The 121,896-nt window shown below is 48.3% G+C and overlaps 1 protein-coding gene and 1 long non-coding RNA gene across 7 annotated transcripts; both read left to right on the top strand.

Annotated features, from left to right (window-relative positions):
- The first annotated feature begins 341 nt into the window (after positions 1-341).
- LOC116446554 lies at positions 342-9,545 on the top strand. Its single transcript, XR_004241262.1, has 3 exons — positions 342-6,558; positions 8,645-8,782; positions 9,254-9,545. It is a non-coding gene; the product is annotated as an uncharacterized LOC116446554 (long non-coding RNA).
- A 5,766-nt stretch (positions 9,546-15,311) lies between these two features.
- NRP2 (neuropilin 2) lies at positions 15,312-105,062 on the top strand. 6 transcript variants are annotated; one of them, XM_032114590.1, is made up of 17 exons: positions 15,312-15,658; positions 27,383-27,560; positions 44,157-44,338; positions 48,587-48,817; positions 49,355-49,510; positions 51,373-51,542; positions 52,583-52,738; positions 61,094-61,238; positions 61,540-61,889; positions 63,028-63,172; positions 66,871-66,987; positions 69,537-69,689; positions 79,175-79,437; positions 81,527-81,623; positions 84,057-84,098; positions 100,489-100,557; positions 101,655-105,062. In XM_032114590.1, the coding sequence occupies exons 1-17, from the start codon at positions 15,586-15,588 to the stop codon at positions 101,906-101,908; spliced, it is 2,781 nt and encodes a 926-aa protein (XP_031970481.1). In that variant the 5' UTR covers positions 15,312-15,585; the 3' UTR covers positions 101,909-105,062. The 6 variants fall into 6 exon arrangements, with proteins under 6 accessions (XP_031970481.1, XP_031970483.1, XP_031970478.1 ...); XM_032114587.1 differs by having other exon boundaries at positions 15,313-15,658; positions 101,604-105,062; XM_032114591.1 differs by having other exon boundaries at positions 15,315-15,658; positions 84,057-84,077.
- The last annotated feature ends 16,834 nt before the right edge of the window (positions 105,063-121,896 follow it).

The raw sequence follows: 121,896 nt of genomic DNA, 5'->3' as shown, positions 1-121,896 counted from the left end.
GGCTCCAGAGACGGTGATTCAGCTGCAGGCAGACAAACATGCAGACTCCTGCCACAGTCTGTGTGCAGGGGAGGGCGGTGGGGTTGCCAGGGGCTGCGTGCTGGGGTCCCAGGCCCTATGGAGCTGCCCTGGCACTTTGTGTCAGCACTGGCAGATTATTAAGCAGGGTATGGGCTCAGTTTACTTTCAGCCCTGCTGTCAGCCTTCAAAAGTGAAGATGTTTTAAGTTGTCCTTATCCTCAGATTAATGAACTCTGATCTGTAAGAGTGTAAACACAGGAAAAGAACTCGACTGAAAAAAAAACAACCCAAAAACTTCAGGCTGGTGCTGTGCAGTCAGGACATTTCTTTTCCTGACAGGATACGGGATCAGAGTTTAAAAATATGCATTATGAAACGTGTGTTGGGGGGCAAGGGGGTCAGTAGACAAATTAAGCACATTGCTGGCTGAGCGAGAGAGCCTGTGAGAGGAGACAGTTCAGCCGCAGGTCCCTGCAGTGGCCCCGAAGCCGCGGCTGCGGGCGGGCGGGGAGGCCGCGCAGGGCCGGCTGAGGTGACGGCTGGGCCTGGCTCCGCACGGCCGGGTCACCGCAGCGACGGGAACAGGGCAGCGCAGCCGCGGCCGGGGGAGGGCCCCAGGCGGCCTCACGGGCAGCCCCACCGCGGCCGGTGCAATGGCCATGAGCAAGCAGAGTGCCTGGCCACTTCCCTCACACTCGGGGACAGAGTGGGATGGACTGGCATGTCGTGCCCCACGGCCACTGTGGCCTGGCAAGAAGAGCCTCCAGACTCCTCAGCCAGCTTCCACACAGGCAGGGGAAGCTCCATGGTTGTGAACAAGCTCTCCCTTTACTCATGTGTCCCAGTGACATACTATCTGCTCCAAATGCAAACCTCCTCTTGGGATGTACCTGATTTTCCCCTGACAGAGGTTGGCCATGGAGAGAGTAACCCTCGTGTGGGTACATTTTTACTTTTGTCTCCTAGGGTCCCCTCAGAGGTCCCCTCTCCTGGGGACACAGCACACACAGGACTGGCTGAGTGAGCGGCTGGCTGCCCCCACGCAGCCCCCCAGGCCACACCAGGAGAGAGGTGGGATCCAGGCTGCAGGCCTGCAGACAAAGCCAGGAAGCTGTTGCTGCTCAGGCATTTCAGGGGAGGGCATGATTTCCACAACAATAAACACATCTGATTATTTGATTAGAGGGAAGACGGTGTCCCCAGGAGGAGGTCCTCAAACACAAAAGACAAATAACTCATACCCCCGCTGGCAGTGACAGGGCAGGAAGATGAGGGCAATGTCCTATTGAGGCTTTGATCAGCCAGGGTCAAGCATGCAAGCTAGCATGGCTGAAGACTGACTAGGAAGAGGTTCCTGCTGCAGGACTGTGCCTGGCCCTCTCCCAGCCCTACACTTGTCTTTTCTGCAGTCCTTCACCTCTGTCTAAGAAGCAATGTGGGAGCCTCCTGAGGCACATCCTTCCTCCTGACCCCTCCTGGCTCAAGCAAGGCCATGTCCACTCCGAGCCCCTAAGTGCCAGGCATCACAGCACATTCCTCTACTTCTGCCACTTACTCATCTGCATCTGCTAGGAGAAGCCAGTGAAAGAGGCTTCTTGGTCTCATATCATGCCTTTTGCCATGGTGCAAGTGGAATGATGCTGAGATGCAGCAGTGGCTAGACAGGAGAGTGATGGAAGGGCAGAGAAGGTAATTTTCCAGTTCCATTTCTCCTGGGCACTTGGATAGTCTGGCCATGGTCATGGGCACTTGGGAATTTTCCTGTCTCCTGGAAGGTCAAGCTGTCCCCTTTCATTCTGCCATTAGAGATGCTGGGGACTCTGCATGTCAAGGGATGGTTCTCAGTGGTGCCAGCAACTGCTGATCCTGTGATTAACTGATGGTCTGGGATGGAGGCTGGATAAAGTGTTCAGTGTAGGTGTTTTACAGCTGTTCTGTGCCTTCATAAGACAGGTGGCCCCAAAGCCTTGGTGCCCCAATAGCTTGACCCACATGAGTGCCTCCTGCAGAAGAGCCCCAGAGCAGGAAGGAACCATGTATGCACAGAAACGGGCTTGAAGATCTGAGCTGCACTTTTACTCTCCCTTGAGCAGTATGTGTAAAAGTAACTTGTATTTGGCCCACAGAATTGTGGTGCTTGGAAGTGAGAGCAAAAAAGAGATTATTTGGCACTTGGAGACAGGAGTTCTCCAAGATCTTTACAAACACAACACAGCCCTTTCAAGTGGGAGAGACCCTTGCTTATCTCCTGCATGGGGGGAAGCACTGGCTGAACACAAAAATCACTGGCACTCCAAAAAGCAGGGTAGGCAAAGAAAGAAAAATAAACTGTTGTTTCAAATACAGGTTTCTACACAGAGTTGTATTCCATAGATGCAATATATAGATCTATGTGTGGGCAAGCTCTCAGATTCTGGTCCCAGGTTACATCTAGGAGTTTATTTAATATATTTTTTAAAATCTACTTCTCCCTTTGATATATGTATGTTCTGTGAGGATTTCTGTGCAGACATAGATGGAATAGCCTTGTATGTTTTTATATTCCCAAAATCTTTTGTCAGGCAATCATATTTATAAGGCTTTCCTGTTTCATCTTCCCCAACAGGCTGGAGCACTGGAAGTTTGTGCTGTGCATGCTTCATAGCCTCTCTCACTCCCCAAGCTCTTTTCAAGCTGAGTGGCCAAGGTCACAAGGAAATGTTTGCCAGTGTGTCATCTCACACCCTCAGTAAATCATCCCAATATCATCTGGCTCAGAGCTCTTAGAAATCTGGACAACCTTGACAGAAGGTGTAATGGGCTGGGAAATCCAGCGGAAGAGTTTTGGGGAACATGAGACCACAAGATACGAGTCTTCCCTGATCTGCCACGAGACCTTAGGTCTCTGCCCAAGAGCACAGCTAGAAAGCAGCCCCTTAAATGGATGCCACATCAGAGATATTGACTTACCAGTGGCCTGGGTACTATTACCCATGAAACTTCAACCTGGGATATGAGTATCACTGAGAGACAAACAATCCCATCTGCAGCCTGCCCCTTCGAGATGTCTTCTCTGTTTATAGAAAAGAAGGGGGTGGTGAGCGTCTGTTAAAATATATAACTTCCTGGCATCGTCTTTGAGGAGTCATAGCTTTCAGTGGGACTCGTCAATCAAAACTGTCTAGGCACAGCGGTCAGTGCTCCTCAGCTTCTTCCTCACAGTGGCTGTGGCCAAGGAACAGGGATGCTAAAAATAGCTTTTCTGTCCCAAAATATCTTGACTTATTTGAGGTTATATATGTAAAGGGAACACTGATATTACATATTGCTGGTGCCCTGCAACCAGCGCGTCCCTGGGGAAGCAGAGATCTCTGGAAACCTGCAGGGAGAGTAGAGGAGGGAAACCATGACCTCAGGGAACAAAGTAAATTTTGCAAAGCAGAAAGAGATGCTTGTGTAACCTCCCATAACTACAGGCTCTGAGGCAATTGCCAGAAGAATCACTAGGTTTGGCTTAAGCTAATGAAAAAAACAGGGAAGAAAGCTGTCCTTTCCAACCTGCACCCACATTCTCATTTACCTTGGGCAAAAATAAAACATGCCTAGATATGAATTCTGCATCAGAAGTAGTATTTTACACCAACTCGCAGAGGGTAAATGACTTCTTGTGGTATATAGCAGTGGGAATTCAGGCATGTAATGTAATAACAGGAAAGGATTTTTAGATTTGTCTCAGAAACCCTCCTAGCTCAGACATTATAAAAAACAATGCCAAGCTTTCATATCTCTGTGGACACAAGACAAGAGTAAAACTTTCTTTTAAAGAGTGAAATACATCTCCAGTTTGAGACAAGTTCTCTATTTTGAAAAATTGCTGCAAAAACCATGGGCAAACAGCACCTCACATCTGAACAGCACATTGCTGTTCCTCAGCTTTTTACTGGTGTAATTAAATGCCACAGAGCAACTGCTTAACCAAGTTCTTTGCTTAGTAAATGTTTCCTTAGTCATTTGCATGGGATGTGACAGGACCAGATCCAAGCCTCGGTCAGGGCTTCCAAGCAAATTCACAAAGCAAATGGTACGGAAAAGTCTTCTAGTGCTGCCTCTTGGGGCGAAACAGCAACACAGCACAGCAAACCAGGATGGGACATGAAAAATACAGAATGCACTTAGAGCTGACAGCCATAGTGTAATGTGACCCCAGTCACATTGGTATTTGATTAGCAAACACGACTGGGAAACAGCCCTGCTCTTAGGAGAAAGAAATCTTTCATATCCCCTACAATCAAGCCCTCAGCTTTGTTTTTTCTGGGAGATGGCATCTGAATGCTTCAGCAGAACAGGCTGTTCTACGAGAGCCCATTACCCCCGTGTGTCCCTGTGCACAGGACTTCCCCGGGGGGGCCGGATGAAGGAGAAGCAGCTTGCAACAGTCCCAGAGGAGGTCTGTACCAGACGCTCGTGGCTTGTGATCCTCCCAAGTGCCCACTGTGTGCAGGGCTGAGATCATCACTGCAAAGAGGGAGAGCTTGTGAATTTGTTTGCTGTGCTTTTTAGTTCAATTATTGGGAGGTGACTGGCAGGTGAGGGGGACACAAAATTTGTATGTTGCTGCAGGGTCACTGGCTCAAGCCACAGCGTTAAGCTCTGTCTCTCTCTGTGGGGTCCAACAGAAGGACAACCAACAAGTCCTCTTCCCCTCCAGCTCCTCCTCCCAAGGCTACAGATGGCGGGTTCATCCTGCACACGAGCCCGGACACTTGCTAGCCTCTCCAAAGAGGAGCTCAGCATAGCCAACCATCATTTTAGGGGACAAAATTAGAGGCTCCAGCTTTCCTCTTTCCCCTCCTCACCCGCCTTCCCCCCCTGCTGCTGCACCACCATGTCTGTGATATTTTATTTCAGTCAGCTTTGGTTTGCTCCTGAAATCTGCCTCACTCCCTCTCTCCAGACATTTCATTTCCCTTGGAGACAGGTAAATAAGTAAATAACTGTAGTCAAAACCCTGTGTGAGTACCGAAGCCTGGAGTGCTAGGAAGCAACTAGTGTGTCTGATTTTCCAGTGAAAGTCCAGGTGCAATCTCGGCAGCATGGCTACTGTCTGCCTTTCAAGCAGATGTCTTCATCTAAAGCCCCCGCCACCACCCCACTCCCTTTGTGCATCCTCACAGGGAGGATGGGAGTGGGAGACAATATAAATTAATATCCATTGGAATGACAGCAGCTGATGCCTTGCATAGCGGCGAACACGTGTCTTAGAAGTAGAGTGATTAGTCGTAAAACTGTAGAGCTGAATGTTTATGCTTGATCAATTACAGGAAAACAATAGATGGTGGTTTTTTCCAAGTGGGAGGAGTGAGGGGAGGGAGGCTTCATCCATGAGATTATTTTCTTCTTTTTTTTTTGTAATGATAGCTTCAAAGAATATGGGGCCTAGTTACCAAAGAGGCCGGCAAACAGCAGCTTCTGAGAAACCCACTGGTTGCAGGCAGCACTTTGCAGTCTAAACCTCACACAGATCTTGTTTTTCCAAACTTCTTAACATTTATGAGGAATGGATTCAGCTGCCCAAAGCAAGGAGTATGTGGGAATGAATTAGGCAAAGCTTTCTAGTGCACAAGCGTGCATGCTTTATGTGTAGAGGCCTTCAGCTGGAAGAAGTCATTTTTGTTTGTTTCTATACTTAGAACCTCTCCTACTGCCCCAGTTAAGAAGTGCTCCTGTCAGAGCAGTGTCATGTTAGTGGCTGCAGTGTGGCATGGGAGTGTGCCTTCAGCTCCAGTTCCAACTCCTTAGCAGCACTAATTGCAAACACAGTCTGTGTCAGTCCCCACATCCGCAAAAAAAAAAAGAAATTGAGTTACGTTTTGCAATAATTCTAATGGAAATGCTAATAGGATGAACAGCAATATAAGGCCAGTGGATGACCCAGCAATTTCATCTGTGCTGGCAACGGACAACCATCTAAACCACGTTCGGGTAATTCTTCCTCTCATTAGCAGCACAATAACTCATACACACAAATCCATAGGCATTTGCTATAATTTTTTAACATGGCTGGAAATAGAAGTAAGCACATGCAGTATGCAAGCATTACAGCATGTGTTGGCTGTAAATCTGTCTGGAAGTGGCCTGATTCTGTTCCTGGTTAAAGCAGTGGGAATTTTGCCATTGACTTCAATGGAAGCAGGATGGGATTTTTTGGACTTATTTTAAAGTGGAGCTTTGTTTCTTTGGAACAAAGTTTTCAGATTCACAGCTACATTTCAGTACTTGGCTTGAACTCATGTTAATTCACCTTTCATGTGTTTAACAGATGGGGCTTCGTTGCTGCTCACCTTCTGTTTGGCATCAGCACTGTAACCAGTCTCCGCTGGGTGACAGCCACCTGTGGCTGTGCTGTGGGACTCAGCAGAGAGAAGGAGGGAGCTCACATGGACATCTCTGGGCACCTTTGGTTCAAATGTGTTAGAGCACTTGGAAGAAAAAGCCACTGCTTTCATGTTTTTCAGCAGGTGAAAAGTCAAACTGTTTCTTAGAGCACCTAGGATTGAGGTGAGTGGTGGTGAGGAGCACGGGGGCCTTTGCTCTGCCTGGAATGGGTCTAGTATTCCTGTGTTGTGTCATGTAAAGTGGGGGTAATTGCAATCACTATGGCTTTCCTAAACTACCTGTAGCCCTTTGGGTTAGCACTGTGTTTCAAGTACTAGGATATACATATATACTTTTAGCTTAAATGTGTAAGGAAGAGGCTTATAGATGGTATGTGACAATATGTTTCTCTGCTGCTGCCACAGCAACTTTTGAACCATTGGACAATTGCATCAGAAATACAAATCTCCTGCAAGATTTCTAAAAACAGCTGTCGAGATAGAGGTACCATGTTAGTGCCATCCTGTCAGGAAAAGCCTGAGCTCAACCTTTATTATGCATCCATGACTCCAAACACATGCAAAGCACCTCTAGGAAAGCAGCAGCCATTTGTCCCATTGCTCACAAAACTAATTGCTTCATTGATATTCATTTCTGGTGGCCACAGTATAAGTCTACCTCTTTTTTTCTCATCAAAGACTACACTTCAATGCTGCTCTTTTCTAGCAGCTTTCCCTGCTCCCACCTGGCTTCCTTGCTGAGCATCTTCAGCTCCCCCTTCCCAGCTCTGCCTCTGCCCTGCTTCCTACAAAGACCCTTGGGCTCCTCTGCCAATGTCTTCTCACTTTCAAGGAAGACACCTCTTCTCCTTCACACTTTGCTAGCAGTGTGATACCTAGGCCCCTTCTCTCATTACTCACCCAGGACATCCTCTCTCAGCTGTTGATGCTTTACAGCTCACCCCTTCACTCCCCATCTGAAATTCCCATCGCAACAAAAAACTCAGGAATGAGACAATTAATATGTATTATTTCAATAGGAGCCTAAAAACAAAAAGCTTTTGCAACAACTTCCCAGTCAGAACCACAGAGACTATTGTAAGACAGAAAAACCTAAGAAACGGCAGCTGTAAAATATATTTAAAAGCCTTTATTCTTTCCTATCACAATGTGGCAAAAGAGACTAAATACAGCTTTCCATTTGTTTAACTAAAAGCTGCCATTCCTCAGTCTCTTTGATGATAATGATACCCACAGTTAAAATCAAACTGCAGCACACACATGGAAAACTTTGAGCTCTGTACCAACTTTGCACAATGTATTATTAATAGCAAGATTTGTGAACCCACATGCTCACAGGTGCTGAGAGCAAGGAGAAGCCTGACTGTGCTGGGCTTATGGTTGATGGTGATAAATGCAGCACACTGAGGAGGAAAAAGAAAAACCTGCACCTGAGGATTGTTTGTATTACAGTAACCACTGAATCCACTGTGCTGTGCATGGGGAGAGACCAGTCAGGAGTGCAACATCAAGCAAAGAACTCAGATAAGGGGGGTGGGAGGGAAAAGGTATCAGCCATCCCATTTTGTTGACATGGAAAGGAAACAAAGTTTGGTGAGGGTCTGGTACTGCCCACAGGGTTACACTGGGGTGGGTCTTGGGTCACATCTCTGGCTCAGAATGACCAACAGGCCCTACTGATCCTCCGAATCTGAAGCTTCATGGCCGCAAAGCCACCCCCAATTTCAGAGTGTCTGATAATAGCTATTCTAGTGCGCCTTTTTACTTCAGCAGATTCTTGCTGCCGAGCTCTAGGTTTGAACTTCTGAGACGCACAGCCTTAGTTTGCAGAGGACCACGTGCTCCTAATGTCCTGCGAAGGCAGCTGAGCACAAGAGTATTTTCACTGCCCTGCTGTAGAAGCTGCCCAGAAAATTAGCTTCTTCCTGACTGTTGTTCTGCAATCCCAGTTCCCTGGAGGACCATTTGGTGCAGTTATTTGAGGCATGGGCTTCATGGCCACCCTATTGACTGTGAAGCAGCCTTAGCACCGTTGATTTCCATAGGAATTCACACTAAAAAATCAATGGGGTCTGTGTGCAGGATCCTGAGGAGAGAGGGGTGACCCGTCCTGGGAAAAAAGATCTTCTCTGCAATGATAAGGAAGCAGCCCCATCCCCAGAACGAAAGGGAACTCTGATTCCAAACATTCACAGAAAGGGAAGGGGAGCAGGGTAGGGCTCCTCCAAGATTATGGATTTCTTTTCTAGGAAGTGCATAGATGTGAGGTCTGACTTGAGATGTGCGCTTATGTCAAAGGGAGGATTATGAAGACAATCTTCAGCCTGATACATCCAGCAGAGCTGTCTTCAGCAAGATCCTACTGCCACTAAGAACTTTTTAGGAAGGTAAACATGTATGTAAATTCAGTATCAAACATGCTTTGCAATGTTCTCAAAACACAGGAGTGTTTGGCCATGATGAAAACACAGCTCAGCCTGGCTTCCAGCTATCAGCTGGGATCCTCTAGATCTGTTCTGATCTGTCTTTTATTAGCAGATTTTGCATGGCTTTTTCTGTTATGTGATTCCTTTTTGAGGTCACTGACATATGCTAGATGATGTCAAGCGAAAAGCAATGATTCCCTTAGGAATCACTGACTTTGTGGGACATCCTCACCTAAGTGTTCTGTGTTAAAAACCATCTCCAAACAACAATTCAGCAGCATCAGAAGTTCCTACCTCTGATATTGCACAGGCATAGTCAAATGGCAATCTCTCCCTACACAGTTTACAACTTAACTAAATGCTAAAGTAATCCACAAGCTTGTCATCCGTATTGTATCTGGCTCTTGGTTTTCATCTGCTTTGTCTCTTCAGATTGTAAACTGTTTGAGGCAAGAACTGTCTCTGAGTCTGTGTTTGGACAGAAGAGAGGTCCCGGTCCTTGCACAGCCAGGTACCATAATAAATATAAGGCACAATAATTTATTTTAAACTGAACATCAAAGAAAAGAAAAGATTAAAAGGGAACGAAAACCTTTCACAGCTCGAGGCTTTCCCCCATGACAATGCTCCAGAAGAATGTGCTATCTGCTGGAGGGAGCTAACTGCTAACCCCAATTGCTGGGAGGGCTGTGCAACGTACCAACACCACCACCACCACCACGGAAGTCACACTGGAATGTGCCTGGGATGGGGAGGGAGGGAGGGGGAAGGAGGGTGAGGTCAAAAGCTAAACCATGATAAGCAAAAGAGAAATCCCTTTAAAATACACACATGCATTTTCTTGCCAGAATGTATCAAGCCAAGAGCCAAAGCATGGTAATGGCATTTTGTTTATAGGAGAAGAGAAATAACTTTTGTCCTAAGAACTTTTTTTGCCAAGTTTCAGGCAAAGGGGGGTCTAAGTGACTTGCTGGTTTAAGAATTTGTGTATTTTTACGGAGGTGTTTTAGTAAGACTGGTGGCATGGCCCTTTCTAGCACTGAGCACACAGCCCTGTAAGTGCTTACTGCAGACCATGGCACACCATGGAAGCCAGCCCAGCGGAAGGCTACGGCAGCACTTCCAGTTAAAGACATCGTGCTGGCTTTGCAGGGCTCAGCCACTTGGGTCACTTCCAGCCATCAGTGAAGTTGATGGATGAACTCCCACCAGCTTCAGCAGGTTTTAAATGAGGCCCTTGGTTTGTGGCTCTATCTGGGTAGAGGTCCACAAATGTGTCCCTCTAATGCTGTCTGTGGAAAATTTGCTGTTGATCCAAACTGGAGTGTGGTCCAACTGGATCTTCTCCAGAATGAAGCTGACCATGTGCTGCTCTGTGGGTAGCAACCACAGTCAGTGGGCCATTTTGGGTGCTTTTAGCAGGTGAGCATGCAGAGCTTGGGTCACCTCACACAAGAGGTTTTTTGATTTTTTGAGAGTCTTAACTGCGCCCCCCAGTAACAGTGGGGTAAGAAACTCAAGCCGCAGTCAAAGCTCTCAATAGCAAAGCCCACAGAATTGCCAGGGTCTGTTGGAGGAACAGATGGCCTTTACAGCTCCATGGTCTCCTCTTTGCAAGTGAGGAGAAGCTGTGGGAAATCACCACCTTCCTAACAAGCTGGGGAACCAGTGGGTGTGTGGAGAAGGAGCATGTCAAAGCGGAGAGGAACCAAGCAGGTTATTTGTGGAGATGGGGTTTGGAGGGATGGCTCCCTGCAGGCTTGGGGATTTGCTTAGCAAAGGGACAGGCTTGCTGGCACACTAAAGCAATTCAGGATCTGTCCTTCCAGCCTGTGTGTCCCCCTCCCCTCCTCCATTTCCCCCTCTGGGTCCATTCACTGTGCCAAACAACAGCATGCAATCATCTTGTAGGGCTTATTTCTGCCTAATATACCTACCCAGTGAGGTTTCAGTGAACATTAAAGTGGTAGGTGGAGCCTTTAATGAAGTTAACCTGCTGAAACCAGGAGAGCATTTGGTTGAAGTACACCTGAAAGCCCTGGATTACACAGCAGCTTTCCATTGCCTCCTTTCATACCACTGCTGTATTGAGAAATAATACAGCACCTTTATATTCTGCCTAATTTAGTCAGCTTGCTGAGGTCTGAAAGCTTTTTTTATTAACTCTGAAGATGCAGGGTCTTTTCTTCCCTGTGTCAGCACCACTGCCCTGCTGCACAATCTGCTGCTCGGAGCAGGCCCCCAGCAGCACCTCTGCACCCCTCCCACCGCTCAGCACCTCCTGAGCCAACAGGAATCGCTCTCCCTCTCTCTGCTAATCCCATGATGGATTTTAAGTCCATTAGTTTTCTTCCTCCCTATTTTCTACCATTTATGCATTTTCCCCCCCTCCTCTTGTTCTGTATCTTTGCTTCTTTCACCACCTCCCTTATCCACTCTTCTTTTACCTCTGCTTTTTTCCCTTCTTTTTCTCATTTCTCCTTCTCAGGCTGCCTCAGCACTCCCCTCATTTCCCCTGCAGCAATCAGTGCTGCTCCTGCACTCTCCCCAGAGCCAGCCACTAGCTCCTGGCACCGCAGCAGGGCAGTGCTGGCCCAGGAGCCGTGTGGCTGCTTGAGCTTCAGGCCACACCACAACCGGGCAGTGTGAGCACTGCACGCCAGCAGTGCTCCTCCTGTATCAAATATCTGTGTGCAGGAGAGGCAGGGGGAGAAAACAGCTCCCTGCCACCCTGAAGATAGGCTGGCAGCTGGAAAAATGGGGGGGGAGGGTGGGGGGTGGGGGGACACGACATTATAGAAGGAGGTGAGCAATAGCAGGGTGGGTGGGTGGGTGGGCAGTAACAGGGTGGGCAGGAGTGGGGTGTGTGGACAGTAAGGGGGTGGGCAAGCAGTGATGGGATGGGCAAGCACTTGCCTGCTACAGCACACAAGAGTTGAAGGGGCAGCCTCTGGGCTTGCTCTGCAGCCCCTGCTTAGCAAATTAGCAGACATGGTAGTCCCCATGAAAAATTAACAGGGCAGCTTGCTAATTAAGCCACCTCTAGACTGGAAGTTTATGGACTTGAATGCAATGTGCCAAACTGCTTTGTCCAAGTTGGGGTAGTGGCCTGCTTTTTGAGTGTGGACAAATTCCTCAGCAAATATTCTGGTTGAAGGCTAGGGCTAATGGGATGCTAAGGTAATTATTGGCTGTTTGTGGCTATAAAATGAGATCTTGTAATCATGCACCTGATAGACTAATAAAAACATTTTACATGATGCACTTAGAGCTTTTTTGCTGAGGATCTCAAAGCACTGTCTGGAGGAGGAAAAGTGCAACAAGAAGTCTGCATTTCTGTGAGGAATTGGGAGACAACCCACGCCATCTGCCCCCATGCCCTGCGTTCCCGCCCCTTGGATACCCTGCCAAAAATGTTTGAGTCCCTGCTTTCCTGCTGACTGACAATACTTACGGTTTTATCTAGGCCGGGTATCATTTTTCCCCCCTCTCATTCCTAACCCTGTTTCAGTCCTGCCGTGTTGTTTTCTCTGGAAGGCTGTCAAGATCCAAAATAGTATGTTTTGACATAAAACTGGGGGAGACACCCTGTTTGTCCAACTACTCTGGAGCCCAGAGAAGGTTACAGGAATACATGATGGCTTGGTTTTAATTTTATTTTCTTTTAAATCAGGATTGAGAAAGGCTCTAAGGGAAAACTTGGGGAATTCTTTCTTTACAGACACCTCCTGATGGTCAGTTCATGGGGAGAGAAGGACTCATTTAGAAAGAGGAAGCTGTGATTGAAAGTAAATGAGGCTGTATGATAAATGTTTAAAAGGAGCTGCAATTAGAGGGAAGAGAAGACCAGAGCTGCAGAGTGCCAGGGAAAACCCTAGGTACACAGGCCCTCGGGTCAGCAGCAGGGAACTAGGCAGTGTTTGAGGAGGCTTTCTGCTGGAGGGGAGGAGAGATGGGGGAAATTTCACTGCATCACAGCTCTGACTAATGCTTGGGCTGCAAAATTCCTTCAACCAAATTTAATGCAGATGGTACATTAAATATTACAGTACCATTAAATTACACATTGTCTCATTTTCTATGAGGTTTTGTGGATGTTTCTGACGTACAGACATGGAAAAATGCTGCAGTTCCCAATGGGTTTGGCGAGTGCTTACTTGTGGGTTTTAAATACCCACAGGAGGACTGAGCAGAGCCCAGAGCCCTGAGCCCTTTGGCAGAAGCAGGACTTCCCAGCACGGAGAGCTGATGAGGTCCAGCCACCCTTGGGGCACAGAGCAATGCTCACAGCAGCAGCAGCTGCCCCTGGAAACAGGCAGAGGTAAGCTCATGGTGCATAGCATCACCTTTTGCTCAGTGCCCAAACCCCTGAGAGAGGGTTGGAGTTTTAAAGGCTCCCAAAAGAAGTATTTTTGACGCTCTCCTACCTGAGCTGGAGTAGTAGATATCACCAGCTCTATCATCATCCTGTCCTGAACAGCTGCAGTAGTAGAAACTGCAGTAGCACTGCATGATTCTTTAGTTGTGCCTTTCCTTTCCTGACAGTGGCATGTTGGGGAGAGGAGACGTGAGATCCAACACTAAATACAGGGCTGGATTTGTGGAGAGCAATTGAAAACCAGCTGAGAGAAAACCCTGTGGAGCAGCAGGTAACTTCATTTCCCATCACCATTTTCTTTCCTAGGGTTATCATCTCTTCATTCAGTAACAGATCAGAGCTGTTATCAGTTCAAGGTTGTGTTTGCACTCTTCTATTGACCTTAACCAGGGGAAACGGAACATAATGGAAGAAAAATTGCCCCTGTGCCATATGGTACGTAAGATGGGGCTGTCTCTGATTAGGGCTTGGTAACCTCTTCCTTTTCCATGCATGTCTTAAGAGAGGAATGATGCATGCTGTGGGTTTATATTACACTCTGATATCTGTGTTATGTTTTGCAAGGGCTATTTATACACGCAAAAAATCACACTTCGCTAGCTTGATAGTAGTCTAACTATAAGCGAGTAGTAAATAATAGTTGCATAATTCCACATCAAAATACAATAAATAAGGCAGTAGACTCTGTTGCCACTGGCTTTGCATTGACTTCAGCAGGTTTTGGAGCACATTTGAGCCACAGAAGATGCAAAATCAGGTATCAAAACACACACAAGAAGAGGGATGCTACAGCCCTCAGGGTAATGGCTGAAATATCAGATCTATCTGTCAGGCCAAATCTGTTGCTGTCAATGAACTTCCACTGGCCTCAGAGGAACTCTAAGCGTTTGTGTTGTGTGAATGTGCTTAAACAGGTTGGCATCGTGATTTCATTGACGTGAGCTGGTAATGCTACTCGTAACTGATAGACAGCAGAGTACAAAATAATTAGTCTCATCACCCTAAATGAATACCAGTGAAACGTTCTTACTTTCCCTCTCACCCACACAATGATGTATCTCACTTCTGCCACATGCCAGTATCTCTTCACTAATTACCAACTTAAAAAAACTGAGATAACATAGCTTTAATCGTTTTGTCTACTGTTTATTTGGAAGTAGGAATCTAAAATCTGGGGACTTATCAACAACATAAATGATATGTTTTTAAAAAGCTTTTTGGTGCAGGGTTTTAGGGCTCACTTCACTTGCTTTGAAATTTCACCTCTCAAAAAGGGTGGAGCTGTGAGTTAGCCCCAGTTTGCCAGATACCAGCTCTTAAGCCTGTTGTGGTCTGTGAAGATAAGCAATGTCCCAGCAGTTCCAGCTCGGGCAGAGACTCCCCACCCTCACAGGGTAAAGGCGAACAAACTTTCCGAGCACTTCTAGGATGACTATGTGAACGCTACTCTCGGTTTGTGTTTTTAAAGAGCATCCCGAAGAAAACGGGTTTGGAGCTTGGAAGCCAACTGTGGTGCAGTCCCGGAGGAGTTTGCATTTGTCCCTTGTAGCAGCCTTTGCACCGCAACGTGGGTGCCAGGAGAGAGGCAGCGTGGGGCTCCCGCTGCCACTCCCCGCTCTGGCAGGCGGCTCTGGCCGAGGCTCGGCGCTTCTGGGTCTCGGCCGGCAGCGGCGGAAGCCCACGAGCAGGGGCAATTCTTGTCCTGATGCTCCCCCATCCGACAATTTCTGGGTGTCTCCCTTCGTACAGCCGACTCTTTTGCCGTTATTTCCATCAGGTTTGGTTCCTGCCTGCGCTGCGGGGCCGTCAGCGCTCGGGCGGGGGCCGGCCGGCACCCGCGGCACGGCAGCGCGGCCGGGACGCGCCCGGCTCCGCGGGGCCACTCCGCGCCCCGCGCTGCCCCGGCCCCCGCGCTGCGGAGCCGCTGCGCTGTCCGCGGGCGGGGCGGGCGGGGCGGGGCGCGGGGGGCGGCGCGGTGCGCGGGCGCGGGGCGGTGCGCGGGCGGGCGGGGGGCGCGGGGGGCGGCGCCGGCGCTCGGCGCTGACAGCCACATGCCGCCCTGCCTGAAAAGGCTGCGAGGCGCCGGCGGGGAGGGAGAGGAGGCGCAGACGGCGCCCCAGCCCGCACCACCGCTGCCGCGCCCCGGGGGATGCCGAGGCGCCGGCCCCGCGGGTCGCCCTAGGGGAGAGGCGCTCCGCCGGCACCGCCCGCCCCGCAGCCCCGGCACGGGGAACGCCGCCGCCCCTCGCTGAGCGCCGCCGGAGCTGGTCGCGAGTGGGGCGCCCACGGGGGCGCGGCGCGCTCGGGGTAGGGAGGCGAAGCCCAGCCCCACAGCCTCGGGTCTTGTGCTGTGGGTTTCGGGTTTTTTTATAATTTGTTCTGGAGGATGGATACGTTTCTTCTCGCCTGGGGATTTCTAGGGCTGTGCTTGCCCGGCTCCGGAGGTACGACGGAGACAGGTAAGGCGCCCTTCAGGGACGAAGGATGGTCCTGTCCGCCCAACTTTCGGGTTCCCGGGCGCGGTCCCGGTCTCACGCATAGATGCTTTGCGTGGGAATAAATTTAGGGAATACATGAGCGACCGGCCGCGCCACGCAGCCTTCGCAGCACGGGTTTTGGAGGGGCTCATGCGTGCGGTGGGGCGGGGATGGCGCACCCCCGGCAAGGAGCGCAGCGGCTGCAGCCGCGCGGCTCCCAACGCCCGGCGTGAAGGGGAGAGGGGACGGAGCCGCACGGGAAAGTTGCGTACTGGTTTTTTGGGGAGCTGCGGGGAAGGGAGGGGAAGCGGTAGGGACCAGCCAGATGCCGGACACGAGCATCCGAATGCCTACTACCCCGCGCCGGTTGCAACCTCGGGAAAGTTTAGGTGAGAAATTAAAATCATCTGGCGGGAGCAGGCAGCCGGGGCCGTGCAGGGCTGGGAGCGGGCGCAGCTTAGCGGCGGCACCCTCAGGAAAGGCTGCCCGCTGTGCGTGCGGGACCGGCACTTACTTTGCAAAGGCCGGGCTGTCCCGGGACAAGGCGGGTTCATGGCAGGTATTGGGACGCGAGTGTGTTTTTCTGTTCCTCGCTGAAGAACTAGGCTGGACTGTCAGAAGGTGCTGGGATGAAACCCGTCTTTGCGTTGCTTCGGCATGGGGACAGGAGTGGGGCAGGCTGAGGCTGGGCCCTGTGCTCCCCGGCCACTGGCTTTGAGTCTCGGTAATGGGGGCAACAGGGTCCCAGTCTGGAATAGTCTCGGCAAGAAAAGGATACGCCGTCCAGTGCTCTCTCGGGGCTCCTTCTGCGCTCAGGAGCTGCCTGGCAGGACGGTAGTGCCAAGCCAGCAGCTGCCGAGCTGTGGATTTGCCTTCCCGTTAGTCGGGGCCTCGGGACATGGCTCAGGGCCCTGAGCTGCGGTCTGACCCGAGCAGTGTTAGATGATGGCAGAGTGCATTCTGCCTTCTCCTGCCCCAGAGCTTTGTGGCCACCCAGCTTCCCCTTGAAAAGGGGAAGTGAGAGAGTCTCTGCTGCCTGAGAAAATCCCTCTCTTTTGCAGAGCGAAGCACAGACATTCCCGATAAACATTCAGATGCCGGTTGGCATCATCTCCTTCCTTACGGTTATAAAGGAAAGGAAAAAAAAAAATCCCATCTTTTGTTCAAGTAGGAAAACGAATACACACTTGATGGGATGAAGAGAAAGGGCAGTGTCCTGGGAGGCCCTTGCTGAGCGCAACAATCTTTTCAGATGATCCCGGTTGCAGAAGCAGTGTCTGATCTCCTGGAGTGTGTTTTGTGCTATGGCAGATAGGGCTGTAACCTGAGGCTGGCTCCTGATGGTGCACTGGCCAGCCTGGTTGTGATCCCTGTGGCTGCTGAGTGCGCGTGTGTGCCTGTGTCCATGCGTGCACCTCCTTCTATCCTGAAGTGAATTCGGCGCCAGGACTGTTAACTAGGGAGAGGTTTGTGAGCAAACCGTGTCTCTCAGGCCATTCAGTCGCTGCAAGAAGTGTTTATTTGAATGCGGGGTTTTCCCGGCTAAGCGGAGCATCACATGGTGTTGGAGCCAGCAAGGAAGTTGCTTCTCTGTGGCCGACACCACCGGTGGTTTGCCGAGATGATGATTTGACCGGCTGCAAACCCGATCAAATGACTTTATTGCCAGCACAGCGAGCAAAGGTACGGGGTAATGGGATGCAAACCTCGATCAGGCTACACTTAGCTCCAGTAAATTAGCCAGCCTAGTAAGGAAAACATGCCAGAGGTAGATGGATTTATGTTTCAGTCTGGTGTATCTGAAAGCCTTCCCTCATTATGAGAGTCCCTCTTTAGGTTCCCTAAGGGAGGTTAGTAGAGAGGGGAGACGTTTTTAATAGACAATAATATGATAATCCACATGGAAAAAAACCTCATGCAATATTTCTACAGTAAGAGATAAACAGTGCAGCTGCCAATTTGTATGTAGCCAAGCAAACCCTGAGATAACCATGGGGGAGAGTGGGTGGGAGACCTGTGAAGATAAATCTGAAGGTTCGATGGCTGTGTGTTTTTCATTTTTCTGTAAAAAGCAATGAAGCAAGAAAGTAACAGATTTGAGTGACCCAAGTACTAAGCCATTCAGATGATGTTTATGCAGCTCTGAGCAAAGCTTACTCTGAAGCCTTCCGAATAGTTTATTTAAAAGCTATTATTTTTAGTAGTGACTTAGGAGAATGCAGCAAGGTGGGAAGGGGGACCAAAACAAATTTCTGCCAAGGAAGCACACGGCCACTTATACAAACATGCGCACACACACACCCACGCGAGCACTGAGTGTAGTGCCTTATGCCCGTGTGCTGTTAACTCAGCTCTTACTGGAAACAAAAGCTTTTTTAGACTAGGAATCACATAGTTGTCAGAGCATTACTGAAAACCACTGATACAAGCTCAGTGGGGGGCTCTGACCCAGGTTAGGATGGTGCATTTTGTTTTCCTAGTTTTACTGCTACAGAAAATCATGGTGTGTGGTGTCTGGAGTGACAAGCTGCATATTGGTCCCAGAGGGCTCTACGGAGGCGCTTCCCGTTTCCCTGCCTTGCTCCTTCTGCCCCCCGATCCTCCTTCCCAGTATCTACTCTGTGTTTGGCACCTTGTGCGTGGCTTTAGAAGGTTAAAAGGAGAAAGCACCCCACTTTGCTGGCTGGAGAACGCAGTGCTTCCTGTCCCAGCAGCCGGTCCAGGCAGGCGGGTGGGTTGGTTTCCTAGCAGAAACCTCTGGTGCTGCCAGGCACCAGGACATGGTGGCCTTGTACTGCAGATAGCTTGAGAGGAGAAAGCATCCTTCATGGGGTTTAGGAAGCTGTCAGGTTCAGATAAGGCTGGGATCCTATCCTGTGGGACCCCCAGTTGTATTAATAAGGAAAAATTAATTTTTAAGCACTGGGATTGCTGCCAAATTATATGACCTCTGACAGACCAGCTGTGCTAGGAAAATAAATTGTCTACATCTGAGACCCGTGATCCTATCTGAAATCGAAATAGAAAAAAAGTTGTCATTTAGCCACAGTGGTGGGGGCAGATTGCAGCAGCCTGAGAGCAAACTGGAAGCTGCTAAACTTGTTCTCCATTGTGTGGTGAAGTCACCACCACCGTGCCCCCATGGGGTCTTGGGAATACAGTTGTCTAATCCGGGAAGTGTGGAGAGCTGATGTGCCTGCACACACCCAAGCTGGGGCTGATGGTCTCAGCACGGGGGTGGGGGCAGAAGTGGGGTGTGAACGTTTCCAGCTCCATCCTCACTCTGTAACAGACCTTTGGCACATTTCTAATTATAATACACACACACAGACAAAGAGGTAGTTGGGCTATTTTCGAAATCCCTGTCTACACCCTGGTGGAAACCGCAATACTAGCAACAACATAAATCAGGGCTGTTGCTAACAGTGTTGCACATGGCTTAGCGCTACAGTAGCATGGGTTTAATCACACTCAGAATCAAAGGGTCAGCCTGCTCCCTGCCTGAGCCAAAGAGCAATCTCAGGCCAGATCCTGAGCCAGGCTTGATGCCTGTGCAGTGAAAAGACGCAAACACAGACACGGAGGAGAGGTTTGTCAACACGAGGTCAGCAGGCACGGGGCCAAACACTCGAAATCACAACTTGGATCTGTAACCCTTTCTATGTGCAAGCGGTGCCCATGAATCAGGGAGAACAGCTAGAGTGATGCTGGGAGGCTGGGGCTCCAGCTACAGCCTAGGTGAGGTGACGTCCTCCCAAGCAGGTTGGGAAAAGGGGTACAAGCAACAAGTTGGCATGCAGAATAGCCTGAAGTATTGCTTGCAGGAGTGGATAGCTGTAGGGACTTTCTGTTGGACTGCTTCTTCCCCTCTCTTCATACTTGTTGAGTCAAAGAAAATGGGCTCCAGAGATGAAGTTCTGGGCTTCAGGTCTTTGAAACCTGCACTTATTTCTTCCAGTGCATTTGAGACAAAGGCAAGACATCTGCCCAGCTGTTCTGCTGGGTCACCCCTAGCTGTGAAAGTGCTGCCCGTGTAGGGCTTGAACGCTTGCCCTTTTCTATGTCCCTTCTAGGAAGATGGTGAAGCCAAAAGTATGCTGTCCTTTTACTCTGTTTACGTCTTATTGAAAGGCTCCTTTGAACCCCCTTTTTAAAGAGGGATGCATGTGGAAAGAGGAGGGAGGGAAACCCCAGCCCCTTGCACACACACACGCGCGCGCACCCACACACACACACATTTATAATCTTCCTGATTCTTCCTTTCTCTTTACAGGCACACAGATCTCTACCTTTCCTCTTGCTCACAGAGCCCCTTCAGTCAGGAGGGACTGCCTTGCTGCCTGCCACACACATGCATGCTTCTGCATCCGTCCCTTCCCTGTGCTGTCCCTCACACCCCCAGAGCCCCTCAAAAACTTTCTCCCTCATGCACACCCCAAGCTTGCTGCTGTTTTCCTCTCTGTTTGACTGCTGAATATGTTCTCAGCAGGTAACAATGTGTTTAAGATGATCACCAGAATGTGCAATAACTTTGGTGCTAGTGGTGAGGCTCAGCAGCAGCTGGATTTGAGCACACTTTCAAAGGCTGAAGCCATTACTGCTCGGCAGCATGCATAGGGGGACCCGTGGTAGGGCTCTCCCTGAGTGGCTCAGGAGGTGCTGCTTCCCTCCCATCCCATCCGTGGGGCTATCTGCAGCCAAGGCACTGCACTGTGCTCTGAGGCTCCAACAGGGCCCCTGGGAGGGAGGGCCAAGCCAGGGGTGTTGTGAGACTGAGAGGCTCTGCCAGTCACTGTGCGAAGAGGCAGGGGTAAACTGCCACTGCCTGATGGGGAAAAACAGGATTCCATTTCAGAATGGACCCTGACAGATGAGTTCAAAAGGTGTGGGGAAGCTGGGAGGGTGTGGGGGGAGATGAGAGATGAGATAAGCTTTTTTTTTTCTTCTCGGATTTTTTGTAATAATAATACTAATGAGTATTTCAGAGGCATTGAACACCTTTCATCAAGCCTGAAGCTCTTTAAAGAGGAATTCTAGGGGAATCTTTTTTCCATGTGTACAACTAGAAATGCCTCTTGTCTCCATGGCCCTTGAACCAGCCTGTTATTGACAGCATTAACGGGGATGGCTCAGCAAGTTTTCACCACCATGTTTTTTCACCACATAGCCTATAGGTAGGGTGGCAGGCTGCCATGCAGGAAGCTTCAAGCTTCCCCAGATCTGTTTCCCTGCTTGCAGTACTGGGGAGTCAGAAACCGCCTGACCTGCAACTTGACGGTCTCCTAAAGCTGCCACCTATTCCTGGGAGATGGCAGTGTGTTTCCATGAGACTTCAAGCCCTTGGGAGCCTAACAGAGAGGCAGGCATGATTTCTCCAAGTTCAAAATGCAGTTATCCACCTCCCTTGCATGTGTACACACACACTTACATGCTCTCCAGGATGATTACTGTAGCAGCCAGGAGTTGTAATTCCAGACCCACAAATTACATTTGCAAGCAAGCTGGGAGAATTGTGTGTACACGTATCTATAGAAAGACTAACACTATTAAGTTGGTTGCCCTATTGGAATTGCATTTGCCTCTGATATAAGATGACAAATAATATAGTTAGTGAAGTTGGATAAACAGGATATAAAATCTCATTAAGGGTATAAGAGAGGGGTTGGACAGGATGGACATTTAAAGGTCAAGGTTGTCACTGGCTCAAGTGGTACAAAGCAATGTCAGCCCCTATCCAGAACCCCAGGGGTAGAAATCACCTGACCTCCAGTGATTTCAAAGCAAATTACCTGGATTTGCATGCAGGATTTGGCCCTCTCATTTTCCATGGTGAAGGTTGAGTAGGTCTCCATTTCAGGTTTCTACTTAATTCCTTTGTGGATTAACATGGGAAAAAAGTTGCAGGTATCAGAAGTCTCCAAATCTCCTTCTCTCTCTTCCTCCCTCCAACATTCTCTTCTTATTTAAAAATAATTTGAAATGATCTCTTTTTGCAAAGGCTCACAGCTAAAATGTTCCATTTGCTGAGCTTTCCGGTGTTCCCCTTTCACTGCTGTCCAGTGCTATAAAATGAATATATTGCATCCCTTCCCAGTTGCCTTAGGAAGCAGTCAAATGGCTGCATTCCTCAACTGATGGATTGGTGCGTTTCTTTCTTGCTTAAGCCCAGACAGTGTTTTATGAGCTTGTCTCATGACAGGCTTGAGACACTTTGAATTGAACAAAATCCTAGTTCAAATCACAAAAGCAGTCTTTAAATTCTACTTCACTGTGTCTCTACTTTTAAGTGAAATTTTAGTTAAACTGGTAAAAGTCCTCAATGAAATGTTCAGGAGACTTTCCCTGGTTGTGTGAAATCTCAAGACATGGATGTGGGTAGTGCTCCGCAATGAAATGTGCATGTAAGAGCCTTGTGTTGTTCGTGTGTGTTTGTCCATTAATTTGTTCAGGAAGCCTTTGAAGCTTTATCTCACAATCCAAAGCAAACACGCTTCTGCTAAAATGATCTATGCTACTGGGAATAAAATACCTAATCTCATTAGCTTCCTCTGCACTATGTCTCTCTGCTTGGCCTATGGCTAAACTGTATGATTTAAGTCCGAGAGTTCATATTTGTGTTCCTGACTCCTGCAAAAGTTGTGCTGTGTGGTTTGGGGTGAGAGCCCCTGCCACGTTAACTATGCCTAGCCAGGGTCAGGGCTCAGGGGATGAGGTGGGATGAGCGTTAATGGTGATGAATCCTTGGCAGAAGAGATCTGTTTGTCTCCTCCATACCAGGGTTTGGCAAAGTGCTTGAACATGCATGTACCTTGAAAAACTGATCCTTGAAGAGCTGTGTGACTAACAGAACTGAAACATGGGTTTCCTGCACAAGGGCTCAAGCCAAATTCAGCAGCTCTGAGACAAGTGGGTCATGTATGCCAGCACCCGTATTTTGCTGTGTTGTCAGAGGATTGGCAGGGCAAATCTCCTGCCCAGTGCTGAATCCTGGGACATGCAAATCTGCAGTGGTTGAATGAGAGTGTGAAGTTGGGCTGGAGGGCCTCATGCCAGGAAGAGAAGTGACAAGGCTAGGTGGTGCATCTGCCTGCTGTGGAACTCCCACATCTCTCTCCCCTGTTGCTTTGCTGCCCTCACAGGCTGCTCTTTTCAAGCAGCACAGATAATGATGCTGCTGCTTCTAAGGCATCCAGAATACCTTAAAATTTGTGTGCAGCCCTGAATGATATCCCAAAAGTAAACTGAATTCAGCAGATCAAAACACGTGGTAGTTTTGTGCCGGACACTACAAGCTCTGAGAAGCTGTAGTATGTATGTTTGTTGTGAAACTGGCCTCTCTGGTGATGATTATTTTTGTTACAGGCAGAGTTGGCTTTAATTTCTGTGTGGAAGGTCCAACAATAACAGCGAGCCCTGATCTCCTGGGGTGAGGGAAATCCAGAGGGGTTTAATCGGCAGGAAATTCAAGTAGGAGAATGCCCTGCTCCCGGCCTAAGGTTTCAGCATGCGCCTGATGAGCTGCAGAGCTGAAAAACCCTAAGTGTGGGTGAAGGTTCCTGGGGCCTGGCTGTTATTTTTGGGTCCTCTGAGTGACGATTGCTTGTTGTGGCCTGGGGGAGGCAGGAGGAGACCTCATCAGCCTGGGTGTCTCCAGCAGGTCAGGGCAAAGAGGAGTCGGCCCCTTGTAAAGGGTGAGGAGCTCAGCTGCTGATACCCATCTCCATGGGAAACTTTGGAGCTGCACACTGTACAATGCAGCATTTGTAGGAGTTCACCCCTCGTGAGCTTCTCCAGGTCTTCTTTTCCCATCCCTGTGGCTTGGTTGTCATCCTCTGGTGTAGTTCTCCTGTTGGGGTGGCCCTCCATGGAGGGGGTTGCAGGGATAATGCATGTTATGGTGACCCTTGATGAAAAGGGAGGTCTGCAGATTTCCCAGCCTGACCATAGTCTACTCCAACACTGCCAGGTAGTAGTGACCTCCACAGCCTCCTTTGAGGAGTCTTGCTGCTCTCCTGTGGCCTCGTTGTTGGCACCACACTCCAGTGGCCCCTCTACCATGTGGACTGGCAGGGGCCCCAGCAGTTTGCTTTCAACACCTGCATTTTGCTTACTGAGCAACGGGATGTCCCACACACCTGTCAGACTTGGCTTGTACTTCAGAATTTAATTTTGATTTTTTTAAGTGAATTCAGGGCTGGCAAAAGCTGCCAAAGCCCATTAGCTATGGAACATGTCTTGCTTCCAATGTATACAGCCTGAGCAGTAGCCATGCCACTAACCTTTTCTTTTTTCTTTCTTTTGCATGGGTGCAATGCATCAGTTTGTAAGGATCCATTTACATAGAAGCTTGAGCCCCTACTGTATACAAAACAGGCCATACTTTATACAGAAATACAGTGGTTGGCATGACTGCTGAGTCAAACCCTTTGCCCATCAGTGAGCATGGTGATAGTTTTTTTGTTGTTGCATGTGTTCACCTGCTAGATATGTGTTCACCAACATGTTGCCGTTGCACATGTTCACCTGCTAGACTCACCTCTGTGAGTCAAAAGAGGAAAAGCCCAACAGAACAGTTACAGAAATATTACAGTCATTTTGCCTCTTCAGATAACTCTAAGAAGCCTTCAGTTCCCTGATATGCTGTTGCCCACCATGTGGGCAAGGCAATGCTGCACTGAAGTAGCCCCCTTCATTTCTCTGGACCTTCTTGGGGAGGAATGAATGAGAGGACAAAATATGTTCCTCTGACAGACACAGATAATCTTTCCTGCAGGTGGGAGACTGCTCCAGGAAGATGGTGACATTTTCGTAGTAGTATCTGAACACCTGAGGGATGCGGCTGGTGCTCTTGTTTACTCGAGGTTCACCTGCTTGTCCTGTTTTGCTGGAGAGACCTCAGTTGGGCTGGGCTGGGCTCCAGCCCCTCTCACTGAGGCTGTCCTCACTGGCACCAGCAGTCCAATTTGGGCACCAAGCTGACCTGAAATTAGGATCAAGCCTAGGGTTTTCCTTAGCTCAGTCCCACCGACCTGTGATGGCCTTGCAGGGCAAGGGAGAAGTTTCAAGGTCAGGGTAGAACTGTGTTTCTGCTCCTGAGTTCATTTGTTGGGGAAGAGCTGGAGCAAGCTGGAGGCTGACACCTCTGTTCACATGACAGTTCCCCTCCAACTGGTTGAGTTGCAAGGTCTCACAGGGTGTTCACAGTATCCAGCATGAGTAAGGGGCTAGCAACTTCTGAGTGGTGGGTGATGTTGGTGGTATCAGCCTAGCGGGTAGCATGTGTGTGAAAGCTGGAGAGACGGGGAGAGGATGACGAGGTGTGGAAGGATTGACTGTATTTTCATTGTTTCTAGACTTTGCCCTTTCCAAGAAAAATAATCTGCAGCTTGAATATTTTTATTTGCTGGAGGGGGTGGACATGTGTGCAAACGAGGTGTGAATTTTTATGAGAAGGTGTGAAAGTGCGTACATGAGTGAAGTGTGAATTACACGTCTATTTGTACATTGATGTCAACAAGTCCGTGAATTTCTTCTTTCCACGTGAATGTCTCTTTCTCTCCCTCCCTCCAAACCCACATAAACACATGTGTGGGCAAATATGCCTTCCTGAGAGAAGATATTTGTGCAAGAATGTAGGTTAGTAAATGTTTGTGTGTTGAGCAATCTCTCCTGTGGAACAAAACCAGATGTTTTTTGGTATTCTCAGCTCTTCATGGCAGTGCTGCATTTTTTCCCCTCGTATTTTTCAGGATACTTACAGGATTATTTTAAGAAAAAGGGAAGGCTGCAGATCTGCCTCTGGGTGTGTGCAAAGAAAGTTATTTTGAAGAGTGAATGTGTTAGAGGGCATGAAAAACATGGGGGAAACTGAGTGTTTTTTCATGGCAAAGGAAGCCTCTCTGGCCCATGATGAGCCCTCCTGTTGCCCTTGGTTTTGCACAGGACACATGCATTTTATGCAGGCAGTGTGCAGGCAGCAGGTTGTTTATTCAAAGTGCTTTTTTGCAGGAAGCATTACTGCTGAGGGGTCCTGTCTGACTCCTGTGGCTTGCCTTGGCTCTGGCAAGAGAGCAGTTTGAACACAGGCTGGGATGTCCCTACCAAGAGCGGGCGGACTTGTGGCAGCCTGGCAGGGGACACTCCTGGGACATGGCAGACCCTATGGCAGAGGAACAGAGCCAGATGACAGCATGGGGCTGAGGCCACACAATCTGCACTGCTTTGCTTCTCCTGAGTGGTCCTGGGGCTTTGCAGTGAGTGCTGCTGTGGAGGGAGAGGAACATCCCTCAGGACCAAGACAGTGGGGAACACTGTGGAAACCCTTGGCTCATGGAGCTGCTGGGATGTGTGGTTACTTTCCAATATCAAGGGTGATGCTTCTCTGTGCCTTGGCTCCCTTGGGGGTGTGGGATGTGCTGCAGGGCCTTGGGAAAATCCATCTGCACCCTCCTGCATGTCCAAGGTCATCCAGGGCTGTGGGGATAACCTGACAGGGGGGACAACCCATGAGGGTTTGCATCTCACATTGTACCCCAGTGCTTATTGTCAGGGAGGGGAAGGACTTTCCACAATGTGGGACCAGGGTCACGCTGTATGCCTGTGAGGAGGGGCTTAGGGTTTTGTGGGGTTTTGCCCATTTTGGTGGGTTTTGTGTGTTTTACTGTGTGTGCAGAAGCAATGCTGTCTTCTGGGGGCAGATGTTGTAGCCTATGGGTCTGGGTGCTGGTACAAGGGGGTGGCAGAGGAGTAAGGGAAGCAGGACACATGATGGGGGCCTCCTGAAAAAAGGGACTTTGGGATTTGTAGTGCATTATCAAGCGACCTCGTGGTGCAGGTTTTCCTCCCAGCAAGTAATGCAATAATAAATTTGATTTGCAGCATTCATGAGATTAAATGTTTTTTTTATTATGAAATCACCCTCTAGGGCCTGTTCTAGCCCAAAGCTGAGAGAGCTTCCTCTGCTTACCATGCAGCCATTGCCAGCCATTTGTGGGCTAGTCCCACAAAACCACCACTGCTGCTTATCTGTGTCTGCAGCTCCAGTGGATGGGTTAGCTTGCAAGTCTGCTGAGACGGGTTTGTTGGGGCAGGCGGGTTGGGGAGGGAGAGCACAGCAAGCGGAGAGGAGTTTTTATGGGGCTGCAGGCTGGAGCCAGGAAGGACGGGTGCTGTCCTTGGCTCTGCCACACAGTGCAGGTGGGCCTGGGCTCACCATCATCCTTGACATGCCTCAGTTTCCTTCCCTGGAAACAGCTCAGCTTTCTGCCCTCCTGCAACTGGATTGAATTTGTAGTGTCCAAATTCTGGTGTCTCCTGAGGCAGCTGTGGGAAACTGACAAAGAGCAGCTTGCAAAGGAGGCAAAGGAAGGGACAAAATGAGGCAGCTCCAGATGATCTGATATCAATCTGTCTCTTACTTTATGGCTCTGTAATTGCCTTGGCAAGAGCATTCATTTCTCTTTTCTGGTCTGTGTGAAATGTGGTATGTAAGTGTGGCAGGAGGTGGAGGGGAAAGGAGTATGTTTGTTCTGCAGAATAATTCTCCTTGCCCAGAGATTAATATCAAATATTAGAGTATCAAAGATGTCAATGGCCTGGAGAATGGTCTTTATCAGACCACCCCATCAGCGGCCCAGGGAGACCTGCTGTGCACACCTGATGCCCAGAACCCATTTCAATGCCTTGTTCCCTTCTGTGTCTCTGCAGCTCAGCCATGCGGGGGACGCCTGAACTCCAAGGATGCTGGGTACATCACCTCCCCAGGGTACCCCAATGACTACCCCTCCCACCAGAATTGCGAATGGGTCATCTACGCCCCTGAATCCAACCAGAAGATTATCCTCAACTTTAACCCTCACTTCGAAATCGAAAAACATGACTGCAAGTAAGAGCTTTCCTCTTCCTGCTTTTGCCTAGTGGTATGGGTCTCGTGCTTCCTTGCACTTGAAATCAAGTATCACCCTGAGCCCCCACAGTGCTGCATCTCCTTGCCTTTCAGGAGCAAGAGTTGCCTGTGAGGTTGTAAGATGCTGCTTTAGACACATAGGATGTGCCTACTCTGCAATGAACTGGTAATTCTTAACTTGGCCTGATACCACCTGAAAGTAAGACCCAACTGGCTTTCAACCTGAGCTTGACTTTGGTTAAAAGGCCGCTTGTTTTTCTGTGTCAAGGTGGCCTTGCTGTTCTTTTAAACCATGCTGGGATAGCAGAGCAATTTCCTGGTGTGTAACTAGGCAGAGGTATGGCAGAGAGCCCTGTGGCTGGAGACACAGTTTTGGCCATGTGAGGCTGGAGACATGGTGGTCTGAGCTGTTTGGGCTGGATCTGACTTCCCATAGTGCTTTTTCTGCTATGTTTGGTAAACTGGGGGGGGGGTGGGTTTGCTTGCTTTTTTTCCCCCTCTTTTTCTTCTAAGAAAGGACCCAGAAACTAGATGTCTGGGAAAAACAATTAACAACTAGTAAAGAATAATTAATGGCATCAAAGGGCACCATAAAAGGCTGAGTTAATAATACGGTCTCAGCAGACATATAAACCTGTGGGTTTCATCTGGAATCCACAGCCAGCTTCAGGGATGCCTGCGTTTGAAGGAGCTTGGGGTCTCCTAAAACAGGCCTGACATAGCAGTCCTGCTAGATACACTGGTCCTGTTGATTAAAAGGGGGTTGCATATGGAGAGGGAAATTCTGTTTGTAAAAAAGGACAAAGAAACAGGGGAAGCATTTATGAGGCTGCAGAATCAGTCCTGTGGAGAACAAAGAATTCAGCATGGGTTTGATGATGTACTGAAGGTTATGAAGTGCAGAGCTGAATCCTCAGCTATCATAAATCAGCATAGCTCCTCTAACTCTAATGAAGGTGTGCTGATTGATGTCATTGGGGATCTTGTCACCCCCTACAGATAAAGCCTGGGCTAATAAGGCTTTGAACACCATGAACTCTCCCTGAAGTCACTGTGTGTGCAAGGTGTTTAGTGCTTTGCAGGATCAGGCCTGTGTATAAAGAAGGGAGAAGGTAGAGAAAGGCTTAACGTGGGCATAGATGAACACAACAAGGCCGTGCAGTGGATGTGAGAATGATAGTTGCTATCAGATTTTATTGTTGCTTGCATAGGCTGAACTGCACAGCCTCCTCATAGCTAATGCAATTGCCCAAATTCACAGTAATAAAGGCTGTATAGGCCCATATTTGCAGTCTGAAGAGTGTGCCTTATGTATTGGCCAGGACAGTGTTGTGTACTGGGCAGGAGGGACTCCAGCTTCTACCTCTTCAAGGTCTCAGGCAAGCAAAAACAGGTCCGTCAGAGACCTGGAAATCCCCATGGGCACCAGGCTTTTCCTCCACCTGCAGGAAGATGTCAGTTTTAGCTCTGAGCATCTTGTGCAACTTTTGCCATGTTTTGCTGCCTGTGAGAGAGCTGTCTGGTCCCAAGCTGCACGTGGTGTGTGCAGTAGGACTGCCTGAGCACTGGGGATGTTGGTTATCCCTTTGCTGCTTTCTGCTTTACTGTGGCAATCTTCTGAGTGGCTGCTGTGTGGTCTCACTATTTCCCTTTCTCTGTGTGTGTGTGCACAAGGGAGCCTTTATTAAAGTGAAACACGACTTATCCACTGTGCACTTGAGTTTCTGCTGGTCACAGCTGTGAGCTGAGAGCCAAGCTGACTTAGGGTGCCTGCTCCCTCAAGCCAGCACTGAATTGGAGTGGGTTTGAAAGAGCTTCATGGACAGTTCTTGACAGGAAGCATAACAGAACAATGAAAGCAGTGCATGAGAAACATGGCCTGAAATAAATGGATAGGAGTGAGATTTTTTTAAGTGACCGGCCAGAAGGAGGCAAATATGGACACTGTGTAATGCTTGAGCATTAATACTTACATTACATTACAATATATTAATGATAGGTGACCATCCAGTGATAAATCTCATCTGAGTGTCAGAGGGTTTTTTATGAAGAAACGAAGACCTCATTGCAGCTGCAGGTGTGAACCTTAACAGGAACAGGAGTTCAGCATCAAAGACACAGTCAGGGCAGAGCCCCCCTTTTGACATCTCATCATTAATATAGAGCACATTCACATCATGGTGACAGGCAGATGGGCTCCATTGGGCCACCCGATCTCTGGGCAGACAAGGTTCCCTGCTCTGGTGTTGCTACCTGGCAGCTATTGGAGCAATAGTGGGGCCAGTCTGTCTTTCCAGCTGCCAGAGGTAAACACCATAACCCCTTCCTCTGGTGCTTCTTCTTTCAACATTTCATTTTACCTTATTAGGCTAAAGTTTCTCCCTCATAAAGCATAACATTTACATTCCTAAAAACCATTCAAAAGCCTACAAAAATATCTCCAAGAGTCTTTTTAGTTTTACTGTGTTCCTTCTGGCCTTCCTTGTATCTGCTTTAGATTTCCCTTTGGGACAGGAGGCATTTCTTCCTGTGTTTTGTACAGTGCCTGGCACCCTGGGGACTTCTGAGGAAAGGTCAGTGATTTCCCCTCGGCCAGTAGCTGGCCAGAAGGGGCCTATGAACCTGGTGCTGTCTAGATGCCAGAGCAAGAGCTGGCTGCAGAGAACAGCTTTGGCAGCCTGAAGGACAGAAGCATAAGCCAGGGATGGATGCCCAAGGTAGCAGCCAGAGGTGGCCGCTCTGTGCTGCTTGTTGCTATTGTTTCCTGGAGGCATATCTGGGCTTTTATTTTTCAGCTGTGTCCAGTTGCATTAAGAAGTAACTACACTCTATCACCACCATCACGAAAGGAGTAATTTGGTGTAATTGAAGCCCCAGAACATTTCTCTCTCTCAGTGCTGTATCTGTGCTCTGAGGAAGTGTCTTGCTTTGGGAGCATGCTAGGTTAAGAAAATTGGCCTCCTCCTGATGTTGTGGCTGTTGTGCACCAGCAGGGCTCCCTGTGGCAGGGAGGGTGGACATGCTGTGACACGGAGTATGGGCCCCAGGCCATTGTTCGTGCTGTCCTGCAGCTGTGGGGCCACAGCTGTAATGACAGAGCCAAAAGGGAAGTTTGATGCTCTGGTAAAAGATCTGCCAAACTATTTGGAAATGATCATCCTAGTGCCTGGCTGTTTCTTCCCCTCTGTGCTGCAAGTGCAGCTGTAGCTCAGGCACTGCACCCCACGTCATTGGTATCTGTTCATTGAACAGGGAAGTGGCATCCAGTGGAAAAGAGCAGGCTGCTGCTGTGGTGAAATGTTTCCACTTCCACGTGGTATGGTGGTTGCTGGGCAGTCTTGTGCATGCCAGGGTTTATTTGGGATCCCAGGAGTGACATGAACCATTTGCAATAGGTGTGGAACAGGGACAGCTATGCCCCAGCTTATGCAGTCATGTAGTTGAGCTGTCCACTCCTTCTTAGTTGCCATTTTGTTGTTCTGTCTGCTCTGCTTGCTTGGAAAATCCAAGTCCGAAACCTCAGCTATGAGTGAGTCATTGCATTTATGACCAACCACCTTTTCCATTTGTGCCACCCTCCCACTGCTGGTCTTCTCTTTGGACCACTAAAAGCTCCCTCCTGCATTTGGCTACTGACTCTGCCACCCCCAGCCACACTCAGCTGACCCTACCAGAGGATGAGGCTGGGCGGTGCACACGCAGCTGAGGTACTCTCCCTCCAGACTGCAGTGGATGTGCTCGTGCTTCCTCTGCAAGCAGAAGACCTTCCAGCTGAGTCATAATATCTGCTCCAGAGGAACAGTGTTTTAAAAAAAGCCCGACTGGTAGTGAGACCATGCTCAGTGGGTTTTTCTGCAGCCATTTCCAACACATGCTTGCAACTGGGTTGCAGTCGGTGGGATTCCTGCCTGGGAAGGACTTGGGGAACCGCTGCCGTGGCTCGCAGCCCCCTCTGGTGGCACATGCCAAATGCTGGCGAAAGTTTCTGGAGGCAGGGGCCGGGGACTCCCAAAATAGGCTGGAGATGGAAAATTGGAAATAGAGCTGCAGTCAGGCTCTTCCTCCTGGCTTTGGGTCCCACTGTCAAGCCCAGAAGGTTTCCAGAAACAGGAACTGGGGCCACTATCATGAGGAAATTTATGCAGTTGTCACTGTGATCTCGTAAATGCCATAATGGTGCCAAGAGAGTTGAACCAAGCACAGCATCCTAATGCATGCTGGATACAGGACAGGCATAGCAGGAGGAGACACACCTGCTCCCAGCTTGAAGTGCAGAGTGAACCAAGATTTGGCTGGGGAGATACCATGCTCCTAGTGCCCATCTCACAGAGCACTGCTGGCCAGGGGACACTGGCAGCAACATGCTGGTTTTCCCCTGCCACAGTACAAAGGGTGAGACGTGCGGCTAGGACAGTCAGTGAAGGCCTCTTATGGCAGCATGGCTATCTCCTGAGTGCCCAAAAAGCTGGGCAGTGGAACAGAACAGCTCTGCATTCTTCCTAGAGAGGCACAGAGACATTGGCTCAAATTCCTTTGAGCTGAGGTGGCAGGGAGAGCTGCATCCAGACCCAGTATCGACAGCCAGTCAGGCAGCTGGGGGCTGCAGCATTCAGCCTGCCTCTCTTGCCATCTCCTTCAAACAAGAGCATAATATTGCGAGAAGCCTTCTATCAGTGAAGGTTAAGAGTAGACAAGGCAGCAATCATGGACAGCTAATTAGTAAATGCTTTGAAAAGTATGCATAATTAGCTTATTAGTAAACATTTTAGAAACAATGCAGTTCATCTTGTGATTGGCAAAATGCTTAGAAAAGAGGAAATACATTTGGAACACTAGAGAATGCCAGGGGCTGGAGGGGTTCTTCGCTAGGATGCAAGGGGAAGTGACTGCATCTCCTGAAGCACTGGGGGAGTCGAGCTTTAACTTTGCAGGGAGGGGAAGTCAAAGATGAGATGTTAAGGAAGGCATTTGCTTGCTCATACATTTGTGGCATGGGTAGCCAGAAGCAACATTTCTAACGTACAGGAAATAATTCAGTCTGGGTAACATGACACTGCAGCTCAACTTGTCTTCAAATGAGCTTCTACTGTTTTTTAACTCCATCCAGCATCCGCTGTATGGTTCATAATTCCCATTAAGCCCGGGTCATTTTCCAAAATGGAACATCGGTGAATGGGTTAGCTGTGATGGTGAGACCAGGCACATGCGTTAACAGCTAGAGGCTGTTCACATGCCTCTTCTCTGCTTCCCATCTCTGCTTGCTCTGTGGCTGTGCTTCTCTATGCCCCAGAGCCTTTCCCTGCAGAGACAGGCCCAGTCCAGGCTCCGCAGAAGGTGGTGGCCCCAAATGCACTCTCATGGGGTCTCCTATGTCCTGCCAGCTCACTAACATCCTGTGCATAGGAGTCAGATCTCGTTTTGCACCTTGTTTCCTGTTGGCATGATGACAAATTGAGGGCCAGCTGGTGACACTGGGAACAATAGGATTAGAGACAGAGACCTCTCCCCCTCCTTCCTGCTGCTGAGGAGGAGCTGGTAGTGGTGGTGGTGTACTCGCTTCTTAGTCAGCGTCTCTGTCCAGCAAGGAAAGGAACAGGACCCCACAGCATCTGGACAGGGAGCAAGCACAGGGCTGGCTGTGGTGGCTCCTCACTAAGAAGGTTCAGAATTCAGCTAAAAGTGTCAGAAACGTGTGCATTTTTTGAGCAAGCACTGTAAGCTACACTCCAGGTCTAAGTCCTTTGCATCTTTGCAGACCCTGCTCAGTGCAGATGCCATAGGATAGGAGTAGAGCAATCACACTGGAATGCCTGATAACCACAGTATTGAGGTGCTCCTGCTTTCAGCAGAGCCTGAGGCCCTTGACTATCCTTGCAACAGTGCACCAGCCCATGGTGTGACACCAGTGACACCCTTCACAGAGGCTCATCCCAAACAGGTCTCAGGAGCCTCAAAAACTATCTGTGGGACTATGAGTTTTGGTCACTTTTTTTGTGTTATACAGTGGGATTAACAGTGCTCTTCTACATCATGGGTTTGCTGTCTGGATGCAGGAGTTAGAAGGTTTAGTGACTGTAAGGGGAGTGCCAGAATGATATTATAAAAATTATCCATTTTTTGTTAAGAACTAGATGCTAAGCCCAGTAAAAGCAATGCTGAGGTTTTACCTTGATTTACATAGGAACTAGTTTAGCCTTTTAATGAGCAACTGTTTGATTTAGCTATGTGCAGCCTTTTTAATAGATATAATCCCTATTGTCAGGCTGTAACAGGGGAGTGGCAGACTCCCCAGCAAGTACCAGTTCTGGGAGTTGTGAGATTTGGGTTCTTCCTCTTCCCTGCTATTGATTTACTGTTCCTGCCTTGGTGAATCACTTAAAATTCCTGCCTTATAAAGAAGAGAAGATCTGGGCATCTGCAGGCATAAAACCCAGTCTAGATAGCAACAGTGCAGTGCACACTCCCCTCCAAAGGCTGCTGAGCAGCAGCATCACACAGGAGCAGGTCAGAGCGTTGCAGACAACGACCAGTTCATTCTCAGCCTTTTCTGGCTGGGTGTGAATTCTGCAATTAAATATGAGTGCAAAATAAAAAGAACAGACTGCAAAGAGCAGACTGAAAAACAGAAGAAATTTGTGGTTGCTTTTGGCCAGAACTCAGCATAGAATATATTTGAAGGAATTGGGGGAGGTTAGGTTTTAGTCTGAGGCAAGTTCTCTGCTTTCTTTAAATCAAGCAGCTGCACACCACCGTTGAATGGCAATGTTGCAAACCACAGTCTGGTGATCCTGGAATTCCTTATAAGTTAATAGCAGTCATGGTCCACTAATCACAGCTAGGATGTTTTAAGCAACTGTCTTTGATATATCAGTTCAAACACACCATAGAAAGCCTTCCTTATGCTGACTTAGTGAGTAGATCAGTAGATCATTAGAAAGAGTGAATAACCCGGGGGTTTTCTGTTAGTTTCTCACCCCACCCCACTGCTAATCCCAAGGAATTCTTGAGATCTACCTACAGCTTTGGTGAGTAATCAGAGTACAGTAGTATGGTGTGGTTTTAAAGTAACACTGGGTCAGACATGGAGATATTATTGTTTAATGAATTCGTAGAAGCAGAGCCTGAAGCAGGGCGGTCTGACAGCAGAAATGCTCTGCCAAAGACTTCGTTCTGTTGCAAATGGCACAGAAACTAGCAGGGTGGCTGCTCGTTTTATGTGACTGCCCCCACCTTCTTGCAGTGGTACAGAAGATACTGTGTGAGGAATCTTTTGAGGTGGAGTTTTGCTTTCCTGAGACAGGCAGTACTCACCCACTGGCGGTGGGAGAGCCCCTGTGCTCAGCCCCGTGCCTGCCGAGGCCATGCGGCATGCAGGGTGTTTGCACGGGAAGTGCTCAATGTGTTTGAAGCCTCCAGGGAAACCTCAGAGCTGGGGCTGTTGATCGATGCCGAACAAGAAGTAGTAGTAGTCGTCGTCCCCCCACTCCCCCCCACCGGCAGCACGAGAGTTTGAGGCATGTGCTCAGCTTCCTTCCTCTTCTGTGAGTGTTGGTATGAGGTTTCATTTACATTGTTATCTTGCAGGGAGAAGGAAGGTGTAATGACTGTCTCTTTGGTAATACTGATGTCTGGCTGTTAATCATGGGTGGGAACAAGGTCTGGGATCTCCATCAGCAGAGGGGACTGACTCACCATTGATCTATGTTCACTGCATCTTGTTGAAGTTTTTTGACCCATTTGATTTCTTAGGTTTTCTTTTGTGAAAACCCTCTGATTTTTCTGCCATTCAGGAGCAAAACATCTCTCTGTCTTTAAATATGGCAGATGGGGATTTCTTCAGATGTCCAACAACTCAATTGAAGGAGACCTCAGGAGACCTCTCCCCTTCCTTGTCCCCCTTCTCAGCCTGTCTTTTCATCTGCAATCTGGAGATGTAAGGGCTATAGTAATAGAGTGTCAGAGGAAGTAATTGATTCATCACACGCCGAGAGAGGAGTCTGTTGCCTTCAGTGTCAACGGAGCTGAACCACAGCCTGGAAGGGTGAGGGAGGCTTGTAAACACTCCATGGCTGAGCTGGCAGGACAAAGCAGACACACTGCCATGGCTGAACGGGAGGGTGACACAAAGGGTTGCTTGGAAGAAAATCTTTCTGAGCAAAGCAGTGGCAGGGTCCTTGCCTGTAGGAGAAACAGGGACAGTCCTATCCCCCTGTTCCCAGAGCACAGAGGTACCTTAAGGAGAAAGAGTACCTACCAGCCTCATGCAGCATCCCATTCCCTTGCCTCTGTCTCCCTCTTGTATCTTTATGTGGCTTCCTCTCTGACCTGCTGCCCTCGGCTGGGCTGAGCTCACCTCAGCGGTACCAATCAGCCCCTGCCAGCAGCTAATTCTTCCCACACCGCCGGACAGTTACTGCTGTCTCACAGAACTGTGTGGGAGGTCACTGCTGCTGCCAGCGTGCAGCAAGGTGTGGCATGTGCATGGCACAGCACTCACCCTCGCTCAGGCATTGACTGTGCTCAGACTTGGCACTGTTTGGCTCAGATGGCTATTGAGCTGAACGTGCCCATATTTTGAGGAGAGAAGGGGGTAGGAGATGCTGTGCTATGCAGTATGCAAGGAGGCACCAGGCATGTTTGGTGCACTGTTTGCCCCAGAAACAGCTCTTACTACAAGCTGGCACAGCCAAATTGTGGGAATGCCCAAACAGTGGAGGCTGCAGGCCAGTCTTGGCAGTAAAGGTTTACTCGCTTGTGCATCAGCTAAGGCAGGAGCTGGGCTGTGAACAGGCTGTGTCTGAGAAAATTCGGGGTCAGAAAGTCGTCCTATGGTGGGCCAGTCCCAGGGTGACCATCCATCACTAATGAGGGCTGTAGACAGCCAGGAGGGTGAGGGTGGGCTGGTCAGGGCTCTGTTCTTACAACCTCCTTTATACAATTGGTGCTTAACGAGGTGTTTATTTCAGTTTTGTGCTGAAAAAAAGCCAGTGCAAATGAGTGATAGTGGAAAGCCCAGCTACCAAGCTCTGATCCCTGTCTGATCCCGGTTTTTACTCTTTCCTTTTGCTTTTCACTGCATGTTGTATCTAAGGCCATGGCTGATATTGCACCAGCAAGGTGTGATGGAACATCACTTGCTCCTCTGGGAGTAGGACTGGCACAGCAGGCTGTGTGTGTTCCCTGATCTTCATCAGCACCCCAGAACTTGGACAGCCTGGCCTAAGCTTGTCTCCATCTATTGCCTGGGCTGTCAGGCACTGGATCCCATCAGGAAAGCAAAATCTGTTCCCCCCACTGCAAAGAGACCAAAGTGAACATTTCCCCTTGCCTTCTGCCTGCTCTGCTGCTTTTTGGCAGTAAATTTTCCTTTTGTGGTTTTTATCTTTTATTATATTTATTTTTTTCTTTCTGTTAGTGATCAAGTGCCTGTAAGTGGTGACAGTAAAATGACATAGAAACCAAAGTCTAATTTTTCCCACAGATGGGTTGTAGCAGAAGGAGAAAAGTGCAAATGCATTTTCTCAAGTGTCCTTCGTTTTAGGGTATGAAAGGGTTGTGAGTTGTTTCAGTTCCCTTAGAGCAGCAACAGAAGGCAGAATGCCATGGAAAGGGGACTTATTCTGAACATGCTTTATATATTTTATTCCTGATTTCACCATGATTCTCCCCCCACCAATGAACACCAAAGACATCTTGCAACAAAAGACCCCTGTAGCTAAAAATAGAAGAGTGAGGAATTTATAGAAGGTTTTGGAGACAGAAATAAAATTAAACAGCCATGTGTAACTCCTGAACAACAGCCTGCAGAAAACCCCCGAAGTGCACATTAGCACATCTCTTTTTCTTATATAACGGACGGTTTTCCAGACATGCCCCAGATGAGAGCACTTCTCCACTCCAACACGCCTTTCCGCAGCGATCTGGCAACACAGCTTGAGGGAGGCAGCCTAGGGATGAACGGCAAAGCACGGGGGAGCCTTTGCTCTCCTGTCTCAGGGGAGGGCAGCAGCATGCTAGGAGCTGAAATTCCCTCCTGAATCACAGCTTGCCTCAGGAGCACTTTGCAGTTATGTTTTATTCCTCCCTTTGCACGAAATATTTTGGCTACCTTCCCCCTCCACACACATAAGTTAGCAGTAACTGCTGAAAACCTCCTCCCATCAGCAGTGCTTGTAAGGGGGTGAAAACAACAACACAGAGTTTAAACAGAGGCTCTTTATAGTTTCCATTTTTTGTCTTCAAGGCATTTTGGAAGAAGTTTTCCAATCTAATAGGGTTATTTTCTCTCCTTCTCTGTGTGTTTTTCTTTTTCTTTTCCTTTTTCCTTTTTTAAATTTTTTTCTCTTTCCCTTTAACTGGATAACTGGATTTTTTTAATTTCTCAGAAATTCTGGTCAGATTTTTTGAGGACATAAGAAAATAATCCAAAGCACAGTAGAATGATTACAAACCCTCACAATATTGTGATTACACAAGACATAATTGGATACAACAAATTCAAAACAAACTTCTGAGAAATCCTAAGCAGTTTTGCCTGTGCCATTGCCCCCCCACTCCCCCCACCCTAGCCTAGCTCTCCCCCTGCTGCCATTGAATTTTTGTCATTTTAGTCACTGAAATCCAGTGAAATCCCTTCAGATTCAGAGCAATTATAGCCCATTTCTCTCTGTTGTTGCCAGAGTCAGTTATTTCCATAAGGGCAAAACAAGGGCAAGCTCTGTGAGCATCTTTTGCTTCAGCATATGCAAAAATGGCCCCAAAAGGTGCAGACTGAGGTCAGATTCATCTCTCCAATGTTCAGACACCCAAAGCCCAGGTCTAGTTAGTAAGAGTGATTTGAAGTACTTTTGTTGTCCGTGCAGAAGAACAATTAATCCCATCCCAAGCTGGGTGTGAGAAGTCTGCTTCCTCTGAGAGCCGAGGACATTTAGCTAGCTGAAGGTAGGTGTGGTACAGGCTTTTTAGTTCTGTGCACAAAGCTGTATCAGGGCTTGTGTCTATGAGGACTGATTCTTTTCTCACACCAGGATAAATTAGGAGTGATTACCCTTAAAATGATGAGTTACACATGTGTAAAACCAGTTCAAGTCAAAGGAGAATCCAATTCATCTGCTGTATTTATAATTAATTACTCTGATTAAGGGCTGGCAGCTAAGATCAAACTTCATTGCTCTTGTCTCATCAGATAACAGTGGTGCTTGCCTCTGCTATCATGGCTGTAAAAAAAAAATAATTTAAAAGTCCTCAGTAGCTTCTGGAACAATTTAACCTTTGAAGGGTATGTCCTGCAGTTGCTCAAGATTGTGTAAACATCACGGAAAAGTTTTTTTTGTCTTTCGCAATGTAACCACCCATGAAATAAGGATTTGGTTGAAAGGTGGAGTACAAAAGAGCATGAAGATGGGTGTTGACACAGAAAAATCGACTAAGCCAGCTAGCACGTAATGGACGTTAATTCTAGCCACCTCTTGATTGTGCAACAAGCACAGAGATGCTGGTTCACCATTTCTTAACTATCTCTATACTGCAACTGCTATTTAATTTCTAAGAAACTGCCTGTTCTTAGAGGATGTTCAAAAAACCTTATGCTTTTTATAAAAATTTCTAAGAAATAAACCTCCCACCACCTTTTCAAAGGGGGAACAATTGCATTTACTAGCTGCCATTGTGGCTAAGCACAGGCCTTCCCCAGCTACCTGCAGAGTATTAACACCTGCCCAATTTCACTAGAATAGCACTTTCTCTTCCTCCCCTCAGCAGATGGATTCAAGACACAGTGACATATGGTTCAAGCAGAGCAGAGGTCTTGAAGGCTTAAGTCAGCTCTGGGCATTCCCAAATTTAGGGTTGTTGTCATGCAGTCTGTACCTATTTGTCCCTCTGTCTGTCTAGGCCAGATTTCTCCAATATAATATAATCTCTCCAGTCAAGACTGGCTTCTATTCTTGGCTGTGCTGCAAACTTCCTGTGTGACCTTGGAGCAGACACTGCTCCTCTCTGCCTTCCTACCTCCCAGGGTATCGTGAGAATCCCATCATTACTGTTTGCCAGCTGCAGTCATGAGCCCCATGGAAACGCCTATAAATAATAGCTCCAAATTAGACATTGGAGGAGTTCAGGTTAGAGCCTTGCATCTCTCTCCAGTCCTGGCAAGCACTGGAAACTGGGCTTTGCTGAGTGCAAGTCCTCACCTACTTCAAGTCATAGCTCTAGAGAGAGACTGAGAAAGCTGCCAGCTAGGTCAGAGCTTGGACTGGGGAGCCAGTCCTCCTTAAGCTTTGGAGCAAGGCTTTGCACAAATTTATGTATTCAGAGGACTCATTCTATGGCTGTGAAGGTATAAATAATTTGTGATTCATGTTTCTCCCCATCTTTAGATGATGTCCCTGTAATGCCCTTGAAGGATGTTTCAATGGGGAAGGACTCAGCATCTCTTGGGACCTGGGGATGATGGTCAACGGGGTTGTTGATTTGGTGTTCAGCAGTATGGGTCACCAAACTGCTTTGAGTTGTGTCCCTCTGGAGAGGAGCACCCAGAGGAGTGTCGCAGGCTTTCTGGTGCTGCTCCCTAGGTGGGTTGTAGCATTCCTGGAGCTCAGCAGTGCCTGAGTGGGCACGTGGGAGGTCTGTCCTGGCCCCAGGGGATCACAGAGCACAGCTCAGTGGTCAGGGAGCAGATTAGCTATTTCCCAACAGAAAAGGACTGAAAAGCTGTAGGTCTTCCCATAATCACTACATCTGGGGCTTGTTTGCCTTTGTTGCACTTCTCTTGGGGGGCCAGCAGCAAAGTGACTTAGGAAAAATAGAAAGGAAACACTGGGAAGCAGAGAGAGGTTGACTGGAGAAAAAAGCAAGCAAACAAGCATGAATAATACAGGCTGTAGAAGTGCTTTAGAATTAGTTTATAAAAGCTCTCTTAACATCAGCAAAGCACTTTCTATTAAAAAATCTGTAATAAAAACACAGCAATATTTGTAAGCATTGTACATTTTCTGTTTAATTCTGTTAAACAGCTTCAAGAAGAGCATCTAAGCCTTGTATTTCCCTTCTTTCTCAGCCTCCATTGTCTGGGGAGTTAAAAGCACTTCAGCATTGCCTCCCTGCCTCAAAACTCCCTGGTGAAAAGCTGTCTGAGGTGGTTTCAAACCAACTCACTGACCTTCCCACTCAAGCAGCAGCTGGGAATGTCCTGCCATTGTGCCATTGGAGGAGCAGCCAACTGTGGTCACCTTCGCTGCAAAAGAAGAGTTGGTTAATCCATTGATTATACTTGTGGGTTACAGAGGTTGCACCCTACCCTCACATATTTATGCTTGGCTCGTTGGAGCAATGCCTAGGTGGGGAAAAGTGGCCATGAAATGTGCTTGGAGAGATGGCAGCTTTCCCAGTAGAGGTAATGCCAGAGAGGTCAGCCCACAGGAATGTTGGTGCATGTTGACTGAAACAATGGATTTGGTTAAATGAGTGAAATGCAAATTGCTGGGCACTGTATGAGACAGTTTGAATGCCATTGCAGCATAAATGTATCCCACCCAGCTGTGCCCTAGTCTGTAATTATCTGAAAATGAAATGCTTAGAGTAGAAAGCATGGTTAGGTTTTCTTCCTTCCAATTTTTCTTCTTCTTTTTCACAAGGGAAGAAGAAAGTCTGGAAACCAATGCTTAAGCTTAACAGAAGCAAAGATTTGGCCAAACTAGATTGTAACATGTCCAGTGACCCAGAATGAGGAGAATGGGGTTTATCAATTTGTTTGTTGGAGGGCCAAGGCATGGACATGACTGAAGCACATGGTTCCAAAAGAATCTGTGGTGGGGATTAGCTGGCATTCTTGCTGAAGTTTGGAAGTTTAACAGTTTTGACTGGACATCCTTGGTGTTTCATTTTGAAAACCTAAAGCTTATTTGCTGTGATGGAGAGGAAGTAGGTGCTCCTGCTCGTCCGGGCAGGAGCTATCTCCCAAGTGTAATACTTCCCCAATTCACACTCTGTTTATATGACCCAAAGAAAAAGTTTTGCCTCATGCGGAGCAGAGGACTTGGGCCAAGATCTTTTAACTAGGGAAGAAAACTCTTACACATTTATATTAATTTTACATTTGGCAAAAAATTATTCCCTGACCTTCCCTTAAGGGCTTTTTTTCAGTTGTTTTTAACATTTGATTTATTAAGGATTAGCTCCAGTATGAGAAAGCTAAGTTAGATGCTTGAATGAAGCCAAATAGGGTTTAATTCAAAGAGGCAAATATTTCCTGATGATTTACTTACTAGATTCATTCTTTTAATTTTCCATTTGCAGATTGCCCATGAGGAGATTGCAATATTCCCAAATTGTATGTGTTACTGGAAGCCTGTCACCCATTCAATAAGAAAGTATTTCTTGGTCCAGAACTTGCTTCTGAAATTGCAGGGCTCCTACAGAACTGGGTGGCTTGAGGAGCCATGTGGACAGCACTAGGATGTGTGGTGTGCTGGCTACAGCAGCAGCTGTGATCACTGCAGTCAGGTAGTTGAAGCCATGTACTGTGTTGGCGAGGTACAACCCCACGAGGACACAAACAGATGTGATTCCCTGGGATGCAGCTAACCTCTGCCTGTGCATGAAAATGGCAGCTTTTACAATCCACCCCATTAACTGTGTTTTGCCAACATTCATGTTTTTGCCAAATTCATTTTTTGCCACATATTCACAATTTCACTAGTAGCCAGTAGTCCTGCGGCACAGATGTGCACTTCAGATGTGGAAGGGCTGCAAGCACACTGAAAGCAAGTAGTTATTTAAAGAACAAAATGTCCCCGCTGTTTGCTCAGTACTACTTTAAACAAATAGATAAACAAGGAGGAAAAAATTCTACTTAGAAGCACTAACACTGCCTTCTACATTCCTCCTCCCTAGAGAGATGGTAGGATCAAGCCACATATGATGGACATTAGTGGGGTCATTCAGGGTGCTGCTGACTGGTGTCAGGGTAATAAGGGGTCACGAGGTAATAGATGGCTAGGCAGAGCTGAGGAGAGAGCAGAGGGAGCAGATCTTCATTTGCATTGCTGTGTGTCCACACACCAGCTAAGCCAAATGCTCTTCCTGTTTGAGTGCCACTTCTCAAGACCACTTGGATTTCACCTTGGCCAAGCCAATTGAGTCTGTAATGAAGTTAAAGGCTGGGTGATTGCAGCTAGTTGAGTGCTCAGTCCAGCGTAGACAGGATTTTATCTGCAGGCATTTTGCTTCTGGCTCTCAGCCTGATTTAGTCCCAGAAAGGAGTGAAACCAAAGCCATCTGGGCCATCTTTCTTTGTGGAGGAGCATACTAAGTCCCTGTAAGTTTGTTTTGAGGTTGTTGCTTGCCGATATGTGCTTTGCAGAACGGGAATGAGTCACATGAGGATCATTCTGTATCCAGCAAGCTACTTCTCCTTTCAACTCTCCATTCCCAAACAGAAGATCTTGTGACAAAGAAGAAAGGCAGATTCCTGGCAGCCTGGAAATGCTTTTTTCCTCCCTGGCCCCGTGAGAAGAGCTGTAGCATGTTCAAACAGGTTGATACAAAGCAAATAAACAGTCCTAGAGAGATGGTCAGTTTCTGTAAATAGCAGCATGCTGGCCAGAGAGGAGAGGGGCGGGAGAATGTGGGCGTTAGAAAGCAGCTGAAGAACAAGATGTACACATAAAAGCTGTTTGTTTCTTCTCAGCACGCAGAGCCTGATACTACTACCTTGCCTAGTCATGGCCTAGAAAATATGAAGGGATCTGTGGGAGTTTCACCTTCCAGCCAAGCTTTGCAACAAGCTTTTGTCTCTGCATGAGGAGACAACTCTTCTAACCCTATGCATTCCTCCCCCAGACCAGTCAGATACCTGCCAGTGGGCAGGTGGAACATCTTCAAGTAGGGTTTAGCAAAGGCAGGTTGCAGTTACAGGGTGTACAAGATCAGCAATAGTCAGTGTGGGTACCCAGCTCTTACACAAAACTTCTCATCCACAGAAAATCTTCATTAGCACTTAACAGAAGAGGATTAATACTAATATCCAAGTGCTAAGTGAGTGTACTTGCCTTGGTTGTTAAAGGACCAATGTGGTGTTAGTGCACAAAATAGCTACCTGCTCACATGGTTTGAACATTGACAGTCTCATGCTTGGTACATGCTTGGCTGAATCCCACATGGATACTGGAATATAGTGAGCTCTGCCAAATAGCACAATGGCACTTCTGAGGAGAGGTCAGGGGAGGAGAGCAGCCCCAGGAGAGTTGTATCTGAGCTTCTCCCATGCCAAAGGAGTTTTGTGGAAATGGAGGTAAAGTGTGTCCTAGATTTTGCATGTTGGCTCAGAAAGTGAAGTGGATGTATGTGCAATAAATTAATGATGTGAATGGCAACAGAGGAAAGGACCTAAATGTAGTCAGACAAAAGAGAAAAAATGGTTTGGGGTCTGTGGTGTGGTGTAAATAAGAGAGTCCCAGGTACCTGTCTGGAAGACGTTCTGTGAAATATGCAGATACCAAGAGCGGTTTTTGTTCCCGGCATCCTGAAGCATCTCCCTGACAGATGGTTTCCCTGCCATTTCACCTGCCCCCGCAGGTACGACTACATCGAGATCCGTGATGGGGACAGTGAAGCGGCAGACCTGCTGGGCAAGCACTGTGGGAACATTGCACCTCCTACCATCATCTCTTCTGGCCCCTCTCTCTATATCAAGTTCACCTCAGACTACGCACGGCAAGGTGCCGGCTTCTCTCTGCGCTACGAGATCTACAAGACAGGTGAGTGTCTGAGTCGGTGCCTGTCTCCCAGACTGTTTGCCACAATTATCTTCACCAGGAGATGCCTTTGACCACTTTTTCAATGTGATTTCTAGCATGTTTTCCAGAGATAAAGCACATTTTTCTTTTTTTTATTTAAGCAAATCTGTGCATCACATTTCCAAGAAGGTAAAGATGTTAATGGCACATGACAGTGCATTTTTTGATCACAGTGTGGCAATTAAAGCAGGGTTGCTCCTTAAATGCTCTCTTGTATTCGAGGACTTGAAATATACATCTTTTCTCCCTGGCATGTGTGGAGCTTGTCAGGGCTAAAAGGGGATTGTCCCTCTGCTACAAGTGCATGGAGCTCCCCCTCCTGTGGAGCAGCAATTCAGGGTTGATCAGTGACGCTGTGTTTTCTCTCCATGGGTGTGGGGTTTGTAACCGGGGGCTCTGGTTTTCAAGTGGTTGCTGGCAGCAGTGCTGTCAAAATCTGAGGCAGCACCTTTCCAGCTGATGTAAGAGGAACAGTTCATAATTCTGTTTAATACTGAGCTATTACTGAGGAAAGAAAAAGCTGCTCAAAACCCTTGTAATAGTGTTTCTGTCTAAATACTTGCCAGAATTTTGTATCTGGGAAGAAAGAGGCTTGAAAAAATAACCCCTGCATGTGAGAGAGGTGTGCCTGCATGCTGAGGGAACAGGAGAGAGTTTTGCCACGGGCACGCGGGTGTCTGCCCTGTGCCCGCATTCCTTTGTTGATGTGTTGGAAGACAACACACGTGGCTTTCATGTCATTGCATCCAGCACCAAAAGAAAATGTCTGTGCCATGGGAAGAACCAAAAAGGAGCACAACAGGGTTACTTATCCAGCCTCTTTAAAGAAAACATGAGGAGCACAGGCAGCATTGCCCAGGGTCCCTGGGCCAGCTGTGCAGCAGGGAGAGGCGTACAGACAGCACACAGTCTGGTCATAGGTAGATGTGAATGTGGAGATTTTGCTGCAAGAGAATGAGACTCCCTAAATTCCTTGTGAATTGATGAGGACAGGACATGTATGAAGGTTCAAATGGATGAGGAAAATGCTGTTGCTGGTGGTTGCCTGGACTGCATAACTGGGCATTTAGCTGTTGTGCAGCCAGCTCACCACCACTGTTAGTTGATGGTTAGGATGCAGATTAGTCCTCAAAGAGTTTAGTGATTCAGCCAGATATGGGGTTTGCTAAGGCCAGTTGCCATCACGGAGGATGGCAAAGAGTGTAGGTGGGAAGACCCACCTCAGCCCCCCTTGCCTCTCTTTCCCTGCACACACACCTCCTGTGAACCCAGCAGGCTGTGCTGGGTTGTGCCTGACCTCACACTGGGTCCACGCCCTGACTCAGGGCACAAGGCAGTGTGGGGTGGTCCAGCTGGCTGAGGTGGCCCAGCCATGCTGTGGGAAGGGATGGCAGGCAGGAGCCCTGTCGGTCTGGGTGGGAGCCAGTAAGGGACCAAATTCATGGGGAAAAGAAGTTATTGCTGGGAGGGAAGGAGAGGAATCAAGGGCCGATCTGGAAGAGAGCAGATATTGAGTGGAGACTGGAGCTGAGTTTGTATCCTTCGATGTAAGTCCCTGCAGTACCGCCCTCAGGTCTGAAGTGGTGCTGGGGCTCCTTTTGTCACCCCCACCCCTGCAGGCAGCCATCCTCTCCAGATACAGCCACAGCCCATGAAATCAAGCCTGGCTAGGCAGGTTTTGGCACAGGAGTGTGGATGAGCCTGTGCTCCGGGAGCACTCCCAGCCCACATCTGCCCAGCCCCAGTCCCCGCCAGGGCTCCAGAGAGGGCGGTGGGCAGTGCTGGCTGCGGGGCTACTGCAGTACAAGCAAACTCTGCCTTCTGTCGGCAGGCAGGCTGGCACGAGCCAAGTTTCCGTCTGAGCTGTCAGCATAACCAGCAAGGGTGTCACCAGCTTTAAAGGTCATCAGATTGTCATTGTCCAGATCAGTAAAGGCATCAGTGGCTGCAGATTCCTTCTGTCTTAAAGGCGACCTAAAAAAACAACTCTTTTCAATCGAGCATTTATTTCCCCACCTTGTGCTGAATTTCCCTTATCACAGTGTGAGAGAGGAGCAATCTGCATACAAACAACCACATACCAGTCTTTGAATCCCCTGATGGGTATCAGTCAGCAGTCTGTGGGCTGACAAAAGAGCCGCCTGCCCTGGCTGGTCCAGCCTCCCTGCTGGTTCCTTTGTGAGTCAGTTTGGCAGGGCCGGCCTGAGCTCTCCAGCGCTGGGCATCAAAGTCTCTTCTCAGGCTGGCCTGTGCTGCTGAAGCCAGCATGACTCCTGTTGATTATCTGCAGCTTCCTTATAAAAAGCTGATCATTGTGTTTGCTGCTATTAGCCAAAATGTAGACAAAGATGCCAAATGTGATAAGAGCCCCACGTGAGGAAACTCTTGTCTCATGTAACTACATAGTTTACATCTCTTTCCTGTCTCTAGAGGACAGTCCCTGACTCTGGGTTTAGTCCTTGATTTTCTCCCTAGCTCGGAGCTTGTCTTATTTTCACTGTTTGTTCGTCTTTCAAGGTGTTTAGAACAAAGTACACCCTTATTCCTGTTCATGGCATTATGCTGTGATTTGTGTTTGGCCTTTTTTTTTTGCCTCTGCATTTTACCCCACAGGTTCACACCCGAAAAGCTGGCTGCTTCATTAGGTAGTCAATTAAGAGCCTCTCCTGAGTAGCTCTCCAGCCAGGCACTGCATAATGCAGTGCAAGATCCTGCTATTACTTCGGGCTGCTGGTCTGACTCCCGTAGGTTAATGATGAATTGAATAACAAGTCTCCCATTAGTCCTGGGAAGGCTCCTACTGCCTGGAAGAGCTGAAGCAAAAGGGTTTGTAGAGGAGAAGGAGAGTGTCCCAGTAAAATGAAGCAGAAACCTTTGCAAATGCTAGTGCTGCGTTGCAGCAGTAGCCAGCAGCCTCTCACATTCCCTTTCCCCTCTGATAGCTCCAGGCTGCAGATTTCTGTTGCCTATTGTCCTGGCAAGGGTTTCAAAGTCACCGTGGTATGAATATGACATAAATTCCCCTTTCCCCAGCCACCCCGAGGCACCTTGGCTGTATGAGAGGGGGCACCGAGCTGGCCTGGCTGCAGCTGAGGCCAGTGCTGAGGTCAGCAATAAATAAGAGACAACATTGTCTGTCCTCCTCACCACGCAAAGGTCTTCCTTAAGGGTAGAAATAACTTGCATTTCTGGTGTGGATGGCTCATTCTGTGAAAAAGAGGGCTCTGTTCCAGCTCTCAGCAGAGACACCCCTGCCATGGGCCCTGTTACCCTCACTCTTGTTGTGGCCACGTTGTGGGGACATTTGCTGGAGCTGGCCCCTGTCTCTTGTGTGGATCTCGGAGGGGCTGCAGGCTAACTGTGCACTTCCCAAGGGTTTGCAGCAAACAGTGGAGACACTGGCACCCTCCCACAAGCCCTTTCACTGTGTAAATATTTGTGCTTCCAGATTTTCTCAAGAGGAAACTGAGGCACAGATGTCTGTGCTGGAAGGGTGGAGTTTGCAGGAGACTGGCTCACGGCGACAGCCTTTCCAAAAAGAATACATCCCATTACTCTTCTCTGCCCCATCCCAGGCAGCTCCTTCTGTGGACAGGGGCTCCTCCATCAGACCTGGGGCCGCTGTGGTGCCTTGCCTGCCTGGCTGCAGGTAGCAGCTGTGACATGAGTACTGTGGATGGCAGCTCCCTGCGTGCTGGCCGGCCTCTCTGCAGGCTCTGGAGCAGCATGCAGGTCTGCCAGGTCAGTGTTTGGGGGACGGGTTAGAGTGGAAAGGGCCAGCTGGGGAAGGCAGGCCAGCTTGGCGTGACCTCCCTGTCTACCACCACCGGTGTGAGGGACATGGCAGGGTGCTGGCCTGCCAAATCACATCCATGGTTTTGGATAGGATTGCTCTTCTAGTCCTGGTTTTGAGGTAATTGTCAGAAGGATCAGCAGTAGTGTACAGATTATGTTTGCAAAGCTGTCTAAGGGATTTAGAACCATGTTGTCCATTACAGTGACTTCATGGACCTTGTCTCTCCACCTGTGGAAAGCTTTGAAAATCACCTTCTCACTCCCTGCAGTAATTCCCACAGCTCTTGAGCTGCTGGACATTTCCAGAAGTGAATACACAACCCTGCTAAGCTCAGAATGGGGTTCCCACAGTGTCAAGTTGTTGGCATTAAGCTTCATTGTTGCTAAGGTTCTGGGCTTTTCCTGCTGCTACAGGCTCCGAGGACTGCTCCAGAAACTTCACCGCCTCCAATGGCACTATTGAGTCTCCGGGTTTCCCTGACAAGTATCCACACAACCTGGACTGCATCTTCACAATCATAGCCAAGCCAAAGACAGAAATCCTCCTCCACTTTCTGCTTTTCGACCTTGAGCATGACCCACTGCAGGCGGGGGAAGGAGACTGCAAGTATGACTGGCTAGACATCTGGGATGGCATCCCTCAGGGTAAGCCACGAGGTGCTGCACTGGTTTTCTTGGCCCTTCCTGGTGTCTCACAAAGCTCCAAAACTGTGCAATCTGTGTCCGAACACCAGGGGTGCCTAACCTCAAAGGTGGCTGCAGCCTGCAACCTGCCATCAGGGCACTCCATGGCCAGCCAGGAGACAGCGTGCTTGCAGAAGGCTGCATTCATTAAACCACAAGCTACTGCTCTGTTGTAAGCACTGGTCTGAAAAGCCCCATGGGACACTCCAAACACCAGCAGTTCTCCCTCAGGGAAGGGCAGTGGGTTCATGCAATGATGGGAGGACCTTGTCACTTTATAGAAGAACTGAGAAACAGAGTGGTTTGGAGTATTTCCCAACAATTGCAGAGCAATGCCTGCTGCAGTGGGTATTTCTGCACTGCATGGCACCAGGCCAGTGGATATAAAAAATAGCCCATCCCCAAAGCCTATCTTTTTTATCCTGATCAGCAATGTGTTGGTGACCCAGGAGGCTGGTGGAAAAGCAGGCATTACCTTTGCTGCTCTTTCTTTTGCAGTTGGCCCCTTGATAGGCAGGTATTGTGGCACTAAGATGCCATCGGACATCCGCTCAACCACTGGCGTCCTCTCTCTCACCTTCCACACGGACCTGGCAGTGGCTAAGGACGGTTTCTCTGCTCAGTACTACTTGAACCACCAGGAAGTCCCAGAAAGTAAGTTGGAAATGTGTGTGCATGACTTAGTTGTGTCCCCTGTGTTTCCCATCTTTCATTTGGCATATGCAGGAGTGAAGTGTGTCCAGGGGCTGGTTCTCCACCAGCAGTGCAGACAGCAGTTCCACTTATGTGTGTTCTCTCTTTCTGATAGAAGTGAGATTTCAGTAAGAATTTCACTTTCTGACCTTTTGTTGACTTTTCACTTGCTTGTGAAGTCTTCTCAATACCTTTTGAGTTAGAATCCTTCATGCATGTGCTCAGCCCAAAGGATTTAGGGGAAGACTTCAGCCCAGCATATGCAGCAGATTCATTAAAGCATCAGGGAAAATATGTGCTCTCTCTTTCTCTAGTTTTTCAGAAATTCAGAGTCCCAAACCACACATTGTAATTTCTTGGCTGTCTAATTAAAGATTGCTTAAAGCTCTAAGAATTTCAAGCCAAATTTTGATTATAACCTTTAATAAGGGAGGTAAATTGATGTAGAGTGAGGAGTAAGTTGTGTGTTTTGAGAATAAAGAACATTTTGATTCATTCTGGTAACACTTGCAGGCAAGGAAAGGTTTCATTTGTTTTCCCATGGTATTTTTGCATCAGAGCCACTGTTCTTGACCTCTGTTCCCAGTGAACCTCTGATACAACAGAAGCAGCCTTCAGGACACCCCTCAGTCCCAGAGAAAGAGAGGGAGTCCCTGACCTGCCACTGCAAGCCTGTGACAGAGAGCAGGGTAGAGTAGGGGTTGTGCAGCACCAGGGCAGCAGGGTCACAACCTCTTACTCTGTGATTAAGGGATGTTCTGCTGAGGCTATGAGAGTTACAGACAAGCATGGGCTCTTCACCATTACCTATTGCCACACTCAGCTGATCTGTTCTTTAATCCCTTTTCTATTCTGTCCTTTAAAAGGAGTTGGAAATAAGATGTTGAACACAAAGCTTGAGAAATCAAGCACAAGAGCCTTTGTTAAAGGGCCAGGCCTGTTTTCATTTATGGTGGTGTAAATTGAAACTTCAATAATAGCACTGACATCCTAACCTGGCCCATCATTTCCACCCAAGGTTGACTTGGCCACATTAAAAACAGGCAGTTTGGTAGAGCCCCATTGGTTTACAGTAGCAGCACGCTTAGACCCATGCAGTATTTTCTATCACTGTCTTCTTTGCTATTGTTTTTACGGGACAGCTGCCATGAAATAGATGAGATGTGCCATAAAACTGAGCAAAATGTGACTTTTAAAGCCTTAGAAGTGAGGAGATGCAAATGAAAGCATAGAAGAGTCTTTCATAATCTTGCCTGGTTAATCCCTATGGGCCTGATACCACATACAGTGCATGCACATAGACACATACACACATACAACCCTGCTCTCACATGCACACAAAACCTTTATAGCTGCCCATTCCAATCCTTGACATTCCTGCTGGCAGCACAACAGTAAGCACCCTCCTAATGTGTCTTGTCTGTACTCCTTGCCTTGTCAGTGCTTAGATTTCACCTACAGCCTTCAGGAAGATGGGAACTTTGTGATAAGGGTACTTGGAACATCTTGTTGGAGGTGGAGGGAGGGAAGGCACAGAATTGTGTCAAAACTGAGCAAAGGTGAAGAAGATAGAGAAAGGGAGAAAGATCCAGCCTGTATTAGTGTTCAGAGGGCCTTGTAAACACAAAGCTGCCCTATCTGTAATTTTTCAGTGCCATCTGTGAACACACACAACCTGCAAGATGGTGCAGATCTGTTCATCTTTCCAGACAGGCAGCTTTGCTCAGGATTAGATGGAGAGATTAGTTCAGGGCTGCCTTTCACTTGGGGGTGAAGTACTGAGACAGTAAACCAATCTCTGTGTATGTGTGTGTCTGCTCTAGACTTTCAGTGCAATGTGCCTCTGGGGATGGAGTCTGGCAGGATCTCCAACATGCAGATCAGTGCCTCCTCCACCTATTCAGATGGGCGATGGACCCCTCAGCAGAGCCGCCTCAACAGTGATGACAACGGCTGGACCCCCAATGTAGACAGCAACAAAGAGTACCTCCAGGTACCCTTCCAGCCCATTCGCCTCTTCCCCTACCAAATGGAGTGTCATGCTGTTAAACTGACCCCTGACCATAAGGCCTGTTGAATTTTTTATTGCCTCTGTGGCTCATGGGGAGCAAGCAGCAGGGGAGCTGCAATGCCTCAGTGAAATGTGGCTGGCTGGCTCTCCCATTAGCTTACCCACACAAGGACTGACTCCATCCGCTGTCTCTCTCCCACCCCCTCCTTTCTGCCCAAAACCTTGATGGACTTTCCAGCAGTCTGACAGAGACTGAGAGACCTCTGCCACTTACAAGGGCCACTGACTCCGCCACTGGCCTGAGGACCAAAGTCTCCAGGGGGTGCATAGAAAAACAACTAGAATAATATTTATCTCATCAGTGATGCAGGGAGCGTGAGCGGGCTGTGTCAGGCGGGGAGCTGACAGAGCAAAGGCTTTCCCTGGGAGCTGGTTAGAGCCACAGTGTGTCTGCACACAGCTTCTGGCCGTGTCACATCGCCGGGAGACACTGCTTGCTAAAGGGCACTACGAGCAGGAGGTGGTGAATGTCATTGCCCCTAGCAGACGTCTCATTCTTCATTCATGGCAGGGCTACTAAGCCAGCTCTGCTGACCTTTCTCAACCCATGTTGTAAAATAAACAAAAAAAAAAAACCAGCAAGGGAAAACCAAGAGCTGCAGGACTTGCTAATTGATATCATGCTTTTATTTTACGTGGAAAAAGTTGGTCTCTGTCCTGCTTTAATGGACATGAGCTTCTGTGCAGATCCTAATGCTTGGTGTGAGGCAAGAAGGCGGCTTTGTGATGGTTCCATATAAATAGACATCAAGATCCTTAGCTACTCTTGTCCCAGGGTCCTATCTGGCTGAAGTCAGCCCTGGGGGAGGGTCATGCCTGTTGAACTGTGCATCCACAGATAGAGTGAGACAGGCTGAATTTGCACCTTTTTATATTTCAGAGACAGAGGGAGGAACTAATTAGCCACTCTGGACTCTCAGGTGGTCACCACTCTCTTTCTTGTCCCTTTTTCCCCTGGAAAGGTGGACCTCCACTTCCTGACTGTGCTCACAGCCATTGCCACACAGGGTGCCATCTCAAGAGAAACCCAGAAGGGCTACTATGTCCGTACCTACAAGCTGGAGGTCAGCACCAATGGGGAGGACTGGATGATGTACCGACATGGGAAAAACCACAAGGTAATAGCCTTTTTGTCTCTTTTGCCTGCACCTTGGTGAGTCTTGCAGGTAACAAGAGGGAAGAGAACTGAGAGACTTTGCAGGCCCAGAGGGTTTAATCTGTGAGGGACCATTTTTCTGATGATGGCTAAAAGACAGATGATGCTCTGAGCAGAAATAGTCCTTTCTCCTCTGCACAGCAATGTAGAAAAACTATTCCTTGGAAAACCTGGCTGCTGCTGCATCTTTCGTGGTGGTGAGAGTATGTTCTTTGACTGCAAATGAAGGAGAAAATGTTTTCGCAGCTTGTGTTTTGCCATATAAGATTCATTGAGCTTTTATGGTCGTAGACTCGTCTGCATGCTGGGTTAACAATCACAAAACCACATGAAACTGTAGTTCAGGAGTTACTGAGGCCTGGAAATGAAAGGGCACAAATCCTAAGAGGCAATTGCACTGTCCTAGAGAACAAAATGAGCAATAAATAATGGGAAACAATTCGGGCTGCCAGAGCTGTGGGATCTGCACTAGCAGGGATGGTCAGCAAGGGTGCATTGAGCCCTGGGAGCTGTGCATGCTCTTGCTCTGTTGCTGGGACACACACAGAGACGGGAGCAAGGAGAAGGGAGGGTGTTCATCCATTTCACACCATATGGGTGCTGGTGTGTGGCCAGGAAAGATAAACTTGGAGTGGTCTGCGTGGGAGGTTTGGGGTGTGGGGAGGAGGGTTAAGGCAGCCATGGTGCCAGGCAGGTTTTTCTCTGTCAATTGCTTTGGTCATGTGGTTGTTCCCTGGTTAAGGGTGCCTCAAGAAAGCATTTTCCTACTCTTCTGTGGCACCCACCAGCACTGCTGCTGTGTTCAGGTCCTCCCTGCTGATGTGCCATAGTGTGTCTGTGTGAACTCTGTGGCTGGGGTCCCACACACCTCCCCCACACACACATCCCAGTGATTTTCAATTGCTCAGCACTTCTATTAAATTAGCTGTCCCTTCCATTTGCTGGCACGGGCCCTGCTGGCATGAAATGCAGTAGCCTGCCTTGTCCAGGATTCATCCAGACATTTCCTTCCCTTCCGGGCTGTGTGATTTCCCCATCCCCACAAGTATGTCTTAGGTTCAAATTCCCTCTGCTTCCCAGAATGAGTCTTCTCTGTGCAGATGTCCCGATCAGGGTCTCATACCTGCAATATTTGGAGTATTTAAACTCCTCATATGCCACTGAGGGAGTGTTAGTCCTATTTTAGAAGTAAGGAAATTGAGGTACTTGGGCAGCCCAGCACCATGTAGGGGAGTCCTCAGCTGGGCTCCCCCAGATCTCAGGTGGGCTGTCTCCAGGACAGTAGCTCATGGCAGAGCTCATGTATAGCTCTAACACAGTGCCCATGCAGTGGTGTGGAGCCTCTGTGCTCTCCCAGGACCCACTGGTCACAGCAGACCTTTCTGTGAACTGGGGCCATCTCTCCTCACCCCAGGTGAGTTTGGGGACTCATTGGGACTTTTTCTTTAAGCTGAGGCAGGCAGGAGATATGCATCATGCTGGGCAGAGAGGTGAGCTATGTACACAGCTCAGTGTTTCAAATAACCACTGAGAATAAATTTACCTTTTCAAGTCTTTACTGGCCAGGAATCTGCGGCTGGAGGGTGGTTTTAGTTGCAGAGGAGAATAAATGTCCCATCCTTGCTGTCCTGGGTGTTGGACACTGGTTCCTCAGCCAGGGCAGAGCAGGAGAGCATGACTGGTTTCAGTGCTGCTAAGTCAATTTACATTGCTCCAGCAAGACCCTAAAGCCTGGCTGGTGTCAACCCAAAACAGTCCCACAGCCACCTGAATTGCCACAATTTCAGGATTTGGTCCTTGATTCCTGTCAGCTTTTTTCTACTCTGTTTTCTCTTCTTTTAAAAAAAGTGGAAAATTCAAACCTCTTCTTTTTCACTCCTCTGTTCCAGTCACTCGTTCCCATGTTCTGGCCGTAATTTAGCAGACACCTCCCAAGGTTGGAGGATAAGTAATTTTTTTTGGTGGCTCACCTACCCCTTGCATCTGGGTGACTGCTTTCCTGCCCCGCCAAACAACTGGCCACCAGCTGCTGAGCTGCAGTGGGGCCAGGGCAAGGCCACTCACTCACAGAGCTGGTGCTGGGGGGCTCTGGCCCCACATTCCGTGCCCACGTTAATCCCTGCTGTTCCTGGACTAGGCAAGCTCCCAGATGTCTGTTCAAGGTGCAGCTCCCTCCCTGCGTCAGCGCGGAGCTCCACACAGCCTGGGCTGCAACGCTGGAGCGAGCCATGCCAAATAGATTCGTCAAGTCTGCCGCAGCTTGATTTGGTGCCATGAGGAGCAGGGAGGGAGGGAAGGTGTGGCCAGACAGGCACTCTCTATATACATGCAGATAGATACATATATATATATAGACACACATATAATACACGTATGTATATCTGCACATCCACATTTATATATGCACATGCGCACATAAGCACATGGGGTGTACCAAACACTGCTCTGAATTTCTGCCAGCTCTGTGGGCCAAAAGCAATGCTCTGCCATGTATAGGTGGGTCAGCTAACATTCACATCTTCATCAGGGAGCTAATGCAAGAGAAAACCAGAGAGTGCAGGAGGGGCGGGGAGGGGATGATGCTCCCTGCAGAGGATGGGAAGCTCTGACCGCCTCTCTTTTGCCCCCTGCTTCCCCTCCCTCCGTTGTTTCAGATGACAGTGGGGCCAGGGTGTTTCCCTGCCAAATGTGATGGCTCACCTTTGAGTCCCCAGCTGCTGGCAGTCAGCAGCAAGGGAAATGGGAAAGGCAGGATGGAGCAGCGGAAAATGTGATTAATATGTGCTCGCAGCAGACAGGACTGGCTGGGCTGTTTCCGTGACGAGCACTGCTATGTTTCTGGGATGGGGAGGCAGTGGGAAGGCAGCCGGCAGGAGGGGAGCCCTACACTCACACCCTCCCTTTCCCACCCTATCCCTGCCAGGTTTTCCCCCTTCCTGGCAGCCCACTCCCCACAAAGCCTGGCCCAGCACACACAGGATGTCCCCCTGTCCAGGGGGTGGTGCTCTGTCTTTCCCTCAGGCATGGGACCAGGGGGAGAGGCTAACCCAGCAACCAGGCCAGAGTTCCCGAGCTGTCTTCCTGTGTGTCTCCTTGAGAGAGGAGACAGGGAGGAGAGTGGCCACTACCACGTGCCATCCCGCACTTGCCCCTTACTACTCACCAGTATCCCCCTGCCAGGGGAGAGGGCCAAACCAACACTGCTGCAGAAAGGCTGGTCTGGCTCTTGCCCTCCTTGTTGCATCCGCCTCTTGTGACCTGGGGCCAGGCTGATGGCCTCAGAGGTTATCTTCCAGGCAGCAGCCCTGGTGTGCAGGTGGTTTGCAAATGTCTTTAGAAAACAACAACTCTTCTTGAACCCAAGGAAGGAAAAGAGCACCTGGCAGGATCTGACCTTTTATTTTTGTCCAATTTTATTTGGACAGACTCAACTATGAGGATTTTATCAGAAAACCAAGTTCTCATCCATTCTGATCGCTTCCTTCCTTGTAGCATCTCGGGCTCCAGCTCCCATGTGGTCTGAGCTGCTCCATCTTAGTAACTGCGGAGATAAGCTCATGGCCATCACCTAGTGTGGTGAGGGACTGGGGAATGGATGGATTTCAGGAATTGGAGTGGGTCAGGACCATGATGAGTGCTGCTCTCACTGCCTCCATTGCTCTGTAAAATGCAACTGAAACATTTGTTTTCAGAACCTGTAGAAGTCAATGGACAAGAAATGGCAGCAAGATCCAACTGATGTGCATTTTTCATTTCCTACTCATTTTGATGGTTTTGTGCTTGTTATTAGCTAACTTTCCTGGGTGGCATTTCAGGTGGTAGCTGAATTGCACAAAGGCTGAATTGCTGTAAAGAGCAGTATCTCAGCTGCACATTGGAGGTGGGGACATCAGAGGTTTTTGGTGCTGGCAGTGAATATTGAGAATGACTCCTTGGAGACCCTTGTGCCTTCCTTTAGGAGTGTTCCTCTGTCTTTTCAGTTCTTAATTGCATCTCCTGTATTTATTCACCTGAGGAAGAAGAGAAAAGCGTTCAATCCTGTGGTTTTTTTATCTGGAAAACACAGGAAAAGCTTGCGCAATGAGCCACAGGGCCACAAGTGTTTCTGTGCAGAGACATCATGGTGCAGAGGATTTGCCCAGAAACATCCAGGTCCCAGCCTGCTTCTGCTGCTTTTGCAGGCAGGACAAAGACATCAGGCTGTGCCAAAGGCAGCCTTGCGCATTCACCCTTGGTGCAGTACCTGGGGAGAATTACAGCCCTGGCTTTCCTAGCAAGGCTGCAGCTTTGTATTTCTGGGCCTGATATCTCCTTTGCAGGCTAACATAGTACCACTCCTTGTGTCCCTGATGACTCCCAAATCTGAGTGGAGCCTCTCACAGACACAGAGCTGGCAAGCCCAGCCCAGCACACTGTGCCTTGCCCAGACGCTGTGCTTTGTTGAGTGTTGCCAAGTATCATTTTTCTTTTAACTCCTTGTTCCTGGATTTAATAAATCCAGAACTATCCACCCTCCACTTGAGCCAGAATCCTCCCACCATCAAACATGCCCCATTTTATGCCTTCCCTATCTGACAAGGAAAATAATCTCCCCTACTTTTCTCCTTCATGCTTCTTTGTCTAAATCCTGAAGCTCTAATCCTGTTAGCATGCTCTGTTCCAGAGCTCTGTCTCCACAGGAGTAACATAATCCTGCAGTAAATCTAGTGGGTCCGAAGAGATGCATACATATGGACAAAGGCAGGGCTGCTGCCATCCCTGGCCTTCTCCTCTTCCTCCCTCAGCCGCTTTCTTCAGCTCCCCAAGAAATTGCATAGTGGCCAAGCAGCATAATAAATAGAACAGGAGAGAGGTATTTCCTACCCCTCCCTGACTCACTGCCTCTTCAACTTCATGGCACTTTTTGTTTCCCTGTCCTTCATCTCCTTCACTCCAAACTGCCAATGGCACAATTCCCATATCCACTGGAACTAATGTAGCTTCAGAAATCCTCCCATCACCCTATGATGGTTCCAACATGTCAGAAATGCGACTTGTAAATGCTGGTGTGGAGCTTGCATGTGTATGCACATAGAAAACTTTCGCAGTCCTCCTCTAGCCTAGACATCACGTCCCCTACTTTTACAGCCTCTCCCCTACCACTTGCTTTCTGCAGCAAATTAATTAAGCAGGTCAGCTCTCATTGATTATCAATTTAATTTTACATGCAGACCTGCTGTCTGGACTAAAACAGAAGTAAACATACAGTGTATGGGGAGAAGATAGGCAGCTTTTTGATGCAGCAATGAAAGCGAGTTCCCTTGACTGTTTCTTGGAAGGTGTTTTTAATTTGTTAATGGTTTTCCCATTCATCTTCTGGCTCCATCACCTTTCAATGTGTGTTCATGTGCATGCGCATGTGTGCTCTCCACTGAGTGTATATCTATTTATCTATCTATCTCCCTAGATCACAGCCAGGTATTTTTTTTTCTGCTGGTGTAAATTACTGTGACTTCTTATACTTCGATGGTGATATGTTGATTTACACCATTCGAAGACTTGGCTCAAAATATGTGCTGAGTGGGATGGGAAGCAGATAGGACGGGAGGAATAGCAATGTTCTATTTTGGTAGAGAGGGAAGAAATCTTTGCTTTCTTGGCACTCCCAATTTCACACATTTTCTTGCTAGTTCTTCCTATGCTATGAGTGCTAATTTGAGGCAGGATGTAGAGCCTGTTGAAGTCAATGGGCCTCTCTCCACAGTGTACTGGGGCTCTGGGGTCAGCATTTTCAGTACAGGGAAACCAGACAGTCAGGGTCAGACCCTGGTCAGCAGCTGGGTCCTGCAGACTCACAGTGCACTTCCACTTGGGAAGGAGGCTGAACGAGCAGGCATGTGGGAATACCCCAGGTCTCTAACAGCACCAAGCACATGCCCTCTGAAAGTGGCCCCTTTCTGTTATGCTGAATGGGGTGCGAAGCAATGACTTGCTGTGATCAGTTGGGGCTGTTCAGAAGCGAGGTTCAATGGAACAGATCCTGCCAGTGCAACTGATAGCAGAGCTGGAAGTCAGGTGCCAATTCTGCCCTCACAAGCTGGCAGTCTGGAGAGTCATGGCCCAGATTCAGAGTTCATAGCTTGTTGAATGTGATCTAGGCCTGCGTAAGTTGCTGATTTCTAAATTGAAAGCAGAATTGAAATTGCTCTTCTTGGAAGTGTGTGGTTGGGACCAAAGTCATCTAAGAGATGTTTCCAGCAATGCCTATAGTAGTGATAAAGTTTTTGGGCTCAGTCCTGCTTCTGCTTTCTGTCAAGTTTGACTGTGCAGAAGTCAGCAACAAATTATGCTGGTGTAAATTTGGATTCTGGCCCCTGATGCTCATATATGTGAAGTGAGCTAAAAAGACCAAACTTGAAATATGTTAAATCAAAAAGAGCAGCAAACCTCATCAGTGAGTGTTAAACATGCTGGTCCATATACAACCTTTGGCTCATAGAGTCTTCACACTGCTGATGGTGGGAAGCAAAGAGAGGTTGCCAGGAGAAGACTCCACTGGACTTGCTGCCCTTGGACATCTGCTGGGGCCACCATTAGGAGCCATCTGCTGGGAGAGAGGGATCTTTGGTCTGACCTGACATGCTGCTCCTTGTGCTAAAATAGTTGCACTGGCTCAGATTAACATTTCCTGTCCTCTGGTGTTAGGTTCAGAGGTAAGGTGTTTTGTGTCAGCTTCTGTGTTGGCATAAAGCTGAAGGCTTTTCTGCAGTATAGAAATACATCCTTTCAAACTGTGTGTGTGTCTGTGCCCATGGGTTTACAAGACACACACACACATGCCCGAAGAGTGTTTCTCAGTAACCACTCTTCTTACAGCCCTCCTGCTGGAAAAAAAGGGTATTTGGTGTCTGCTGAGCAAGGAAAAGGATGGGAAGTGAGGTCAGACAGGATAAAATAGGATATTAAAAACACATAAACCATGCTGTGTTGCTAAACGGTAGCAGCATGATATATATTCTCTAGATTAGCATTTCTGCTCAAGTTCACATCAACCCCACATCCCAATTACCAGCCAGATTTGCAACTGAGTCCCTCTGTGGGGTGGCTGCTCCCTGCCCTGAAGAATTGGATGGTGGTGTGCAGAGGCAGCCCAAAGCTAGCTGGGATGCTGTGAACAGCCCTGTAAACACCCTCTGCACACCCTGGCGTGCAGGATCCTGGGAGAAGAGCAGTAACATGTGCCATCTGCAGCCCTAGAGCCATGGGAGGCTTATAAAATGCTTTCTAGCTGCTATTCAAGGCAAGGAGCCAGGATACCGCCTCACCCCTTCTTCTGTCCTGAATTGTTTGACTCCTGCCTCCCACAGGAGACTGGTGCCAGAGATTACACTCTCCTGCTTTCCTGAGACAAACTTAGTGGGAACTCTTGTGCTTAGTACATGTATACATGGTAGGAGCTTGTAGAAGAACCCAGCCAGCCATCTCAGTGTGGATGTGGTTCCAGGCTGAGATGGGAGGATAGTCTAGCCCTGTCCTGAAGTGCCTGCATGCTTGGAGGGAAAGCAGGCAATGCCTGCAGCCTTGGTCAGTGAGCTCTAGTGCTTTATGCTGTGGCAGAGAAAGGGTTGAAAATTACCCTCCCATTGGGTATTTCCTCTTTCCCACTGTGGCTTTGCAGCCTAAAATGGAAACACATGTATCCAGTCCTTGTCCAGCCTATTTTGAAAATGGGCAGAAGAGGTGGATCTAACATCCATCTGGTAGTTATTGATTATGGCCATCTGGTAAGGCAGCAGCCTTTTCATACCATGTGGGATCATAAACTCCCAAAGAGCTGTCTCCATGTGGCAGGTTGCATGTGCATGGGAGAGGCAAAGGCAGGGGCTGGCTGAGGCAGCAGCTTGTCACCCCAGGCAGAGGTGCATCCTTCCTGCTCACACCACTGCTTCCACATGATGTTTGCCAGTGGAGCTCAGTGCAAGGATGCATCAGGACATCAGCCTGTTTGGGAGCATCTGCCCATTTGTGCTGGAGCACATCTAGGTTTGGCAGCTCGAAGCAGCTGAGGCCTGATAGTTTGAGGTGCCTCAAAGTGCTGTGAGAGGCAGTCAGGCAGAAAGCTCCTGGCTCTCCTGGCTGATAGGTGGGTCCATCCACCATGCTGTCCTGACAGTGGCTCACATCTCCCTGCTGGTCCCTGGTGCTTGCCTGGGTTGGAGGCTGGCCCTGATCAGAAAGCCTTTCCTTGGTTTTCCCTGCTGAGATTATTTTGACTGCTTATCAGGTGAGGATGTAACAGTGTGTGCAAATGTACATTTGTGCCTCCCTTCCCTTGCAGACATTTCAGGCCAATGAGGATGCCACAGAGGTTGTTCTCAACAAGATCCACAGCCCAGTGCTCACACGCTTCGTGCGCATCCGTCCCCAGACCTGGCACAACGGCATCGCCCTGAGGCTGGAGCTGTACGGCTGCCGCATCACTGGTGAGGGTCCCCTTCTCCCCTTGGCTTCAGCGCTGCTCTCTGTCCCTCTAACAGCCTGCTCTGGAGTGCTGTCCCTTGCCACTATCATGGCTGCTTGGGGTGGGAATGGTGACGCTGTGAGCAGCATGGAGACATCCATCACAAGGGATGTGCTTGGAGGGACAGGAGTCCAGGTCCTGGAGGGAGGGGGAAATGCCCAGTGCTGCTGTTGGTTTAGTGTCCAGAGTTTAAAGCTGTGAAGAGAACCAGGAGCACTTCCCTTCAACTACCCTGACTGTTCATGCTCTTTCCTCCCCTGCAGATTCACCCTGCTCCAACTTGCTCGGAATGCTTTCTGGCCTCATTCCTGACTCACAGATCTCCGCCTCTTCCATCAGAGGCTATGACTGGTCTCCCAGCATGGCCCGCCTGGTGAGCAGCCGCTTGGGCTGGTTTCCTCGTGTCCCCCAAGCCCAGCCTGGGGAGGAGTGGCTGCAGGTGGACCTTGGCGTCCCGAAGAACATCAAAGGCGTCATTATTCAGGGGGCTCGTGGAGGGGACAGTGTGACCACCACCGAGTCCCGTTCCTTTGTGAAGAAGTTTAAGGTGGCCTACAGCATGAATGGAAAGGACTGGGACTTCATCCAGGACCCCAAAACAATGCAAGCCAAGGTAGGCACTACCTGGAGCAGCTGCAAAACAGGATATGTTTCTGACTAGCTTCAATCTGCCTGACGGGGTCTTGGGAAATTGGCTGTCCATGCCCATAGTGACCTTGGGAGCTTGGGGTTGTCACCATGAAATCCCAAGCTGTGTACCATAGTGCTGCTCCAAATCTGTACTAGAGGCCGTAGGTGCCACCTTTCCCCAGGGATGTCAATTTATCTTCATTTTCTGTTGTGGACCAGGTGTGGGGATGTGGACATCACCGGCTGTTTCTCCCAGCTTCTGCAGGTCAGAGTCCAAAAGATGGTGTGTTCAATTATGTTTTACACAAACTAATTACATACATTAAGGGCAAAGGTGTGGCTGTTGTGGTGTGCGCCTCCGAAAGAGGAAAACAAATCACGACTTCTCTTTAGGAAATTTTCTATATCTGAAGTCCCTTTGCCACACTGGTGTGACCCTGTGTAGTGGTTTGCTATCCGGAGCTATGCTTGCTAACCCATGACACCCTGAAATTCCCCATATTTTTTCCTTATCATTGGAGTTCCCCATAATCTTTCTGCTTAGTGGTATGGGAGTGACTGGGGGCATGAGGAATAAATAAATTCTCTGCTACTGACTGTTCTGTTTTTATGCAAACTCCTCTGCTTAAAATTTGGGTAAGTTTTAATTTTTCCTGATCTTCAAATGAGTGCTGATGCTATCTATAGCCCTCTGTTTATTCCCCACAGACTTTAGTTCGTGCACGTAAGCTGCAAAGCAGCAGTACTTGGACTGAGGAAAACCAAGCACTTACACTATCCTAGAACATGCAGTAGCTTCTTTATTTACCAAAGGAAAAATCTGATCTCGTTTCTATTTGAAGTTAGTGGATATTCCCCAGGCTTCCCCTGCATAGCTTGGATTCTCAGCAGAGGCCAGGACAGATTGTGCAAGTTTCTTAGAAACAACCTGGTTGGTCCTCTTAAAACTGAGAAGGAACAGCCCAATTTCTGCTCAGCTGGGCTCAATGGCCTGGAGTCTGACAGCTAAACTGTTTCAAAGTATGGCTGCATTCTGCCGGACCCAAAATATCAAGTCTGGCTGAAAGCATGTGAAATGCACACATGTCTTGCCTTTTCTCTCTCTCTTTTTCTCTCTGTAGCTTTTTGAAGGCAACATCCACTATGACATCCCTGAAGTTCGGAGGTTTGACCCTGTTCCTGCCCAGTACATCCGAGTGCACCCAGAGAGGTGGTCCCCAGCGGGAATAGGAATGCGCCTGGAGGTGCTGGGCTGTGACTGGACAGGTAGGAACCCCTACACCTCTGCCCACTGGCTGCTCTGGGGCCAGGCCGGGCACTAAACAAGCAAGGTGCAAACTTAAGGTTATTCCTGCTGTCCTACTTTGGCCATGCTGTGGCAGGGAGACTGCAGCCATGAAGGCAGGACTTGTAGGGTGGCTTGGCACCACCTTTGTATTTCCACCTTGAAAAGAACTGGCCTCGATGCAGGATGCAGCAACAATGTTTGGACTCCAATCCAAGCTTTCACGTAGAGCTCCAGAATTTGTCCTCAACTCTCTTCACACCCTTTCAGATCTTTTATCTGGACATTGTGCAGGCTTTCACAGTCTTATGTTAGAGAACATTTGGGCTTTTTAGTCCAAATAGTAAGACAAAAAGTAGGAGAAGCAGAAGTGCAGTGATCAATACTTCATATCCTGAGCTGCTACAGCAAGGCTTTGCTGTAAAAACAACAGTCCCTCTCTCACTGAACCCAGTGTGGAAACCTTTTTGCAGACAAGGTTGGGGAGCTAACTCTACAACATCTCGACAAACATCCCTAAGACCCAGGAAATTTGTTCACTTTTGCCCACCTGTTTTTTACACGTGGTATGCCTTTCAGCCACCATTGTTTTTAATACAGAGATGAAAACTGACTTCACACACTCACTGGGATCAGTAGAGGTTGTGCCTCTGACCCTCTGAGGTTCAGTGGTGATTGATTTCTCCATAGTTTCATCCCCAAAAGCAAAAAATGCACCCAAAGGGTCATTGGGTCTGATGCTAACTTTGCAGTGCCAGCGGCTAGTTGTCCTCTTTTTTAATCTTTTATTTTTTAATAATCTGCTTACATATGAATCTGGAGTCCAGATGTCAGTGATAAAGAGGTATGATTTCCATTTTATAAACACATCTGTAGAAGGCATTTTCTTATAAGAATTCCCATTCTAGGAAGCTTGAAAGACACAGAGCTTTTTTTACCCTCTCGTGAAGTCTTTACTAGCATTTCCTCCTGTGATGTGCTGCAAGATGCATGGCAAACACTTAACAGCAAATCACACAACACATGTACACACTATTAATAATGATAATTTTTCACTTTTGAAGTCAGTGGTAAATATCCCCCTGGACTGGCAATCCATTGTAAATTATCTAAACTTTAAATCAGATTAGATCTTAATTTAAGTCTTATGACATTTTAGGATGTTGTAGGAGAAGCAGGTGCAAGAAGCAGGAGCTGAGGCTTTGTGCAGAAGTGGTCAGGCAGCTCCCACATTGCTGCTTCCTGCAGCTCCCAGGAGTCTCCAGCTGCCAGATCTCTGCAGCCCATTGCTGGATGGTGCATCACAGTACTACACCACTGCCATAAAGGGAGGCAGTCACACAGGACCTCCAGCCATGTGCATGCCAGCCCTTCCACTGCACTCCAACTTAGAGAATAGGAGGGGTTTGTCGTCCTTAACTTCTTGTGCTATTTTTGGCCCAAATTTTCTTTTAGATGTGTGTCCATGCATCATCATTCAATATCAGTAGCAACAGCACATGTTTTTTGCAGGCGAGGTGCTTTATGGTCATTTCCCAGTCTGGGTAATAATTTGCACATTGTAACATTTAAAACTCAACTGCCAGGTCATAAATATCCGTAGCTTTATTAATCTACAGGCATTCAGCTTTGTAATCAGAGCAGGGCTTGTAATCTTGTGGATTCACCACGTTATAAAAAGCATTTATATCCCTGTTGCAACCTGGGGAGCAGAGATAGCCCACAGCATTATCTGCATGCGTAATCCAGGCTGGCTACATGCAACAGGCCTTGACGATGCCAAGACAGAGCCCTCCTTTGCTGGGAGGACCCAGGCGTGTTACAAAAGTGGTTACAAGAACCCAGGCAATTACACTTACTTGGGAACAAGATTAGGAAATGGATTAAAACAAGATGATTAAAAGTATTTTCAAGTAAGGGTCTAAGCCCATGTGCACCCTGCCCAGGTGTTTCTATTTCTTATCAGCAACAAGCATCTTAATTACTGAGTTAAACAGGTAACAGCCATAACTGGGCTCACAAACTAGCTGGCAGTTTGGGAAGCAGACAGTCAGCAATTGGCTTCTTTCAAAGACCTGCCAAAATTTTTCCTCTGAAGAGTGGAGAATGATGAATGTTCACTTGCAGCTGGGTTTCTCTCCTTTGAAGTTCCAAACATCTGGTTTCAATTGCTCAGTGACTTTGCATTTTGATTAGCAGTTACCACCAGTCGAACAGACACTCGCAGGGCCAGGGAGGGAGTGTGAAAGCGAGCAAGCAAGACCTCTCTTTTTCACTTTCCATTTCACACATGACGCTGTCCTGCCTGTTATTTTCATTATCTCTTGTAACCATCGTGTTGCGGCTCTGCCATGGTAACTGATTTTTCAAGATATATTTCTGCGGCTTGTCCAGGGCAATGCAACACTGTTGATTTACATCCGCTCAGCATCTGTGTCCCATATGGGACTTGGCTTTCAAGGTCCTTCCACATTGTCACATTTCAGCTATAAATCTTGATATACAGGAACAACAACCTAAAAAAATGTACCAGCTCTAAATAAGTTCCAGCTTTTGATATGTTGCTTTCACCTGCTGCTTTTTTTTCTTTTCTTTTTTTATGACATTTTTCTGTGCCTGGCTGCTTGCAATTTGCTTCTTGGTTGCATTTGGAGTTTTATGGGGTTGTAACAAATTTGAACTTACAAATTAAAAGACTTTGGGGTTATTTGGTATTTTATCCTGAACAAAAGACAGCCACTGGAAAAAAAAAAAAGTTAAAAAAACCCTGAGAGTTTATGTACAACATGTTTAATAACAGGAAAATAAAAGGGCATAAAGGAGCCTATGGAAAATATTCAATGTATTTAGGCATTTCCTCCTGCTTCTGGGTTTATTAAATGATATCCTGAAGGGTGCCGACAAAGAAACACAATCACACATAACTGAGCAAAGCTGCCTCTTTTTAAAAGTGGAAAGAATCAAGTCTGCTGTACTCCACTTAATGCACCTATAAAAAGAGAGTTTGCTGGAACCTAATGTCATTTACTGTTGATCTTAATATCCTTCCCTTTCTTGCTTAAATTTCCCCTGACACCTGCTTGGAGGTTGTTACACATGGGCCACGTTAGAGAAAGGGAAATTGGACAGAGACCCTTTGAAAGCGTAGTCAGGAGCCTGGAGTGTGAAACCAGATGCTTTCTGCAGTGAGCCAGAGCTCACTAGGGGATCCTCTGGGTCCGTTTGTGGTTACATCATTTGTGGGTTTGAGTGACTTGTTTTATAAATTGGCACAATTGGTGGGAATGTTGTCTGTGTTTTTTTAACGTGTCATATGCCTTTATGAAAGAAAAAGATGTTCTGCCTGTGATCTCACTTATCCAGTAATGACAGCTAAGTGGATTGCCAACACCAGTGTGGATTGTAGATTAAAAAATTAAGAGAAAAAGTAGTGTGTGTGTCTAGAGAAGAGGCTTGTTCAGTGGGAATTCCAAATTCATAGAACTCCCATATGGAAAGACAGTTCACTTGAAGTTCAAACCATGCTGACATTTGCAGCACGTGGAAATCTCATGGCATACTTGTTCTATCTCTTCCTGCCATTATAACAACATGAGAAAAAGATTTTTTGTTTTGTTTCTTCTACCTGGGCTTCTTGTACTGTCTGTTGCAAACAGCTTCTCTACTCCATTTTTTTCAGATGTCAAGCCCACTGCAGAGACACTGGTGCCCACTTTGAAGAGTGAAGAGACCACCACTCCATACCCAACTGATGCAGAAGCAACCGACTGTGGTGATAGCTGTGGAGAAGAGGAGGGTATGTATCAGAGCAGCACATCTTTATCTCAGTAACTGATGGGTTAAGAGCTAGGAAAATACTCTTATCTTCCCATTAGCTTCAATACATAGGGCTGATTCCTGGAAAGCTTAGAGTAATATTATTAGTGATAGGCCAGGATTAAAAAAAAAAACAAAACCAACCCATAAACAAATCTGCCAAGATCTGATAAGTTCTATCAAGGAAGGATGGAAGAGCGAGAGATAGCAACTAATTCGGTCCCTAGGGTACAAGACATGAAGAGCTGCTCTCCCAGCTTCCTTACATGACCTGAAGAAACTCATTTAGTGCCCTGTTTAGAACCACCTCCATTCCAGACCCCCTTGGCTGGATGTCATAAACTCAGAAGGTGATTCAGACTGCCTGGTATGTAGGGGTCCTTTTGCAGAAGTCACAACTGTGAAAGTAAATCACAACGTATGTGGAAGACTGATGTCCTGAACACTCATCTGCTCAAGGATCATCTTCCCTAATATCAGCAGCTTAAAATTAGAGGACAGTATGAGCTCCTTGTGCGGGCAGTAGAGAGAGGGGAATGCTAATTCCACGCAGGATTTCACCCACCCAGGCTGTCAGAAGTACACTAAATGTTTGGTATCTGTAGCACTTGCCTACTTCTTCTGACTATGGAAGAAGCTGAATGTTAGTTTAAACCTCATGCTGTGCTTCTTAAGAGCCAGTGCTGGGGGAGGGCTAATCTTCTCTGCCTCAAATCCCTATCTGTAAAAGCAGACATCATATTCTTCTGCTTCTTGCAAGGGGGATGTGAGCATCTAAAGCTTGTGAAATGTCCAGATGAAGAGGAGAGGGCTTGACAGAGCTGTGCAAGGTTAGTTGTACAGTGCAGTGTACAGGAAATGCATTCCCCTGGGTGTGACAGCAGAGCCTGGGCCTCAGCACTGGAGCATTTACACAAGGACTTCAACAAGAATCTCACAAGGAAAAATTATCCTCTGAGATAGCTCCTAGGACTTCTGTCACCTCAGCTTTCAGTCCCAGATAAAAAATTAATGGGTTTTAAAATAAATAAATTAAAATAAGAACATTAATTGGCTTTTTCACACCTCCCATGGGGATCCTGCTGTACTTTAGCTCTAGAAGTGTAAGTTGCAGAAGTGGCTCAAAGGGCCTGATTCTTATTGCTTTGCCTTAGTGATAAGCCTATGCAACCCTACAACCATTGAGGCACTTGGGAAACTGCTGAGAGGAAATTTAGGCCAGTAACGGTCTCTGCAACAACATGATTCCTGGGTGCAATCCAGGGCAAGAGAGCAAGCAGAGTATGCTGTGGAGCGTGGAACCAGCCTCCCTGTCAGCTTCCCTTAGATTTAGCAACAATTTTCATTCTCATACTCCATAAAACAATGAGTGTGTTTCTCTGGACAATCAGATTTATGACAGCCAAGCAGAAACAATGCTGCTCTCCAGGGTACGAGATTAGATTGGAATAAAAGGATCCATGATCTGCATTGTTTTATTTTGGAGTGGGAGCATGTAAAAAAAGCCCTCTGCCCCTCACAGTGAAGTTCCCCTGATGCCTATCACTTGAGTCACTCACCTCCTTCTGGCTATCGCTCACTTTGTGGGCACTGTGATTTAAAACTTCCTCTTTGCTCAGGAAAATCCTGGCCTATAATTAGGCTCAGACGTGCATGTCCGCTGAGTGCTTGGTACGGATTCAGACCATTTCTGCAGCCTCTATGCCATGTGACTGATTCCCTCAACTGAAGGAGCCAGCAGCTGCCTCACTGCCACATGCAGCCCCTGGCATGTGCCTGCCTGCCCACAGCCCTGTCTCTGCAGGAAAGCTCTCCAGAGCTTTCAAAGCTGTTGTCACAGGGGAATTAACTCTGCTCCTGTTTCAAGATGAAAAGTTAAAGGACTCGCCCAAAGTTAAAGGACTCACCATGTGGTGAGTCCATAGCAGAGCTAAAAATAGAGGCTGGCTCCTTTCACTCAGAATCCAAAGCTTGAGCTCATGGTGGCCCCATGTTTTCCCTGGTAACATTTCCACGAGAAGGTAGGAAGCAGTGAGTGACAGCTCTCCAGGATGACAGACAGCTCCCGTCTGGTGCAAGTGGCTAGGTCTGTCACTCAGGAGCTGGGTTTCTGGAGCACTTGAGATTCTCCTTCTGGAGCCAGGCAGGAACTGCTGAGCATGGGGCACTCAGGAAGGACTCTTCCCTGACATTTAAAAAGGCATTTAATATTGACCACTCTAGGAGAGGAAGAGAAGGTGCTGATTAGCGTCTGGAAGCATTTGGTTCTTGCTTTTGTATTTGCTTAGTTTGGTGGATTAGCCACAGGACGTGGTGTGAACATTTTGATGATGCAGAACTTAAGGCTGATCCTTGGAGCTGAGGAAATGTGAGATAGGTTAAAAGCATCAGTGTGAGTGAGATTCATGCTTTCTTCAGTTTTGATGGCTTGCCAGCTATTTTAGTTTGGGGTTGTTTTTTAATAGCAACCCTTCGTGGGTAAGTCATTTTTTAATCTGACTTCATTTTGCTTCTATTTCTTTTTATAAGATTTCCAACTCCCTGCAAACTTCAACTGCAACTTTGATCTTCCTGAAGACCTTTGTGGTTGGTCACACGACTTGGCAACTGGTTATACGTGGTCTTTTCAGCCTACAGGCACCTGGATTGGCAACTCTGAACCAAGCCCTGACACTGTGCCTGGTAAGATGATTAATACCAAAGCAGGGAAGAGAGAGCTGATGGGGCTTTCTCCATGTGAACAGTATGAATGATTATTACGCAGCTATCATGAGTTGTGAGGGCTGTGCAGAGCTGAACTTCTTTTATGGAAACTTTCAGATGCTTTACTGTACGGTTCATGACTTATTTATAGGACTGTGACTGCTGGCACTAACTGTCCTCTTGAGACAGCCTTGAATCAGACACTGGGCTTTGAACCCCATGGGACTGTGAAGGCTAGCCCAGGCTTTGTTCCACATCCTGATCCAAACGTCCTCTGTAGGATCCAGTGATTTTTCCCCAGAATGCATTTCTTCCTCTCTCATATGTTACTCAGATTGCCTATAGTCTTCAACTGCTCTGAGCTTGCAGAGGCTGGATTTCAGTCTCCTCCAAGTGAAGGATGAGCTAAGCCCTAAGAATGCTGAAAATGCCAGCTTCTAGCTGTTTGACTTTTGCTCTTTTTCTCTTTGTGCTTTAGAAGCAGAAGATTTGCATGACTGTGACATAGCCTAATTTATGGAGGACCTCACTGAGATGTGCTGGCATGGGTTGCAAGGGAGCCTGCCTCTGGCAATGTGGTTGATAGACCAAGTTCTTCAGCTTCACATCTTGGAACTTACGCCAGGACTAGTGTGCTTTCCTTATCCCTCACTGACTTTGTGGCACGGTTGGCATGAAGAACATTTGCCAATTTCCTTATAGCAGTAGACTGTCACCGTAGCACCTCTTCACTCTCAGTCATTGCTCGTGAAAGTCAAGGCTCCTGCAGGCGAGCTGGCTGATCTTACCTGTCCTGGGCTCTGCCCTGATGCCTGGTGATTCCAGGGAGCTGTGCATGATGTGGGCTCCTCCTCGCCCTCCCCTCGGCAAGGTTGCGTCTCAGAATGCAAACATTCAGGCGAACCTGTTAGCCACCTGGCAGAGTCACTGGCCAGATTGGCAGTGCTGCCAGCCAGTTGGAAAGCCATGCAGCCAACACCTGGTAGGCAGTGCTAAAGAGGAAAATATGTATTCCAGAAACATATGGGAAGAGGAGAATCTGCTACATCTCCACACACAAATCACCCCCACACAAATGCACACATCACTTCTCTCTTCATCTCCTGAGGTGCTTAAGCTTTTTTCTAAGAGACACGGTAATGCTGTAAGTGCAGCCCATATGGACATCTGAAAAATTCTTTGGCATGACATAGGGACACAGTGTCTGCTATGGAAAAAAATATTTTCATATTTCAAGTGTTTATCTCTTCAGCATTTGAGTGCTTTAGAAGATTAATATCTGGAGCTCAGTGGAGCCTCAGGCAACAGGAGAGAACACTTACACCAGCCCCAGACTTAATAACCCTCCCCATCTCATTCACTGTAATAATGTTTAATTAATATAAGTCTCCTGCAAGTAGGATAAAAATTACTTATTTTTATAACTCAGACTCAATTTTTCATTTCATTTCCTCTCCCCTGAGTCTCCCTACAATTAGTTGGCCATAGCTTCTTAGAAGATCCTGTTGTAGCCCAGGAGAGACTGGTGCTGCCTCAGACAGCTCAGTACACAGTCCTGGTTTTTACCCTTCTTCTGCTCTTCCTCCTTTTTCTCAGTTATGAATTGCACAGTTTCATTGCTAGGGCTGGGGAATGTCATCCTACTGAGTTCAGTGGTCTGTTTTTGTGCCAGTGTAAAGAGCTCTCCCTTAGGGTGCTGTGCAGAGTCAGGCACTGAAGCACTGATGTGGTGCAGGCAGGCACTCCAGCACTGCCCCACAAGCCATGGTCTGTGTGGGCAGGGGAAGAGGAGGAGGTGGTGGCTCCAGGGGACTGAAGTGACTTACCCATAGCAGTGGGGGAAGCCAGCAGCAAACACCAGCGCATGCTAAGGGATCAGCATTGGCACTGCCATGGATCTGCCTCCTGGCTGGCTCAGGCAAGGGTGTGGGCCATCCTGACATCTGTGGGCATCCCCTGACTTGCCCCCACAGCACAGGGATGCAGAGGAGTCAGAATACAAAGGCGTCACTGCCATGCCTCACTTTGGTCCTGATCTTAGAAATTAGGAAGACATGACACAAAAGGAAGCAACTATTTGCTTTTTTCCTCCCCACACAGCTTTTATAGGCAACTGGAGAAACATAAAAAAGAGGCAATGCCAGCTCCTTGGTGGGACAGAATCAAAGCATTGTTTGGTTCACACTCCCCCATTCTTCCCCTGCCCTTCCCTGGTGCTCCCTCCAGCACTTTGTTTCTACTTAGAAAATTCACGCTCAGACTCCAGGGAGCAAGGAATGAAAAGCTGTTGTTCAGGGTGGTCTTTGCTCATGAATTCCCCACCCTGGGGTGAGCAGTTGGGTGAAGGAGAGCAGCTGTGCTTGGTTAGAGGCAGGGCAAAAGCTAAGGGGAACTCAAGGCTGCTGGAGCCCAACTGAGTCTGATTTAAAGGTGCTGGCCCAGGCTAGAGGCCATAGTTGCTCCACAGTAGCAAGGAAGCGTGCTGTGCCTTTAAGGGCTATGTGGAATGTGTTTCTACTTCTTTTGAAAATGGCAAAACAAAAATTAATATTGAAAAGGAAAAAATAATAATGAAAGGAGGAGCCCTGGCTCAGTCTGCATAAGAGAGAGGGAAAAAGAAATGACCATGGTGAAATATCCTCTGTGAGGCACTTGATTAGAAAAGTCTGCTGAGAGACAGGCCTGAATTCCTCAGATATCTCCCAATTTCATTTTATGCGCTGCATGCAATTCCTCCTTGTCTTTGGCACTGAGAACTTCTCAAGACTGACAAGACACCCACTGCTCTCATTCCACTATTTTTATTTCCAAGATACTCTTTCAGGCAGCTCTGCATTTCTTTTTTTAGCCCTGTGTTCCTTGGGCTCTTCACACCATGGATTAACTCCACGTCTTCTCCTGCAGGCTCCCATTACATGTCTGGGGACCTCATTGGTGAAAGTGGGCCCAAACTGCCCAGCTCAGCAGAAGCCCAGCGTGGTTCCAACAGCTACCTGCCCTTTGGAAGCCTGGAAAATACCACTGGCTCCCTTTTCCATGCCCCACAAAAGATTGCCAGGATTTTTCCCTCTATGGACTTTCAGATGCTTCCCATCTGTAGAAAGATTCCCCTTAGCTGCACCTAGCAAGCTTCAAGGAGCAACAAGTTCAGGTTTCAATGAGATTTCATCTTCCCTCCTGCTGCATGCAATGGCAGCATGCCATTGTTGTCACGATAAAGGTCTTAAGACCTGAAAATAAATCTAGGTTGATAACTTGGGCACCTCAACTTTTCACCATCTGAGTTTCGCTAGGTTCTTGATCCTGAAGGTTCTAAAGATCCTGGGTTGTATCCTTAGCTGGTCAGTGTGATTGTATTGCTCTCAGTGATTCTACACTAATAAGCCAGTACTGTAGAGCTGGAATCTCCGTGTTTTGCCCATTTCCCCCCCTTCCCTTTTCTTGCAGTGCCTAAGTAAATACCCTGTGGTTCTAGAAGAGCACTGTGGGATCTGCAGCTTTACCATGTATTGCTTCTCCTTCGGATGAACGCAGTGTCAGGGTCAGAGCCCTGGCAGCATCGTGAACCCTGTGTTGTTCGGATGTTGGCAACTGTACATGCACACAGAAAAGGAAGCACTTTTAACCTTGCAGCTCTCCTGACCACACAGCTCTTGGGCTGGGCTGCAAAAACCCACTGAGATCTTCTCTTGTGGGCCACAGCCTTGCTGGCTTTGAGGGTCAGGAATGCTGCTCATGTGGGTTGCGGGCACTGCAGGCAAAGGTTTATTTGTTTCAAAGTGTTTTCAGCAGAGGAGTGTTTATAGTGCTCTGAAGTTTCATAAGAGCTTATTTTTTAAGAGAAACAAATGTTAAGCTGTTTTTAAGTTGATGGTGACCCCTTACCATTCCTGTGTTTTTCCCATGGGATCTTTAAAGGGAAAGTTTTATATTTTTCCTGCAATCCATGAGAACTGCTGCCTGAAGGCCTTGATTCTACTGTGTCCAAACCAGCAGAAAGGTTTTCATGGTGTTAACAGAGCAGGGTTGGACTGAAGTGAGTCTGCACTTACTCTCATGAGAGTCTCAGGGCTTGTACCTTGGGGACACACTTTGACCTCAAGGGTCAATCCTGTGTCCTTTGAAGTAGGAAGGAGTTTTACATGTGGGGTGGTATGAAAGTCAAGCATTTCTGTGCAATGAGTGAGCAGCTGCACACTGTAGGAAGGAGACCACATATCCATCTCTGTCTCTCTTTGCTCCCCTCATGTGTGGTGCAGATTGCCTCTCAGCAAAGCTGTACGTGTCTCTCCTGACTCTCATTTGCACAGTGAGGACAGCAAATGCTAAAAAGTCCTTCGTGCCTTGGCTGCCCACAGCATGGCAGAGCTGGGACACCCCAGCACCCTGATCACAAGAGGTTTCCTGAGTGTCAGCTGGGCTGTGTGAGTTCCCTGGCTGCAGGATAGGGCCAAGCTCTGGCTGTCCATGCGCCCAGATTGTCTTTCACGAGAGAAAGAGGTATGGCCATGGTCTGTTCCAGCAAAGCCTCCACTTACTTGGGCTGGGCTGGAGACAGAGGAGAAGAAACCATTTCTCTGGGGCTCACTGCTTGCCTCAGTCACTTTTTGGACCCAAACACCAGTGACATTCCTGCTTAAAAATGCAGGTTGGAATGTTCTCTGCAAAGCAAGACACTGTCTCTCAAACCTTAGCGTGTGCACCACTCCATGGCTTCGCAGCAGTGAGCCACAGAGCAGGACAGGGGAAAGGGAGCGCGTGCAGGTGCGAGCAGCAGCGTGCAGCCTGTGCAGGCACAGACGCTGGGCTGGTGGGGCTGTGCACACCTTTCACACAGGGGCAGGCAGGGTGCCTGCCACGCTGCCAAAGGACAAGTTTTGGTGGCCGACAGCTCACTTAGCATAAATGTCAGGCTCTAATTGGTATTTTATTTGTCAGGGACACTGTGCCCTCCCTGCACTCCCTGGGGGAGGTAGTAGGACTCACAGTTGCTCAGTGCTGTTGAGGGCATGAGGCTTAACTGAGAGGATGTAATGGCAGGTCCATTAGAAAGGCTCTGGAGAGCAGGCTGAGAGCTTGGTTCTGGGTAAGTGTGGGATTTTATGCCTTTTGGCAGGCTGATTTAGAGACTGTAATGGCAAGGACTTGGCAGGCTAATTAACACACATAATCAAAATTGAGGGGATTTTCCAGTAGATGCAGTGATCTAGTTAATATAAATATTAGTTTTATGGAGGATTGACTTCCCATCCTAAATGAAAGTCTGTCATTGAGGAGAGGCCTGTCATGAAATTACAATAACAGCCTTTTGAGGTGAATTTGCATGATTTGTCAAAAAAATTAAAAATATTATAACTATCCAATTTCAATCTGCATATTCATGCAGATGCCATTCCCTTGCTACCAGACCACCCTGCAGTCACGAGGGCATCTGAGCTGATCTGCTCCCCAGGAATAGCTAGAGCTGATGCAGCTTCCACCTCACATGCCCCAGAGGAACAGCAGGATCATGCCTCACTGGGATGTCCCCTTGGCCATGACACAGTGTGGCTGGGGTGGCATTTGGGCTGTGCAGGCAGCAGAACAGTGCCCAGAGTAGTGTGGTCACCTATGGGACTTGACAGACCAGAGGTGGCTGCCACTGGGCTGCAGTGCTGCCAACTAAAGCACACCATGAATCAAGCTCGGCAATGAAGGAGAGTGCAGCGACCTTTGGAGGGATGGAAGTGAAGGCAATTCATGTGGTTCCTCCATAGGAGCAGCAGCTGTAACTCAACAATATCCAACGAGGGGGAAATGCAGAGGGAATCTGAAATCTCAATAATTGCTTGTGTATATGCTGCCCAACATGTTTTCCTGGAACATCTCCAGATGGGCTGCTGAGATCCATGAGGGAAGGTGCTTTTCTTGAGAGACGGGGTGAGATGTGCAGGACCCAAGCATAGGCAGGCTGACTTTGCAGAGGGGGTGGCTGCTGTGGCTTGTGCTCGCAGCCTGACCCAAACTGTGAGGCTTCATCCCCCACTGCCCCTAATGTCCTCTCAGATGGCTTCCTAGCAGGAGGGGACAGGTGTGCCAAGAGGAAACCGCGTTGCCCAGATGGTTGGTTTGCAGAGCCCAGCTGGTGATTTATCCAGGACTCACTGCCATGCACACACGAGGGGCTCTGCCACCGTCTGGCTGGGGTGGTTCCATGTTCACATTACTGGCTCCCTTACATCCAGATGATCCCATAAATCTTCCATGAGATTTATGCCATACCATCAGTTGCAAAACAGAGGTAAAATGCCTGAGTGGGTTTGTCCTGCCTTTTTTGAGCCAGTGCTTTGAACTACCAGTGCCAGTTCTGTGGGGGATGTAGCTGTCGTGTTAGCTGGAATAGAGACTGCAAAGTAAAGTTCTGGGAAAGAGATTAAAATGCATTTCTGATCCTGGAAGAATTGATCAGCTCATCGTTGCAAAGCTCCCTTCAAGTGTTGTAACAGGGGAAATCAGCCTTTCAGATGCTTTCTGTGCCAAAGGCTTCCATTTACTGTATCAAACAGAGTGACTACTGGAACCACCGGGCTTCCACATGCTGTTCCAACAATTAGCTCCACAGTGCCCTTATTCAGTCAGTCTCAGCAAATTTGTAGGGCTTTTCCAAAGGTCCAACTAGCCATTAGAGTGATCCAGCCATTTCACCTTCAAATGACATAGAAATTCATGCCTGCCTGCGCTTGGCTTTCCACTCCAGAAACTGGTACTGGTACTGGGAGCAAGAGCACATGGTGCCCAAACCCATTGCTACTTACAGGGGAGCAACTCGATTCACCTCCCAAACACTGAGCCTCCTTGCAGCCCTTAGGACTGACAGCAGGTCCTGGAGAACGCTGTCAGCTCCAGCAAGAATTGGGCAGGGAGCACAGGAGATGGAGGGCTCCCAAGGCTCTGAAAGATCCTGTGTTGCTGAGGGGAGCATTAGTTTTGGCTGCAGTTTAGGAGTTTCTTTGATTTCACAATCTGATAGGAATGGGAAGAAACAGAAGGTCAGTGTCAACCCTGGCAGGAGGGATGTGACTCAGAAGCACACAGGCTGTTCTGCTGAAGTGGCAAGGCAGCCATGGTGGATACCACTGGCTCCCAGGGTATGGATAACGGGAGGTGTCCAGCTGCAATTAGAATAGTCCCCTCTGATCAGCTGTGGGCTTTGGCTGGGTCCAAGGATGGCTCAAAACTCTGCGCTCAATCAGGCTGCTTAGATACTGGCACCAAGGCTGGTCCTGAACTTTGAGGATCTGGATTTGATCATTCTTGAGTCTGGCTAGTGCTTTTATTAAAGATTTGCCTGTGAGACTATTTCAGCTGTGAGATAAGTGTATGACTCCAGTCTGATTTGCTCCCTTGTTTGCTGTTGCTGTTCTTTTCTTGTTGCTGCTTTTTTATTTGAAGAGGCTTGTAGTGAATTACAAAAAGAGGATTTTAATTCAGGAGACCTTGATGACTTATTATGCCTTATCACTCCTTAGGCATGGAGTACAGTTTGTCCTTTTTTTAATCCCTCCACTTGTTTATCTCCCACATCTCCTCCTCCACTACTACCACTCCGAGGTAAATCACAAGAACACTCCTCCATTAGAAAACGGCATGGTACTTTTTCAAGTGATTCACTCAAGCAGGAGTGGGCAAACACACTTTCATCTTCTTTTTCTGCTACTGTTTGTTAGCATAAAGTGCCAAGTGGCCCAGGGACATTTCAGAGGTGTTGGAAAATATTGCTAAAAATGTTGCTCTTTCTTTATGTGGCCAGTCGGGAACAGATTTGTCCTTCACACAGCAAAATCAGTGAAAGTTCATAGGAATGAATATGCTTTTGAAGTACTTTGATCATACATGCTAGGAGTAGGATGATGGCAAATATTCCTGTTATCTTGTCCTAAATTTATTTTAGAAAGCTGTGTAGCTCACAGTGGTTGGTTTCTGCTCTCTGGCACTGACAATCTTGCAGCAGGGCCAGCGCCATTGATAGATCTCCCTAGGGCTGTGATGTCACCTGACTGCTGAGCACCAGTGAGGTCAGCTGCTGTTTTCCAGTGGGACCTGTTGTTCATGGATTCCAAGTTCAGGTCTCTCTGGTTTAAGTTTTGGAGGTGTTTTGAGCGCACTTTGCAGACATTCTGAGTACAGACGCTGTTCTTGCCATTGCTATGGGCACTGAGGCCTCAGCAGGAGCAGGGCAGGCAGGGACAAGCTGCTGCTCAGAGCTTGGCCCACCAGGTGCCACAGGCTAAGATGTGAGGGAAAGAAGTGACAAACCCTTCAGTTCTGGGGCAGAGATAACCCTCCCGTGCCTGGGCTGGCACATGCTGGCATGAAGCACCAGTGGCACTTGCCCACTGTCCAGCAAGAGCAAGTATGTGCATCCTTCTGTTGAGCAAAATGCAAAATCCAGCAATATCTGTAGTAGGCCTGTCTGGGTCACCTTGCACTGCAGCTCTGCAGCTGGAGAAACCCAAGGGACTCTGTCCTGACATTGGTCACCATGGGGGGCAGGTAAGGATCACTTCAGCTACACGCCTGTCTTTCAGTCTGTGCTAAGGGACTTCAGAAATCTAAGCTACAAATGAGAAACTCCTTGAGGAAGCTTTTCATCAGAGAGGGCTGGAAACCACTGATTCCATATAAAGTCAGGTGTGCCTGGCGATTTGTATCCATGGGCTTTTGCTACTATTGGTATTCAGATCAAATATCTCCTGTTCCAGCCTCAGCCTTGAACTTCTCCTAGGATATCAAGTGTATCAAATCTCTCCTCCCTGAGGACTGACAAAAAGTGTGGCACAATTTAAATGTAATATTAGAGCAAGTGAATACTCTGTTGTATGTATTTCAGCTACGTTCAAGTTTGCAACCATCCAGTTGTCACCTATGCATGATTCACTCATTGGGTCCATGTCCTTCCTCTGTGCTGTGCTTTAGAGACTGTTTTGCTGCATTACAGAAAAACTGAGAGCCAGAGTTTCATTTTGTTATGTGTAGCCTCAAAACGAGTTTTCAGCACTGGCATTTAGAAAAATCCACCTCAGGCTTGTTCACTGAGGAAGCTCCCAGTAGAATAAACACACATACCCCCCGCCAATGCAATTATCGTGGTATCACTTCCTCTGACAATAACTTGCTCCAGCTTTTTAACTTTTTCTAATTATGTCAGTCTTTTTCTTAACCACTTTCTGCTGTTGGTCTCCTACCAAGGGAGAGGGTGGTAGCTGGTGAGGGAAGTGTGCGACTTGATGCCCTGCCTGGCTGCACAGGGGGCAGCAGTGGCACAGCTGGATGAGCACACAAAGGGTGCCAGTGTGAGACCCCACTTTTGCAGGCATGGACCTGCACTGCCATGCAGCACTGCCAAAGCCACTTGCCAGGAGGTGAGACACTTGTTGCCAGCAACTGCAGAAAAATAATAGAATGGTGTTTTCCTCTCTGAACAGATGTCAAGAATTACCTGCAACTGCAAAGCAGTGGAAGGCGGGAAGGCCAGCGAGCCCGGCTCATCAGCCCCACCATCTACCTGCCCCAGAGTGCTGTCTGCATGGTTTTCCAATACCAGGCATGGGGCAGCAATGGGGTGATGCTGCGGGTCTGGCGGGAAGCCAGCCAGGAGCACAAGGCACTGTGGGTCATCACGGAGGACCAAGGGGAGGAGTGGAGGGAAGGCCGCATCATTTTGCCAAGCTACGACACAGAGTACCGGGTAAGATGCTTGCAGAAGGTGTGCTGGACCAGGCAGACTTCTCCAGCATCTTGATTTCAGTGTTTCAGAGCCCGGGCCCATTCATCATTAGGGAATGTGGCTGTTTTCATTGTGTTTCTCAAGTTACCATAGTAACTAAGCTACACTGTTTGTTATTCTGAGAGTGCCTGTCTTTTGCACAGACTTGGGCCTTTGTTCAGCCTGTTGCCTTTCATATTCCTCAGATCTCCCATTTTGCAAATATTCTCCCGTTCTCCCTTTTTCTTTTTTTCTCCTTTTTTTTTTTCATTTTGTTTTGTGCATTTTTTCCCCTACAACTGAAGGTCGTCAGATAGTCTGACCAGATGTGCAGCTCCAGGGAGCAAACCCAGCAGCCAGGAGAAGTGGGAAGCTGGGAAAGGAGCACAGCCAGCTCTTAAGGGTAGGCAGCAAACAGCCATCCTCCAGCCTCAGCTGCAAGTGTTAACATAGGAGAAGGAAGAGGGAATGCGGGCTCGTTCGTGAATCCTCTTCTCTCATATCTTAGCCTAGGTCAGAGGGCTGGGTGTAATGCTGTGGGATCAAGGCCCTGTCCCACCATCAGGAGATCAGTGGAAGAGAAGGGATGAGCTGAAGGGAGGAAGAGAACTGTGCTGCCTTGCCACAGCCACCTGAGCCCCTCTGGCACAGCTGTACCAGGACCCCGTGGAGAGGCTGCTGCTTCCAGGAGTGTGTTTGGCATGGTGAGCCCTTCTGGGCAGCGTGCCATTTGCCAGGGAGACAGGGCTACTGTTGTCACTTGTTAATGAGCGTCAGCACAGCATCCAGCACCCTCCAGGGCAGAAGGAAATATGCACTTGCAGGCTTGAGGCAGCACTTTCATGGTGCTGGTGGGGACCCTTGCTCCAGCCAGCTCCCAGCCCTGACCATGACCCTGCTGTCAGGCCACTGACCCCTCCGAACTGCTGCCTCCCACACAGGTTGAGGGCCTGAGCTTGGGACCCACAGCCCAGATATTCCATTGCCTGTGCAGTCAGATGCCCAGCCCTTCAGAGAGGTTTCTCTGCAGGCAGGCATGGATCCCAGGCACCCTAGAAGAAAGGAGGCACCTAATATGGGGAGAGGGGAGTTGTGAAGTACATAGCCCTAGGAAATTATTTGGACCCTTAGAATCCTAGTATAACTAGGGTTGGAAAAGATCACCAGGATCATCAAGTCCCATCATTAACCCAGCATCAGCATGTGCAGCACTAAACCTTATTCACAAGCACCACGTCCACATGCCTTTTGAACACTTCCAGGGATGGTGATTCCACCATTTCCTTGGCAGCTTATTCCAATGCCTTGAGAGTAGGCAGGGGGATATAAAGCAAAAGCCTTGCACTGGAGCTGCCTGACTAGTTTGCTCGTACTGGTTTGGCTTTTTAATAAAATACCAGAAAACAATATGCCTACAGATAAGAATGATGGGCACTGGCTGACTACTTTGTGCGCTAAACGTGAATATACCAGCATTAGCTGAATAATGGCGTCATTATGTAAATATTGCAAGTGTCTCCACTCACCAGTTCTTAGGGCTAACGACTCTACTTAGTTTTGTAAAAATATTTTGCTTGTGATTAAGTAGGAATAAGCTGACCCTTCTCCTGACATTTCAATACTTCTTATGTAATGTTGATAGGAACAGCACTTTACAGTTAATGTAGCTGTGCATTTTGTGTCCTTCCCTTCCTTTTTCTCATCATAGCTCAATTAATACCATGGGCCAAAGCTGCTGCTGCAGTAACTCAGTTACGCCACTTGCACCATTTGTGCAGGGACTAGGGGGCGTTCACTGAGTCTTTATTCCTTATGAGAGGCATTTAATTGAACAAATTGCAAGCCAAGTGCTGCCAAGGCAGGCAAAAATCTCTCTGTTTAACCTGTCCCTGCACAGCAGCTTTCCCTGGGAAAGGGGTGGCAGAGGCAGGGCAAGGAAGCAGGACTAGTCTCAGGTGAGCCACAGGTCTGCAGGGAAAGCCAGGAGCAATTTCCCACCCTCTCCCTCGGGAGCAGCAGCCACTCTCTGCTTCCCAGCTTAGCACTGACATTTCTGTCCCATTTCCCACAGATCGTGTTTGAGGGATTTATCCGCAATGGCCACTCAGGAGAGCTGGCCCTGGATGACATCCGGCTAGGCACCGACATCCCGCTGGAGAACTGCATGGGTACGTGCTGCATCCCGCCGTGGGGCAGGGAGGGAGGGGCAGCTCAGGCTGGAGAGCCTTGGCTTGCAAGCCGTCAGTGGGGCACCTCTCCCCTGGCTGAGTTACCAGGAGTTCCTGGATCTCAGCTGGGACTTTCCTTGCCCATGAAAGAAATGAGGGCGACTCAGCTTCTGGGGCCCGGGGGCTCTGCCTGCGCTGGCATGAAGGGAAGGAAGCACATGTCTCTGCCACACAAAGCTGAAAGAGCAGCTGAGCGTTACTGAGGACTATTCTATGTGATAAGGACATACACCAAATTTAAAAGGAAAGTGCTGGACAAAAGAAACCAGCTGTCAGTCAGTATTACACACTTAGAGGGGCCGACGAGTTCAAAAGGAGTCCTCTCTAAAAAAAAAAAAAAACCAGCAAAGAGGTTTTACAGCAATGTTAACAGAGTAACAAAAGAAATTGTTGCCCTAGAATTCACCATTTCCCAAACCAGGCCAAAATCCAGGTACAGACAGAAAGGATTTGGGGGAAAAAAAAGGAGCAAAAAAAGTGTGTTTCAGCAGTTTGCTGGTGGAGCCATTGCCCTGCACTTTCCCTCTAGCTGGCGTATCCACGCAGTCACACTGATGGCTCTGATTGCCATCTAGCTCAGGTGTGGATTTAGAGGTATCCCAGTTGAGCACAGGACCAGCCGTATTCAATTAGTGGGATCTGTGCTGAGAGCTGCCCAGAGCAGCGAGGTCCTGCTCTTCTGCATGACCTGGGAGAGGCATGTTTCACTAGGAAGTGTCTGACCCTCCTAAAGCCAATGGAAAAAGCAGAGAAGAGCCTCTCCCTTTTGGGTTTTGAAAGGCCCCATTCAGTGAATCTGCTCTTCTCTTGCCCATCAAGGGAGGATCCCAGTGCTTCCTAGCCCAAGCAGGACAAACACTCTTCCAAGGGGTGTTTCTCAGGGGAGGAAGCACCAGGTAAACTGTGCTTGGGAAGAGTTGGTTACATTGCTTTCCCCCGCTATGTGGGCACGTGAGGGTGAAGATGGTGCAGGAACAAGCACTGATAATAAAACAGAGAACTAGGACTGCCCCAGAGATGCTCTTAAGCCCCATCAGTCTCCGTTTCTTTGATGCTTTGAACTCTGCCGGTCTCCTGTCTGCCAAAGGAGCTAATACTTCAGATGTCAAATTCACGGTATTTAAGGCTTAACAGTGGTGTTTTAATCTCTTGCCTTCTATGGCATTAAAGAGAACCAAGAATGATGATTAACACTAATAGTATTTCCTATCTAACTCCTTTGCAGCTCAGCAATTCACCTAGCTCCAGTGTTACTGTATCTTGGGCCTCATGAACGTAAAGCTTAATATTTTGAAAACAAAAGCATTAATAAATTACAAAGTTTCAAGCATTTCCAGCCCATAAAATAACACCAAACTTCTACACAAAATTATTTTACCCAGTCTAGGAAGTTGAATGTGTATCTTAAAACCCACAAGGAATGTTTGTTTCAGATCATTTCCAGCAAAGGGCTCCCACTGCAAACTTTAACATAACTTAGGGGTCATTTCCAATTTCACCAAAGTAATAATGAAATGGTAGAGATACCATGCTGCTCTCTCTCTTTCAGAGCCATGAGAATAGCTGACTACAGCACAGGCTACTGTTTTTTCAAACATAATCCTTGGAAGTAATCTGATTCCTTTTTAGCATGAAAGAATGCTAATAAGTCACAATAATTTTTTCCTTTGACAAATGTGTCATTCGCATTTTGAACCCGAGCGATGATTTCATAGCACTCAGTAGAGCCAGAGTCTGCTTCTGTGACTCACACGCATAATGCAGAAGTAATCTAAAAATAATCAGAAGTCTATTACTTCTGCAAGAAAGTAATCAGTAGTAAGTACCGATTATTGCTTTTCAGATCCAGTAATTTGTAATAGATTACTTCTTCAAAGTGTCTTGAAAGAAGGAAAAATATCACTTGCCTTTGTTTCTTGTCACTGTGAGATGGAGAGGAGCAGGGCATCACTGCCCAGAATTAACACAGTTCCCATGTGAGTAACAGTGCCAGAGTTGAGCTAGAAACCAAAACCACTTTTGGAAATTTAGGGGGTTTCAGGGTTTCATCACTGGGCCAGGTATGGCTTTGTCATTGGATGACTCAGGCCAGCCAGGCTGAATCCAGATGACCCTCAACCTCAGACATATTTTTCTCTGAAGTGTGTTTGAGTCAAAGCTTTTTGTGGGTGCTTGGTCCCCAGCTGGGGCCGGGTTTCTCCCAGTCCTGGCTGAGGCTGGCTGGCTCCCTGTGCTGTTCCCAGCCAGTGCCTCCTGTGGGACACAGCCACACACCTGCTTCGCTTGGCCACGGCACATCAACAGGGACATGAACTGGGGGCTTGCTGTGTAATACTCCCCTCTCTAATACGAGCTTTTGTTTTTCCTCTGCAGAACCCATCACAGCTTTCCCAGGTGAGAACTCCTACTTTCCAGGTAAAACTGCACTTCTCTCGGTGGTTTTGTTCTGCTGGCATGGGCTTTTACATCGAAGGAAAGCAATGTGTGTGCCTGTACAAACAGCAAATGTTCTGAGCACTGAAATGGCAAGTGTGTACTAAACCTCCCCCACCACAGCAGCAGGAGATGGCATCCTCTGACTTCTGCTAGGTGACAGGGAACAGGCGAGCAGGCAAGTCCCCTGTCTTGGGACTGAATAGCGTTAGGAAACCTGTCATCATGAGAAGCACTTGGCTCCTGAAGACCAGCTCAGCCCAAAATGGGAAGGCTGAGGAATAAAGAGTAGTTTTCAACTGACTTAAATGGAAAAAAACAGTAGCCAATTAAAAGTGAAATCTGGTGGCAGTAATTCACATTATCGTGTGGGAAGGTGGTTCTCTAGTTCATGTATGCTCTGGCAGTGGTGGTGTTCAGCTGCTGGCAAAGGAGCATGGGGCCAGCCTGCTTGGAAGGGGAAGGGAGCTGGGAGGTAGAAGTGAGAGAGCAAACTGCCATGAGGAGCTCTGAAAGTGACAGTCAATAAAAGGAAAACAAGGTGAAAATGGTGCATTTAACAGCTTAATACTAGCCTGGAGAATAGAAACCAACATTTCTCTGATCAAACCCGCAGGGTGGAAGGAAAGGTGAGGAACTCCAAAAAACTGTCTCTCTCTTCAGTGGGGATGCTGTTTGTCTTGCTCTGGGGTGGGAAAAACTATCTACTTTTGCAGACATCAGTTTAGTCTGAGGGGTTTACCTGTTTTTTGATTTTGGATTTTTTTTTCCTGCCTGCCTCTTCAGGAATGTGTCTGGGGGTTGTGTTGTGATGAAGAGCAAACTTGGAGCTCCCCTTAATTTTGAAAGTTGTTTTGTCAATTCAATCAACATGCCCTTTGCTTTCACTGGGACATGATGTCTGTACTCTTTCCATCCCCTCCTGTGCTGGTGAACTGTAAGATATGGCTGGACTCTACCCTAGAAGCAGCTGCATTTCCATGTGGGCAAAGCTGTCTCTCCTGGGTGCGTGCACTGGGAGCTGTGGCAGTAAAGGCAAAGTAGATGCCAAGACTGAAGTCACAAGCACAGCTCTGTCCCTAGGGATTCAGGCTGTGGAGTGTTACCAACGTGAGGGACAAGTGCAGGGTCTAACACCGTGTTTTACAGTCATACCCATACTGTAACAACTAGGAATCTAGTTTTCTTGCTTATAAACTGCTTATTTATCTGATGTTCAGGCTTGTGGTGTTACTGAAAAGCTGCTGCAATATTCTCATCTGACAGTTAAAGCCTCACAACCCTTCATGACTTCCACCGTTGCTCTACATTCTCCTAGGCCTGGTCTGGTATCTATTTTGCAAGCACTGTCCTTGCCTTTTGGAACTTGTAACAGTTTGAACCTCTCTCTGGGTCCTCACATTCCATTCTAAGGTCTGTCCTAAAGCCCTGCTAATTTGTATTGTTTGTCTTCCCCTTCACCCCCTGCCCCACTGCCCGAGTGCCTCCACTTCCCCATCGTATTCCCCAGGGCACACTGGCTGGGGAGCAACAGTGAAGTCCCTGAGCACCACAGGCAGATGCCTTCTTAAACAGCACACCTCCCCTTCACACTGGAACTTGCCAGCTTGTTCCAGCGGCTCCTGCCCATTCCTGGCTCCCTCAAGGACATCCTAGCATTGGTCATAACAGGGGAGCAATTGCAATTGCAGCAAAAGGTTGAAAAGGTTTCCCTGGATGACAGGCAGGAATAGATGGCACAGAAGGATGGAGTGACCTGGGAAACAGCAAAGTGCAGAGGGAAAAGATGAAGAAGTGAAGATGGACACTGGAGGCAATTATGATGATAATAATTAAAATGAGGAAGAGACAGAGATGCCCGACAGAAGGACAGAGTAAAGTGAGGGGAAGAAGTCCCTGGCTGGAGGAAAAAATGGAACTGGAGAAAAAAACTATGCAGGAATTACTGAGATGTTCTACAGCCCCCACTCCTGCAATTACATGATGAGCTGAAAAAGTCAGATGCCATTAAAAATAATAGCAAATCCTTTTTCTCCTGACTTGGGAGCAAAGCTGAAAATATGCACCTTACAGGCTCCAGGATCACAAGGCAAATAATAAGAGAATTGTGTAGGTGGAATATGTTTCACCTAGTGGGTCGGGATCTTACAGGACCAGTAAAGTGTGCTTAAACTGTACTGCATTTGAGCATTCCACCCTTAAAGAAAGCGTATAACAAGTGTCTGGAAGCAATGAATTAGATAAATACCAGGCTAAAAATCAGAGAGATATTCCAAAGAACGTGGAGAAAAATCATGGGGAGAATTTGCCTTTGGGACTGGTGGATTCTCTCCCTGTGGGTATCCTGAAATCAAGATAGAGATACCTCCCTGAAGAAATAACAGGTAGCAGTTATGGGGTTGAGACTGACACTGGTTTTGTGGCATTCAGATTAGATGAGCATAATACTTGCTTTCATCTGTGTCATCTATGAAAAGTCCAGCTGTGTTGCTTGTCCACAGCAGTTAATGTCAGTGATTTCAGAAAGGAATATGAGCTGTGACATGGCAGTGGCAGAGCAAGGCAGGCAGGCCTCTAGGCAGCTTCTGGAAAGGGTTTTCTCCTTTTCTTTTCCCAGATCACTATTGCTTTTCCTTCTTTGGGTTTTGATTCTCACTGCAAAACTCCAAAACTAGTCCCTATAGAGTGTTCCCTATTGAAAAGAAAATGGGGCAGTACCTGGCCAGGTTGGAGGTGTGAGCATCAGCAGCACAACCACATAAAATATCCACCCTGTAGGGATTAAATCAGGTTTCCACTGACTGGTGTTCCAAGCTGTGACATAAACACAGCAGCCACAAACTTGACAGCAACAGCAGGAGGCAGTTCTTTATTAAGACGAGAGCACTAGTGAATAAATGAGGAAGGGCAAGTGTGTGTGTGGCGGAAGGCAAAGGGGAGTGGAAAAATTATTAAGTTAAGAAGATGGATTTTTTTTTTCCATCTCCCTGAGCAGTGAACTTTTCCACCAATATAACAGAAAACTTCCAGAGAGAAGCAGAGCCAGTAAAAACAGAGCAGATAACATCAGCTCTGTGTGCTGAGTGGATGGGCAGCTATATTTAGTGGCTGGCAGTGTAAGGAAGAACAATCATTAATGTTGGGAATTGGCTTCGTTAGGGCTTAGAGACAACTGACTGTGATTCCTTAATGACTTCAGTTGCTAAATCAACTCTCCAGACTTCTGCTATCTCCTCAGCAGGGCCATGCGGTGCGGAAACAGGGGTTGAGGAAGGGCTCTGCACCACCCCTCATGCTTGCAGCCCTGGCTAGGACATCTGGAGTGGGTCAGGGCCAAGCAGGGGCTGTCCTGAAGATGCAGCCAGCTTGAGTTCCCCCAGGGATCCTTCCCACAAGCAGGATCATCTGCAGTACATCATACTGCTTCCCTCCATCCCCAGGCAGGCAGAGGGCAAAGATGCATGGGGAAGGAGCAAGGGTTGCAGACTGGGCACTATGGCATGTGCTCCTCTCTGGCCAGACCCACCCTTTCTACCCTCAGCCTTCCACTGGGCAATGTACAGCCATCAGGAGGAAACCTTCCTCCTGCTTTCTTGAGAATCAGGAGCTGTTGTCACCCTGACACCTGCCCCTCTCCCCATCCCAGTTTCCACCATGGGACCTGGTGCACATCAGTGGTGTGAGAGGCTGTTTGTCTGTAAATCTCTTGCTGGAACAAGGTGTTATGTAAGCAGAGACTGTCACCAAGTGTAAACACAAGTGGCCTCTACACAGCGAGCAGCCCCACAATCTCCCTGGGGGTCAGCCCTGCACCCCTGTGCTGTCAGGCACAGGAGAGGTGTTGCTGATCCATTGGGGATGGTGGTGGGTCACGTTCGGGTCTGGGCCAGCTCAGCCAGCTGGATCTGTGGAGGGAGACAGTGGGGGGTTATCAGTGAGGCTCAAGGCAGCACTGAACATGCTCAGCCTCACAGGGAGCTGGCGGCAGCCCCCATGGGATGTGCCACACTGCCACCCCCCATGCAGACGGGTGAGGGGCAGCAGCTGCTCGGGGAGGGACAGAAATGTGCTGCTTTCATTCCCCCGCACCAGCATGGCCAGTAGAGGTAGGGAAGGAGGTCAGAGGGCTGCCTGCTCCTTACCTTTGCCATCCTCAACACACAGCCCAGCCTTGTATCCCCCTTCTGCAGGCACCATTGGGGGCCAGGAGGGACAGGGCCACCCCCACTCCTGACGGCGAGGGGCAGCTGGGGTGAGACAGGTTGAGAGTGGCATATCTGGCAGTTAGGCTTCTCCTGAGACATCCGAATTTCTTGCCTACAATGACAAATACGTGGGTGGTTCCCAGCCTCCTGCTCTGTAAAAGCAGGGTTTGTCTTGCTTGTGTGGGTTTTTTTCTAGCTTTTGAGGGGTTTTTTTGTTGTAGCTATGCATCTGGGTGTAGTGTTCATTCTTGGTTTTAGTCCCTGTGCCCAGGTTTTGGGGAATGAGAAGGGGCAAAAGCCTTGTGAGTGGCAGAGGAACCATCATTTTGCCTCATCTCCTGTGCCACTAGCAGCAAAGCCCTCGCTATCCCAAATTTCCAGCCAGTGACTCTGCTGTTAGTGTTTGGAGGGGAGAGGCTGTACTGCAACATGCCCTTGCTGCTGGCAAAGCTGAGCGCATCCTGCGCTGTTTTGTGTTTTCCCCTTGGCATCCTCCAAGTCTGCTCGGGAAACCAAGCTGGAGTTTGGTTAGCACAGAGCTCAACGATGTGCTGACACCAAACCCAGGAGCCCCCAAAGTTCTGCTTGCCAGCACCGAGTCAGGGGGCTGCCCCCCACTAGTCAGCCAGGGGCAGGAGCAGAGGGTGAGCACAGTAGGGGCGTCAATGTATCCAGCAGCAGAGCAAACCCTCCAGAGAGCTTCCCTGGGGACTCCAGCCCTCTTGAAGTAACCAGTAAATAAATGTGGTGCAAAAATACATCCCTCCCTAGTTATTTACAGCTCCCCCCCACGAGTGTTGCTGGGGAGGTGAGAGCAGCGTGTGCAGGAGCAGCAGCGCAGAGCGGCCCCGCCGTGGGCGTGCGCAGACCCCAGCGCTGCCGGAGGCGCGAGTGTGCCCAGGCTCTGTGGGCCCCGCCTGACCCACAGATGTGTGCAGGGCTGTCCCAGCATGACCTGGCCCAGCAGCCGTGCCCGGCAGCACGCCACAGCTGCAAGAGTAGGAAGGGATGACCATCGCTGGGCTGAGTCTGGGCAATGCCTGCCTCTGAGTTCAAGAGAGGCAGGTGCTTTTCCAGCCCTCCCAAGGTGTATTGCTTTTTCAGCATGAATTCATAGTCCTGGCTTGCTTAAGCTGCAGAGAGCATGAGCTTCTTATCTGAATACTGGGTTGAATTTTGCAGCCCATGCCCTGTAAATAATTATAACCATCCCTTCTCGCTTTAAAAAATAGTAATGAAATCCTTGTAGGTCTGTGAATGGGGCACCTACTGAGACTAGACCTGTGTGCAGAGCACTTTCAGACAGAGAACTTCTTCTCTGCCTTTTCAGTAAAAATGACAAATGCTTCTGCCTGTAATGTCTTTCCCAGTCTCCTGTGGTAACTTCCTCAGCCATCTGAGATTATGCTTTTCTTCCAATTAGGAACATGATGTGTTTTGTCACTGCTTGACAACATCTGCCATGTGGAGACAAAAGCAGGTGGCTGATCTGGAGATGGCCAAAATAAAGAAGGGGAAAAAACATTCACTGATGCCAGAAATAATAGTAATAATAGTGCATAATGGAATTTGTACTGTGATCCACGCAGCCTGATTAATTAAAAGGGAAGAGAAAGGCCCTTGAATGTGCGGGCTCAGCAAATGCCAGGCTGTGCCCTCCCCTAGGAGCACGCCCTGTATCTGGAGGCGGCTGTGGGACCTTGTTTTGCTCCGTGCTGTACTCTTGAAAGCATGTGTGTTTCTTTTTGTGCGTCTGCATGCCTCCCACCTAGCAACCCTGTTCTGTGTCTCCTCCCCAGGGGCAACCCTCCTGCCAGGGACCGAGCCCACAGTGGACACGGTGTCAGTGCAGCCCATCCCAGCCTACTGGTATTACGTTATTGCCGCCGGAGGTGCTGTTGTGGTGCTGGTCTCCGTCGCGCTGGCCCTTGTGCTCCACTACCACCGGTTCCGCTATGCGGCCAAGAAGAGTGATCACTCCATCACCTACAAAACCTCCCACTATGCCAACGGGGCCCCTGTGGCCGTGGAGCCCACCCTAACCATAAAACTAGAGCAAGACCCCAGCTTGCGCTGCTGAGAGCCGAACAGGAACGAGAAAGCAAACAAAACACAAAACAGACAGACAGACAGAAACTAAGACTTCAAATACGTTGCCTCAGTTTTGCACTTTTTTCCTTACCTAGCATACGTGTGAACTCTTAGATATCTCCATCCCTTCTCCATCCCCCAGCCCTCCCCGAATCTTTTACAAACTCTAAACTAATGCTGCATCTTGGATCGCCAGAAGAGACACACCGCCCCTTCACTTCAGAAGTGAACGCTCCCTTTCTATTACTTTTCATGGATATTTGGGGTGTTGGGTGGGGGTTTATTTTGTTTTGTTGTGTTTGTTTGGGGAGTATTTTTTTTTTGTTGGTCGGCTTCTTTGGGTTTTTTTCTCGTCCCAGTAGGCAACCTGCAAGGGAACCTGATGGTGAGCCTGGAAGCTTGTGTGTGAGACCCGTGCGCATGTGTGCTAAATCTGCGCGTGCGAGTGCGCATGGGAGTGTGTGTGTCTGACTGACTGAATGTATATTTAGAAACAGCCCCTTTTTAATTTGCTTGTTATTGCTTCTACTTGCACAGGGAATGCTTTTATTTTTGTTTTTGTTGTTAATTTTCCCCCCTTCCCACCTCCTCTCCGGAAGGTCTGGGATGTGTTTATGGTGAATACCCTGATTTGTTTACTTGGGGAAGAGAGCAATGCTTTTTTGTTGCCTTATCTAGCTTTGGCTGGGTTTCTTGTTTGATAGTGTTAATGTCTTGGGTGCAAATTGAGAAGAGGCCAGGCTGGACAGTAGGAATGTCCACCTCAGATGGCTAGAAGAATCCAGAGAGGTCCATAGACATTCAAAAAGTAAGATCTCTCCATTTTATTCTTTCTGCAGCCAACATTAGATAACACAGCCATTGTTTGGAAGAGGGAGGGGAAGCCTTCCTCTTCCCCCACCTGCAAGTGAATCTATTTAAAGTTGCCTTATATCAGAGAAGCTCATAATGAATGTTTTGTTTGTATCTGTTAAAGCCAGCCTTAGGGTAACACGTAGACTTCAGCAGGTCTTAGTGGATGCTAAATACTGTAGTTTCTTGAGAATTGAAGGTTTATTTATTTAATAAGTATCCTCGCTCTGGGTGCTGATGGTTTTGCTTTTACACGGGGAACAGGGAGAGGGCTCCTCCTTGTCTTTCTGCTAGAAATGTTCAAGGGACAAGTATAGTTCCCCTTTCTGGGTTTGGTTTTCTTTCTTCTGCCCAATCCATAGCTGCTGAATCATAAAAATTGCCCATTGACTTTCTAGAATGTCAGTTTTGCGTTTGCTAATGTTCTGCTTCTTAGAGTGCCAGTAACATCTAGCAAGCCAAGCCCAGCCAGGGCGCCTGGGGGGCCCAGCTATTGCTGCTGCTTTAACTGGGGAGGCGAGGAGGAGCCTCCACATGCCTCCGACTGTTGAATGGCCCAGCGTATTGTAGTGAAAATGCCTTATTTAAATTACTGAATGATGACATGCAAAAGTGGTTTGAATTGTTAACCCTAATCTGTTTGCAGGCAAAAAAAGTACCTCCAGTGAGCAAGGTTCTCCATCTTGTTTGTGTCCATCTGTGATGAGTGATCAGATTCCCTCCCCCCTTCTAAACTTGCTAGTGCCCACCCCTCCTTTGTCCATTAATATTGCATAAAATTAATCAAGATGAGCAGCTCTGTTAACTTCTCTGCAGTCTTGAGCTGCCTTTTGGTCTGGGAAAAAAGTAGAAATACAAACTGTGCTGAAGTGGTATTGGCCCCTCTTGCAGCACAGCCCTATCTCCAGGGGATGTCTGTCAATGGGGGTGTCACTCTATCCCCCTCCTTGCCTTAATTCATGCAGCCAGTTTCAGCTCCCCATGCTGTTTGCACAGCAGATTTCAGTGGGATCCTCTCAGCTGCAGCAGCGTCTGAAACAAGCAGGGAGTGCAGAAAAGCCCAGGGTGATGTGCCATGGTGAGCACATTAGACGTGGTGGGTGCTTCGGGCACCACTGCACCCGAGCCTGGCTCCTGCAAGGTTTTTGAGAGCAGCAGGGGCATGCCTGTCCCATAGGGCCAGAATGGACACGGGGCGCTCCTGCCACCCAGAAGGCAGTGCCATTGAAAGGTCCCTGGAGGGGGCTTCCAGGGCCAGGGTGCTTTCACCATGAGCCTCCTCGTCATACAGCACTGGTGTTGCAGCGCATCTGGTTTGAGATGTGGAATCCCATCCCCCTAAGTCAGCTGCAAATTAAAACAGATGTGAAAAACTGGCATGCGCTCACTGCATTTTCAGGTCAGCCCAAGCCGTGTCAGCAGATGATACTGTCACGTTTCCAAAGTCAGTTCAGTCTCCCTAGTTCAGACGATCTCACTTTGACCAGGTTCACCCCCATAGACTTAGCAAGTGTGCATTGGTGTGTCAGAGAGGAGAATGTGGCACCGTGTCTTTCAAACCAAAATCACCAAAGACAAAACAGAAGGTCACTCCGAGATTTTTACTCCCAGTTCTCCCCTGCTCCTTGAGCCCTGACATCCCCAGCGTTGCCCAGTTGCCTGTGTGTGAAAAATATCTTGTGGAAATTTGAAATTCTTTGAAGATGTATTGTGTGGAATGTAATAAAATGATGATATTTTTATACAAAGATCTGGGGTTTTTCTTTCTTCTTCTTTCTTTGCTAATGAGAATGGTGTTGGTTGAAGCAAAGCAGAGTTTCAAAACTATTTGGAGCATCAGGGCTATTCCTTTTAGCCAAGTGAAGCTCCAGTTTCTGCTGTGTGCAGACCCAGCTCCCAGCAGCACAGCTGCTGTGTGCATCCTGCCTCACTGCACTCAGGATTGGGCCATTAATAGCAGCTTTTAGATCCATTGCATTCGTACCAGTCCTTAGTGGGAGTTTTGGGAGGCTGGACTGACTCTTGGGATTGTTTGGGGATTTCACTAGCATTGCCTAAGTGCTAAATTGCTCAGTGTGATTATGCAGAATTTCTCCAGCTGGGGCCCCTGGAGACGGGACATCCGACTTTCCGGGGCCCCTGGGGCTGGCTCTGCTGCCAGCTCCACTGAGCCGCACGCTCTGTCCCTGAGCACAGCAAAAAATGGGTACGCCATTACCAAAATTAATAATGAAAACAGCAATGCTTTCCCCTTCTGTGCAATCCTTGTCTCTGTGTGTCAGACTGTGCAGGAGACCCACATGGTAGCAGCCCGGGTGCCACAGCACCAAGTGCTTGGAAAGGTGTATGTCCTCTGCTTTCCCTCCACCTGAGTCCTCCCAACTTTGTTACAGGGACCTCTGCTGCAGCAGTTCTGCTTCCCATCTTCCCTAGAGCACCTTTCACCCCTTCGGCAGAGTCAGCAGCATCACATTTCATGTGAAATATATTTTGCTGCCAGTTTGAGAGGTTTTTCCTTCCCTCCTTCATTTATTTTCCTTCTCTCATATTCTTTACCCTGGCATAAAGCTCAGCTTTGCAATGAAACTTCCTGACTTTACTTAGGAATTCAGGCCATCAACAAAAAAATAATTCAAATGTGATCCCTCACATTGGCTATTCAAACACAAGCAAAGCTGAGGACCCATGCTGCTTTTTTGGGAGAGGGCTTTTTCTTTTCTCTAATTGTACAGCAAAGCAAATTACACTTGTAATTTGCATTTTGTACACTTCAGCGACTGTTCAAGCAAAATTCAAAACAAATATGCACATGTGAAAAACAGGGAGGGAGTGACTGACTGATGGCTTCCCAACAAGGAAGAAAAAAATTCTGTTAAGTAAACAGACGAAAAGGGAGGAATCGTTCAGGATTAATTATTCCGTACGTGTGCCACAGACAGATTGGCCGGAGAGTTGGGAGCTGCTCAGGCTGCAGCACATCCTAGGGAAGAAAGCAGCTAAAATTAGCATGCTTTGTTTAAGGAAATAAATACAGCTTAGTGTGATTTTGATGCAAACTCTTCTGTCAGTAACTTCAGGCATTTAAGTGTCTACTTCAAAAAAAAAAAAGAAAACTTTTTTGGGGAGCAGTAGGGGCTCTATTTTTCAGGGAGCAGCGTTAGGGGTGGAAGCCTGATGTGTCTTGTGTGTCACGGGGAGGCTTTGGGCGTGGTTCCCTGGTGGTACGTGGCGTGATTTTATCTTATCTCTACAGTTTGCATTGCGTTGTAGGAGCAGAAGGGGGTCCATGGGCACTCTCTGTAAGCACTGGGGCAAAGCCAGTGCCTAATGGGGATGTGAGAGCAGGAGTGCTGACCTGGCACAGCAAAGGGCGCCGTGGGAAGGGCTGTGCTGTGCCTTGGCAATGTCAGTGTGTCCGAGATGGCTGATCGGGCAGGAGCAAGCTGCAAAGCTCACTCACTAGCCGAGGGACCGGCCGCACAGTTGGGTCAGCCTCCTGCCAGGGCAGGCACCTGCAGGATGACACTTGGCATGGGGACCCCAGAGCTGCTCGCTCCCCGGGCTGTGGCAGAGAGGTTGGCTTTTCCTGGCCTGGATGAAATGCCTCTGCTGCTGAGTGCAAGGGAACAAGGTAGAAACCAGGCTGTGCATGGGGCTATGTTTGGATTTTTGCCCCTCTAGAAACCCTGTGAAAACCTATTAACTTTACCAGGGCCAGCCCCCACTTAACCCTGTGTCAGGGCAGCAGAGTGAGGCATGCAGACAGCAGGCGAGGCCCCGAGGCGAGCTTGGACAGCCGCTTGGCTTTCCGCCACAGCTCCTCCATCAGTGGCTTTGGCGGCTCTTAGCAGGGACTGCAGGCGTGACTGCCAGTTTGAGGAATCGTGTGTCGTTAGCCACTGCACTGTAAAAACAAACAGCAACCACGGGGAGGGTGATAAACATACCAGGATGCCACAGAGCTGCCAGCTTCTCCCCCAGCTCCGAGCCCTTGCATGGCAGTGGCGGGGCACAGTGCCACCCTTGCACCGAGGAGCTGCTCGGTTTGGGGCAGGTGAGCTCAGCACGGAGCACAGAACCCGCGTGTCAGCTCCTTACCCAGGCTGTCCAGAGCTAAGAGAGAGGGAGAGGAAACACGCTGTGTAATGCCACAGTCATGCTGTACACACACACGCCACCACCACTGTTTCCCTGGCCTGGTGCTGGTGCTGAGGAGAGGTGCAAAAGTAGGGCACGCTGGAGAAGGGGTCAGGCTGCAATAGGGGATGTGTCTGCGGCAGGGAGGGTTTGGCAGGGTGCTCATTTTGAGCAGCTACCTTGGCCATCTGCCATGCATGCAGCAGGGCCTGGTGCCACATGTTGGAGGGCAGCACTGGGGCTGCAAATAGCTGCCTGCTCATGGCCACCTCCACACCAAGCACCCAGCCCAGCTCCATGTCTCCACGTGCTTTTGGCGGGGGGTCTTCACCTGCCCAGCCATACTTTCCCACCTTATCTTCATACGGGAAGCATGCGGAGTGCAAGAGGCTCATCTGTGCCCCCAGTTTGACGACGGTTCTGTGGTGGTCTATGGTGTGCACCATTTGCCACCAGGCAGCCCCAAGGCAATCTGAGAACAAGGTCCAGCAGTTCCTGCACTGCGGAGGGAGGCCGGGCCAGGGAGTGGCAGCTTCTTTGCTTTCTTTAATGCTCAACTGTAGCCAAAGCACTGTTTTAATTTGAAATTTGGCAGGGATTTATCTCTGTAAACTAAAGTAGTCCTGTGTTTCTGGAGGAGTGGGAAAGAGAGAAGTGAGGTGAATTTTCAGCTGGAAATAGAGCAATGAGGGATTCAGAGAGAGTGTTTCTGCCTGGAGCCTGTGCTGCTGCTTTGAGAAGTGCCTCTCCATTTGCTGAGGGTGGGAGGTGTCGCCCCCAGCCCCCGGGGCTCCCAGCCAGAGGAGCAGTGCTGCGCAGCCGCCAAGCAGAGCGGTGTCAAGGCGAGGCCATGGCGGCTGCTCTGCTGTGTCAAAACAAAATGATGTGTGTTGGAGTCACACTACTGCTGTGGAGAGAAAAGGACTGGGAATGAGCAAAGAGAGACAAGCAAGGATGAGAGCAGAGCTGGAGCTCTGCCTCTTTCTGCCAAGAATGGGAAATGGCAATTTCTGACCCTGTTTTCCTGGCTTTGGCTGCATTTAATGTGTCAGACCCTCATGGGCACTGTTTGGCAGCAGAGCAGCGGTGTACCTCCTACGCTCCCTTTGCTGGGCAGGATAGCATTGGCCAAGAGGGATGTTGTAGCAGCAGGAGAGAGGGGTGAGCATGTAGCTGGCTGCCCTCAAGTCCTTTCCACAGTGGGGGAACAACCATGTGCTGCTTATTTCCCCAAAACCAGCAATTTGTTTTTCTTCTTCCTACACACTCTGCTTTTTTGTCCCAGCAGGCACAGCCACAGATATTACTGGGAATGAAAGGCTGTAGGAAGCAGAGCTCACAAACCACCATCACCTGGTGCATGGCTTTCAGTCCCAGAGCCCGTGGACCCCTGCAGAAAGTGGGGAGCAGGAGCACAGGGAGAGTGGGAGTGCATCCTGAGTGCTCTCCAGGAGACACTCGTCTGTGCCAGAGTGTCTCTAGGCAGGCAATAATAAGATCTGGAAATGGCTGCAAGTTGATACATTGTTTGGGAAAGGCACCTCCTGCTGAGAGCTCATTTTGTTCACCCAGAAAGACTCTAAGAGGCATCACAGATAATCTGCAAATGCCTGTGTGTAGAGAGAGATGCCAGGTGATAGAGCTCTGCCCCAGGGTGGAGGGACCCGTGCCTGGGACTTAAACCAGACAAAGGCTAGAAAGAAACAGCAATCTTTTTCCTGACAGTTGTCATTTGCCTTGGAAGAATGTGTCCAGGTTCCAGCAGTCAGGCCTGGGTGTTCTCTCCAAAGCAATAGCTCTTGGCTTGGTGCGGAGGTCTCTGCTGCTGGCAAGCCCGTGCAGGAGGGCTGGCATCGGGCACCTGTGGTGGTGGGAAGTACACGCCAGGCTCTAAGACATGCTGAGCTCATGCTCAAGACAGCTTGGAGAGGTGAGCTGCCTTGGGCAGGTTCAGAGAGCTTTCCTGCAAGAGGCACGTGTACGTCTGTGGTGGGACACCAGAGAAACTTGTCTGCTCTCGTGCCTCCCTCGTCCACCCTGGCACAATCCCTCCCACCCCTGCTACTATTTTAAAACAGACATACACTGAAGCTCTTTAATCTCTGGGAATACTAATTTTCTCCTGCTCTTCCTCCATGTGAGTTCATACAAACATGGCACTTAAATCAGCCCTTGTCTTTGATTAGAATTTTATCTTTCTTTTTTCAGGGCCCATAAATTAGCCTTTTAGCTGGCAGTGCTCTCAGATCCAACAGATAACAGCCTTTCTTGGCATCCGGCTGTTTCCAACATCATTGCTAATATCATCTTTTGGCCATGACTGGCTAGGTGCTCACAGCCATCATTTGGCACACAGGCTTTGAAAATGGCCTTTCACTCAGGAGAAATCATTCCTCATATATAATTCCAGTTTCCCCCCAACTTTCTTGACTACCTTTCTCCAGTGTATTTTTTCCTTTTTGAAATGCAAGGTAAATTGTGCCTGAAGTCTGCCCTTTAAGGAAGCAGCTCTCCACAAGACAGAGTGATGCATGTTTCTCCCATTCTGCCCACCAGCTTGCAGGGCTTTTCTGGGGACCACTTTCTAAGGGAGTTCTGTAGCCTGCTCCACTTGTGACAGCATTGCTGAGACTTGTCCCAAAGGACCCTAATTGATGACAAACAGCAGGCTAGATTCTGTGACAGGCTAGATTCTAAATCATCTCCACTAGGAACTGAACTGAGACCACCAGCTTCAATTCCCACAGACACCCACACAGCCTGAGCTGATTCAGTTAATGACTCAAGAAACCCCAGTATGAAAAAAGAAATGTTGAATTATATTTTTCTAAAGCTTTCCAGAGGCTGTAGAGCCCTGCATGATAACATACAATCAAATAGCAATGAAATGGCATGTGGGGAACAGAAGAATGAGGGTCTGAGGAGGAAGGAAAATGGGCAAGTAGGAAGTTGTCATTTAAGCAGAACTTAAGAGTTGTATTAGCATGGGGAATTAAGCAAATCACTAGAAGAGTAAACAGATTCTGGGCTAGGCTTTTTGTATAAATGTTCTCTCTTTTCAAGTGTTCCCAGTGCTCCTTCTTTTCAGGCTGGAAGAACTGGTGTTCTTTTGAAAGTGTTGATTAACCAATACTTTTTTATTTCTCGCTTTTCCCTCAAGGTTACCCTGGGAAATTACAAAAGGATCAAATTGGTAGCATGTTCTCACACAAAATTTAGAGCAGCTACAATATGGAATGTCAAATGACTTCCAACAGCCTTTCTCCACACATGGGCTCCTTGGGCAGACTATCATCTAACTTTGACCTCTGCTTATCTTTGAGCAACATACAGTTTCTGTAGGGTTGTATAGGTGACACGGATGGCAAATCTCACTGCTTGTCTTCCAGTGGGTGACTAGCAGTACAGATGTCTCCACGTGTGAACTGCTTTGCAAGTTATTTTCCACATGTTTGGATCTAAATGTTTGCAAGAGGCCCTCAGGCAGTTCTCCCAGCCCTTAGATGTTGCCATCTGGCCTGTCAGTTCGAGAACTGTTGAGAAATCATGTGAACTCGCCACTAAAGTGAGGATTTACAGAAGGCAGTGTGCACCTGTGTTTCTTCAACAAGGTACCAGCAGCCTTGAGTCAGCTTAACTCACTAGATGCAGAATTCATCAGCAGGAGGGGCAAGTGTTGGGCTGTGAGCATTCCTGTTGCCGGGTTCACTTGAAAATTCAAAGGAATCCCTTAATCCTTTGGGCGCAGATACAATTCTGCCCGAGGAATGGGGAGGTATCATCAGTACCAGCAGAGGATTGCTGCAGTCAGGTGTCAGAGGGTGTTGGGGCAGCATGGCTTTCAGCAGAGACCCCGCTCTGGAAGGGAACCTTGAAATGTCGCTGGCATGGATTGCCTGACACAGTTGTCTGGGATAGCAAAAAAATGTATTTGACAATTCAGGAGGCCTTTTCGAGTCCTAAATATCCATGCAAATAGGCAGAAATGTTCTTTTATAAGGTTTTGAATAATTTCTTTGCACATGGCTTTTTAGGCACAAGTTAGATTCTTTGGTTTTGGTTGTTTGTAAGCAACCTCTTTAAACTCTTCTTGCCATTTTGGCACAAGACACAAAGTAATCTTGGTTCCAACTACAACTATTTCCAAGGTGTGACTTCTGTCACTTTCTAGTCCCTGATTTTTTGCATTCCTGATCATTTTGAGACACCTCAGTTGAGGACCCCAAGTTACAGTCAGCTTTGAAAACTCTTGGCAGATTGAAATGAAAAGATATTTTCTTTTGGAAAAGTGGAAAAGAGCCGTGGTAACTGTACGCAGAGATAATGATAGGAAGACTGCACAGGAAAATAACTTACTTCTGCTCAGATTATAATATGTGCCTTTGGTTACTAGTCCTTGTGCTGAACAATAGAAAGAAATGTCACCACTAAAAGGAATTTGGATCAGGGAAATGCTATCATAAGGGGCTAGATATGGACACCCATTTGCCTCTCTCTCTCCATTTCAACCAGCTTTTGCATTAAAGCATATAATGAAGATACACAAATTCCTCAAATTACTGTGAATTTATCTGAAACCCAAAGAGGAACGGGGTCATTGAAGCTCTATATCCAGTCAGATGTATGGGAAAAGATGAAAAGTAGAGTGTGTGCTAAATGGATCCAGCATTAGTGGCAAGTAATGACAGGCGCTAAGATCCTGTTCAAAGGTGTAAGGGTAATACCCATGGGCATGTTAATAGTGAATTATGGCCATTATGGAGGCACCAGTGACAATATTTTAGTGCTATTCAAGTTGTCTGGTTTCTTTGCTTTTCACTCACTCTCTTTTCTTCTTAAAAGCTGGTCATTTGGTGGTCATGAAATGTGACAGTGTGAAGATCCTGTTCTCTCAAGTGAGCAAGAGTCTTCACTAACTTTGGCCAAGGAAAGAAGATAAAGAGCTCCTCCTCCTTCCACAAGGAAGAGCCTTGCAGTAGTTTAACTATTACTTTCTTCTGGCTGGTCTCACAATCCAGTGACCAGTGGCAATGATGCCCCCAGAAGGCCTCTTTTAACAAACATTGCTTCCCATTTTGTTGTTCTAGTGAACTTCCCAAGAATGGAGGATGACTTTCCAAGCTCTGAGCAAGACTTTGAAGACAGCGATGATCCAGGTTGGTATCCAAATGCCACATGGACAATTCAGCTGTTGCAGCTTGTGTTTCAGTGTCAGATGCTAAGATTACTCACAAACCTCAGCTTCAGTGGTGTGAGGAGCTGGAACACACTTGAGAATATACATTGAAATGGTGGCTTAGTGTTCGAAGGCATTGGTTTTCTTTTCCTGTTTTCCTTTTCCAACAGCCAGCAACCTTGCAAAGTCAATATATTGTATTTGTGTTAGGACAAGTGAAAGTGATCTTTTAAGCATTAATTGCTGCTTGCATGATGCCTTAAGAGGCCTCCTAGAAACAGAGACTAGACAGGAGTAAGGGAATAAAGGTAGGTATTTGTTTGAAAAGCCTTCAAAGGTACGCCCTGCAGCCAGAGGCTACTGCCAAGATGGACCCCAAGATGGACCCCAGGTCACGAGTTCTTCACACTTTTATAGGTTTGGTTCATGTGCATAGTAGGGTTAATTATCCAATTAAAGCTTCAGTTTTGCCCTCAGCTTACCCCCCCTTTAGAGGCTCTTTGGTTTATAGTTTTTGGGCCTAGGACGGTCTTGGTGTCCTTGGAAAGCAGGCCCAGAGAGGTTTTGTTATGTCTACCTAGCATGAGAGAGCAGAAATTAACAGGCTACAAGAAACTTTCAGAGTTACACACTAAGCACTACAGGATTTGAAAAATATAAAAGTTAAAACCTAAGGCATCATGCATGGCATTTGGGCTTGTAAATGAAGAAAATTGAGACCTGTGACAGATTGATTCCGTAGTTCTGAACCCAGTGGCACTGGAAGGGCCAGAGTTTCGGTGGGTGTAAAATGCTTGCATGCTATGTCAATAGTCTGATGTCTAAATGTGAATCAGGATGCCTAACTTTCTTGGTAGTTTGGTGCTTCACATTATTTCTAGACCTGGGTTAGTGAATCCTGCTGAGATATTCGCATATATATACTTTAACTCTTGTAAAGTCATCACAACTCCAAGTAAGAAATGTATAAATGTGAGGGGGGAATAAAAAGTGATCCCTGGATAATAAGTGCCCATTCCACTGCAGATTACTTTGGATCGGATAGGAACGACACACTGTTCTCTACTAACTCTCCAGGAACCCCGAAGCTGGACAAAGAGAAAAGCTGGCTGTACACCCTGGATCCCATCCTGGTGACCATTATAGCAATGAGCTCCCTTGGTGTCCTCCTTGGGGCCATCTGCGCTGGTCTGCTCCTCTACTGCACGTGCTCATATGCTGGGCTGTCCTCGCGGAGCTCCACCACGCTGGAGAACTACAACTTTGAACTGTATGACGGCATCAAGCACAAGGTCAAGATGAACCACCAGAAGTGCTGCTCAGAGGCCTGATGGGTGCCTGGGGATCACCCTTGGCATTGTGCCCGGTGAGGTGGGCTGGCAGGGGGGTACTTTTTTTGCTGTTTTCTATGGGAACTGAATGCCATAACAGGGAATGAGGGGAGCAGGAGGAGTGAAGGGAGGCACTGCTCCTGCCACCAGGTCCTGCTGCTGGGTCACACTCCACCAGGACCGAGTGGCTTTCCTGCAAACCAGACTGTGCCGGGCAAGGGGGGACTGAGCCCCTTGTTTGTTGGTTCATCTTCATTTTCTGCTGATGTGAATGGCTGGGATGTGGTGAGGGAGCCTGGTTTACCTTTTGGATGTGAGAAACTCAATGTTGATTGTTATTTCCCACCTTCTTTCTCTGGTGAGTTGCTGAGAAGGCTGAGGGATTTCTTTAGAAATAACACACACACACACACACACGGAGCCCCTGTCCATTTTAGACTCCGTCCAGGTATCGTTGTAGGGATTTGTGCACTTCACACTAAGAACAGGAAGCTGCAGTTTGCAGACCTGAAAATGAAAGCATGTTGTTACCTTCAACTCTCCTTCTCCTAGTAGCAGGGGAAAGGTGGGATACTGGCTTTACTGTCAACAGTAACAACAGCGCTTTCTGAAATCATTAAGAAAGAAAATAGAAGGGAAACCCTATGTGTAGAAGCACCTCTTTGAGAGAAGCTGAAGAGCCTTAACGTGATTTGTGAATAAGAGCCATTTATTAAATCCAGATCTTTGATTGCAACAGCTGAGGCCTTCATCAGGAAGGCCTTTATTTGAATCTCCCACCCCTCTTAAGCCTGCTGTTTTTCTTTTTACTATAATGAGAAAATTGCAGCAAACAAAAGATAGAGCCTGTCAGGTTGCTGGCGCTTAGGCAGTGGCTTTGGGAAGGGGGCTTCACTTGGGGTTTGACTTGAGGTACAGTGCCGAGACCTCTCCAAAGTGCCAGGGAGGAAAAATGAACTGGGAAGGAGGCTGGAGCCATGCCCACAGCCCTGGGGAGCCTGGCCATGGTGCCTTCTGGCACCCCCGCACCTTCCTGGTGCTCCCCTTCTCCCTGGAGCTGGGGGTGTGAGCTGGTGCCATCAGCACTGCTGGACCAAACAGCTGCCACCATATCCCCTTCGGAGCAAAGCTGCACTGCTCCTGATCAGTAGCAAAAACCCCAAGTTCTATCCATGAGCTGTGGTTTTTTTTTACTTTGAACAAGTGCCTTAGAAGAAGTATTTTCCTCCAGCTGATGATCAGTGCTGTATCAAACAGCAAGTGAGGCCTTCATCCTTCCCCTGCAAAATGCTCTTCTTCACCACTCTCTGCTGGTAAGAGCCCAGCAGAAATCTGGTCCTTCTACTTTCAAATGGTCTGGCTACATTGTGTGGCAGCTGGTACCGCTCCACTTACCACTGTGCTGTGGGAGAAGAGTGTTATGAAAACAACTGGATGGAGAAAAAGAGTTCAAATGCTGAACCCCAAACCAATGCCTTCATTTCCAGTTCAGTACAGATGGATCACCTCAATCAGCTTGCACATACATAAATTAGAAAACTTTCTGTCACACTGGGTTTGCTTTTCCAGGGACTCTTTGGTAATACCTGGCATGTCCTGATTTTTACATTTCATCTGGCAAGTAGCTTGGGTTGGGGATGGCATTATTTTCCTCACTAACTGCGATTGACAAAGGTGTGATGTGTTGTGAAGCTCAGTTTGCCCAGCCCCCATAGACAAATCGTGCAGGAGTTCAGTGTTTGGGGACACAAGCAACATCTGGAGAGGAGATGAGCATGGACACATGAGCAGTGCCACAGCTGCTCCTTGGTACTGTGGGAATAGGAACATTTGTCTACTGTTTCATGAAGAGCTCCCTCAGACAATAAGTTTTTAGGAAAAAAGCCCCTTCTCTGCTCTAAGAAAGATGCACGTGTACTGGGGGAGCAGATACAGCAGCTGCGTCATCAGAACATCCACGGTTCGTACACACACGCAGAGATGCGCACACACAAAGGCTTTCATTTTTTTAATTCACACTGTGCACCCGACAAAAACAGCAGTAAATGTGTCTCTGATTCTCCTTTCGAATCACCTTATTTCTTTTGGCATTTTTCACAGACAAATTCCACAGGGGTGTTATTTTACTGTACAAAAGAAACACAGGCAGTGAGAGGAAATGTACCAGACCATTTCAAAGCTGGATTGCTGCTGCTCAATGATTTTATCCCCTTCAAATCACCAGAGAGGGGAAGGATGAATGGAAAAGGACCATACAGTAGAAAAGCCAACTTAGGCAAACAATAGGTGAAAATATATAATTAAAAAGGTGATGTTATGGTGTCTAGTAGGCGTACAGAGAGAAGAGTTCATATATACATATATTCAGAAATAGTGTGTTTGCACACGCACGTGAATTCTCTGTATGTATCGTGTATGTGACTTATTCCGTGGGACTGACTCGTGTTAATGTATCTCTTGATCTGGGGCAGGAGAGTACTGCTGACCTTGGCACTGCCGTGGCACGGGCCCAGTGAAGCGCCCAGCCCGCGTGTCCCGCCCGCCCCTGGCAGCTGGGGCAGGGCCCATGTGTGAGCTCGCCAGGCGAGAGAAGGCCGATAATGCTGCACAGCCAATACCTCACTTACTTCTGCCGGGTGCTTTACTGTTCTACGGAAAACTCTGTTTGATTGTAACTTCAACAGGGAGGGGGGGAAAAGTCATCAGTGCATTCAATTCATTGCATCCTCCTCTGCAAATAGATCAGGTTTGCTGATTGCAATTCCCTCTGTGAAATTCAGAAAAGAAAAAAAAATCGGCATTAATGCCTTTGCTTAAATGGGCTGTTGCCTCCACACACTTCCCCATGGCAGGACATGTTGCTAATGGGCAGGCTGTAGTGCTGGGTGACTTCATTTTGTGGGAAGGTGCCGGAGGTGAGCATGGGAATTAAACCATTAAGAAATTATATGCAGAAATGGAAATTCTCCAAGGTTTGCAGTTCAAGGTATTTGACCATTTACTGGCTGAGCCAGGACTTACGGACTTAAAGAGCTTTTACTGTGATTCTTCGGTGTAACAAAAAAACAAAACAAAAAAAAATAAAACTGTGTTTATATGATTTGTATAAAAACCTTTTAAAATTACTATTTAATAAACATTATGGTAGAGATGATGTTTCAGTGGTGTCTTGGTTTGAAAGACAGGTGTCTGCTAAGGAAGGCAGGAGCCTCCCTTGGAATGTAAAATGTAACCCCCTTCCCTCTGAATTGTTATAATTTTGAAATTAAGGGGCTTTCAGGCAGAGATATGAGAAATAGGAATAACAGTGCTTTACTGTTATATATAACAAGGCAATAATACAGAAACACTGGCTTAACCTGACAGAGTCAGGATACAACCTGACATCCTGCTGGGCAGGGTGGTGGTAGCAGTCCAATTAAGGGGTGGCTGCAGTCCTCTTGAGGTGATAGATGTGGTTCTGTCAAAGCGGTGATCCTGTAGAAGGGTCTGGTCTTCCTCTGAAGGTCCAGTGGTGGTTATGTAGCTCTTGTTCTCTGGGAATCCAATAGGTAAGGACTGACTGTGGTGCTCCAAACCTCAGATTATATCCAGGTAGGAATGCTTGGTTCCTCCCCCTGGGCGGAGCATCTCACAATGGGATGATGTAATTTTATGAGTCGTGCAGTGAGGTTAGATGGCCCATTAACAGAAGATATCTCTCCAGAGGGAGTTATCAGGGATGTGTGGTGGAAGAGACAAAGAACACTGGCCCACCTGGTTTTAGTAGCTGGCTCATTAACAGAAGATGTATCCTGGAGGGAGTTATACCAGGGATGTGTCAAGGAAGAGATAAAGAACGCTGCCCCAGATGGTGATAGAATACATACTTTTGGTTACATCTTAGACTGTAACCTAAGACACCTGGCTTTGTAGCAGAAACCCCAGCGAAACAAGGTGCAACTGGAGACACACAGGGCTCCCCACTGCTCTCCTTTGCTGCGCACTGCCTGTCCCTTTGGATTACCCCGGGCTGCCTGGCACACCAAGGTCACATGGGGTTTTAACACAGACCCAGTGCACACACACATCCTCTCCTATCAGAGCTGGGGACGGCTGCAAGCTGCTCTGGCCCAAAAGTGCCACCTGAGAGTAAACCCCAAAGTGGATGCAGGTCCTTTCCTGTCACCCTATGCCACAGCCCAGTGCTGCTAGTGATCCCAGAGAGGAGTGCAGTTTTAGGCTAAGAAAAACATCATTTAAAACTCAAGTACACTGGTGGGGGCCAGCCTGTCGCAGTTTGTCCACCTCACAAGTGTACAGGTGCTGGTATGCCAGCATATCACTGTCCTGTTTCTATGAACCTGCCAAAGTGGGCAGTGACTGGGGTGGGGTGGTCTTCTGCAGGTCAGCTTCAGCCCCGTTCTTGGGTGTCACAAAGACAGTGGAGACTCCTGGCAAACCCCAGTGCCAAGCCTGGCTCCACATACTTGTCTTCTCCACCCACTCTACCCCACTTCTCTCTATTCTGTCACACCGTCCTGGTGGCAGCCTCGGCTCAGGGGAGCCTCATGTCTCACAGGGGTCCCAGCACCCTGCAGCAGGCAGCCAGGAGCCACTGTGGGGCTGCAGAAGGGAGAAGCTATGGGGCTGAATCTACAGCTTGGAAACTCTTTGTTTATTTATGGGCACCCTGACAAATGAAAGCCAATCCATCAAGCCCTGGGCATCTTGAGAGCAAATGAAATTTTGCTGCCATCTCCAACATGGTGACCCCCTCCCAAAGCGTCTGTGTGTTAAAGAGGGTCTTTAAGCAATGAAGGGTGGCTAGCAGCTTAGATGAAGATGACAGTGTAGCTGCAACCTTGACAGCTCTCCCCTCATCCAGGAATAAAGAACTGATGTGCAGATTGATACCTGGGGGAGAGGCTGTCAGAGAGCAGGACGGAGACGGCAGATAAGCGACTCAATCAGTGTCAGACCTGTCCTGCCGGAACACCGCCTGTAAATCACTGCGGTTTAAGGGGAGCCTCCACTAACGCAGAGAGCAGAGAGCAGGTAATAGAAACACAGCAGGCAAAGCAGATGTGTGCTCTGGCTGTGGTTAAAAGCCTGTGAGCTGGGCTGAAGATGCTGCCTGGGCACGAAGGGGAGGCAGGCACCCACTTCAGGAAATTGAAATCTTCAGGCGTTTTTTTTTTCAGCGCTTGTGTTGGGATTGCACTTGGATGGGGCTGCTGTGGAGCCGGCAGGATGGGGTGGGAGCCGGGTGCCCTGGTGCATTTGCCATGCACACAAGGGTACCCACTGCAAGCAGAGGCTGGACTGTGGGGAGCCACAGGGAGCCTTTCATGTGGCACAAGACTAATCAGGGGCTGAGCAGGCTAATGAAATCAATTTCACCATTCTTGGGCTGCTCCAAGATGGGGATCCAGCCGTTCCTGGGCATCCTCTAGAGCTGATTGCAATCGTGTGCGCACCCTTGCTGTTCCTCTTGCCCCTTCTTCTTTCAAATATTCCTTTTCTTTTGGGTTTAATGGGAAATCTTTTCAAATAATGACTTGCTCTCTGGACAGCTGGGGGCTTGGCAGTAAGGAGAGCCACGGGGCTGAGCTAATGAGTGGATTCGTAATTAATTAATTGCAGGCAGGTGCAAGTAGAGCCTCCCGTTGCCTCACTCTCTTCTGTCTCTCTCCGAAGAACGCCTCTGTCTCCTGGAGCCTGGCACTATCACCAGCCATTCAACGGGATTGAGCAAAACCTGGTGCCAGCTTTGCTGTGGACAATGACTTTGGCAGGCAGGGAGGCTGGTGCTCCACCTCCTCTCTGAAGGGACCACAGAGAGCCCATCCGTTGCAGCACGTGGCCTTTGAACATCCATAACTGCCAGGCCTAAACCATGATGACCAGCACCCATAAAGGCACCTTCTCTCCATTGGGAAGCTCCTGATGGCCCCTTCCTGTGAAAGTTGGATGGCTCTGTTTACTGTAGCTGCACCGAAATATTCACATCTTCCCACTTTACACCCCAAATGGACAAACCCACCTGGCAGTGACAGGTGTTGGTGAACCCCTGAGAGCTGACTCCTGGTGCACCGAGCACTGGGGACCTGACTGCAGCCAGTGCCACCGCTGCTGTGTCCCTGCTGTGTCCTTTCAGCCTTACTGTGGCTGCTCAAGTAGAGCCCTGTGGTCTAAATACAGAGGGTAACACTGAGTTTTGGTCTGTGTACATCTGTAGCAAAATTTGCATTGAATTCAATAGGTCCCTCTTGTCACTCACACTGATCAGGTAGGACTAGGCTTTCCTGTCAACTCCTGTTACATGCAGTGACCCATTTGAGGCAACAAACTCATCATGTCTAAAGCAGTTCAATGGGAAAATAACTAATCCTGAATGTGTTGAATGACTCCTTTCTTGGCTCCTGTGTCATAACTCAGTTGCACCACTAATATCCGAAATGGAAAGCACTGAATTAAACACTCAGCAGCTCTACCCCCGCCTTGGCCCGGGTGCCAAAAAACAAGGGAAGAAATACAGCTCTTCTTCAGGGCTGCAGGGTGAACCAGCCCGTGCTGGTGGCTCAGGACTGTTTGCTGCAATAGACTTTGCTAACATTTCCTTGGTTAAATGTTTACAAACCTAGAGGAAATAGCTGTCCCAGATGTTGCTGATAATTTCCTATCAGGTCCTTCCTGGCGCAGTGCAGGGCTGCTTTGTCGCCCTTCGGATCAGCTGCCAATCTCATGCTTAATAACAGACTTGACTTCTTTACAAAAACTGTCAAAATTTCTAGCGCTGTTTTTGCCCTCCTGGTCTCCCGGGTTTATACAGAGTAACTCTGCCAGCCCAGCTCTCTTTGCAGCCCTGGAAGTGCACTCCCAAGAAGAGTGGCTGCAGCAGAGGCGCAGGACATCTCATTGATGGGCTGTGTTGAGCAACACAGCCGTTGCCAAATGCATTTCAACCTCATATTTTAAGAAGACATTCAATGTGCTTACCAAGGCTGGGGAGCCTTTTACACCACAGCAATAATCCAGCGCTCGGCCGTGAAATCCTTAGCACAGTGTCACATCCATCCCTTTCAGCAGAGAAGTTTTATTAACTTAGGGTGTGAAAAGTTTTGGAGAGCAAAAGTCTCTCTTCCCTCTGAGAGAAATAAGGATGATTTAAGCAGTCTGGGTGTATTTGAGATGGAGAGTGAGTCCCCCAGCTGACACATCAGAGGGAAAAACTGTAAGCCGAGGCTGCATTTATTAAAGAAGGAAGCTGAGGCTGTGCAAAGCCAAGCTTTCTAAGCACTCCACGAGAGCATTTTAATAAAAAGCACAACAAGCCTACAAGAAATCATGTCTTGAAAGCAAAAAAAAAAAAAAAAAAAAAAAAAAAGTCAATTCCTGTCAAGGTTTGAAGAATCGTTTGAGCTTAAGGAAAAGTGAATTCCTGCTACGCTCCCCTCCCCTGCCCTCCTCTCCCGTGCGTGGAGCAAAGCCATGGCAAACGCTGCCTGTGACACACCGCAAATCACAGAGGAGAGCGGGGGGGCCGCCGCCGGCCCTCCGCGGGAAGGCCCACAGAAGGATTGAAGCTTAGAGAAAATGGAATTTATAGTCAGAGCATTAAAATATTAAAGGGCCTTAAAGAACAGCCATGAATCTGATTTCGGAGGGGGGTGGGACGCAAGTCTGTCATCAGGCAGAGACAAACGGCTGCTGGACTTGACAACTCACATAAATCTGATGGAGAAGAAGAAATAAAGCCCAATCAGACCCAAAGGAAAAAAAAAAGAAAGAAAAAGAAAGGTGATGAAAAGATTTTAGGGCATGAAGTGTGAAAAGGAGAGGGAAAGCTAAAGAAGATAAGGAGTTGAAAGCAGAAGAGTGATTATAAAAATAGCAGCAGAAGTACAGATGGAGGTAGAGGAGAGAAATTATTTTAAATGGCCAGAAGTGCCCTGGTGGCATAGGTATTTTTGACAATCTTGCCCAAGACTGCATGATTTTCTTGCACAGCAAGAATTTCTCGGGTTGGCTTCAACAGCCCAGGTCTGCATGGACAGGAGGAGGAGCAGCCTCCACCATGCAGAACACCAGCTCTGAGCCCCCCAGCAAAGAGGGGTGGGCACAGGCAGCCCCATATGGTCCCAGTGTCCTCTGGCAGGAGGGAGTGAAACCCCTCACCAGGCAAATCCCCACATCCTGCTCCCCACAAGCAGCAAACCCCATTCCTGAACTGGAGGTTGTTTCCTCTGGGATGTGTCTCCAGGCTGATCCCAGAGCTTCCTCAAGAGCCACGGCCATTGCCCGTGGCCAGGCTGGGGACAGTCTGTTGTGCAAGAAGTCAGTGGGATGAGCCTTCCCAGCCCCACACCTTTCACCGCACATCACTGGGGACCCCTCCGGTGGGGTCTCCCCCAGAGGCAACCTTGCCCCACTGAGAGTGGGACAGATGGGAATCGGCCCCTCAGCGCCTCAGGGGCTGCTGCCACACTGTGTGAGGAGAGACCACAAATCCAGCCAGGAGCCACAGCCAGGGACCCGCTTAAGTTGGGAAACAGTGTGCAGTGAGGACTGGATTTATGAAATGCTGTCTGTAAGCCAGCCCTCCCTCCGAAACACTAAACAAAAAACAACATTCAGATACATTTCAGAGGAAAACACAAAGCATCTGGTTCCCTTCGCTGGTGTACATAGCAAGAGAAAAGTTGGCAGTACATTTGCTTACCATAAAAGAGAGAGCTATGCAGAAAAAAAGCCACATTAGAGTAACGTTGCCCAAAACAGAGTTAAATGTCTGCCTTGTTTTGAACGTGCTCATGGTGGAAATGTGAGCAAAGGTCACTCCAAATTAATGAGAACTGAAAATGAATTGGCTGTGCTGGGACTGGCACCCTGCCACCACATCTCGCCCAGCAATTCTTATTTATCCATTTATTTATTTTGTTGGATGAGGAGACATTCTGCAAACACATAGAAAACCAGGCCTGGCGCTCCCTATGGGTGACACACGCCGTTTCAGCCAGGGAGATGTGGCTCGTGGCACCCATCCCTGTGCTCACCACATCCCTCTCTCACACCAACACAGGGCTGATGGGAGCCGGGCCTCCTGCTGGGGGCGCTTTCCCAGGTGGTGGTGTCCCTGCCTAAACACCCTGTGCCAAAAGCACATCTGAGGCCTCCCAGCCCTCCCAGCCTGGACAGGGATGAGGATGGGGATAGGCAGGGAAGCTGTGCCACTTCCTGCCATAGGCTGTCCCATCACCACTGCATATTGCTGCCCCTGCAAGAAAATCCCAGTGCCCAGAAGGTGCCACTTCCCTGCCAACATGTGGCAGGCCAGTTGCGTCAAGGAGGGTGACAAATGTGCCACCTCAGTTTTATGAAGCAAAGGGAGTTTTCCATGGCTCTTTCTGAGACACAGGCAGCGATTAACTGCGGAAGCAGCTAAAAACTTCTGTTGGTTTAGAGGAAAGAAGGAGGAAGAAAAAGCCAGTCCCAGCTCTGGTTTCCTCCCAGAAAGGGAAAGCCATCTCGGTAACTCTTGCTTTTCTGAACTTCACATACACAAGTACTCAGTGCCATTCAAGCAGTTCCTTCCATCTGCAGCAGCAGCACACTCCAAAGGGCTGGGACAAACACGGGGGAAAGATGCTGCAGTGGCCAAGGGCAAAGGCAGCAGCACAGTTAACCCTTCCCCAGGCACCCCCACAGGCCTATGTGCCTTGGGGATTCAGGGAGGGGGGTGGTGCAAAGCACATTAGCCCGTTTCCCTGGGATGAGGAGCCCCAGCCTTGCCCTACCAGCTCTGTGGAGGCCAGTGTAGACACGGGTATCAGCAAGGAGCATCCTAATCTGGGCCTGGTGGCATTATGGAGTGAGTCAGAGAGTCCCACTTGGAATCTGTTTTTCGAAAATAGTCTTTTTTTCTTTCTTTCCAAAGGAAGAAGTTAGACTTTGAGATTAGAAACAATGTTAGCCTCCATTTAAGAGGAAGAAGATGGGTGAGAGTAGGCTCCTTTAAGGCAGTTTCACATCTCAGCCACAGCCCATCCGTGCTGTTGGCATTGCCCCAGCTGGGGCCACAGGCAGGCACGGGGCTCTGGGCACACACTGGGTTAATTATCCCCAGTGACCATCATCAAATAGCCAGGGCTCTGCCGACAATGTCATGTCCAAAGCTCATTAAAACAGAGCAGTGCCACACTTGGGAACAAGCAGTGTACTGCTTTGGGATAAAACCATTCCAATAGTGATCTGCAGTCCCTGCCGTACAGCGATGCCAGACCACAGCACGTGAGGAGGGGGCTGTAATGGGACCTGCAGCCAAGCAGCTCTAAATCAGGATCTATTTCAAGGGCTGAGGAGGATAGCGAGGCTGGGTGGAATGGTGGAGGGTTTGGTTGGTGATTTGGGAGGATGGGAAGGGCTGCTGTATCTTGTATTTCTGAATATTCAGTGTCACAAACAGGACATTGCTCAATGGCTTAAAAAATTAACACCTCTGCCTAAGGTTATCAGCCTCAGGATAATGACAAAGTTGTGAACACAGCAGTGCTGCTGGAATTGAAGAGATTCAGCATTCTGACTCAGGAATAAGTGATGATGCTTTCCTCAGATACTGGAGATGAAGGAAAGATAATGCTGATGAAGTGCAGGGAGCCACACACAGCCACAGTGACTCATCACAGCTGCCCAGGTGACTTTGCAGGCTAGGGAAATATTTGCACAAGTTTTAACAAGTGTTACTCCTGATGCCAAGGGATACCCTGATGAATCTAGATGGCTGTGATAGGGTACTGGGCTCCTCTGATCAGGCAAGGGCACAGAGATCTTCTCTGGGAATACAGGGATATTCACATTCTAAAAACCTCTGGTCAGGAGACCCAATCTGCATTGTAACACTGTCCCTGACAAAAACAAACACTTCTTCTTCAAATGAGGAGCTAATTATAAAACACCTCCAGTTGGTGTCCCCATTTAGCCTAGGCAGGATGCACTTGGACACATGGACAGCACTGCCAGTCCTTTGCCCATACCCAGCTCGGCATCCTGCACCTCTTCCCTAAGCACAGTAGTTACACAGGATTTGGTCCACCACAGGACAAGAGCAGGGAGACCTGTTCCTCCTGGCTGTCCCCTCGCCCCACCCATGTGGAGGGGCTTCATGGGCACAGCCCGAGACCCACCTGCATCCACACAAGGAAGTCACAACCTGCAGGTGAGGATCCTCACATGGAGAAGGAGGCTCCAGCAGCTGCTGCATCATTCAGGGTGAACGGGTGGTGAGGCTGGAGCTCACATCTGCTGGACACACTGCCTAATATAAGTCACAAATGCTAGCCAGGTTCTTAAAAGTGAACTTTTGTTTGCACTTTCAGAGGAAGAAAATACACACAGAAATCGTATCTTTACAAAAAAAAAAAAGAGGAAAAAAAAAAAAGAAGAAGGAAAGGATAAATACAATCCATTAGCAAATTGAATAAAATCAAGTCTGGAATTGTGTTTTGGTGGCATTGGTTTTTGCAAGAGCCCCATGCTCCAGCCTCAAAGGTCACTGGCGAGGCAGGATGCTGCCTTTATATTGCTCCTTTGGTGCTCTGCTTTACAGTGGAGATTAATTTAGAAAAAAAAAAAGGATTATTTAAAAAAAAGCTCACCCCTCTCTCTCCTCCACCACCCTCCCCAAGCAGTGATGGGGGATAATGAACTGCTGGGACTGTCATCCAAAGAGTGCTTAATGACAGTATTCACTCCGTGTGTGTAGCATTGGCTGTTCTCAGAGCTCTCATTATGAATAGTTTTCAAGCTGTTTTGACTATTTTCTGTTACAAAGAGGAACTCACTGTTGGCTGCCTATTTTCATCACTGAAGCTGGCCAATGTAATCCACATGGAGCTGGGACACCATGGCCAATGACTAATGCTCCCATTCTCTCACCTCCAATATATGGCAGTGGAGAAGGCCCAGGCTCTCCTTCCCTGTCCCTTGCCTCCTCTTTGCTGCTTCTTTTTTGGGCTCATGCTCTGGTTTTGCAGGTAATGCAACTAAACTATCTGGCTACAGTGTCCCAAGCCGCATCCCCTTGTGGTGCTGGACCCATGGGTGTTCATGGCACTGCTGAGCCTGCGCCTCCAAATGTCCACTTTTGGGGGCTGTGAGTCCTCCCTGCAGGCTTGGCAAGGGGAAGGGGACCCAGCCTGAGCTTCATCTGTGCCGCAAAGACACCATGAAGATGCGCTAAAGCAATCTGTTCTCCCATCTTTTCCCAGACCCTTTGCCGTGAGACACAATATTTTGGAGGGGCAGCTGAAATCTTGCTGGTGTTAATTTCGTTTTGGTCTGCTCACTGTTAACTTTGGGCTTGCTGTGCTTTTTGTGGCTCCTTTTCCTTAAAGAAAGCTTATTTCTCTTAAAACAGGGCGAGAAGCAGCTTGGCACCACAGACACTTTAAAGATGTTTGAACATTTGCAAGAGGAAGCAAACACGTTTTTTAAATATTATGAAAAGCACCTTGAACAACAACTTCTCAGCAAGAGCCTCCCTCAGGCTCCATCCTTTGCTGCAGGAGCCCATCGCTCAGCCTGGGAGCAGCTGAGGCCCAGGGCATCCCTCCACACTTTTGTGCTGCATCTCAGAATCCTGCTCTGGACAGGCGATCCCCAGGGCCAGGACAGGGACTCAGGACACTGACTAGGAGATAAGCTCTGCCAAATCACAGTAATATTAAAAAATGATGAGGGATACCCCACAGCATCTCCTCTCTGCATCCATACTCAACTGCCAGCCCTGGGGAGTGGCTCATAAAAGTAAAGAGGAAAATAAGTTCACAACATGCTCCAGCATTGTCAAGTGAGCAGTGGCTCCTGAGCGGACTCCTGGGTCTCTCTAAGGTATCATTTCACTGTACTCTAATTCTATGAAATTGGGATATGACTTGTCTTTGTCTTTCCCCAAATGAGGCTTTCATATTGATGCCTTGATTTCCTGGTCAACATAAAACTTGAGGGGTGGTTTTATTTCTAATGAATTGTGAGAAAAAGTAGGGGTAGCTAATGTCCAGAGATAATCTGGGTTTTTCTAATAAAAAGCCTTTTTCTGGCTAAAAGCCTTTTCTTTCTAGGGTTTTGACTCTCCACACACACATCAGTCTTCACTTGTCTTCTTGCCCCTTCTGACACAGTGCCACATTTCTTTTGCTTCTCCACTGATTTTTCTTGGTAGAGCCATGTCCCTGCCAGCTGCCTGGACACAGGCACACAAATCACAGCCTCCAGGCATGGGAGCACTGATGGCCAGCAGAGACCATTAGATCATCTCAGCTGACCTTCCCTGATGCAGGGCCAGGTCTGGCATTCAATTACTCCTTACCAAGCCCGGTAACTCCTGCTTGGCTCAAGTATATGGGGCACAAACGTATCCTGTCTGCGTCTAAATATATCAAAGGCAAGGGAATGCACAGGTCTCCTGGGTAGTTTAATCTTTATTAACATTCGCTTTTTAAAAGGTCTGTTTGATTCACAATTTGAATTTGTCTGGCTTCAGCTTCCAGGTGCGGGCTCATGCGATGCCTTTCTCCTCTAGATTAAACAGCTTTTTAATACCTGCCTTTCTCTCCCCATGAAGGTACCTCACACAGCACAATTAAGTCACCTCTTGATCTTCTTTTTAATAAGCCAAACAAGCTGAGCTCCTCCAGTTCCGCACTGTAAGACATTCCCCTAGCCCTTCCCAAGGATCAAATCTCTAATTCCACCTGATCCCATGCCAGGGGGGATGCGTGGTGAAGCAGCCCTGTGCAGCTGATGAAATTAAGAAGCTCGCAGGAGATGGCAGCTTCTCTCTGCTGCCTGCTCCTGCAACCACCCTGTGTTTTTTGGGAGGCTGCTTAGGGGTGTCCGGTGATGTTCCACCTCCCCCCACCAAGTTCCCCAGCTGAGCAATGGGGAGGCAGTACCACAGCTGCCCCCACATGTATGTAGGAGATGCCAGATGAGCAAAAATATTTAAGGCTGTTTCCTAGTGTGCGGAACTTGGGGTGTTCCTAGAGCTACCACCAGCTTTACACCATACTGCCACACCAAGCCATCCTCATCAAATTTAGCCATCCCTAAAATTCACAATTCTCTGTGGTTTTAAGTGTCTTCGGTGCCATCACTCAGTGCTTCCCCTCAGGGCACCCACAGCATTTACTGACCAAAACAAGCAACTGGACAAAGCCTTTCCTCATTCAGCATTTACCTGGAGGAACAATAAAACAGCATTGGCCGAAAAATGGAAGCCAATGCACATGCAATGCTGCACACACATTATTGGCAAGAGTCATAACTTTTGATCCATTTTTTAATATGTTTCCTTCTGAACTGGAGCCCAAGTGCCCCAGCCAGTGCATGCAGGGACAGGGATATTTTGGGTGATGCAGCTTTACAGCCAGCCAGCCCACAAGATGGATTTTAGCCACAGGCTTCAGCAATACGATTTCACACAGCGTTATAACATTTTAGCTGGGAGAGTAGGCAGGGCCCCTTGCGCTCTCCACCGGGTATTTGTCCTGCCTGCGAATCAATTACAGCAGACACGGCGTGCATTAGGATTGCTGCTTGGCACCTATTTCAGCCCTGATATATGTTGCTCTGCTCTGCAACAAACAACTCAGATAAACCTCCAGGAGGCCGTGTCTGTCAGCAAGGTTTTTATTAGGTGAGCCATGCCCATTCTCACAACGGTAGGGCTACCTGGCAGAAAATTGTAAGCTGTTTCCCTTGGAGAGGGCGAGCCCTAAATGAGTTTCCCGGTCTCACTTTGGGAATGCACTCAGATATTAAAGGGACCAGAGAGTATCATTACTGCCAGGTGATAAAAACAACCACTATTTGGGAAGACTGATGGCCTTTGTAAAAGCTCCCAACAGAAGCTTCATTCTGCACAGTGGATAATAACAGCCGTCTTGGGCTGAAATCCCAAAGCAGCTGCATTTTCCAAGGCTACAAAAGTGACTTCAGGATTCCTGGCGCCACATTGCTCAAGCATCACTTTTTGGCAGTCAGAAAGCCCAAGAGCGGTTAATATTCTTCAATGATCACAGCTTAAAGATGTCATCTGCTCTCTCCCCCCTTGCAGCTCTGCTTTCTGGATTGCCTCCCTGTCTCAGCAAGGGTGAGGTGTCAGCAAGAGCAGAGGCTACCTGGGGCAGGAAAGCCAGCAAACACATCTCCCCCTTTGCAAGGGGAAGTGGAATGTTTAAGTCTAACTCTCTGCCACTAAAATAGCTGCCAGCTTGCATTGTGACATCATGAGGACATCATTGCATTACATTACAGTCATGACCTTGCATGACAGCTTGGGGTCTGGGAGCAGGCTGCACCTTCTGGTACCATCTCCAGCCTGTTTCCACTAATTGCAATCACAGCTCCCTGACCACTGGTCCTGGGGCTAGGCACAGGCTGGGACATCTCATTTTCCTGCCACTCTCTTGGCCACGGCCACATTAAGCAAGCTGCCCCAGCTGAGAAATAGCCACCCTGCTCAGGAGCTACTGGAATCTCTCCAGGGTTTTGCCAGTCCTTGGACCAGGGCTTCACAACAAGTACAGAGCTGTCACCAGCTCACCTGGTTGTCAATCAGATGCCCCCTGATCTACTGACCAGCTTAACACACAGTTAATTTCTGTGGCCATTTCCTACACCCATTTCCATTCCCACGTCACTGGTCCCGCGGGTGACTCTGAGACCCCAGAGAGAAGGTGGAGCAGCATGGGGATGTGGTGAGGCCATGGTGTGCCATCCCCCCCACCACCGTGGCAGACGCAGCAGCCTGGAGAAGGGTCTAAGCAACAGAGATGCCTCTCAGCAGTGTCCCTGCCTCAGGGCAGAGGTTGAAATAGGGTAACATTCGGCAGAGGGCAAATAAAAAAGCCACAGCACATTTCAGCTGTGCCCCGTTCGTGTCCCCCTTGTCAGGGCAGGGGTGTCGGGTGCAAGGGTAGGGGTGCTGGCCAGCCCCTTGCACAGCCAGTGCTGGGCTGGGGGCTGTGCACAGCAGCCACAGGCTGGCCCTGCACCAGAGCTGCCCCACACAGGGGACTGGCTTCAGCTTGCTTTCCCAACAAGGTGCCCCATTGCCGGTGTCTCTTACATTCATCCCTGACACCTATTCATCCAGCTCAAGTGCTTTCTTCTTCGTGGGTTTTCTTGGCTGTTTTCTCTAGATGAAGATTTTCTGAAGACTGCTGGTTCCCTTTGTAACCTTTCAAGAGTCCTCTCTGTATGAAGTTCTCTTCACATCATCTCCAGCAGATGCAGGTAATAAAGTCACAGCAGATTTACGAGTTTGAGAATCTCATTATATCTACCTACCCATCAGGAAAAGGAGCTGTCTTTAAAAGAGGCAGAGGGGTGGATTTTGCCATTACCTACGGTTTAAAAAGATGAAGAAACCCTCTTCAATCCTTCCCAGGCACAATTGTGTAAAAGCATCCTCTGAATTCACCAAGCACAGTGCCAGCTTATGCCAACATCAGGACAGAGTGCCACAGCTCTTTGGAGAGGCGAGAGCACCCAGCTCCACGTCTGTGCATCTCAGCCAAGCGCCTCAGCTGGCACCAACTTCAGGCCCAGCCACAGTGCTGCTGTGGATGACAATTACTCCAGGCAGACTGTGCTCTTGGAGCCCTGTTACAGACAAGTTAGAACAGCTCGTGAAGGACAATGGCAGTTCACTGTCTGCCTGTGGAGGTGAACATCCTCAGCAAGCTGCAGGGTGGGACAGGGAGCTCCTCACATGGTGCCCATGCCCTTAAGGGTCTCCAAAACCATGATACCGTGCCCATAAAGCATCAGGGTTTTGCTACGGAGCCCAAACAGGACTACCATCCTACCTCCATCCATCCCATCACAGACCCCACACCACAGCCATCCACCCTGGCAACAGCTTGCCATGAAGGACAAAGGCTGCAAGCAAACAAGGCAGAAGAAAGAGAACCAGGGGAACTGACGGTTTTCAGAAGAAGTCAGGTGTCAGGAAAGAGGTGACAATCCCCTGTCCCACCCCATGCAGCATTGAAGCCACTGCCCTTATGAGCCTTCTCAGCAAGCACTCACTCCCAGGCTCCGTGGGAGCAGTGCAGCCAGCTCCTTGCCTGTTCCCATGCTCTCCACTGCTGCTTTCCCAGCAGCCAGGCCAGCTCTCCTCCAGGGAGCTGCCATCTGCCTGTGCCTGTGGGGATGGGGGTTTGCACCAGGAAGGGCTGACACTTGGAGACACTCAGAGGCAGAAGCTTCTGGGTAGCACCGGAGAGGGTTAAACAAGCACATTATTAGCAGGATCCAGCCTGGCGGATCATGTAATGGGTCATGTGTTTGCCATGTTCTTCAACCACATCAGACAGGGATTTGTAATGGCTGAAGTCCCCACTTGGGAAATACATTTTCCAGGCATGGTTCCAGTCAAAAGGCAGCTCTGCAGCCCTATTGTGAGCATGATTTTGCAGTTTATTTGCAAATGGTCAGAGACCTGTCTAGCATTTCTCCCAGCCCAGCTCATTCCTAAATCGCTCAGCAACCCCTGCTATGGTCAGCCTTGGAGGCAGAGAAGCCCTTGGGCTCATCCCCAAGTCTGTGCTGAGTTACTTTTTTCAGGGCAGGTTGGGAGGGGGGCACCAGGATGTGACAGGCATCCGACATGAAATCATGGCTTCCGCAAGGTCAGCAGGGCTTTGGTCACCAGCTTACAACCACAATTTCAGCTTAAAAATGCTGGTGTCTGGGGCCTTCAGTCACTCCCTGCTCTGTTTCACAGATCTGGAGCCTCTTTCTCTGCAAACATAACAAATCAGTTTTGATCTTTCCCATCAGCCTCTTTTGCAAACACACATCCCATGCGACATCTCTGCTCATACATCAAAACACTTGGAGAAACAAAGCAGAAACCTGTCAACTAAAAAATTAATTAGGATAGAACCCTGATTCTGAACAAATAAGTAAAAACCCCACCTCCCTCCAGCTCTTTAAGCAAAAATCTCCATGCAAGGATTAACTGCCAGTGAGCAGTAACAGCCATTTCGTTTGAAAGGTGACTACTCTGTAGCTGAAATGTCAGAGTTTATTTTGCAAACACTTCCTGTTTTTTCACAGAATAGGGAAAAAGCCCACCCTCAGCCATTGCACATCCTCACTGTTGTAGGAAGCAAAACACGCATCCCATCTGAAAATCTTAGTTCATGATGATATTTTGTCTCATGCTGATCTAATTTGTGAGCCATGGTGAGGCACAGCCTGTGTTTGAAGAGTCACTGTATGTGTAGCACTAAATCCAGGCCCTGATGGGATGGGATCCCCCCATCTTCACTGCCCCTGGCATTGGTTTGCCAGACCCTGAGCTGGGCTGCGGGTGCAGCTGTGCTTTCGCGCCACCCAGACCCTGCAGCTCAGAGCACCCACCTTGCACTTGGGCTGGGTGAGTGAAGAGCAGCTGAGATGTTGGCCCTTCACAGGGATTTTCACCCCTGCAAACCTCTTGACAACAATAGCAGCTGAGGCAAGCAGAATTTCTACAAGCCGTGCCAGAGGAGGAAGGCTTTGGAGGGGAGCAGTTGTGGGGTGCTGGCTGAATGGCAGCTGACAGCAGAAGGGCTGGAGCACTGCAAGAGCAAGCTGTGAACAAACCCAAGTGCACCACAGTCCAGATGCTCCCAGGCCACCATGACAGCAAATGGCCCAATGCCAGAGTGTGGGACTCCACAATGTTCCCATGGTCTCAGTGATGGGGCAGCAGTGACATCAATGGAGCATCTCACTGGTTGTGAGCTGGAAGGAGAGAGCTGCAGCCCCACTGTAGGTTGGCAGTGACTACTACCAGCACACCAGCTTCTGCCTCTTCCCTTAGCACAGTATAAAACACAGCTGATAGAGGAGGTTTGGTGCAATCTACAGACAGATTTCAGTGCAAGAGTCAGCAAAAATGTCTTCTGCTTGAAAAAAAAGCCAATCAGGAGTAAAGACAAAGTCTCATTTAGAAGAGAGAGAGGAAAACCAATCCGCAAAGAAGAGACAACAGTTTTGGCCAACACACTGTGGCATCCATTAAATAAAACAACCTGTCATTTGCATTCACTTGGCAAGTGACTAGACCTGAACTTGGCTGCACACTTGATGATCCACCATTACTTTCCAGGGAGGAGGTTGAAATATTCTTATTCCTATTCATTAGGCCAAAGTAATTCTCTTAATGCCACTGAACCAGCCATGGACAAGATGCTGCACATAATGTCATTGGCAGTGTTGCTAAATGAAATCCCTCTGCAAGTAGTCAGGGGAATCAATACTCACAGTAATTTGTCCTTCCAAGTTTTCCTCCCACGCCATCTTATTTGTGGTGTCAGCCCATGCCAGCTCCATCTACCTCAGCTATGTGTGGGGCATGGAGGGTCCTGGGGCTGGGTGGGTGCCCCAGTTAGGTGCTCTGCCTCTGCTACTCTCCTCCATTTAGAAGCCACCTCCCAGATTCATGGGCAGCACCTCTGTATGGCCCAACATGTTGTCATGGGGCAGGTGGGCTTTGTTGTCAGACTGATCAGGAGCCAAAAGAGAGATATGAGGTGCTCTCCTCTGGCTCCTTCCAGTATGAAGGGCTGATTTTATAACACATATCAGAATAGAATCATGGCTTTTTCCAGTAATTGGAAATACAGCAAAGCCTTCATTAAATTATTAGCCAGAAATTCAGCTTCTGTTAGATGATGCTGCCGCACCATGGCAGACATGTCAGGCCATCAGCGAACGCAGGGCCCAGGGACAACCCAGCCCTCACACATTAGCTGGAGTAAATCATTATTACTTCCTGAGCCCTTGCTTTAGAACACATTAACCATCAATATCACAGCACTCAATATTGCTCAATATTATATCAAATCATTAGCAGAAGGTTAATCATTACAAAAAGAAGAGGTCTCAGCTGACAATTCACTCATTTGCTATGTGAAAGCACTACCATTACCACAGCAGCACAAAGGTTC

This window comes from Corvus moneduloides, chromosome 7 (genome assembly GCF_009650955.1).
Source record: "Corvus moneduloides isolate bCorMon1 chromosome 7, bCorMon1.pri, whole genome shotgun sequence".
In the NCBI taxonomy this organism is placed as follows: Eukaryota; Metazoa; Chordata; class Aves; order Passeriformes; family Corvidae; genus Corvus; species Corvus moneduloides.
This window is presented reverse-complemented; position numbering and strand designations above follow the sequence as displayed.

What these genes read in the sequence shown, in the direction of transcription:
- NRP2 (XM_032114587.1), top strand. Translation starts at nt 15,586, where the DNA reads ATGGATACGTTTCTTCTCGCCTGGGGATTTCTAGGGCTGTGCTTGCCC. An exon ending in GTACGGCTGCCGCATCACTG is followed by an intron (nt 61,239 to 61,539) that starts GTGAGGGTCCCC and finishes CCTCCCCTGCAG; the next exon opens with ATTCACCCTGCTCCAACTTG. An exon ending in TGAAGACAGCGATGATCCAG is followed by an intron (nt 100,558 to 101,603) that starts GTTGGTATCCAA and finishes ATTCCACTGCAG; the next exon opens with ATTACTTTGGATCGGATAGG.